The 144,179-nt window shown below is 43.7% G+C and overlaps 1 protein-coding gene and 1 non-coding gene across 6 annotated transcripts; one reads left to right on the top strand and one right to left on the bottom strand.

The window, feature by feature from the left end:
* Positions 1 to 56,417: 56,417 nt before the first annotated feature.
* Positions 56,418 to 56,524, top strand: LOC113928125. The gene has a single exon (XR_003521807.1). It is a non-coding gene; the product is annotated as a U6 spliceosomal RNA (small nuclear RNA).
* A 3,697-nt stretch (positions 56,525 to 60,221) lies between these two features.
* Positions 60,222 to 136,109, bottom strand: FAXC (failed axon connections homolog, metaxin like GST domain containing). 5 transcript variants are annotated; one of them, XR_003521404.2, is made up of 7 exons: positions 134,923 to 135,255; positions 129,461 to 129,596; positions 116,388 to 116,584; positions 106,931 to 107,154; positions 77,090 to 77,206; positions 66,644 to 68,716; positions 60,222 to 61,510 (listed from the first exon to the last, which is right to left on the bottom strand). XR_003521404.2 is itself a non-coding variant. In XM_027602024.2 (7 exons), exons 2-7 carry the CDS (start codon positions 135,027 to 135,029, stop codon positions 68,427 to 68,429), a joined length of 1,071 nt encoding a protein of 356 aa, XP_027457825.1. In that variant the 5' UTR covers positions 135,030 to 135,044; positions 135,847 to 136,109; the 3' UTR covers positions 60,222 to 68,426. The 5 variants fall into 5 exon arrangements, 4 of the variants coding, with proteins under 4 accessions (XP_027457825.1, XP_027457824.1, XP_027457822.1 ...); XM_027602024.2 differs by adding an exon at positions 135,847 to 136,109 and having other exon boundaries at positions 60,222 to 68,716; positions 134,923 to 135,044; XM_027602023.2 differs by adding an exon at positions 135,539 to 135,735 and having other exon boundaries at positions 60,222 to 68,716; positions 134,923 to 135,044.
* Between the last annotated feature and the right edge of the window lie 8,070 nt (positions 136,110 to 144,179).

The following is a 144,179-nucleotide window of genomic DNA, read 5'->3' as shown; positions in this document are numbered from 1 at the left end:
ATATATTCTGGTCCCTCTGTGTTGGATGCATATATATTTATAAATGTTTTATCTTCTTGCTGGATTGACCCTTTTATCATTATATAGTGCATAATGTCTTTACCTTTTCTTACAGTCTTTGTTTTAAAGCCTATTTTCTCTGATATAAGTACAACTAAACCAGCTTTGTTTTTGTTTCCATTTATATGGAATATCTTTTTTCATCCCTTCACTTTCAATCCGTGTGTGTGCTTACTTCTGAGGTGAGTCTCTTATAGGCTGTATACAGATGAGTTGTTTTTTATCCACTTGGCTACTCTAGGTCCTTTGTATGGAGAATTTAGTCCACATACATTTAAAGTAATTATTGATAGGTATGTATTTACTGTCATTTTGTTAATTATTTTCTGGTTGTTTTTGTAATTCCTCTCTGTTTTTTTCATCCTGTCTTTTTCTCTACCCTTGTGGTTTGATGATTTTCTTTTTTTTTCCTTTTAATTTATTTATTTATTTTAGAGAAAGTGCACATGCAGGCATGCATATGAGTGGGGAGAGGGGCAGAGGGAGAGAATCTTCAACCAGACTCCCCACTGAGCTTGGAGCCTGATGTGGGCTCAATCCCATGACCCATGAGGTCATGACCTGAGCCAAAACCAAGAGTCGGGCACTTAACTGACTTAGCCGCCCAGGTGCCCCTGATGATTTTCTTTAGCGTTATGTTTAGATTTTTTTCCTCATTTTCTTTTGTGTATTTACTGTAAGTTATTGCTTTGTGGTTTACTGTGAGGTTAACACTGATCATCCTGTGTATATAATAGCCTATTTTAAATTGATAGCAACTTAAATTTGAACACATTATCAAACTCTACATTTTTAGGCCCCTCCACATTTTATGTTTTTTATGTCACTTTTTACATCTTTTTATTTCATGTATCCCTTAATTAATTGTTGTACCTTTAATTCATTTTACTACTTTTATTTTTTAACCTTCTTAGTAACATTGTAAGTAATTAATCCACTACCTTTACTACATATTTACCTTTTTCAGTGAGATTTTTACTTACATTTATTTTCTTGTTATTAATTAGTGCCATTTCTTTTCAGTTTGAAAAATCCCTTTAATATTTTTTGTAAGACTGGTTTAGTAGTGATGAACTTCCTTAACTTTTGCTTGCCTGGAAAACTCTATCTCCCCTTCATATCTGAATGATAATTTTGCCAGGTAAAGTTTTCTTGGTTAGGAGTATTTTCCCTTCAGCACTTTGAATATGTCATGCCACTCTCTTCTGACTTGGAAAATTTCTGCTGAGAAATCTGCTGATAGTCTTATGGGATTGCCTTTGTATGTAACAATTTGTTTTCCTCCTATTGCTTTTAAAAGATTTTATCTTTAATTTTGACATTTTAATTATAATGTGCCTTGGTGTAGCTCTCTTCTGGTTCATTTTATTTGGAGCTCTCTGTGCTTCCTGGACCAGGATGTCTGTTTCCTTCTCCAGGTTAGGGAAGTTTTCAGCCGTTATTCAAATATGTTTTCTGATCATTTCTCTCTCTCTCTCTTCTCTTCTGGGACCCCTATAATGTGAATGTTATTCCACTTGATGTTGTCCCAAAGGTCCCTTAAGTTATTTCATTTTTTGAAGTTCTTTTTCCTTTTTGCTGCGCTAAATTTAATTGCTTTATCTTCCAGCTTACAAATCTATATTTCTACCTCATTTAGTCTGCTGTTGAATCCTTCTAGTGTGTTTTTCAGTTCAGTTACTGCATCCTTTGGCTCTGTGACTGTCGTTTGTACTTTCTTATGTTTTCTATTTTGTTGTTGTTGTTGTTGTTGTTGTTGTTGTTCTCACTATGATCATCCATTCTTCTCCCTAGTTCAATGAGCATCTCTATGACCATTACTTTGAATTCTTTATTAAGTAGATTACTTATCTCTGTATCATTCAGGTCTTTTTCTTCTTTTTCATTTTGGATATATTTCTCTGTTTTCTCATTTTGCCTGAATCTCAGTGTTAATTTCTATATACTAGGCAAAATAGCTACCTCTTTCAGTCTTGAAAAAGTGGCCTTGTGTATATGATGATCCTTCTCATTCAACCTGGCCTGGCCCTTGGTTGTCTCTCAAAACTTTGTGATTGCCTGAACTGCCTGATTTATTCTTGATATGCCCCCATTGTTGAAGGTGTGCCAAGACCTATCAGTGATCCAAGAGGAGGAATCTCACTTAGCACCTAGTTTCAGACTATTTGGTAACCAGACCCACAGGCAGTAGCTTTTAAAGTATGGAAATATACACAGTCCTGTGGGATCACAATTATAATCCCTGCTGGCATCCAGACCAGGAGATCTGGAGGTGTCTCCTAGGCAAGTAGCAAAAACTGGTGCTCTAGACGAGTATAAGCTCCTTTCTAGGAAATCTTGTCAAGCTAGCTGTAGCAAGGCCAAGGGTGTGCACAGAAATGGTTTTTCCCTGCTTACATTCCCTGGGAGTGCCCTCCTAGTCTCTAGATATGTAGGAAACCTGAAGTCTGTCCCTCAGGCTGAAGTTCCAGGCTAAATAAATAGGCCTTTTTCACAGGAGGATTGGGGTTGTGTTTTGGTCTACTGTCTATGTGGTGCCCCGGGGTGGTGGCCTGCAAAGACTTCTTTCTGATTGTTAAAGTCTCATGGAGCTCTGGAACACCAGCCTTCTTGGCCACTGGGGCCAGGAGCTCAAGAGGTGTCCCCTGTGTGGATCACATGTATCCACTGGTGTTAACTAGGCAGCTGGAAAGTGAAGGGGGCAGAGCATACTTGCCAACTTCAGAAAAGCAGTGGGAAAATGCCTTGTCTTGTGCATGCCCAGAGGCTTCAGCAATACAACAAGTGAGTGCCTTGTCTGTGCCTGTGCCCCAGCCGGAGGCTAAGTGCAGGAGAATGCTGTGACAGCTTGCAGTCACCAACCCCAGCCAGGGAGTGGGAGAGCTCTGTAACAGCCTCTGCTCTCTAGTCTCAGCCAGTGCCACAGCTGCTCACCCCACCCATCCCAGCAAGGTGGTGGGACAATGCCACATCTGAGCCCACCTGCCTGTGCTATCAGGTTATGTGGGAAGTACAATAATGGTGTCTGCCTGTCTCTGTCTGCCCTCCCTCCCTGCCCACCCAATGCCCCCAGATTAGCAAATGAATCTCTCTCACATATAATATAGGCAACTTTTCAAACTGCTGTTTCTTCACTGGGTCTTGGGGCAAGCAAGAACCATGTGAGCCCTTCAAGAGGGGACTCTGTTTCCCATAGCACTTGGGGACACATGAATATCGGCCCCATTGGTTTTACCAAGCCAGGTTTTCTGGGGGCTCACCTTTCCAGTGCAGATCCCTGGGCCTGAGGTGCTCCATGTGGGGCAACAATCCCTTGCTCCTCTTAGAGAAGCACCTGTCTGGTAAGATGCCTCCCTATTGTGTGTTGCTGTGCTGGAGGTGGGGTGTTTTGCAAGACCACTGTTTGTCTCTTCAACCTGTCCCCACATTGTCCTTTTATCCTTTGTTGTGGAGAGCAGTTCGTCTAGCTTTCAGATCTTTTTCAGAGGGAAATAATTCATATGTAGCTGTAGATTCAGTGTGTCCATGAAAGGAGGTGAGTTCAGGATCTTCCTGCAACACCATCTTGGAACCTCCCAGACACATCTAGTGTAACGCTTCTAACACAGCTCGCCTGTTCTGTCCCATTGAGGGATAAACAATAAAGCAAAAATTTTTAAGTGAGGAATAGGAGGAGAATTGGAGTCTCATTTCATTCTCACCTCTACAAAGAGAAGTTCCCACCTTGCTGCATGTTTCTAGCAGGTTATTATCCTTACCTGATGAAGGCACAAGAGAAGATAGGTAAGTAGGGCATTTAGTACAATAATAAGATTAGAAAAATAGTAGTCTAGACCCTAAACAACACATACTTCATGAAGCTTCAAAAAAATCTGAAAGGAGAAGTTTTAGAAATGGTATGAATATCATTTGAGTTTATACAATGAATAAGTCAAATATTTATCATTTCTTCACTGCCCCCTCCCATATTATAATTGCCCGCTGTCCACAATGAGAAGATCTATGGAAAATGTTGCAAACAAATGCCTACTTTTTCGATAAAGACAGATAAGTCTCTAAATTCATTAACTCTGTTTCTGCCTTTGGTTAACTGTATGCAATATGCTGAACTTCTTTTTAAAACCTTGAGACCTTCTCACCAGCCTTGAGGTAAGAGGGGAAATTGTGTCAGCAGCAACCAAACTGCCAGAAGGAGCAGCTCAAATGTTTCCCAATATCCAGTCAACACCTGGCAAGCATCTACTGGTTGGAAGAGTTAAGTGTGCCCACCAAGAATAGATGTGAAAGTGGATAAGGTGAACACACATCCGCTATTCGAATGTTCCTTGCTTTACTTTGGTTTGCTGACAGGAACAGGCACCTCTTTCTGTTTCTACAGCCCTTTCCAGTCGGAAGGGTGTCAGAAAGCACATAGCAACAGCCATCCCAGGGAGACGGGGTGCTGCTGGGGAGGAAAGGAGGACCAGCTCATTCCGGGTCCTGCCTCAGGCTGTTCAGACCCCCCCTGGAGAGTTTCTGACCTCCTCCCACAGCATCCTGCTGAGACTTAGACTTCTGGGTACCTCTCACTCTTTTTGTGTTCAGCTTGCTCATTCCCTCCAAAAAGGACTTTGCTCTAGATTAAACTGCTCACCTCCCTCTACCATTTCTCAGGTTGCATTCAGAATCAGAAAATCCAAGAAATATATTCACAGATGTTCCCTTGTTTATTTGTTGACTCTGTGTAATTTGTTTGCCCTAATTTGTTTTTGTCTGCCTTGGGACTTCCCTTTTTAATTTCCCTTTCTCTGTTTACCCCTCTTTGTGGAGCAGCGGTCTGTTAAGCTGTGAGAGGCACACGCCAAATTAAAAAAAAAAAATGCACTGCAGATTGTTTTAAGCATGGGCTGCCCCTTTGGGCCTGAAGGCCTTGCTTGAAGCCTGCACCTGCTCCTCCTCCTGAGACACAGGGCTCCTGATCTTTATCCCTTGCCTTTAAGCTGCCTGATTCCTATTATCCAAAGTCAAACAGCGTTCTCTACATTCACGCCTCCAGCACCTTGGCATGAAATTAATAAGCCTGGCTGATATATTTCCCTGGAAGCCTGCCACTCTTTAACAGTGGTGTTAGATTAAAAATTTTTGGCATGGTTAATGAACAGGGAAAAGCTGAAAGCCAAAAGTTTCATGCAGCAATGCAAAGATTTGGGGGTTATGAAGAGAATACCAACTTTCCTCATATTTTCTGAATGCCACCCTAATTACAGGGTTAGATAACAAACACAACTAGATAGTCAGCACTAGAAGAAAGAGTGCATTCTCAGGCTGGTACTCATATTTAGATTTTATCATCTGTCCTTTCAATCACATGGCTTTCTGTTAGACTGGGTTATCTATAGTTGTAATAATAGCTATTTGTGCTCTAAACAGGCCTCTCATCCCAGGTCACTATTTTTCTCATTAAAGGAGCCCTGAGAATGATTTCAGGCCACAAACGGATCTTCCTGAAGTGAAAGTCAATCCAGTGAAAGGAAATTATTTGGAGTGTACTGAGACCAGTGTCTCATTGTTGGAATTCCAGTACTCATTGTTTCAGTCCACAGCCACACTCCCTGCCCACTGCAGGAGAGATAGACACTTGCCACTTCAGCCCACCCCTTTGTTCCCCACCCTTTTGTCAGCACTGTACCCAGCTGGTAAAGATTAGCCTCACTCAAAAGATGTAAAACCTAGTGGGTACTCATGACCCATCCCATTGGGTAAGACTTTCACAGAAAGGGTTGACACAGGTTTGGCAAAACCCAGGCAAAGACTCATATCCCACACAGGGCCATCTCAAGCGCAGAAAGGGAGCATGAACATAGAGACGTGAACACTCTGTTCCTGGTTACCCACCTCCACTTCTGACATAGGAATACCATACGACCAGAAGCCTGGAAAAATGGAAGAACCAGAACGTGGGTAGGGGGCAGCGAAGGAAAAAAAGACGAAAAGAAAAATTATCTCTGCTTAGAGGAAGTACAAATATGCTCTACAACTTCGTTCTATCCCCTGAAAAATGGCTAGTACAGGTACATACCATCCCCCTTCAGAAAGTCTTGGCTCTGAGTCCCATGGCCCAGCAAAGGCAGGACCTCGGGGGCTATAAAGCTCCCAATTCTTTGGTCCAATTTGGAAAGCCTGGGCAAAGAACTCAGAAAAGGATACTCAGCTAATCAAACACAAGATAGGTTTTTTTTATGTACTCAAAAGTGTCAGATAAATCAAACTAAACCTGTCTGTGATCCATGGATAACATAAATCCAGAGACTGTTATTTTAGGTTTTACATTAGTTTTCCTATCAATGGACTAGTCGTAAGAAAAAGCATCATGTCAAAATCACCAGCATCACTCAAAAAACTCATTTACAACTAAAAAACAAAACACCCCGAGATAGATGCATGGAAATCATGTCACCTCCACTTGTACTGGCCCATGTGATGGCCATCTTGGCACAGATCTAATCAATGACTTGAAGGAGAAACTTAAATGGCATAATTACCCCTCCCTGGACTAAACATAGGAAGTATGACTAACACTCTTCTCTTCGGTTACTGAGAAGCAAAAGGCTTTTACAGCACATGAGGGTTTTCGCCAGGAGACAAGAGTTGACCCTTGGTAGAGTCAAATCAATTTCATAGCAACCCATTACAACAGGAAGTCTACTGTATTTGTTATTGCAGGATACTTCAAAGCTTTTTTTCAATATAAAGAAAACATAAAGAGATCAAAGCTCCTGGACCACACATAATGCAGTTGAAAGTTGTCCCAACATGTTCTCTGCCTGCGAGACAAATAAGTTAAATATATTTGCAAATGTCAACTTCGTCCCTTTTTAATGCCTCTTAAATCAGGTCAGTGAGTCTGTTTTGGAAACAGAAGTGGGATGACTCACAGATACTTGCTTGGCTCATTACTTGAGCTTAGACAACAAGCAACTCAATTTTAAGCATTCTGGAGTTGCCCTCCTGTGGTCCACATCCTTAGGACATTGTTACACTCTGACCATTTATATTTATAGCCCCGTGCCTTTGTCTGAGGACAATATGCCTCTGTTGTACACTTGCATCATTATCATGAAACCTGAAAAAAGAAAACCCATTTTTAAAAATGTGTTTAGCTTTTCTGGCCCTAAGACTAAATGCCGGTCTATAGCCTGTGGCTGCGCTGAGAGTTTTTTCCTCTCAAACTAAACTTGCCCTGAATCCTAGATCCCTTTCAAAGTAGGATGGACTCTTGCCGAAGATGATCTGTCTCATTTTAAGGACGGGTTCCAATGTCCCAACATATTCATTTTATTTTTGACCCTCTGAACTCATATCACCCCCTATGTATACCTCTTTCAGGGAACAGCCACAGTCTCCCTTGTAATCAAGTCGGCCTTTTATCTGTCTCAGTTCTTCGGCAAGAGGGTATATACTTCAAGGCAGAGCCATGTCCTTCTCTCAACCTTCCCACAGGTTTGCCTTTCCTGAGCAGGAGACATGTATCCTCATGCCCACCTGTAGAACAAAACCCTAAAGTTAATTTGCGTTAGATGAATGAATGAATACCTGGTCAGTCCTATGCTTTGGAGACAAAAACCTCTTTTCACGATTCTTCATGTCCTGAATGGCACAAACCTCCCGAAGCAACCGCCTAGGCTGAACAGGAGCACAAGGAGGATTCCAAGTGGACAGTAGAGCTTAAAGGATTGAAAGGACCACAAAAGAACTCCTGATATGTTGAAAATTGCTTCAAGCCTCCAAGTATCATTCCTGTGTCCTTTCTTATCTCCTCACCAACCCAGTTGGCCTGGTCAGAAATATTCTGCAGCATCTTTGCGGGTGGCCCCATGCCTGGCAATGATAGGTTTCCTACTAAATAATCAGCATATTCCAGCCAAGAGACTAAACACGATGTTGAGCTTGCTGGGAGCTCAGCCAATGTCCCTACGGGGGTTTTCCAGGCTGACGGACAGATATCTTGGGTATTGTATTAGTTCCTGTTGCCGCAAATTTTAGTGGTCTAAGGACAACACAAATTTATCATCTCACAGTTCTGGATTCCAGAGGTTTAAAAAGGGGACTCACTGGGCTAAAATTCAGGTGTCAGCAGAGGTATGTTCCTTCTGGAGACACCACGGGAAATTCAGTTCTTTGTTTTTCCCAGCTTCTAGGGGCCACCTCCAGTCCTTGGTCATGGCCCCATTTCTTCAACTTCAAAGCCAATAACATCAGGCTGACTCCTTTTCACTTTCTCTCTCTTGTTCTCTTCCTTCTGCCTCCCTCTCCCACTTATGAGGGCTCTTATGCCTATATTGACTCCACCTGGATAAGTGAATATACTCTCCCCATCTCAAAGTCAGCTAATCAGGAACCTTACCTCTACCTTCAACCCTAATCCCCTTGGCCACATAACCTAACACACACGTTCCAGGCATTAGGACTTGGACAGCATTAACCTGCCAAGGGGGCCATTAACCTGCCACCACAGGCCTGCAGAACAGGAAAAGCAAAGCCCCAAAGTTCTGAGAGGCACTGGCCCAGAATGGAGCAGAAAAGGGCCACAGGCTAGAGAACAATCTCTACAGAGCCCTCGGTCAAAGGGCCAGTGCCATTCTCCATCTCTATCCCGGGGGCCCCACCAGCACACCCTGCCTCGAACATGGCCTCGTTTCTCCTTTCAGGAAGGAGTGGGAAGTGATGGACTGATCTAGGCTAAGGGACATCCGTGTCTTCCATGACATAGGAGCTCCCTGAGGAAGGGGCAACACTTGACACAGGGGGTAAAACTTCAGACTTCATTTGGGAAGCTATTTGGATGCTTTCTCAAAACACATCATATCATATACTCACTCCTCCAGGCACCTGTGCAGTTAGGCTGAACTTATACTAAAGGAACAACAGCCGGGTTATCGCATGTGTGGATGAGAATGAGACAGACCATAAGACCCAACACACGTGTGTGTACACACACACGCACGCACATGCACACACACACAATTGTCTTATATTGTTATAGGCATCCAAATGATCTTTTCTCAAATTGTAAGTTAAATAGGAAAAGAGTAACTTTTCCATTATAATTTGCTGCTGCCACCCTCTTAGGGGAGGCCTGTATGGGTCGGTTAATGTCCTGAGATGAGCAGGGGTGAGATATTTTATAGGGTAGTGTTTATCCTCACCATATGTTTTCTAGTATTAACTGAGAGTGTTAATTGGTGTTTCAGGAATCAGGAGGGGAAGATCAAGGGCATCTAGGGAGAACGCATCATCTAGTGTCCCCCTACCCTCAATTAGTAGGTTAACACATGGCTAAATGCTCATAATTTGTGCTGATCTACTGCTTAGCCAGCAAATGGGTCCCACTTGCAATGTGCTGTATGTCAGCCTTACAATTTTCCTGTCTTCCAGTTTACTTAGGAAAAAAAGAGAGTGGTTTTCCTTATGAATATGCTTCCCCTGCAATATTAAACGTGAGTGTGACTACCCCGAGATTCATAAGTAGTTGAAGGTTTAGGAAGTCCCTGGATGTCCTGACTCCGTCCCCTCCTCCCGGAAGACCCCCCCCCACCTTCCTGCCCAAGCCTCATTTCCCCTTCCTCGTCCCACATTCCCACCTGCCTTCCTGGATGCACAGATAGGAATCCCTTTCCAAGTCTACCATGTCCCTTCCCCTCTTCCCTTATAACCCCACACCGGTCCCACTCCTCCAGAAAGCCCCCAAAATGCTTTTAGAGTATTCAACCTCACTACAAATAAAGACATTCAACTTAAAACTACACAGGAAGATGGAGTCTCAAAATGAAAAGGATTCTACAACTGATGGCACTCAGTATATCAGGCAGCTGACAGCATGAGTAAGCAGACACCGCAGTTTGGAGTGTTTGGAACAACTTAGCTGGAGGGCAATTTGGACACAGTTATGAAGAGTCCTTAAACTGTTCACGTGCTCCTGACTTGGTAATGCCTCTTTGGGAATCCATATTAAAGAAATAGAAAGAAATGTAGTCAAAGACTTATGTACAATGTTTTTTCATCACTCAATTATTTGAAACTGAAAAAAGATCTTGGAAACGACGTGCTATGATTTGAGTGTTTGTGTCTGCCCAAAATTCATACACTGAAATCCTAACCCCCAAAGGTGATGGTATTGGGGGCGGGCCTCTGGAGGTAATGGGATTGGTGCCAACCAAGAGGCTGCAGAGAGATCCCTAACCACCTTCTACAGGTAAAACTACAGCAAGAAGTCTGTAGCCCAGAAGACGGCCCTCCCTCGTCCACACCGGCACCCTGATCTCAGACTCCAGCCTCTAGGACTGTGGACAATACATTTCTGCTGCTTATAAGCCCTCCATTCTATGGTGTTTTACTATAGCAGCCCTAACAGACTAAGATACAATGAATCCCAACAATAGAAAGGTAATTATATAAATGACATGCTCATTAAAAGTCAGGTTTTAGGGACACCTGGGTGGCTCAGTCAGTTAAGCATCCAACTCTTGATTCTGGGCTCAGGTCATGATCTCAGGGTTGTGAGATGGAGCCCCGCATTGGGTGTCGCCCTGGGTGTGGGGCCTGCTTGGATTCCTCTCTCTCCCATTTCCCTCTGCCCGCCCCTGCCTCACACGCATGCGCGCGCACACACACACACACACACACACACACACACACACACACACCACACGTTCTCTCTCTCTAAAAAAAATCATGTTTACAAAAATATTTAGAGGCAGAAAATGGTGAAAATACAACTTGAAGTAAAACAACAGGATACACATCATCCCCAAATTTGTTTCATACATTGAATTATTAGTCAGAATGTTTTCCTAATATTTCTTATTACTCCTACTCTTCCCGATGCAGTATTAATTACCTCAGGGAAAAGATGACACAGCATAAAGCAGAAAACACAGGATCGGTTCTTGATTGAAATGCCTCAGCCCTGGGGCGCTTGGGTGGCTCAGTTGGTTAAGCAGCTGGCTCTTGATTTCTGCTCAGGTCATGATCTCAGAGTCTTGGGATCGAGCCCTCGATGGGCTCCATGCTCAGCGGGGAGTCTGCTTGAGATTTTCTCTCTTCCTTCCCCTCTGCCCCTCCCCCCACTGGCACACACTGTCTCGCGCAAATAAATAAATAAATCTTTTAAAAAAATGCCTCACCCCTTACATAGACAAAGTAATTGGAAAGATGCAATGTGAAGAAGAGCAAAGCCTCCCCCACGTGGATACCATACCCCACGATTAGATAAAAGTCCCCTTGCCTGGGTAGAGGAAGGGTCGAAGGAGATGTAGAGAAGTAAAGTGCATATTCAGTGTGTGTGTGTGTGTGTGTGTGTGTGTGTGTGTGTGTGTGAGTGCATGTGTGCACATGCACACATACATATTTATGGCCAAGAGAGCTAAGAACCGGCCCATCATATTTTATAAGATAGTGTTTAAATAGTATGTGCTAAGACCAAGAAAGAAAAGTATACCCAGCACATCAGAAAAATAGATAAGGGACAGAAAAAGGAAATTCACACACACACACACACACACACACACACACACACACAAGTTCAGTAAACATAGGGGGGAAAATTTCACCTCATTAGTAATCAGTCAAAAGCCCTTCTCTCTGACTCTGTCCTTACGGCCTAGGGGCATCATAAATGAGAATTTCAACAAACAAATCCAACTGAAGTTTACTTTACATCTCCTGTGTCAGGAGCTGGGTAGCAATGGAAAGCCATCTGTAAGTTCAAGCAAGGGGTGACAGGATTCCCTCTGTCAACCCATTCCTATGGATGGTGACTGGAAGGGGAGAAGGAACAAGTCACCCTGATCATCTACACTAAGAAATGATGAGAGCAGGAGCAGGATAGTGGTGGTGGAGGTGATATTTCCTTCCAACCCGAGTCTTCTAACATATTTTTTTCTTTGTCTAATTTAAATTCACTATAACTACCAATATTACAAGTACTACAGAGAGATGGTTTTATGAAAGTCTAAAAACTAGCTTTTCTTTTCACCAAAGTTTTGAATTCTAAAACTTGGAGGTTGTGCACAAATGTGCTCAAATTCAGGAGTGAGAATGAGCCATTTACTTTCGCTGCCTGAGCTAAGTGAACCAGAAATCAGAAGACAAACACTCCCCAGATGAAAAGTCAATTCGCTTCAAAGAATTATTTTCTCTTTAATAAATCATAAAGCATGATTGTAAGTCACGTCGCACGTAGCTTGTGCTCTGTGTCTGCTATATAATAATGATGGCGATGGTGGTCATCTGATCAACAGCAAGTTGCTATTCCTTACACAAATGAGGAGAAAGACATCCAGGGCAGGGGGCCAGGCTCAGATCTTCAACTACAAAGATACTGCATTTTAAGATATTCTGTTTTACTTTGTTTTTCTTTCTTTCTCTCTCCCCATCAGGTAAAACAAATGCTAGGTGTTATTTTATGAGAAGCCTTAATCTTCTCATAAGGAAATAAGGCGCAGAAGTTCAGCTCCCGAGAGCTCCCGCTCACCTTAAATGCTTTCCTCCGCTGTTGGAGAACATGACTGGAATGAAAAGGCCAGATTGACGTCCATGGAGATGGGCTCTGAGCTCCCAGTGATTTCCAAAGGGGCAATGTCAACCTCCTAAGGTGGAATATGGCTCTAAAAGAGCGATGAGTTCTGTTAAAGATACGCATATTCATCCCTTGGCTGGAAGTGAACCCCCATGTCTGTTGTTTCCACTTGGAAAAGGTATATTTGGTTAAATAGAATAATGCAACACATTGAATCAACTCAGCTGGGAAATATTCTGGAGATGTGCTCAGACCTCAGTTTATGTCATTGAAGAGAACCTGGAGCACTCTGCTGATTCTCTCCTCATGAACAGCACACAACTGGCCAATTCAGGGAAAGCCAAAATCAGTTGATCCAATTGCTTGGCATCAAGGAGACATAACCAGGGTGTTTGAAAGTAGATACACTCCAGGGCCCTGAACTGACTGGGAGTTTGCCTCATTTGCTACTTTACAGCAGCAAGTGAAGATGTGGAAGGTCCATTATACCTTTCAAAATTGTGTTTTGGTCCTCATGTTCCAAAGGGCATTCACTACAGCTCTAATATGAGCTCAACAACTCTCGTTTGAGCCCTCGCAGGTGTTAGGTACTGTGCTGGGCACAGCAGAGACAAAGATCATCAGAACATGTGTCCTGCCTCCATGGAGCTCAGTATGAAGAGATAACAGTTTTACCACTGGGGGCCACCTTCCAGTCTAGATATTTGTATATAATTCTTTTGTCAGAAGGGGGAGACAAAAAACTAAATTTCCCCAAATCATCTTTTTGGATGACCAATGAAAATATTTTAAAACTGAGAGCATTAAATGAAGAATCTTTTTTTGTTGTTGTTTAGAATGCTTTCACCTCTAGCAAAGGCAACACTCAAAGCATTTGCAAGTGAGGAGGGAGATAAACTTATTATGAAAAGGGTAAGATTAACCAGGGAAAAGTTATTAGAAAGCATGTTAAAAGATCTGACAAAGGCCCCATTGACTTTAGGTGCCTGTTTGCCAGGCCTGTAGAGTTAACTGCAACCATTCATACTGTTCCATGAGGTAGGGCTTCCAGAACCCGCTATAAGATCTCAGCAGCAGAACGTCTCTACACAAACACTTCCAGGTTTGGTGCTTTTCTAGTTTCAAGAATTGCACTATCAAACCTTCCCTTCCCTGAACCCTCATTCCGGGAAATGAAATCATGAGAAAAATGACTCTTCCTGCCAAGAAAAGTTAAAGAAAGAGACCACACACGGATGTCGTAAATGTTCAATAAATGTAATTCCCACACATCCTTCCCCAGACTCCCAGAACATCTACCTTCCGACTTCTAGCTCTGGCCATATCAGTCTGGCGTTGCTTATGTATGTATGGTGACCACCACCTTTTAGAGTGTGAGCTTCTCACCTTTGAGAATGCCTTCAGAATAGGACCAGAGAAGCTAATGGCTGAGGGGGTTTTTGCCCAGTCTTGACACTGTTCCAGGAACCGCAGGGGATCCATAGAAAGAGATTCCACAGTCCTTCCCTGAAGAAGGACCTCAAGAAGGGGTGTGATCCACAGTCCCTAAGAGGGAAGTATGGCATAGAAGGGACAGGCCTCCTCTGAGACAACCCCATCGCTAAGAACAGCTACATGACACTCAGAGTCTAGTGCAAAGTGAAAATGCACTTGTTTAAAAATTCAAAAATTATTAAGAATTTCAAGACATTGAGACAGAAACCAAGTGTAAGGCCCTGTGCAACTACACGGGTCACACGCCCATGAAGCCAGCCCCGCTTGTCACCTTCTCTGCTTCACCCACAAATGCCATCTGGTTGTCCTACTGCTCATTTCTGATCAATTCTGACTCCAGTGTCTTTGGCTAAAGAGAGGAAATGTGGTTAATATTCATGACACATTAGTGACCTAAACAGAATTGTAGTAATAGAAGGAGCTGCCCATGGGTTCTTGGAGGACCATATTTAGGCAGCGACAAAAATAATAAGTACTATTTTCTACTAGATGTTCAGCAATATGCAAAGCATTAGCTCATTTAATCCTCAGAACAGCTTTATAACATAGGCAACTATTCATATATCCATTTTATAGGAGAGGAATCTGAGGCTTTAAAAGATTAAGTAACTGTTTAAAGGAAGCTGGTGGCAAGACTCACATGCAGGTCTTCTGGAAACAAAGTTCATAGTCAATATATTTACTACCTCTCAGCCACCAATCTACTCTGAAGGGCTCCAATCAGCCATTCAGCAGTGGGAGAGAATGTACCTGCAGATGCTTCACCCACCAGTAAAGACACTGCTTCCTCCAGGAAGCCTTCCTGGATATCCTGACTCTTTGATTAATCCCTTCCTTCTCTACTCCCTCTACACTATATATTTACCCCTATTGTACGATTAACCCCTCAACTGATATTTATTTGCATGTTTTCCCTGTTCAACAGTGAATCCTTTGAGGGTAAAAATTATATCTTATTGATTTGTTTCCTCAACTCTTGGTACAATCAATGCCTGACTGATAATAGGTGCTTCATAAACACGATTTAATTCAGTGGAATGGAAAAAAACAGAGTGCAATGGTAGGCCTTAGATTTATCTTCTTGTCCATGGGTTTCAGAAACCCTTAAGATAAAAAGGGGGTCCAGGGAATAGTGGTTCAAAAGAAAATTGTGATTCAGTGGCTTTGACCCTCTCACCCGTTGAAAAGTGGAAATTTAATTCATTTTTATCTTTGAAAAGTGGATGCCTCTCCATCTCTGCACTTTCTCTTTCTTTCTGAGCTCAAAACAGGGCAAGCAAGGACACTCTGGGAAAGAATAAGACAGATCCAATGACCTTTTCAAAATCTTTTAGTCTTGTGAGTATAAATATTCATTTTAAACCTTAAAAACAATCGTTTTTAGGACGTTTGCCTAACGACGGCTTTTAAGGGGCAATCCCTTCCCAGAGCAGTCCCGTGGAGTTAGCAGCACAGTGAGAGCTGGGTGAGCCTGACTGCCTGCTCTGCGCTCCCTGAGTCCTTACCTCTTGCTACCTGACTCTCACAATCGGTGCTGTCCTGAACACTCTTCAGCCAGGACTGGTCGGCTCCGGTGGCATCTTGGTACCTTTTTGTTTCAGCTTTAATTAAAATGTGTCTGTTAAGGTGTCAGTGTCTCTTCCTGGCTGCTCAAAGGTAACACATAAAAGTTAATTTCCTAAGGTCCCAGAGCACAAAACCCTGACAATGTGCAGGAAATACACATGTGAACTGCTTTCAAAAGAAGCGTGTTTGAAATAGACTGTTCTGAGGGAACGGAATTAAAAAAAAAAACTGTCTTTAATCAATGAGAAAATGATTTAAAAAGTCATATAAGCCAACTCAAGTCTTGACTTAAATATTTTATATACTGTCACATTGTCTGGAAAGATGTGAGGCTGAAAGGAAAGAACTTGTATAGGACAAGGTGCCGAATAAACCAGTTTGGACGAAGGAGTCCAGGACTGGACACGTACTAAGAGGTCTGTAGTCATTCTCTACTCTTGCACTAATTTCTCACTGTTGCCGTAACAAGCTGGCAAACTGGGTGGCTTAAAACAACACAAATGTATTCTCTCCCAACTCTGTAGGTCAGAAGTCTGATGCGTGTCTCCGTGGGTTAAAACCCAGGTATCTGCAGCGCTGCATTCCTTTCTGGAAGCTCTAGAGGAGAATCCATCCCCTTGCCTTTTCCAGCTTCCAGAGGCCACCTGCATTCCTGAGCTGGAGCCTCCCTTCCTCCATCTTCCAGGCAGCAATGTTGCATCTCTCTGATCATTTTTCTGTAGTCCCGCCACCCTTTGATGATGATCTGGAAAGATTCCCCACTCTTAAAAACCTATGTTCTATGCTTAGATTGGACCCACCCAGTCTCCCATACCCACTCCTATATAAGGCTGCACTGATCTTTGGTTCTATACATCAACGGTGACATACGCTTCCCTCTTCTGAGCTTGAGCGTCTAACGACCTTCCAGTGGAAACGGCTCCCCTGCCCCTGCCCATCTGCGTGCCCACCTCAACTTCTCCTGCCAACGCCAACCAGAGCCCCACAACACCACAGGCACACACATCCACGTTCCACTCAAGGTGGTCAAGAGCTTTAAGCAACAATTAAATTTACATGCAGAAGCTGAGAAGAGATGGAATATTTTTTTCTGGACACCTCATTTTTTTATACATAAACATTTTAAGGTCATTCCATTCTCCAAAATAAGAAAGAGTATTTGGAATGTCAACATCATTATTTTCATTGGAACTTTGTGCCAGTAAAATATACAAATACACCCCATAATGCTTGATTAATAGATGTGTATACCAAGATAGAACTATAACACTATCTTTACACCAAAATGTATTTTCCCTCAGCATAATGGACAGAGATTAGAGAAACACACATAGCCCTTTGTTGCTTTGTTGAAACGTGAATCCTTTAAAAATGATATGTAGGTAAATTAATTAATTAAGTCATAGAAAGTATAGCTGCCAACATTATAAACAAAACTGTGACCGAAGAGAGTTCTCACTTACCTGTAATAAGAGACTGCAAAAATTTTTCTCTCCTTTGCAAAACAGATTTGGCTTCCAAAAGTTTAATTTCCCCTCATTGTTCTCAACCTCCCAAGGTCATTATCCATGCACCATTCCTGTTTGTCTGTTATCAAGTATACCACATTTAAATTACAGGCTTTTTAACGCCGAAAACTACAAAATTTTTAATTTTACTATCTTTTCTGAGTTGTCTGAGATGCTCCCAGGAGACTTTTTCTCTTATTTTTTTAATTAAGTATTTCTCTCTGCTTCCTTTCAGGAGGCAGGCACATCCAAGACCTTCTCTGTCAAAGGGATTACTTCTGAGTTTCTCCACTTTGGGAGTGTCCCTAGTCCCACCAAAGGGCCTGCCTCAGGTGATGGGGATGGACGTGGGAACATCAGCTCCCCCAGAGAGCCGTGGCCCAGGCATGGGGCTGGCAGGAGGGGGCTGCGCCTGAAGCCTGGCACCCGGACAGGCTGGGAGAAGACCCCCAGGAAGGGCTCCCTGCCTGGGGCCACTCGTGACAAGTGACTGGAACCTGCGTGTTCCCGCGTGGGTCTCTGCAGCCGTCAAAACACAGGCCTGTCAATCTCGTCTCTTAGAGATAAGGATAAAACACGAGATACTGGAGGAATATTTTCTAGTTTGTTACCCTTTCAAGGTGTCAGGGAAATGAGAAAGAAATGGAAAGGAAGAGAAAGGAGCAGAGGACAGGAATAGAGAGGACCGTGGTTCAAGCATCTCCCATGAAGCAGGTGTTTTACACTCCTCGTCTCTCACAATCCTTCTACTTGTCCTCGGTCGTCACTGTTGTTCCCGAGAGCAGGGAAGGCGACTGCGGCTGACTGTGTTTCTGCGACTGGCACATGCCCAGGACTAATAAGCATCAGAGCGAGGTCTGTCTTTTCCTACTGTCCCTCTGGGATTTCAGCTCCCAAGTGCACGCCTGGCAAGCGGTGACACTGGGCAGTGAATTAATGCATGTGAGTGCCCTTGCCCCCATCCCTACTTTTTGGTGAGGTCTCGTCCTAGCACACTAAGCAATTCCCTTGACATGGGGAGCAGGAGTCCCCCTTCCATCACCCAGACCCTGGGTTTCCCCACAGTCCACCAGCATGAAAACACTTCAAGCAGTGGACAGTCTGCATCGGGGCCTCATCGTCTCCTCAACACCCCCACAACCCAAAGGGTTTTCTGGGCTCCCCCTCCCATCCATCCCAGTGGAGTCCAGCCAAGCCCCGGGCCCCCCGGGGGCTCCTCCAGGCTGAGATCAGGCCCCAGGGTGCTATCTGAGGGGTTTTAAGACTTCCCCTCAGTGGTTCCGAGCAGTTATTTGAATTTGATAGGCTGCAGCTTGAGTTGGTTTCCTACCATCCATGGGCAGCTGACAGCTGTCAGGAGGCCCGTCTCCTTCTTGCCGCCGGCCAGTCCTGAGGCGCATTCACTGAGACAAGGACAGAGCCCAGACTGACAGACCATTTTGGCTGTTTCAGTGAGGCCCCTGCAAACTGGGTTTGGCTGCCAATGGCAGAACACGCAGGTTTCTCGAATGCCACTGGATCAGGTTACCATGAAATGGACACAAGTCTGGTAAAAGACCCTGGCCCCTACCACAGATCACTTTGTTTCCGCCAAATATGCTTTCCTTTCGTTCCAGTAACATCTTCTGTGCTCCTCCCGTGTGCAAAGACTGGGGATGCAGAGCATCCGGAATGTGTCCTGCCTACACCTGCACTGATAAAGCGTAACATGAAAAGGAGCTTTGCCATTTGTTCATTTGGTCATTCATCATTTGCTAACTCACTTATTCAGTAGATAGATACTCTGCGAAAAGTACTGTGTGAGGCAATATGGCAACTGAAAGAAGCACTCACCGGCTACCCTGCCCTCAAAAAGCTTATACTTTTAACAGAGGCGATAAGTCATAGATAGAATTCTCTAAGATGAGGTAAAATATGATAGATGCAATGTCAAAAGTACAAGTAGGGTGCCGTGTGTCTCAGGAATGGAAAGAAATCACTGGCATTTGGAGTATCGGGCAAGTTGTCTGGAGTTTGTTTCCCCAAAAGCAGATCCTGAGACAAGGATCTGAGTGCAAGTAGTGTATTTGGGAAGGAGAGGATCTCAGGAAGCACAAGGCAGCGAAGGGAGGAAAACCAAAAGAGAGTACTTTAATGAGTATGTTAATGCTATGTGCAACAGGGTCTCCTCACCCCCCTGGGGGGCCCCCTAGGGAGCACTGAACATGCCTCAGAATCATCGTGGTGAGGGGTGAGGAGGCTGGAGTGTTCATCCCCCATTCCCATCTCTGTGTCAGGGCTTGCTCCTAGGACGTGAACTCCTTTTGCCTGGCAGCCCAGATCCCGGTGTGTGGGCAGAGAGAACTCTCCAGAGTCGGGGGGGCAGGAAGTTCCAGTGTTTGCAGAACCTGCCTGTGGGTCCCCTGGGTGGAGTAAGAGAATGTGGGTGGTGCACCCAGCATATGCTACGGAAGTCTTCATGGAGAATCAGTACTGGAACGGGGTCTGTCTTAGTCCATTCAGGCTGCGATAACAATACCACAAACTGAGTGGCTTATAAAGAACAAACATTTCTTTCTCACGGTTTTGAAGGCAGAGAAGTCCAAGATCAAGGTGTCTGCAGATTTGATGTCTGACGAGAGCCCACTTCCTGGCTCCTAGGCAGCCATCTTTTCTGTGTCCTCATCCGGGAAGGACTAGGGAGTTCTGTCAGACCTCTTTTATGAGGGCACTAATTCCATTCATGAGGGCTCAACCCTTGACCTATACATCTCCCAAAGGTCCCACCTCACAATACCATCATGTTAGGCATGATGTTTCCACATATCAAATTGGGGATGACACAAATATTCAGTCCATAGCAGGGTCTTAAAAGAAAAATAGGATTTGGCTTGTGGCGAGCAGGGATTTCAGGTGAAGGAACAGTCTGAACAAAGGCACAGAGGCAAATAACCACAGGCAGTGTAAAGGCATAAGTGAGTAATTCAGCAAAGCTGGACCGCAGGGTCCACATAGTGGGAGAAATGTAGTAGGAGAGAGCTGGATTATACACCAACATACTATAAGATCAACATATAGTATGGATAGTTTGAAATAACCTTTAAAATATGGATGACATTTTGGGGCGCTTGGGTGGTTCAGTCGGTTGAGCATCTGCCTTCAGCTATGGTCATGATCTCAGGGTCCTTGGATGGAGCCTCGCGTCGGGCTCCCTGTTCAGCGGGGAGGCTGCTTCTCCCTCTGCCTCTGTCCTTCCCCCTCCCCACTCATTCTTTCTCTCTCTCTCTCAAATAAATAAATAAAAATCTCAAAAAAATAAAATATGAATGACATTTTAAAAATTCAATCCTTGCATAAAGAACCTTATTCTATCTCAGTGACAAACTACTTGACTTGACCAAGAGACCAGCTCAAATGGAATCTACTTTGCTTTTGTGTCTGTGAATGGCCTCCAATATTCATTGTGAAATGCTCCTGCTTGTCAACTACAGTTATCTTTATGATTCACAAAAGATGTTTCAAATATCTCAGTGGCATGGCTCTCAGCATTGGTAAATTAGTACTTCAAAGCAATGAAACAAGGTTGAATTTTATAGCCAAACAGTAAATAACCCACTCATCTCTTATATTTTAAGAATTGTCTCCTCCGGGAGTATCACCTTCCTACTGAGGACTTGCCTCTGCCCCTTGGCTACTCCAGAACCAGAGCCTCTCCCAACAGCCCAAGCCGGCACAGGGACATTCAGCTCTCTGCAGAGAAGAACTCTCACACCAAGAATGACCAGTGCTGGAAGGCCAAGGACTCAGACACAGCAACACCTACCGTCCAGGGATTTCCTGTCCCCATGATTGTTGTTCAACCACGTGACCCAGGACACAGATATAAGGGGTGAATTGGAGAACTGCTTAGAACTTCAGTCTCAGGTATTTAAGTTTTAGGCCCATAGCCAAACTAGGGAGGGTCTTCTCCTTCAGGGTCAGAGAACTACACATTTTCTGACTCCTCAAGGAAAATCAAACTTTTTTAATGACTTTAATAGAAACAAAAGTATCTATGTTCCTTAGTTCACAAAACTAACTTGTCCCCAAAAAGAGACATAAAGATGAATTTCCCAAAGTTAAATCTTATTTTTAATTCAACATGGGAATTTTCTCTTTAAAGACATTTTTATGGGGCGCCTGGTTGGCTCAGTCTGACTCTTGATCTCAGCTCAGGTCTCGATCTCAGGGTCGTGAGTTCCAAACCACCCCCACCATCTTACGTATCTGTTCCATAAACCTCGATGGTCTTCGCGTTTTCTTAAAGTGGAGGACACTCAATTAAATATGTTGTTTCTCAAGGAAGTTTTGAAGGTAATGGATGTGTTTATTACCTTGATTGTGGTGATGACATCACAAGCATATAGGTCCAAACTCATCAAGTTGTCTACATTAAATATGTGCAGGTTTTTGTATATCAACTATACCTCAATAGAGCTATAAAATAATATAAATACAAATAAGTGAAATTTAATTAGTTAAAATAGAACAAAAGAAAATGATGCCATTTGTCATTCAGTTCAGCTCCACATCCCTTTGTTGCAGGCCTGTGGGGAGGAGGGAAGCCCTGGGCTGAGGCAGAGAGGCAAAGGTCGATGCGGCACAGTTCCCATGGGCCGCAAGGCGTTGGCATCGTTATTTTATTTTCACTGAATGATGTAGTGGGCTTTATGTCATAATGATAGAAAAACTGGAATCTTTTAGTGCAGTGCTGAAAGGGTGACAATGGCAGGCATTCTACAAATTAATGAAAAGAATTTTGACCTCAGTAAATCTTCAAATTATTTGCAAAGGATCTAAAACCATAAGAAGAGGTCCCCACTCATTTTCTTTAACGGGAATTAGAAGGCAAAGTGTCAGATGAACAATAATCTTTACATTTTTATTGTCTCTCTCCACAGACATTTGTAACTTTATTTCTTTGCAAGAATTTCTGCTGCATCTTGGAATTCTGCCTGCAAGTCCAACTTCAGTTGCTCTTCAGACCATCCTCATTCTTGTCTAATCATCTCAGATGTAATCAATCAGATCAAAGTCCTTGACCTTCCAAAGGGAAGCCGTTAGAAAAGAAAGTAGGGGGGCACATGGGTGGCTCAGTTGGTGAAGCAGCTGCCTTGGGCTCAGGTCATGATCTCAGGGCCCTGGGATCAAGCCCCAATTCAGGCTCCCTGCTCAGTGGGGAGGCTGCTTCTCCTCCCTCTGCCCTCCTGCCCTCTGATTGTGCTCTCTCCCTCTCAAATAAATAAATAAAATCTTTTTTTAAAAAATCATTAAAAAAAAAAAAGAAAGAAAATAGTAAACCCAGCAGGAATACTTTGCTAAAGTCCCTTCAACAGCCGAAGCCCCACGCTGGCTCTCAGCCTCAGCACGGCAGTTCACCCTGGCTGGGCCACTGCGTCTCCATTTGCAAGCCCAGCCCCATTCCTGGTTCTAATTCCAAACTGGGGCAAAACAGATCTAAGGAGGCCCCTTTGTGTGTCTGCTCTGTTCTGAACGTGTTATACACTTTATCTCAACTCATGTAATTCTCCCAACACCCCCCAGAGCTCGGCGATGTTAGCTCTACTTGAAGGTAGAACACCTGAGGCTTTTACCAACAGCACACAGCTAGTTAGTGGTGAAGCCAGGATGGAACTGATGTCTGTCTGGCTCCAAAGCCCATGCCCCTTCAGCTGTACCACATGGGCAGGGCTAGACCCTTTCCATTCTCTAATGCTGGATCTGCTAAGCATCCAGCATCTCTGAACCTTCCCCTGGGGGCTAGCACCCATTGACTGGCTACTCACTGAGAATTCAGAACGCTGAATGACTCCTTCTGCTGGGATCTGCCTCTCTGCTGGGGCCCCCAGCTACTTTGTCTCGGATCCCCACCGCTGACTGCATGGCTGGGCTGTGCCTGGCTGTTTCCCTACTCCTTGGAATCTCTGCTGCTCTGGCCAGACCAAGCCTCTCTCAGCCCCTGCAGCTGACCAGGAGACCTTCCCAGCCTCTTCCCACTTCCCCTCAGTCTGCCCCATCTGCACATGAGCACCTGATCACACTCCTGGGCAGTGTGAGTCTCAAAAAAGGGGGGGGGGCACCCAGGTGGCTCGTTCAGTTAAGCGGCTGCCTTCAGCTCAGGTCATGATCCCGGGGTCCTGGGATGGAGCCCTGCATCGGGCTCCTTGTTCAGCGGGGAGCCTGCTTCTCCCTCCCCCTCTTCCTGCAGCTCCCCATGCTTATGCTCTTTCTCGCTATCTCTATCTCTCTCTGTCAAATAAATAAATAAAAATCTTAAAAAAAAAAAAAGCAGGAAACATCAGGATGCCAGAGATGCCAGGTAACAGCCTCTGTGACAGCACCATGTCCAAGAGGCCAAGCTAAAGCTGAGTTCCAAAAACAATGAACAGGCTTTTGTCCAGAATTTTCTAGATTTCTAGCCTCAGACTCAAGAAAAGTATTCAACTTTCTCCAAACTTTGCTTAGAATTTCATTTACCACAGACAGCCAGGGCCAGACTAGCAGTAACGAGAACTAGAGAATGAAAGCAATTTTCCTGAGTAGTAGTCAGCAACCTTTCCAAGTGAGGTCCCACACTGGGCTGCTCCCCGCTGATGTTCAGGCATGCCTGGGCCAGGATGAGGAGGTGCCCACTCACATCAGGGGGTGGGGGAGCATGCTGATTCTCAATGAAAACCACATGCTGCAGGGTCCTACCCCAATTTAGAAGATGTTTCTGTTCAGAGCTGGCTCATTTCGTCTCAGAAAGCACTCTGGCCCCTGATTGTCTTAAGCCATCACTATAGTAATCAAGTGGTCTCTCGAACTGAGGCAATTCTCTAAATACCTCAGAGCATCCCACAATCTCTTTAATACCCAGGTAAGAAAGACCAAAGCAGGATGTTCTTTTTCCAGCATGATCAGGAATCACACATATTTTAGTATATCAAGGAAAACAAAGCCCATGATTCATGCAAAAAAGTGGTTCAAAATGAGTTTCTCCATGTTGAAGAAAATAATGAAGACAATTATCTGGTCCCTACTATACTCAGGAGCATCCTGTAAGTTAGAACATGTCCTCAGTCCAAATAGTTTCTTTTCTGATGACCAAAGTAATATATACTTATGGGAGAAAATTAGAAAAGTACAGAAAAGCACAAAGGTAAAACTTGAAATTAATCATTATCCAGTAACTCAGAGATAACTGCTACGAGCATTTTAGTGAATACATTCCAGTCTTTTATCCATACACATACATTTGTCTCTTTTGGTTTTGTTCTTTATAAAACTGGAAACATATTGCATATACTATTTGTATACTATTTGTATTTACATTTGATATATTAATGATATATCCTAAACATTTTCCTATGACACCAATTTTTCTTTTTTTTAAAGATTTATTTATTTATTTATTTGAGAGCGAGAGAGAGCATCCTGAAGCAGACTCCCCCTGAGAAATGAGCCCCACGCAGGACTCAATCCGAGATCATGACCTGAGCCAAAACCAAGAGTCAGCCACTTAACCGACCGCACCACCCAGGCATCCCTCAATTTTTCTTCTATAAAATAATTTTAAGGGTCATATAGTATTTACTGTTACATATTTAAGTTGTTTTTAATTTTCTCTGTTAGAAATAACATCAGTAGTAAAAGTCCTTGTGCATAATTCTCTTTGTGCATCTCAACTTATTAGTTCCTTAAGATAAATTCTTTGAAGTAGACAAAGTCAGGAAATATGTTTCTAAACATTAGATTTATATTAACAAGTTGCCAACCCAAAATTATACACATTTGTAGAATATGCCCTCCTTTTTTTTTTTTTTAGTATGCCCTATTCTTTATACCTTTGCCAATAGTGGGCATTTCCCTTTTTTTGCCAGTTTAATAGGTGAAATTGAGAGCACATTGTTTCAATTGGCATTTCTTTACTAGTGAGATGGAATATTTTATCATATATTTTTGGACATTTACATAAATATTGGTAACTTTTATCTGTTTTTTATATTGTAGTATTTATTTTGAAGAGCTCTTTATGCATTACAAATACCCGTCTCTGGTCTACCATATTGTTGCCAATATTTCCCACAGGCTATCATTTGCTTTTTAATTTCACTTGGGGTGTTTTTTGGTTTGGGGTTTTTTTTTTTTTTTTTTGCATTAGTTACTATTTGTATGCCATTTTGAATGTGTTCCAAGAAAGAGATAAGAACCTTAACGTCTACTGGTGGGACCACTTCCGCCACATCAACCAAGTTCAGGGGCTTCAGCCATGCAGGAAGCTACGTGAACAACAGTCCCTGGGATGCATGGGGGTCCTGGATCCCAAACACGATGTCCATAGAGATTTCAAACAAACAACAAAAAGCAGCTGAGACTTAATCTGAGCTCCAACCTGACCGAGTTGACTTCTGACCAATGATATGGGACAGGGTGCAGCCAACTTTTCCTGTAAAGGGCCAGACGGTAAATATTTGAGGCTTTGCCGGCCATACGGTCTGTCCCCACCATTCATTTCTGCCATCATAGCATGAAAGCAGCCATAGACAATACACAAACACACGAGTGGCTTTGTCCAAGTGAAACTTTATTTACAAAAACACTACAATCTGACTTTCATGTAATTTTCATGCACACAAAATATTTTTTTCTTCCGAGTTTTTTCAATCTTTTGCAAATCTAAACACCATTCTTACCTCACAAGCCATGCAAAAACAAGGGGTGGCCCACGAACATGAGTTTGCCAACCGCTAATGCAAGATGAAAGTCTGGTTCACACGGATCTTCTGGGAAGGCCTGAGGAAAAGGACATATTTTGATCTGTGAGCAGAAGAGATGTGCACCACTTCCAGGTAGGATCTTTAGAAGCTATCACATTATTGCACCATGTTATCTTTTGTCTCACTCCTAGTAATGTGCCTGCTAGTGAGCCTGGATCCCAGAGGGAAAATATTTGGAGCAGGACCACAGCCAGCCTGCAATGAACATGAAACTTGATTGTGAAATAAACCTTTGTTGCTACAAGCCACCAAGATTTGGGGATTGCTTTATTACTGCAGATACTTTAGCTTGTGTTGACTGATACACACTTGAACACATTATTTTGCATTTGTATTTGTTTGGCCCCTACGGGCTTTTGAGTATAAAAGTGTGTTTTAATTTATTTGAGCTTTAGTTTCTTCATCTATAAATTTGCAATACTATTCACACTAGCAGGTTGTTGTGAGATAAGAAATGTGAAAAACACTTTATAAATCACAAAGCACTGTGGAAACGTTTTTATTACTTTTATTATCAAAAAGCCATACAATAAGACAGATTTTACAGAGTTCTTCTATAGAAGTCGAAGGGATTCTACTATCGAGTCAGGGAGGGACCCAAAGTAACTCAGATCACACAGAATTTCTTTAAGAGAAAGTAGCATTTGAACGAGACATTGAAAGATCGGCAAGCTTCTAGTGGAAGCACGCACATAAGCAGATGGGGACAATACTACCTTAGCACCATCTCGAATTCACTTAGTCTCTGCCCTTTGTTTTAGGTCCTAAAACTGTATCTGTTCACTAAATTTTGAGAAGGAAAAATGAAGTTATGTTACAGGTAAACGGTGTGTAACAGAAGAGAATTTTGAAATCTTCCTTCTGAAACTTGATGTTATGTTTCAAATTATTTCATTTCAACTCAGAGTGAAGTCAGCCCAGAGGAGTTAGCTACATAATTGCTCTTTTCACACCCTGGCCACCCTTAGCACATGTAATTACTCCATAATTACTCATACTTATGGCCCAATGTGGAGACTGTACGTGGAGTATCAATCTTTATGACAAATATAAATGAAAAGCAGTCATGATTCTCTGTGCCCACAGGGTCTCCTCCCTCTTGTCATGAGGACAAACAGCTTTCCCTGGGCAAAGAGGAAAGCTGAGGACAGGCCTGGCAGCCAGAAGTACCGTAGGCATGAGCTTGGAGATCTCACGAAAGGTAAAGACACAAAATGCTTACACATGTCCAGAAATATTTCACCTTTGGTTTAACGTGTCCAGATTCACAAGTGACAAATGCTCCCTGAGACACCCATCTGTTCATTTAAAAAGGTCTTGCAAAACTCAAATTTTGCTAAAGTCAAAACCACCTCAGCATCATTTTCTCTTCATTTCAATCCCTGTCAGAGCACACTTGTACATCATAAAAATAAGCATAAGCACAATCTACTGACCCACCCCTCTATGGCTGAACACGGAGTCCATGTTGGCATCTCTGGACTTGACCCTTCCACCTTCAGTTAGACTTCCAGCCTCTCAGGAATCTCTGCTCTGCAGTTCACGGGAAGGCAATTAATGGAAATTCCTGGCCTCTAATGGGAGAATGACACAAGAACAGGGACATACCACAGGCCAATGCACCGTGAGTCCTCTGATCCCCAAAATCATGTCAGAAAGAAACGGAAAGGACTGCTCACAGGGACTGCTGCTTGCAACAGTTGTCTCCTTGTCCCCGTGCACCACAACCTTTCAGCAGCTCTAAAGTCTTATTATGGGCTTTACGGAATAATTTTAGGAAAACAGAATTTGTGTAAGACCAGTATTACATGAAGTGTCCGCTTATACTAGGTCTTAAATCTCAGACCTTGCCTATTCCAAGAGACACCATGAGCATCCCAATTGCACATGAAGAGAACCACTTGCCTCTTCTGTGATTCTTTTAAAAGCTAACAAGTGCAAAATAACCTCTCAGCCCTCTATCCTTTAGTATCTCTGACTGAGGGACCATTATGTTCACATAAAGCCTCTTTCCTCCTGAAACTTATAATCTAGTTAGGGAACAAGACAGAGAGATGAGTCATTAGGAAAGAGCACCAGACTTGAGTGGCAATACAAAGCAACTTCAAGTCTGTAGAGGCTTAACCAACTGAGGAGCAGCTCTTCAATAATTCAGAGCAAGAGAGAAATCTCAATGGCCTGGAATGGCCCCAAGGATGCCTGAGTAGAAGGTAGAACATGATCCAAGGGTGGATGGATTTTTTTATGTGAAGCGATGGGCAGACAACACTCACAATATACTCAATAGACCCAGAGTCTCCAAGGACGGATGTGCCTGGTGAGCTCAGGGACAGTGAGACCTGCCATATCCGAATTGTGCCCAAAGATGAGTCACGGAAGATAGGATTGAAAAGACAGGTTGGGGGCAAGTTGTGAGGGGCCTGGAATACTAAGACTTTGGGGTTCGGAAGCCAATCTAGATGTGAGCAGCTAGTAAGATCCTCTGCTTGGATCTGTAACAGAGATTAGTGGTCAAGACCTCAGCCTCGGTTTCTTATGCTTTAAAATGCAGATAACAACAGTACCTACGTCATAGTATTGTTCCAAGAATAAAATGAATATATATATGTTCATATATATATAAGCTCTCTCGTACGTATATGATCTCATATATATATATATATATCATATATATGTAATATATATTCATTAAAACAGGGAACCTGGTAAATAATAAATTCTAGGTATATGTACATTATTATTTTTGGTAATATTCCATCATTCCTGCTGAGGAGTTTCATGCCCTTTGGATATGGCTAAACGGGCATATTTAATTCATTCTTTGGATTCTTATAGACTAAAAATAAGAATGATTCTCTTTGCGCAGGACAGCTAGAGACCTGTTTCCTAACTGTACCCCAAACAGAAAGAAGGCATTGGGTGGAATAAAAGGACCAGAATCTGGGCTCCAGTGAGCACCTCCCAGAATAGGAAGGCTTGCTTCTTCCACGGCCTTCCCCTGGCACCCAGGAACTGAGAATCTTGCCCATTAGAGCACCAGAAACAGTGATTAAGATGGACATCCCCTGAAACAAATCAGAAACTTTTTTTAAAAGGGGAAAAAGGCTGAACTTCCACGGTATAAATATTACTAGATGGCCTCAGGCTCAGATGCCATTCACAAACTCCTCAAGCTGTGCTCTCACAATTTATGACATTTAACAGAGCCCCTGGAGAGAGCTTCAGTCCTGCCTTCACTCCAGAGCCAAATATTAGCCTCCTTGTATTAATGAGGCCAAGTCGAGGAAGAGTAAGACGGGAGATCATTTGAGTGATTTTGCTTGTTAACTCTCAGGCCTGTCCTCTCTCCTGTACTCCAGAGAGAATGCCGGAAGCTTTCAGGATGAGGACTCAGTGTCCCCCTTCACTAGGTACCAACGCTCATCCCTAACAAGGCTCATCGCCCCAAGGGTCATGGGCTACTGGGCTCCCAATCCCCCAGGGCATGGCTGGGAAGGGAGGACGGGATGACTCACAGAGAAGGGGCAGGTACGGTGGGTGGCAGCAGGGCCACTGGCCTCACCCAGGCCGGCCTCCACTAGCCTCTCTCACTTCCAGCACCTAAACAGGTGTGGCTCTGCCAAAAACATTTAGGCCTCCAGCAAAGGGAGGCCTTTGTACTTTTGGTCAAGGGCCACTTCTGAGCAGGAGGCTATTCATTGGAGTCGGCCACACACCTCCTACTACACCTCAGCGGATCTGACCACCTCTTGGGCAAGGCAGTCATGATCCCTAGACCCAGGGTTGTTGGCTCCAGTAAAAATGAATTTTTTTTTTTTTTTGAGCTACCCTACGACCCAGCAATTGCACTACTGGGTATTTATCCCAAAGATACAAATGTAGTGATCCGAAGGGTACGTGCACCTCAATGTTGATAGCAGCAATGTCCACAATAGCCAAACTGTGGAAAGAGCCAAGATGTCCATCAAAAAATGAATAATTTTTAATAGACATAGGTGCCATGCCATATTTGAGATATACTAAAAAAATTATTCTTTGTTCATTTGAAATTCAAATTTGATTGACTGCCTACATTTTATCTGGCAACCCTACCAAGGCCTCAGTTTCCTCCTCTAAATGGAATATTAAGCCAGATTCAGGATTTCCAAACTTGTTTAAGGACGAAGGTCTTCTGTCAAGAGAACACTTACCCAGAATCATAGTAACTGAAATAGATAAGAACAGAGGTGGTGTGGTCCATGCAGAGGTGGGCAGCCAGAGCCTCCTGCCACCTTCTCCTGAACTCAGGTCTGCGCTGGCTTCTGTTTCAAAGCCATGAGAATCTCGTCTGCCCCACTGATCCCTTCCATCTCTACCAGCCCAGTTTCCAGTGGCCTTCACAAATGAAGATCTTACAGAACTTCGGGGCATTCGTGTCTGTTTGCTCTGCCACTAGAATCCTTCACATGTACACTGTTGTGGGAGGTACAGGGCTCATCCTCAGCTCATTAGGTCACGATCCCAACCTCCAAAACCATGAGACGTGGGCTGGGCCTCTTCTCTGTAGTACCTCAAGGTAGTACCTCAGAGACTCTGTACGCTGGGGGGGGGGTGTCGTCCCAGTACGCTATGCGTGCCAATTGGGAAACCCCGGGCTCCAAGACCAATGCTGTTGCTGTTTAGCTGGGTCACCTTAAGACTTGGCCTCTCTGAATATCAGTTTTGTGAGAATAGGGTTATTGATACAGTAACTAGGTAAGATAATGTATTTAAGAGAGTTTCATGAGTGAAGGAAGCCAGAACGTCCCCTGCAAAAAGAGTACACTATTGTATGATTCCATTGACATAAAACTCTAAAAAAAAAAATGCAAACTAATCCATAGTAACAAAGTGTAGATGGGTGGTTGCCCGGGGTTGGGTGGCAGGGAGAGACTACCAAGAGGCATGAGGAGACATTTGGGGGTGATGGATATGTTCAGTATCTTGCTTGCTGTGGTGTTGTGGTTGTATATATATGTGTCAAAACTTATGAAATACATAGTCTTTAAATATACATAGTTTTGCTGAATGTCATTTTTTATTTTTGTTTTATTATTACTTTTTTTTTAGAGAGAGAAAAAGAGAGCACCTGCAGGGGGGAGGGGCAGAGGGAGACAGAGAATCTCAAGCAGACTCCCCACTGAGCAGAGAAGCCCCCAACCCCGGGATTGGGGCGGGGAGCACTCCATCTCATGACCCTGAGATCATGACCTGAGCCAAAATCAAGAATTGGACACCTAACCAACTGAGCCACCCAAGTGCCCCTGAATGTCATTTATATATTAATAAAGCTGTGTAGAAATAAGTAAGCTTTAAATATTGAAAAAGTAATATACGAATGTTATTATTATCACTGTTATGCTTATTTTTTTGCTGGCTTTGAAGACTCCTTCAGGGTTTGAGGATTGTCATTTTCTCCCTAGGACCAAGGACATTTCTGAACAAAAGATTTTCAAGTTTGTGTGATCTTGTATATGCCCAAGGCTCATGGAGTGTTATCACTTCAGAGGAGCAAAGGAGTAGCCCAACCTCTTTCAAATGCACCCATTCCTATTCTCCCACCCCTGCATCCAAGTTCTGTTGATTCTCTCTCCGGCCCCTGTCCCGTATCTCTCACCATTTCTCTACCTCCACTCTTCTCGTCTGGTCCAGACACCACCCTGCCTTGGTGGACCACTGTAAAAGCCTCCTGCTGAACTCTACACTCTAGTCTTGCTCATTTCCTACCCATTATCTACACCTCAGCTAGAGTGGTCTTTTTAAATGCAAATATAATCCTGTCATTTGCTGCTTAAAACCTTAAGGTGATTCCCCATGCCATTAGAAACCCAAACTCTACCATGGCCTACAAGACCCACCTGATCTGGCTCCCTGCCACCCGTCCGGCCACAGCCTATACCACTCTTGTTTTCTCTGTCCCAGCCAAGTTGGATTTCTTTAAATGGGCTACCATCCTTCTCAATTCCAGTCCTCCCCTTGTTTCCCACAAGCTATTTCCTCTGCCTAGAATATTCTCTGCCCTCACTCCTATAGCCAACTTATCCTTTGGGTTCCAATAGAAATGCCACTTTCTCAAACAAGCTTAATTAATTCTCTGGACAAGGCCTGGTCCCCCTATTTCAAATCCCAATGCATCCTATTTTCCTTTTGGTAATCAATTGTGCAATATCCATTGCCCCTCCTAGAGGAGAAGGACAGGAATCATATCTGTCTTAACCACTTCTGCATATTCACTACCAAACATAGTGCTTGCACATGGGAGGTGCTCAATGAATTGATGCTGAATGAATTCATAAATGCAGAAATGTCTGCTATAGTCATGTACTGTTCTCTTGTGACCCATGTAAAACCCTTCAAAAATCCTTACAAATTTACCATATTACCCAAATTGACATGAAATTATAGACATGATCATTGGATATATAAGCCAGGACCACCTTATGGCAAGCCTTGAAGATAAATTGAAGAACTCAGTCAATGGTAATTACGATTAGAACATGAAAATGTATTTTATCTATTGAATTGGCAAAGATTAAGAAAACAGACACTGCTTCATGTTGATGAAGCTACAGGGAAACAAGCCCTCTTAATCACAGCCAGAGAGAACATAAATTCATACAACTTCTTGGTGAATCACCTGACGTCATATATTTATATTCAAAATGTACATACTCTTTGTGATGGGCTGAATGCTTGTGTTCTCCCAAAAGTGAAATCCTAACCCCCCAGTGTGATGTATTAGGAGGTGGGGCTTTTGGGTGATTTGATTAGGTCATAAGGATGGAGCCCTAATGAATGGGATTAGTGTTTTCTGTATGAAAGAGGCTCCAGAAAGATCCCTAGATCCCTTTCATCATATGAGGACACAATGAAAAATCTGCAACCCAAAAGAGGTCCCTCCCCAGACCATGCTGTGCCCCTGATCTTGGACTTCCAGCCTCCAGAACTGTGAGCAATAAATTTCTGCTCTTTATATGCCACCCATTCTGTGGTAGTGATTAAGTGATTAAGTGATTAAGTGATTCACTGTAGCAGCTCAATAGTAGATAAAATTTTATAAAATAAATATTGGGGGAGAAAGCCTAGGAAATAGCTACTAAATTGGAGATTAGGTGGTTATCTTCTTTCACACTGTAAACTGGTGTGGTGTTTTAATTTTTACACCAACATATATTACTTTGAGCATCAGGTAAGTCAACAAAGTGTTTTGTTTTTTTTTAATTTAGAGATTTATCTCATCCAACTTCTTTATCTTATTATTGAAGAAACTGGAGCCCAGATTGTCAAACAATGAATGATTTCTGTCTTCCACATTTACCTTTTTGTCTGTCCAACTTTTTCTTTGGGTAGCTTCCCTTCTAGCTGATGGAATTTTCAAACCCAGAAGTGGGTACATGGTTCTGTCTGGCCAATCAGAATATACATCTCCCAGGACATAGGGCTTGGCTCGGGGATGGAAATATGACATAAACGCAGACCATCACAATCATTTTCAGAAATTGGTATGGATTTGGGGGAAGAGGACTTCATGTCTTTTACCCTAGATTATTATTTATGAGGAATATTGAACAGTAATTTTAAAAATCTGTGGCATGTTTATGGTTTTTAATGACAGGAAAAAATACTTAAGATTAAGTGACAAGGTAGGGTTTATTTTACCTATTCCATTTTATTCCATCTACTCTATCTTAGAAGTGTTCTACTGAAACCGTCCCTAATTTGGGAAGGAACAGACACAAGATAGCCAAGAGTTAGATTTGTGGAAGAGAACTACAGTGGCAGGTCATTCTTATTATTTAGTTGAAATAATATGAGTACATGCAATATACATCGTTGAGCACATTTTCAGTCATATCAAATATCCCTCATGCCCTAGCTACTAGAGTCCCCGTGGATTGTTTACACAAAATCTTGGAACAAGTAGCCCCAGAACGATGCCCTTGAGGCAAACAACTGAGTGAGATGACAAGAGTGTATGTCGAATTACATGAAGCTACCCCACAGGCAATTTTGGTTCTTCCAGACCAGCTAGGCACACAAGAGCCCCCACAGAACTCACTGAGGATATTTCCTCTTTAAAAACGAATATTCAGTGAGTCCCCTGGGACTCACTTATAACCAAAGGGGAATATTTTTGTCCTGCTTCCTGCCTTCTGCATCACTGACTGACATACAACTCATCACCTTCCTATATTTCTCTGCCAGGAACTCCATGTTTCACCAGGCAGTCTTGCCTTGAATTCTGTTCTTGAGAAATAGATTGAAGATGTCATTAATAAGGAAGTACTATGTACTTGGTTTACTGTAGGAAATATCCAAGAGTTATACTTAGAAGCAGCTTGGTGTTGCAGGAAAAGCTTGTGTTTTGGAGTAACAGAAACCAGAGTTCAAATCCTGGCTGAGCCTTTTTGAGATATTTAACATGACCACACCTCAATTTCCTCATAAAATAATGCTCAGATACTCTTTAGATGGGTAATGATGAATTTGAGCCTTGTGCAGTGCCTGGCATGCTGTGGAAACATAAATTGTTTGTGAATGAGTGACCTGAAAATGCTTAGTAGATGGGGCACCTGAGTGGCTCAGTCCGTTAAGCGTCCCACTCTTGATTTCGGCTCAGGTCATGATCTCAGGGTCGTGAGATGGAGCCCTACATCGGGCTCCGCACTCAGCTCAGAGTCTGCTTACCCCTCTCCCCTTGCCAAGACACTTTTTAAAAATACTAATGACTGGGCCCCACTTCCAGAGATTCTCATTTAATTGGTCTGGGGTGTGGCCTGGGCACCGGGATTTTTAAAAGCTCCCTAGGTGATTCTGAGGTACACCCAAGTTTGAAACCACTATTTCATATAGTATGTGCTTAGTAAGTAGTATCTATGGTAATTATAAGTTTGATGAGGGTCCAGACGATTGTGATCACACTTGGTAACATACGACAGACTGTAACACTATTCTATAATGAATAATATATATTATGCTATAATAAAGAGCAGAGACAACCATATAACTTAGCAGGTAGGTCTTAGCTAAATAATTGCCCCCCCCCCCAAAAAAAGGCATAAGAGCTTAAACCAGTCAGAGGCTATGCAGACTTCAGAGTTCTCTAGACTTGAAATTTAACTACTTTAAATGAATTAGATGCAACACTTTAGGGAAGAGGCTTGTTTTTGAGAGTTTCTCTTCAGATGTATTCCAGTGCATAGCACAAATAGGGACGTTTCTCTGTCCTATCTTACTAAAATGTTTGGGTTTCTTTTAACTGTGCATTCTCATTTCCAACAGACAGTGGGAGCACAAGACACATGATACAATAGGGAAAATGTCGAGGCAGCATTTTCAAACATAATCATCCAAATGTGAAGGGACATGCAGTTGAGAAGAAACAGAGTCAGATGATATAGCAAGGAGAGAAGAGAGCAGGTGACTCAATCTGATGTGACGCGGACATGCCAGATCAAAGACTCTGACGGGTGAGAAACATTTCATTGGGGAATCAAGTGAATTGTTACCAAGTTAACAGAGAAACGGAGGACTGTGGAGATAATAGAACTGGCTTTCAGCCACCACATCTAAGGACTTTGCCCAGAGGAGCTATTCAAGTGCTTGTTCAGAACACACCGTCTGGAAGCTTAAATGAAAGTGCCCAGGATTCCAGTGGGGTCTGCTCACTTTAAATGTCTCCACCCTCATCCCCAGGACCCCTGACCTTCCGGAGAATGTCACCAGAGTCCAACAGTCTTCCTCCGAAACGAAAAATCTCCTCCCTCCGAGAGATTTATGGATTCTACCAGTTCACTGAGTTTAGCACTTAATTTGCATTTTAGCACTTGCTATTGGACTAATTTGTTATACATGCCACTAATTTTTAAGTTTAAAAAAAATCCCTTCACCGTATTTTCAGATCAAGTGTCTTTTCATACTCCTTCAAACCAACTAATTTTATTATGTCTTCCTAATTTCTTAACTTTTTTCTACCGTTTTGCTGTTTTGTAGAACAAATCTACCACTTCAAAGGAAATAATTTTAAACGATTGATTTGCAAAGCTGAACAATAATTACCTTTGAGGAGTCTGAAGAGAGAGCACTGAGTGGCTTCTCTCTGATCTTTTCACTCTCTGAGGTTGCCTGAGTGGGGCAATACCCTTACTCCTTTTCACCTTGTTGTTTTCTGCAAGTGTTTTCCACAACTGTTCCAGACGCATCTTTAAAATCTGAGCGATTTTGACAAAACGGTACAAAATTTCTCAGAAGGACACGTTAAAATTTATCAAGATGAAAGTACGAGTGGAATTGATATGCCCTAATTGTACAACTTAGGAGGAATTTGAACATATCCGGAACAAGAGAATCATGTGAGTCTTACTAAACAAACTTCCAGGAATACCATGGAATTTATAATAATTGAATTTAAAATGTTAAACTAAATATTTTTTAAAGATTTATTCATTTATTTGAGAGAGCGAGAATGAGAGAGAGAGAGAGCACATGAGAGGGGGGAGGGTCAGAGGGAGAAGCAGGCTCCTCGCTGAGCAGGGAGCCCGATGCGGGACTCGATCCCGGGACTCCGGGATCATGACCTGATCCGAAGGCAGTCGCTTAACCAACTGAGCCACCCAGGCGCCCTAAACTAAATATTTTTATACGGTGATCAGAATCATAAAAGAAAGAAAGAAAAAGCCGAATTAAAGACTCCGCCATATATGGGCAAGCAAGAAATCTCGGTAAAGTATAACTAGACAGAGCAGCTGGAAAGGCCTGACATCAGGGAAGACTGTCCCAGGAACTGGATCCGCTCAAAGCAGTTGCAAGATAAAGCTAGTAATACACACTGGAAGGAAACAGGGCTGCCAGGTGCAACATGGTCTTTAAAGAATGTCGTCACAGAAGATGATGCCTGGCATGCAGTAGGCACTCAGTAGCTCCAGGCTGGATGGAGGAAGGGATGGGTGGTTGGATGCATGAGCGGATGCACGGGTGGGTGGAAGGATGGATGGGCATTTAGTCAAGAGTCCATAAAGAGATGGTATGTTACCTCTAAAGCCACCCAATTAGGGGACATGACGGACGAGGTGGCCGAGTGGTTAAGGCAATGGACTGCCAATTAGGGGACATGAGGGACACAAAAGAAACTCAGCAGTCCCAACAGGCAGGCAACACCAGAGCTGTCCATCAGCAGGTGGAAGGTATTCAGGGAGAAAGAACAGGGAGGCAGCTAATAAGAGCAGAACCTCCATGCTGAAGAAACCAAAATAAATGGAAGATCATCAACACAGTAATTTATGAGGCAAGCAACACAGAAACTAAACTCTCCGATGAAAAAACAACAACAATTGGATTTGGAGCACCAGACAGAACCTCAATTCTCAGACCTAAGGCACAGAGTGAGACCTTGTCTTGGGACCAGCACACAGCTTCAATTTATCAGAACTGGGGCATGAGGTCAAGGCTATACTAGCACCAAAGACCACTGGTGCTAAAATCTGAAACTGGTTAAATCTCTCCTACATGGAGATGGATTTGGTCCTAGAGCCCAGGGCAGAGCTGAGACGACAGATGTGTTCAGGAAGATCCAGCCATGGGGAGAGGGGACAAGAGAGGCTGGAAATCAAACAACCTGGGAAGCAAACAGGACCGTAATGACTCCAGTAAAGAACTGAGGTGGGGTTCCAGAAAAATGCAAACATCAAATATCATGGACAATTCCAACAAGCATCTGAAAACATATCCACCCAACAGACAAATAGCTCCACAGTTGAGAAGCTTGAACCCTCATGTGATCCCACTTCTATGTGCTCCAATTATGTCAATAATCTAGTGTTACTACTAGTAACCTAATAACACTTGTGCTGCCAGCCATCAACATTCCCTGACTCCCTTCCATGCAAAGAGCTCGGTCCCAGGCCTCTGTCAGAAAAGAGAATTCCCATGATTTAGTATAAACTGCCGACAGGAATGCTACACCGGAGCAAGGATTATGTGAAAAATATCCAAAGGTTTTCTTTTCCAAAGTCAAGACACAGACCATCCACTCAAGTAGCAGGGACTTCTGCCATCCACTGGAAGAGACGGGAAGTGGTCCACTGGGCTCGCGGGAATTCTGCTTTACTGAAATCAAGAAGCCGGAATGTACAGAAGGCATTTGCCTTTCCACTCAATAGTCCTCTTATACCCTCATCCAAGTTGGTCTCGGAGCCTGGGCCTCTCTCCAGCCAGAAAGACAAAGCAGAAGAGCTGAAAGTCCCTGACTTGGTGCCCCAGGATGAGAGCGGTTTGTTCACAAGGGAAGAAGCCCCTTCTCCCATTCCATCAGCCTGTAGTTTTTCAAGGCACCTTCCCCACATCAGTATGCTGAAGAGGTCCTCTGATGCGGTGGCATTGAGACTGAGTGGTTGTTTTGGTTTTAGTCCATTCCGTATTTTTAGCCCCCAGCAATGCCTCCAGCCACTTGCACTTGCTTAAGAGGATCATTTGCTACTGATGTTTGCTCCGAGCATCAGCAAGATGTGATGGTGCTGCCTTTGCTTAGCAAATAATCCCACTTTCAAAGAAGGGAGACAAGCTGCCTTGCAAACCCAGAGCTGCTATGGAGAATTCCAGAAGGAAGAAACGACTTTTCAGAACCAGGGTCTGTGGTGCCTCCTCGCACGGCTGTGTGAAGCACCATGCAGGAGGATCCTCCCCACTGGGGAGGATGTACATCTGACAAAGGAAAGGAAGTCCCCCCCCTCAAAGTCTGGCTCCCTGTATTGGAAAAAAAAAAGTGAAAAAACTATCTGAATTCTGAATGTTAATAAGACAGAAGCCACTGGCCCAGTGTTAGAGAATAGGAGAGTGCCACCTATGCTAAAGGAAGATTCCTATATCTCCCACACCATAGCATCCTCGGCGTTGGCAATAATGCCAAAGAGAGCTGGCCTCAGGGAGCCTCTCCTCCACTCCTGCTCTTTTTACTCTTTGACGAGTCAAAGAAGATACAGTTGGTTAAGCTCAGTTGATTAAGCGACTGCCTTCGGCTCAGGTCACGATCCTGGAGTCCCGGGATCGAGTCCCACATCGGGCTCCCTGCTCAGCGGGAGTCTGCTTCTCCCTCTGCCTCTCCCCCCCTCATGCTCTCTCTCTCTCACATAAATAAATAAAATCTTTAAAAAGAAAAGAAGAAGAATACAAAGAAGTCAAAGAAGGAGACTCCTGTCTCCTTCCTGCGAAAAAAATAGTCACGTGTATCAGTGGCTAGAGGACCCAGATGGGGCAAAACTGGACTCCATTCACCTCCGCTCTCAGTCTGTGAGGTCCTTCTCTTAATTTGAACCACTAATATCATCCTCTGGTTCTGCTCCTCCACCCTCCCCCTCTTGCCCTCCTTGGATTCCAAAAGGGGAAAAGCAGGGGTGGGGGTAGGGGTGGGGAAGGCGCAGGCAGGACAAAGAAGCTAAAGCGATAAATGAGGCTGGAGGTGAAGACCAGTGCAATTACTATTTCGCCACTGTTGAAGTTAGCTGTATCACCAGGACTTTCCATTGTCATCCTGGTGGAAAGCTGAAAAGCTTTCTTCCCCAGGCTGTGGCTTCCTCCACTGGGAAGTGGGAATGACAAGGCCCATCTTGCAGGGTTCCTGAGGGAATTAAGTGATATGATGAGTACACAGAGCCCAGCGTACTGTAGGTGCACAAATAAATGGGAGCAGTTACCACTGTGTCCTCCCCTAACAAGTCATGCATATCAGACACCTGTACACCATTTTGACTGTCCCTGTAACCGCCTCCCCCCCCCCCCCCCCGCAAGCAGCCCACGCACTTCAACTTCGACAGATGAGGCAGATGGACCATGACTTCAACCTGACTGCCTTCAGCTGTGGCCGGTGGAGCTATGGCCCTCTTTCTTATCAAGGCCAGATGAGCCCCAGAGGACAAACTAAGCTTTGCCTTTGGAGAGGACTAACCTTTAAGCTGAAATGGAAATTAAACAGAAGTTCTTTTTAGAGTTCAAAACACCCAGGTATCTCTCCTTTCCATTTCATACTGCTGCCCAGTGTTTGCAGTTACAGGCTGACTTCAAGGAGCAATGCTGTCATTGGAAGGACAGACGGCATCAATATTTCTGATGCACCTGAACCCATGTAAGTGCCAAAGAAGATCCTGGACCTGTAAGATGTACAGACCAATTTTCTCAACCAAAGTGGTTTGCATAGGCTTCGGATAAGAATCTGAAATCATGTTTCCTTATCTAAACTGGGCCACTTTAAAAGAAGAAGATACAGTATCAGCTTTCCAGGGAGTGGTATGCAGCAATACAAGACCAAGGAAAACAATTATCTGGAAAATGAGTGTTACAAATCAGCAGTCCCTACAGTATAGGAAAGACACAAGACCACATTTCACAGAGTTTGGGAGAATCCACCTGAAATAACTACTATGATAGGAAAATCACTAATTGAATTCAAGTGGTATTATTTATCTGGGCCCCAGTCACTATCTCCAATGTTATGACAGAAGAGATGTGATAAGAGGAGCTACTGTCTATCTGAAGAGTCACTCGGGGTGGTTGGGGGTCATAAATCTGCACAGGTGTTAACCTCCCATTACAGTCTAGAACAGCTCTCACCATGGAAGTAATGGCAGCCATGCGCCCATCCATCTCAGGTGCAATGGAGACACAGAACTCCATGTAGCTTCAGTGGAGGCCAGTGGTTTCTCAGGTATTATTATACCTTTAGTCCATCATTGTCAAGTGGCCCTAGGATCAAAAGGATTTTATTGGGAGCCTAGAAACATATTCTTAAAGTAGAAGTAATCCTGCATTACTTCAAATGGTTACCATGTTGAACTGGAAAAGGTAAAGTCTTGTCGAAAATAAATAATAACCTTAAGTAAGAAATAGTCTTTTGATTGATTTTTCAAGTATTTCTCATCTTTTTTGATCACCTGAGGTGTTTACACATCATTTTCATCTTCAAATGAATTTTGGGCTATCCCAGCATCTGTCTATAATCTCACAGCAGTTTCAAAATTAGCAAATTCCCTATTTTCCCCCAGGAATGAATCTCTGAGACCATTTTACAGGTGGTGCTAGAAAAACTGAATCCCAATATACTGTGGGGGAGGGGGGTGCTGAGTGGAGAATTATTTGTTTAAGAAAGTATCTGAATTCAACCTGCTGTTATACAAAATAGACAAAAACCTGAGACAGTTCTCTCCCATTCACTCCCACACAGTTTTCTTCCAGAAGGGCATTGCCTCCTAATCTCTCACAGTCCTGCTACAGATATGTTCCTACGGTAAGAGTTATCCAGAGAAAACCTAGATTCCGTTAGCAGTATCCTCGAGCACCACCTCCAAGCTTCACCCACTTTTCTCCATTCTGAAAACTTTTCTAATGTTTCTTCTTTACACTAACCAGATCCTTCTTGGACAGGCAGTGTCTGCAATAGCTGGGAGCTTGTTAGAAATGCAGACTCTCAGACCCCACCCCAAAACTGCTAAATAAGAATTTGCTTTCTGGGAATCCTGGGTGGCTCGGTTAGGCGACTGCCTTTGGCTCAGGTCATGATCCCGGGGTCCTGGGATTAAGTCCCACATCTGGCTCCCTGCTCAGCGGGAAGCCTGCTTCTCCTTCTTCCACTCCCCCTGCTGTGCTCTCTTTCTCTCTCTCTCTCCCTCTCTCTCTCTGTCGAATAAATAAATAAAATCTTAAAAAAAAAAAGAGTTCAGTTTTTATCAGGACTTCCACGTGATTTCCCTGCACATAAAACTTTGAGAAGCTTGTGCTACATTACATTCTCTCTATTCCTAAACCCACTTGGTCCTCCTGAGTTGTCTCTACTAGCATCACTGAAGGTTTTCTTAGTGATCTTGTCCCGATTTTAGTCTCAAGTAGTTCCCTCTCTGCCCTATCTCTCATGGTATATGAAGCTGTGTGTAGGAAGACATTACTTGCTTCTTTTGGCTCTTGTGCTTTTCATTATCCAAGCCTACCTAGGTTTGCCCTGTCTGGTTCCTTACACTCGCAGCTGGACAAAAACCAATTAACTGCTTGTCTACTCTATGCTGGATCCTGTGCCCAGTGCTATAGTCACAAAGGTAGGTGAGAGACAGGCCCTGTCCTCCAGGAGATGCAGTCTAAACAGGGAGAGCTAGACTCTCTCTTCTCATTCACCCCAACAGTAGGTTCTGCTGCGAGCTCTCCAAGGACTCCAATACTTGAGAAAAGGGCTTCAATCGGCCAAAATGGAGTAAAAATGTCAACAAATTATAGTTATTAGAGGTAAAATCAAATCTCATTGTTAATTATCTCTCCTTTCTGTATTTGGATTAGGTGGTCAATGCCCAAAGCACAAAGACACCAAACACCATTTTCCGTCCACTACACTTTCCTGTTTCTTCCTAATAAAACACTTGCCAATGCACACAAGACTCATCTGACATCTTTATCAAAGCAATGGTAGGGAAGCAATTGCACACCTTAAAGTCCTTGGGTCAGATCTATCTCTTAGCCTGCTTTCACCAGTATGATCACCCAAAGTGTGAACATATGTGAGAGACTAAAGACAGCTGCAAATTCTTCATAACTCCCTCCATAAACGTGTCATTTATTAACCTTTCCCTGCCTCTAGACTGTGGCCCTGTGACTTTCTAATGAAGAGACATGACACTATGACACAAGACACATGACACTGAGCCTGGAGAAAGCCTGGGAACTCCCATCTTTGCTCTTTCAGGATCCCTGAGTCACCATGTAGGTAATCTGACTATCCTGGTGGAGAAACTCCGTGAACTGGGGAGGCTCTGAGACTATAGAGAGGGAGGCAGGCTCAGCCCTCCCAGGATCCGAGTCCAGCCTCAGATGACCCAGTTCCATTTACCATCTGACTCTGGTCATGTGAGAGACGCTGAGTGACACAAGCAGAACTGCTCGGCCGAGTCCAGTCAACCTACAGAACCAAATGAGAGCTAATAAATTGGCCTTTGTTTTAAGCTACTGAATTTGGGGGGAAGGTTGTTACACAACAATAAGTAACCGAAACAATGTACTTCTGGTAAATCAGGAAGGGTCTTGGAATCCCAAGATGCTAGCCCTATCTGTTAGAAATCTGCCTCATGTGACAGAAAATAAGCAACACGGCCCTGTGACCAACCAGCGGCCAACTGATGTTTCACCTGTGGTCCCACTGCATTTGGAAAAAACATGAATATCCACCTAAAAGAGGAGGATTGATAAAGGCAAGGAAGTCAGGGTCCAGCTATACTTCCTTCAAAGTGAGGTGATGACTGTTTTCAGGTATGACCAACTAAACTCTCAAGCAGCAGAGATAACCTACCACCTTCCCCAGAAAACTATAAACTTCGTCGTTTTCCTTAAGGTCTAAACTCCCAACCACATCACCTTGCTGAAGAGAAAGAAAGGCTCTGCTAAGAACTGGCCAGTCTTCTTGTAGAAATGCTAATTTCTTATCAGGGCTCATGCGTGAGGAATGTCTACAGATGTCTGCAGGGAAAAGGGTTGGATCTCCCAGAATCAAAAAGCCCCAGCAACTTTTTCCTGACCAAGCGTGCTCAGCCCTCAGGTTGTCATCATCCACTCATTTTCCCGATGCTGATGGGAAGCAATGCTCCCAAGGCCTGACTCACTATACAACCACTGATCACGAGGCCTCAGAGAGCAGTGGGGTGAGGGCAGAGCAGAGGACAATCCGAGGCTGACAGACCCGAGATGCTGGCTAAAGAAACCAGCCATGTGCGGCCCATCGGCATCGCGCCATCCACAGAAGAGAAGAGAGCAAGTGGTGAAAGAGAAAGCTCTACAAGAGGCCTGGGATGTCCCAGCATCGATCTCACATGAGTCACATGGAGAATCAGTGGGGATGGTTTAACTGAATTATTGGCTGTAAAATAGTCAGCACCTAATGTATGGTTGGCAATGCCCTGGGAAAAGACACATAGAAAAACCTACATCAAGATATAATCGACTAAAATTAGGGGAGTAATTAAAGTAATTAGGGCATATTTATATGAAACTTAATGTTGCCATTACAAATTACGTGGAGGCAGAATATTGACGGCCTGGTAAATGCTCACATGCCTGCCCAGCTGGGCGATCCTGGAGGCGTTACTCCGCCTTCTTCGCCTCTGCCTCTTCATCTACTAAGTGAGACACCACCACCATGTTTCATTCATTTTACTATGCATGTTTTCTCAAATTTTAACATCTCTGAAAAAAAAAAAAAACAAATCATCGCTTACAGTGATTCACAATTAGTAGGTAGTGTTTTTTCTTTCTTAGTGTACATAAAATGATGGTGCATTTAGAACTCGTGGCATCTTAGACGTGACGGAGAGGTAGGACCTACTGCGTTAGGCTGTCGAGAGGATTAAAGTAACTAATATTGATCAAAATGTAAAACTGCCTTGCACGGGGCAAGTGCTGGGGGAAATGTTAGTTATGGTAACTGTTACCAAATGGGAGCTTTTTTGCAGTTAAGTACCCACCTCGACAGAACAGTCAACTGTCTGCTAGAGAGGGGTGAGCAACACGGACAGGTGATCCCAACCAAAACAAGTCTACGCCTCTTCATTTTGCTGCCCAGACTTCACATTGCCCACCCTGTCTCCTCCACAAGGGCAGGGCTCCTCAACTCTGCTTGCACAGAGGAATCACCTGGGGAGCTTTTTTTTTTTTAAGATTTTATTTATTTATTCGAGAGGCAGAGAATGAGAGATAGAGAGCACGAGAGGGAAGAGTGTCAGAGGGAGAAGCAGACTCCCTGCCGAGCAGGGAGCCCGATGTGGGACTCGATCCCGGGACTCCAGGATCATGACCTGAGCCGAAGGCAGTCACTTAACCAACTGAGCCACCCAGGCGCCCCCCCCCCCTTTTTTTAAGATTTTATTTATTTATTTGAGAGAGAGAGAGAAGAGCCTAAGCTGGTGGGAGGGGCAGAGGGAGCAGGAGAGACAGAATCTCAAGCAGATTCCATGCTGAGCACTGAGCCCAATGCAGGGCTCCATCAATCTCACAACCCTGAGATCATGACCTGAGCCCAAACCAAGAATTGGATGCCTAACCGACTGAGCCACCCAGGCACCCCTTGGGAAGTTTTTTTTTTTAAATGCCAGTGTCTATGACATCACCTCCGCCCCCCCCCCCCCCACACACACACAGACTTCCACTGGCCGGGGATAAGACCCTGGCATTGGGGTTTTTTTAAAAGCTCTCTAGGTGATTCTGATGTGCACCCAAATGGAAAACCACTGCATTAAATTACAAGGTCTTTGAGACAAAAGACCTTTCTAGGAAGAAGATGAATGGAGCACCACAGTTAGGGTCCTGGAGTCAGCCACACATGGGTTCAAATTCCTGCTCCTCCCTCTGACTGGCTAAGTGACAAACTGCTTAACTTCTCACAGCCTCAATCTCTTCATCTAGAAATTGGGAGGAATACCTACTTCATAGGGTTTTTCAGGAGATTCATTAAATATCATGATAACAGCTGAGCACACACATTTAATAAATCAGTTTTTGTTATTAGTGTCATTTGAGCATCGCCGAGGGCTGCTTAATAAATATTTGTTGGTTCGGATTTGGAGAACACAGAAAGCCCCTCTTGTGGGAAAGAAGGGCAGAGAGAAGGAGGTAATCAAAGGATGCCGGGTGAGGGCCATCTCACAACTGAGCCTAAGCCTATCTGAACCTCACACTGTGGGCACACAGGAGTAAACACTCTCCATTCACCAACAGGGCAGCATGCCTCATGACGACCAATGAGGGAAAGTCCTCTGCCCAGGAGACATCTCTACCTGTTTGGTCTCCAATGTGTGCAAACTGGCAACCAAGCAGCATCTGATAATTTGGGCAAAGGCACAATCTGAGGAATCTTTCAGAACAAGGAGGTTGAAACAAGAAAATAAATCCTGAATGCAGGTCTGTGATGATCCTTTCCTCAGGAATAAATCAGAAAACAGAGCGGAGAGGAAGGCCTGGTCCCCACGGGCCTCCCCATCCTGCCTGCCTGGGCCAGGACACCACCACCCGGGACTTGCCACACTCCAGCGATAAGCTGTACTAACAAGGGTACACGAGAAATGTGCAAAAGCTGCGCAGGGAAATGAAACCTGGGCCCCATTCCGCCCATCAGCATCAGATTTTTATTTCTTGACTACACAGAAGCTCTGCGGAAGAGAAACCAAACTAGAATGGAAATCATTTGCTGCCCTCTTGTGGGTGACTCGGTATCCTTCCCCTCTGCTTTGCAAGACACAGAGACATGTAAAGGGGGGGGCAGAGGGTGAGGGATACACATGATGTCCAGAAACCCTGCTCATCTCTGCAAAGGACCCGGAAAAACTGCACGTCTGCCTGGTCCCAACCATCCTGTGTGCCAGGAAATCGGTCTAGTTCTGGCCCCTGCCCGGAGTACTCAAAGGAAGTCTGGGTCTATCCTTAGCCTTGGAAGGGGAAGGAGGAGAAACAATAAGAGGTCTGACTTGTCATGGTTATCATTTTCCTATGGTGCAAATCTGGATCCGGGCTCTTGGTCTAACCCTGGATCAGTTAAGGGGGTTGGGGGGTGGGCACAGATAGCAGGATGAGGTATTCCGGAACCAATTCTGAGAGTTACATCTTCTCTAGAGTAGCTGAGATCCGGGGCTTAGGCCTGTCATCAAATCCTGACCCACATCAACCAAACCAGGCTCCAGGGAGCTGGAGGGAAGGTGAACTCACACGGAGTAGCCTGGGCAGGAACCAGATGTTATGCCCCCCCCCACTGCAGCCCGAGGCTCATCCCTAGTGGGCCAAACCAGACTTTAGCCCTTCAGGAGCGAAAAGGATTTTGTTTTTGTTTTTAGGAATGTTGAAAGATATCCTCCCTGGTTTGGAATATATCCAAAATGTGTGTTGAAGTCACAGTCTCTCTGGAGACTACCCCATGCTAATGAAAGATTAAAGATTTCCCTGTTAGCCACCACGTAATTTGCAACTTAACTAGTGACAGATAAATGAACCGGAATGGATTTTTTTAATTATTACATTCTTAATATATACATGAAATTTCAGAAATCTTACAGAAATGCAACAGGCATATTCTAGCAATCTAAGGAAAGAGGGGAGTCTTAATAAAACAGTACTTTATTTACTATTATCTTTTTATTGATATGTCACAATGCAGTGGCTCCTAACACTAGGACTGGAACAATCCTTCTGATCGCAGGGGTATGCACATTAGAAAAGTCTGTTTTATGAGCATCCTCCATCCCCAGATCACCATTGTTTTCATTGTACAGCTAGTCCATGCAGAAAGCAATGAAATTTATTTTTTTCGTATTTGGTTGACTGCCCTAGAATTGCATAAATACAGCTTCATATTAACGACTTCTCCGTTTGAGGAATCAGAAAACATATATCTAATTGCATCACTCACCTATCTAGAACCTCTCATGGCCCCACAGTGTTCTAAAGCTCTAAAGCTGTCCAACATGGTAGCCACTAGCTGTGCATGTCTATTTAAATTTACACTGTAATTCATTAAAATTAAAGACCTTCCATTGCACTAGTCGCATTTCAAGTGCTCAGTAGCTACCTATGGATACCATATTGGACAGCGCAAATATCAAACATGTCCAAGATCACAGAAAGTGCTCTTGAATGGCATTTTTCTACAGGATGGCTAAAACCTTTCACAAAGTAAACAAGGCTCTTAACACCCTGGTCCTATCTGCCTTCTTACTCTCCTCCCTGGCCTCTCTCTCCCAACTGCCCCACTAACATGGCCCCCTAACCCACCACTTATGCTGATCTCCCTGGGACATCTCCCCTGTACTTTCCACCTGCACTCCCTAGTGAATTACTACTCAACCTTTAAGACTCAGGTTCAGTATCAGCTCCTCCTTGCAGTTTCCCATGATCCACTCTCCTCCTCCCCACAACTACACAGTTAATTGGCCTTGTGTGACTAATTCCATAACTGTTTATTATTTTTATAAAATATTTTTCACTTGTTAATTGTTCCTAATAGTATATTTTACTGATATATACTATAATTATAAAATAATTTCTTATCTACTGATAATTTTATCTTTAAAAGTTTTATAAAATAATTATTTTAACAATAAATGTGAACTTTGATCCCATCTTAGTTTGAAATATAGTTCTCAAAAAACACCTTCTCTGTCTTCAGGGCCAGGGTGATCTGGAAGAATGAGGATCGAACCGGGGAACAAGAAACCTGGGTCAGAACCTCAGGAGAAGCCCTGACTACCTGTGTGATCCTAGACAAGGCACCTGACTGCTCAGTTTTCTCATGTTTCAAATGCAGATTTTGGCCTGATGATCTCTGAGAACTCAGTCCTTCCAGGACCTGTGTCTAAGAAGAGAGCCAGTGGGGAAATGGTGGACAACACAGGGCAGTGAAATAGGGGGGTCAGAACCTTCCAGTCTTCATTGTGAAACTTTTGAAAACAAAATCTAAATTTCTGCTATTCTGAACACATCCATACCAAGCTGGATAACTCCAAGGACTACTGCCTCATCTGCACCCCCAGAGCCACCAGATTCTCAGAGCCATGTCAAGAGTCATCACCTGCCAGCAATCTATCTAGGGCAGAGCTCCCAGACTGGCTTTGTTTGTGATTCACTTGCAAACACCAGAATTATCAGGGATATGGAAAGGGATATGGAAGTCAGGGGCCCAGGAGTGGAGTCCGATGGCTCTGTGTACATGTAACAAAACTTTGTACCTCTGACTACATGATTCAGAGCAAAGTGAGACAACCAAGACTGGGGAAAGCAGGAACCAAGACAGTGCCAGGGACCTCAGTGGCACCCAAATGGGATCAATCAGATTTTTTTCACCAAGAATCTTGAAAGGTAGAATGAAAAAACCCAGACATTAGGAGTCCCCAGTCTCTAGAAGACATATGAGTAAACCCGTAGAATTGCCCAGTCTGAGATTTGCTCATCCCATTCTTCCTCTAGCTCTGTGAGACATAAGAGTTTTCCCGAAGATTTATTTATTTTTTTAGAGGAGGGGAGAGGGGAAGAGGGAGAGAGAGAGAGAGAGAGAATCTCAAGCAGACTCCCTGCTGAGTGTGGAGCCCAACGTGGGGCTCGATCTCGCGACCCTAAGATCATGACCTGAGCTGAAACCAAGAGATGGATGCTCAACTGACTGAGCCACCCAGGGGCCCCAAGGGTTTTTCTAATTGATTTCTATTGCTTGTAACCAAATGAACCTTAACTGATACAAGCAAAGGAGTACTCCATTCCACTCCACAGCAAGTGACTCTGTCACAACATCCTATCTGGCAGATATCACTGTGACAGTATGGGCACTTAGTTGTAGTTAAAATAAATTTACACCTTGATCGAAGTTGGCTGCTCACCAGGAGGAAGCTGCTGGTGCACTGTAAAATGCAAGAATGGGGACAAAAACTACCAACCCAGAAAGAACCCAGGTTGCTGGGGAAAATGGTACAAAACCAAAATGATCAGATTTTATGGGAACAGCGATTAAGACATAATGTTATAATCATCTACATAATCAAATACGAGAAGCGGGAAAAATCTGGCTTTTTGGCAGTGTAAATGGAGGAGACGTAAGGGTTTCAGCTGAGTCTAATCTCCCGATAAGCTAAAATGATGAGCACTAATAAACTGATCAAATTTCCAGATCTTGATAGGTAATAATGACACTGCAGCTTGTGTGGATTGAATATTATTTGAAGTATGGTGTGTATATCTGTTGTCATTCTATAAGGATGACACTGTTTAGAGATCACCAAGGGGAGGGCTCAAAGAGAGGTGGGTAAGCCATGTGACATGAGGAATCATTAACAGAATCAGGGACGTTTGGTTTACAAAAGAAAAGGCTTAAGAGAGTCCAGTTGCTTCATCACATATTTAAAGAACAAGCACATGAAAGAAAACCTTCATTGAAACTCAGCAGATGGAAGTAGAAACAGTGGAAGAAAATTGGAGGGAGGCAGAAGTTAACCTAAAAAATAGCTTGCTATCACAATTTTCCAACAATATAATAAGCACCTAACCAAGAAGTAGACTACCCTCCCTAGAAATATACTCAAACAAGCTAACTGTTTCCGGGTATTTTAGAAAGTGCTTCCGCGTTGGATGGATGAGTGGCATAGAGGACATCCCAGTCCCTTTCAAGACGAAGACGTGGTACTTCCTGGGCAGATCCTCTCACTCACTGTCTGGGTGATTCGAGAGAGTACGTTAATTCCTCTTGGGCTTTTCAGCCTCATCTGTAAGAAGGAGACTAAATTAGATGGTCTCAAGGTCCCTCAAATTGCAAAACGCTATGACTCACAACAGAGAGGGAACAGAATGGCGGAGGAGGGAGGGTAGGCTCACAGAGTAGGAAAGAGGAGGGAGAGAGAAAGGAGGCTGGCTGCCTTTAGCGGAAAGAGAGGCTGATCTTGTAACTGGAGAAAAGAGAAGGAATCAAAAGGAAGAAAGAGAAAGATGGAAAGAAAATGGAGGGGTTCTGCCCTTCCCCAGCCCCTCCTAAGCCTATTCAATAGCTCCATCTCCACCTTCTTTATTGTTCAGCTATTTTGATAAATTTCAGCTGTCATTAACGTAGAACATGTGGTTAATACCATAGTTTTAACTTGCAATTCAATTTTATTACTGAAGGCGTCTTTTTTTTTCCAAACAAGGATTTCTCTGAGACCCATTGCATTTTCCTTTTATATTCATCACTTATTATAGGTTTCCAGGAGCCCCTGAATTTCCCATTTATGCTGATGTTCCCATTTGGTATGCTGAAGGTACTTCATTGCCATTCGTTATGAATGAGCTACAACAGGATTGCAACAGCGCTCAGCAAACAGCTCCTGACTTTCAGGTGTCATTACATGCAAGTTAAACTAAATGGATGAATTTTTAGCAGGAATAATGTAGTTCATGTTGACATTATTCACAGCTTTCCCAAGAAGACAGGTATTAATCAGACAACACTCGTGTAGGTCTCAGTATATAAATATTTGGGCGTCTGACTAAACAGTGCCCTAACCTTTAAAAGGCATATAGACCTTATGCTTTAAATAGGATCATCAGTATAAAGGGCAATTTAGGACAAACAAAAGGAAGAATTTCTTTGCACAGGAGTATGGATGTATATGGAACCCATTATCTCAAGAGTTTAAACAGCATACAAATAAAAATAAGTCCCCAAGAAGCATCTCGATAAGTCAGTAATCACAAAGTTCTGTGAATTCTTCCTCCAAAATCATTCATGCATCTGTCTCATTCCTTCTACTTCCATTGTCTTTACATTGGACAACATACATATACTGAAGCCTCAAAGGAAATTTTAAAAAATATAGAAACTCAGGTGTTGTTTCTGGAAGTTTATAATCTAGAATGTGGGATGTGATATACAACAAGAGATGAATAGGAAAGCATGTAGGCACATGCTAGGTGCTCAATGAACAGATGAGTACTTCAGAAAATAAGAAGGGACCATTTCTCAGAGCAGGAGGATTTCCTGAAGAAGGATGAATTTAATATGCACGGAATGGGAATGGATAAGCCATCAGGATGGAAACTCTATGAACTAAGACATGAAGGTAGCCTAGGGTAGACACCATTTTGAATAACTCAACTTTCTGGGTGAAGAACAGAGTTTACCTAAACAAGCTTCACAGAGGCGAGCAGGAAGATAAGAATTTAGGAACCGGATATCAGAAGCCCTTGACAAGTAGGTTAAAGAGTTGAGACTACTCTGTAGAGGGTGAGGAATCATCAAAGCAAGAAGTTCTGACAAGAAGCAATAAGGATCCAAGGTGAGAGCAACAATGTGAATAGAAAGGAAGGAACAAATTTAGAAGACACTCTGCTCTTCCCTTCTGCTCTGCCCACTGCTGCAGGATTCATCCTTATCATCTTGCTGGTCTTCCACCTGAAAGTCCTCAGTGCATCCCACACAAGTCCAAACTCCTCCTTTTGGCCTCTGCCATGCTCTTCTAGTGTCTTGCACAGACCTAGTTACAAACTCACTTGCCACTTACAACAGGACCCCTCCACTGCATTCAAGCAGTCGGGGGGCACAACTATAGCACCCACAGAGTAGCCACACTTTCAAAGCATAGATTTCTACTATTTGTATAAGCCTTAGATTAACCCAAATCTTATACATAGGCAGAATCAAAACATAAATCATTATAACTTCCCTGAATCACAATTCAGGAATAAACCTTTATGAACAATTTACCCTTCATTTTTGGCTTTAGATGAGAAATTTTAATAACTAATCTTTCCCTGGGCACTCGGGTGGCTCCGTCGGTTAAGTGTCTGACTCTTGATTTCTGCTCAGGTCATGATCTCAGGGTCATGAGATCGAGTCCCATGTCAGCCTCCGTGCTGGGCGTGGAGCTTGCTTAAGATTCTCTCTCTCCCTCTGCCCATCTCCCTCCTCTCTCCCTCTAAAAAGGACAAAAACAAAAACAAAACAAAACAAAACGACTAACCTGTCCCATCAAATTCCACTAGCTTTCCATAAGGTCAAGGCCTCCTACTAGTCAATCTCCAAGCCAAGTCCACTGACAGTCATCTTACCCACTTGCCAGATATCTTTTCACATCTACATAGTTTATATTCCCATATAAAAAAAAATGACCTTATTTAGCCCCTCCAAATCCCAGGACAGAACAGAGCACAAGGTGAGCCATGATTATCCATTGACTGATTGATTATATAATTGATTTTTATATGTGGATGTTAGTTGCATTCTAGGTTACTAAAAGAAAAGGATATTTGGAAATATTCCTACACGCCAAGGGGATAGCTTCAGAGTACCTCAAGATCTGAGGGCAAGATCAACCAGTTCACTGGACTAACAAAATATTTCATTCTCTTATTTTGCAATGATAAAGGAAGAAATAGAAGCCCATGAGAAGGAACAGGAAAGGTGCAGTTGCTTGGAGCAGAGCCACTGTGGTAAGAGCCTCCCAAATCTAGCCTGAGAAAAGACACCAAAGTCCTGCCCATTTAGGTGAGGACATCATTGGCTCTCCAGACTTATGACTATCAAACCCACATAAGAATTATTTGGTTCTCTTTCACATGCATATGCTACATTTTACAGGACGTAAAACTGGGAGTGTATTCTCACCTTCTACTGAGTCCCCAGAACAATAGGCTCCAAAGAATGAATCCCACTCTGCAGCAGGGTCTCTAAACACTGAAGCAGGTCTAGCAGAGGTGGGAGAAGAGTGAGGGTAGTTTCCAATCACCTCAAACTTAGTGAACAGGGTTTGGTAGAGAGCTCAACATTTTAGTGCCAAGGACTATATTTTAGCATTAAAAGACACAGAGATAATGGCACCATCTTAAAGGCACTTTGCCCAAGAGGACTTGTGGGAAGGTGGTAGAATTCCAACCAAGGGGAAATGGCAGAGTCATAAAGGATCAGCTAGGGAGATGCATTTGCCTGTGTCATGGGAACTGCCAGATGAAAGATCCCTAGTACTAGGGAGGTCTCCAAAGGTTCTGTGAAGGTGCCCCCCACAGAGTCATCTTTAAACATCTACATATAGGGGCACCTGGGTGGCTCAGTCGGTTAAGTGTCTGCCTTTGGCTCGGGTCATGATCCCAGGGTCCTGGGATCGAGCCACCGGGGGGCCTTCTTCTCCTTCTCCCTCTGCTACTCCCCCTGCTTGTGCTCTCTCTCTCACATACACACACATTCTCTCTCTCTCTCAAATAAAGAAATAAATAAGATCTTTTTAAAAATCTACAAATATCTACAACCATTTTGGTGGCACTCAAGTTAGACATGTTTTCCTCTGCTCTAAGCCCGGGACGGTCAGAAGTCACAGCTAGCCAATGCGTGTATGAAGTGGGGAAGGGGTAAGGAGGTAGAGGTTGACAGAAGACATAAAATAAAGGTCCCATGCCCTTCTGATGGAGACTCACACAAAGCAAGGGAGCAACTTCCCTGTTGAATGCAATTCAGAATTTTGATTATTACACGACTACCCATATTCATAACAGAACTGTACCTGTTCTGAGAGACTAAAGAGATCCCCAACTTTTCACTACCCGAAAGTAAGCAGATAAACAATGAGGCTTGCCTAAAATTTCATCCAATATTAGGGAGAAAACTAGCCCTACAGAGACTGACTTTGAAGGGGCAATTTAAAAACCAATAATAATAAGTTGTTTATAATCATATCTGACATGTCTGCTTTTAAAGTACTAGTTGTGGGGCACTTGGGTGGCTCAGTCAGTTAAGCGTCTGCCTTCGAGTCAGGTCATGATCCCAGCGTCCTGGGATCAAACCCCGTATCAGGCTCCCTCCTCAGTGGGGGGTCTGCTTCTCCCTCTCCCTCCTCCCTGCTTGTGCTCTCTCTTTCTCTCTCTCAAATAAATAAATAAATCATATATATATATATATGTATATAAATGTTAAGGTACTGGTTGCATATATAAGACTGTATAGGAAAGAAACCTCACAACAATAGCATGAGCTCAAATTCCTCATATCAGGGAAGAGTTGAAGTAGGAGGAGGAAAAAGTAAAAAAAGAAGTCTTATCTCCTACCTACCAGGAATTTCTCCCTCTATTTTTGTGTGCAGAGATCAGGCTAAATCCATACATGCCAACACTCAAGCAAAGAAAGTATCACTAAATCACTCTGCTTTCTATAGGATGCAAAAACTGATAGCTAAAAGGAATAACCTTCCAAGGCTCCCAAAGAAAGCCATACACAATTTTAATGGATGTAGTCTCATTCGTAAGTTAAATACACTGTAATACACAGAAACAGTATAAAACCAAGAAATGGTCAATGTTCCTCACACTAGAGGCTCCAACACAAGGATTTGTGGGGCAGCATAAGACAGCAGTGGTGGAGAAAAATGCAGTGCCAACCATGGGCAGGATTTGGGATTCAGACCCATGGTCTGTGTGTGTCAAGGATATGGGAGCTATTTGAATTACGGGGCTATAACTCCATCGAGAGAGCCTGAGGACTGCATAAAACCACTTGAGCCTACAAAAATTACTACCCCATATTTCAGTCACCTGTGGTTTGTTCTATGAGTAATTTACTGTCTGCCTCTGCCCAGTATATCATGTCAAACTTCAAACTTTGGAGATCTCTTTGCAATTTGATCTTTTACTGGAGAATCTGTCCATCCCTGTAAGCAATCTTTATTGAGCATTTACTACATGAACTATGCTGTGGGAGAAGGGAATTATGCGGTTTCTTTCGGAACCCTAAACCCCTGAAGTTATCTGACACCAGAAATCAGACATCCTACAGCCAGCGAGAGAGCCCTGCCTGAGGAATAAATACCCCACAACGAGCAAAGCAAATGCTTGATGAGGGTGCAGCTACACATGTTTGTGGGTGGGGTTCCCACAGTGTTCCATCCGAAGAGTTTCCCGAAGCTAATATGCGCTCCTAGGAAAAGCTGCAGCACAGTGACTTGTAGAAGCTGCTTTTAAGGGGAAAGCAGATGCTAAGACATAAGGTACATGCACCCAATCAGCCCACACCACCTGCCACCAAGCAGCTGCTGGAAAGCCTTGTCCTTCCCCACCACAAATGTGTTCCATGTCCATTTTAGCCCTTTAAAGACAGCTTTTTGCCTCCTGTATCCCTTCAGTGCTGACAGTGGAGACGGGGTCCTTGACAGTGGGGGTCACCTCAGAAAGATGAGGCTCCAGCAGTACCTTACACTTATCACAGCTCAGAACACGTGGTCTCTGGACCACCATTCTTAAACATCCAATCTTCTGAAAGTCTTTTTTAACCAAAGAAAGACACATTTTCTCCTTTCTGTTTCAGAGAGAGGGCACATCCGGAAGTGTGACGAGTTGGAAAGGTAAGTTACCGTCAGTATAGCAAAAGCAGGAGGACAGTAGAGAGAGGCACGGATGGGTCCCTCTCTCGCATTCTTGCGCTGGAAGGATGCCCCCCACCATGGGCTCCAAGCCATCTTATTTGTCCCTCTCTTGTGGTATTTATCAGCATCTATCTTTTACCGGAGTTTTACGTCTTACCTGCCAGTGAGGGTAGAGTCGGTGTCTGATTAAAGAAATGAAAGAGAACACCTTTCTCTTTGGCTGTCTCTCCTTGTGGGAAGTCTGGTGAAAGGAAGGCATTCAGCTGAGAAAACAAAAAAATCAACTACAGTCAACCATTTGTTATCTATGTGAATAGAAGAGGGAAAAAATGCCGATAAAATTTGTTTTACAACAGCATCATCCCTTCGGTGGTGGAATGACAGGTAAAACAAAGTGGCAAATTCACAGTTTGGTAGCTCTGGGGTTTGGTGTGTGAGGACAGGAGGGCAGCGGTGGGAAATACGGCAAGTGAGGGAGGCAGGTTCCAGGGCACGGAAAGCCTTTCATGCCTGTACTTTATCCTGAAATCTACCGAAGCCACGTGGACACTTGCCGTTTTTGAGTAGCTTGGCAGTGCTCGCTTCGGCAGCACAAATACTAAAACTGGAATGATACAGAGAAGATTAGCATGGCCCCTGCGCAAGGATGACATGCAAATTCAGGAATAGCTTGGCAGCAAGGCGGAGAATGGGTTTGAGGGAGGCGGACCAGAAGGAAGGAGCCTGGAGAGAAGAGAGCAGCCCTAGAAGGTGAGGCTGAGCTGGGGAGGAGATGAATTCAAACTGGCTGCAGGAAGCAGAATCCACAGGACTGGGTGACCCCAAGGGTCTTGCTTACCTACTGAGAGGCTCAGAAACATGGGGGGAAAGGGGATTATCAGCTCACATCTGGACAGGTGGAGACACCCACAGGCAGCCTCCCACAGGCATAGGTACATGCGGGTCTGGGCTTAGAGATGGGGAAGTGTGCAGCATCTCTTTATAGAAGGTGGCCAGCAATGTGCGTGGTGAGCTCCTCTGGGCAGCAGGTGGTAGGAACCCTAAGGACCCTGCCACGTAGAGGTGTTTTCTCCTTTTTCAGTCATCCCCCCAGGAACTCCCTCTCTAAGGAATCAAGGTGAATGAAGTGTGTGGGGCCAATGGCCATGACCACCAGAAGTGAAGTGCATGAACCAGGGATAACCCACATCTCAGAGAGCCCCCAACAGAGAGCCAGGGTCTGTCTGAATACGGAACGAGGACCTGGTGACAGGGTCTGAGTGTGTTCTAGAAGAAGGCAAAGACCACCCAGTTGGCTGAGAATGATTCGGCATAAGTTAATTAGGTCAAGTCATTTCTGCTTCAACATAAGCACCCTCCATCCTCACAGCCTCTTCCTCAAGAGGTTGTGTGGTCTAGCCACACACCCGCTAGAATGGTGTAGAGCCAGCAGCGCACGGCACGGTCAAAGCCAGACTCTTAGACCCCAGCTCTGCCGTTCCCTCAGCGGAGATCCGGGACAAGTCAGTTAACCTCTCTTCGCCTCAGTTTCTTCATCTGTAAACTAGACATGATGCTGGTGGTGAGGATGCTGAGGAAGGTGGTGGTGATGACAGTGGCATCGTGGTGACAGTGACAGTACCTGTGTCGCTGGGTCATGGTGAAGTTTAAATGAGTTAAGGTACATAGGTTGCCAAGAACATGGCGTTTGGCACGTAGTAAGTAATATGTAAATGTTAGCTGTTAGTAGCTGATTGGATCACAAAATTCCTCCTTCCGACATGATAAGAATCAACAAAGCAGGACGTGAAATCACTTGACAAAGAAGTGGAATTCAACCCTGGGGGACGATGAAAGGAGGTTTGACCTGGAAGGTACCTGAAAATCAACCTGCAAGAGCCCTCATTTTGTATATGAGGACACCAGGTGTCCGGGCCAGGGAGTTACTGAGACAGTATCCTAAAGACAGTGAAACATTATACAAATGCAGGGTGCTAAAGCCTTTTCATCTCTCTCTAGCCCATTTGCTTCCACGATGCCTTTGGGGGCTGCAGCGTCCCTTTTCCCCCTTCATAAGTTCCAATCCCACATGGTTCCTCATGTTCGGTGTGGCTAACCCCAAACGCCACTCTCCCCCCACACCAGTGCCCCTTCTCCACATTTCCTACACCTGGCAGTGGGCGTCCGCAGTCTCCCAGCATTACCTCCTTACCGGGTCCTCTCCTTCCCCGCATCAGGGAGTCAGCATTTCCTGCGCTCTGTGGCTGGCGGCTCCCCCTCCTGACTCCCCCCTGCACCCCTGCCCCACTTCCCGCCTCTACTCCAGCTGCTGAGATCGGGCCCAGCTGCTCTGTCTTGTCTGACTCGTCCTGCAACCCTGCAGCCGGGCTGTCATCAGACACATCTTATTTAAATACTCTTTCCTCATGTTCGTCCCCTGCTCAGAAGCCCTCCTTACCTTCAGAGGGATGACTTCCAAACCATCCGGCCCAGTCTTCCTCCTCACTTCCCCCCTTCTTATGCTTGGGCCACCAGTGAATCTGGACTCTCTGACATCCCTGAGCAGTCCTAAAATGTCCACTCTTGGCCCTGGAACACGCGGGCTGGCTAGAGGGAGGTCTGTGAGGGTGGAGAAGGAGGCAGCAGGCTTCCACACAATAAATAGGGGACACAGGAGGGTGGGGGAGGGGCCCGGGGCTGCTCCCTGCCACCAACAGCCCTTCCCTCAACTCTCCTCCCTTTCGAGGCTGCCCGTGACGTTTAGTCAGGGTTTACCTGGATGTTTACATGCTGAGTCTGCGTTACCTAGTGTGCTTGCCCAGACCAAACACACACCCCCGGGTAGGTGAACCTCCAATCTAACAGGCCCTCAACTGGAGATGACCCCCTAAGTCTTCACAACGAGCGCACCACCACCACCACGAAAATAGACCAGGTAGCTCTTGGGCACACAGGGCAGCAACACAGTCATTACCATGAGGGAGGAAGCTGGTCCTCTTTCCTTGTTTTCCAGAGTTTTCTTTCATCCACGGGATCAGCTACTTTAACTTTGGTAGGTCTTAAAAGAAAAGTCTGTGGCTAATGGGAACCAGCCCCACATGGCTGGCAAGTGCTTCATGGGTGTTGACAGTGGCATCTTGTACAAACAAAATAGACAGCCCTGGGAAAGCAAGGACACCAACTGCCCTGACTCTTCTCTAAAAGGAAAGAAGGACAAAACTATGAAAAATCAAGTCATGGGATGCTCAGTAGAACCGGCAGCCAGGCATTTCTCTTAACACTTCTGAGAGCACAGCGCATTGGGAAGGCGAGCAACCCTCTTCCTTCTGATGCCTCTGAAAGCAAGGCGAGCAAGCTTCCCTAAGGGGAGAGACACGAGGCTTGAGTCCAGCGCCTCCACACAAGTTCTAGAAGGTCTGGAGCTAACTTAAGTTGAAGTGGATATAGATATGTCCCAAAGCATTTTCAATTATGGGCCTATGTTAGTAAGGGTCTACGTTAGTAAGCAGGGTTGACTAGTTGGGATTTATAAGTCAAGAGAGAAAGGAAGTCTAAAAACCAAACTATTATCTCTAGAATGTGGGATTATGGTATTCTCTCAGTTTCTACTTAATAGATATTCCCATGGTTTGGGAAGTTTGGGATTTTGGCTGTTACCTTATTGCGATATTCTCTAAATGCTAAGATGTTAATACGTGAATAATAGTTGGTCACACTTTCTAGGTAGGATTTTGAACATCCTAAATGTCTCTCTCAATCCCGACATGCCCTGAGGCCCAGCTATCTTTTGCGGTTCATTGCCAGGCACATCTGTGTGGAACACTTAGTAATATTTGTATTTCTAAAAACCTCACTGCAAATCTATGACTTAAGCACATCTTAGTCACTTTACCCTAATTTACCTCCCCAAGTCTCCTTCCTCATCTACAAAATGGGAGTCATAATTACTTCATTGAAGAGGTACAAAAACTAAGTTAGACACTATTGATGGAAGGGGAAATTGCTCTCCCATCAGGCCTATTGCCCAGGGGGAAGGTCTTAACAGGGTCCTGCTCCCACTCTCTCCTCTTCTTCTCTCTACCAGTGGACATCACTCCCCAAAAGCTCTGGGCAAGATCTAAAGGCAGGAGAGGGCAGGAGAGCATATTCAAAGACCTGTTTTTCTCCATAAAAAAACACTCATTTGAATTTTTGATCCAAAAGTTATATGCCTAAAAAATTCATTACCTCTGTTTTAACTATACAAGAGCCTTACAAGGAAAAGATCTTCCCAAGAATCTAAGAGACCACCACTTAACAGTATGTTAGCTGCAAAAATTTCAGATTTTCCTCATGAGTGTAAAGTTTAAATTTGCAAAAGAGAAGCAAATGGGAATAAAGACATTCACAGCAAGCTATTTCATAACTGCTAGTTATCATTTACACATCAAATACATACAGCATTGAGACCAAATGTACAGAATTTCCACATTTATATACAGTAATCAACATAGTACACAATTCAAATCTATCTTACAATCAAGTGTACAAGTTTAAATATGGCTTTATAAACTACTAACAATAACTGTGCTAAAGTAACTCATAGGTCCAGAAATAAACACTGGAATGCCACCTCCACATTGAGGCCCTTGTTCAGCAAGATGCCATTCACTGTGTTTGCAAAACAGATGGTGCAGGTAAATGCTTCCAGGCCGTGTCCACCCATCAGCCCCCAAGCAGCTGAAACGTGGGATCAAATGATACCAACATCAGTCCTTCTACCTCAGATATCTGAAAATGAATCTGTGCATCTTCCACACATTTGGAGATGTGGGGTTATAAACAAATAGAAGAGAGATATATAATCAGTGAGATGATGGTTACCAGGAATTATCGGAACATGCTTTTCAGATCGGTACTGAAATTCTCAAGCAATACATCCTGTATTTGCATTATTTGTTTTTCCCCCTCCTATCTTTTCTTATTTTGCTTAAATCCATGGACTGTGAAATCTTTCAGAAATTTCCAAAACATTCTAGATCAAGTGGTCCCAAAAAATAGAATTAAAAACAGCTCGTGTAAAGGGGACATCTCTTTCTTCACTGTTCTCTTCCCCAACCAAAAATGCCCATTTTAAGTAAAAATAAATACACACATACATACATTCCTTGACCTACGATCATGCGCCCATGCCTATTTTACATCCACTTTGCCACAAATGTTACATACACATTCTTTAATCGATTGCAGCCTTCTAGGTGCTGCCCTTAAATACACCTTGCCCCGTTCCCTAAACTCTATTGAGAATAGTCTTTGAAAAATTCTATGTTTGCCGTGGTTTTTCATGTACATATCAGTAAGCAGTGTGAGCAGTGTGTGTGTGTGTGTGTGTGTGTGTGTGTGTTTACAAATAAATATACTAAAGGGCAAGCTCAGAAAGTTTTACCGTGGGGTGAATGAGCACAAAGGTTTGGAGACCACTACCTCAATATAGATCATTTGGGGTGTCTTCCTTTAAAAGACATCTATAAAACAAATATAAATTATTTTGTACATTTTATATTTATAAAATGGAAACCATATGCCACAAACCCTTTTGAGAAACTAGAAGGAAGTTCCAGAGTCAAAGAAATGGGGTGGCGGCCAGCGCTCCGCTCTCAGCTGCTCCCCTACTTCCCAGGCTTGGCTTCAGGTGAGACAATCCCGGAGCTTGAGCATATAAATTAAGACAAAGATCAATGTAACTTTAGTGCTTCCTGCACCGGTCTTTTGTATATCCACAAGCAACCCCTCCCTACGATTGCATGTGTTTTTGATTGATGAGCCTGGATTCTGTATTGTGGTACTAAAGCCACCACTGAGACAACTTCTGATGTGCCTGACACATTCTAGCACAGCCATACCACATGGCTGCCTGAAGCCGTCACATCTGTCACCTCCCACTCTGCAAAATCCTAATACCACCCGATGAAGGATTCAGACCCTCATCTTCCCGACCATCACCACCGTGTGAGTTGTCAGACACTCTGCATGATGCACATCTCTGGGGAAAACACATGTTTACAATAAGCATGATCCCGTGAGATGGATTACTTGAGGTAATCATTTTGACAGGAGGAACACAAACATGTCACCCCTACTGAAGCAGAGATGTCTCAAAAATTTGAGCACTGTTTTTAATCTTATTGCTGCAAGAGAAGTCAGATACAATTTGTTTAAAGTAAAAATACAATCATTTGGACATGGTTTGTGTTTGAATAAGCCAAATGGGATCTCTTATCGAGAGACAGAAGCAAATAGGACACAACACTTCCAATTCTGAACAACTGTTAAAGGGAAAAGTCCACAGATTGCTGTTCTGTTTTGTTTTGCTTTTTAAGAGGAGGGAAAATATCCAAAGAATTTCTCTTTCCTAGCCGTCCACTGAACAATTGTATTCTCTCTGCTATCTGTTTAGACACAGCTAATTAACGTAGCAATTCAGGAGCTGAATCCTATTGTTTTTAAAGCCACAGGTAGTTTTTAAAAATACTAAAGAAAGGAAAAGGTTTAACTATCATTGATAAATGAGTTACTCTATTCCGACCACAAAGTAAAAAAAAAAAAAGATGCCTGCTAAAGGGGGGGGGTTGAATTAGTCATATTTAGTAATACTACTTTTTATAAAATTAGCCATTATCATAAATATATATTGTTCTACAACTGGTGGATTGTTTCAAAATATTTAAAGCTGCAATTAGGGACAACAACAATTTTTAAAAATCTAAGAAGGCCATCAAGTTCATTGCTGACATTATTTAATTATATAAGAACACTAAAGTCTCTACCAATCTTTTATTCTAGGTAACTTGTCTCTCCCACTAAAATGATCACAGTGTTGGTGCTGGCTAGACCACATTCATAAGTTAGTTTATTATTGCAATGGGCCCCTCTATTTATCTACAAGTTTTACAATTTAGGACAATAACCTTCTTGAAATTTGAGCATCCCACTTTGCCATAATCTAGCCAGCAACAGAAGTTTCAGAGAGTCGTGTTCTGGGGACAAGTCCCCTGCCTTGGCAAGAGCAAGAATGCTTGAGGGGGTCACACTGTCAGCCCCAAGAGAGCTGAGTCACTTTCCTTTAAGCTATTTTCAGTTTCCTCTGTAACCATCTCTAAAGACCAAGGTCAATATGTTACTCATTCATCTTATCCTGAAGGTTAAGGAACCTTAAATATCTTTCAGATATTCTTTAAAGTCAGGGACTAAAAACTCAGGTTTCTGGTAAGGAATTCAAATGAAGAAAACATTCAAGATGTGTTTGCATCTACTCCTGGCACTAGCAAGAGCGCTCCAGGCAAATGGGACCTCCTGCCCCACCCACCAAGGGGATCCTTTCAAATTTCGCCAAGTTTCACCCAGTCCACTGGAAGCAACTAAATAAAGGTCAAGCACTCCACAATCATACATAATTGATGGCTGGACCTATTAAAGATGGGTTGCCAGAGTTCAGCATTCAGACTTAGAAGTATTTGTCATCAAATGTACTTTCATCGATTCTTGTTCAACTTAAACAGCACTGCACATAAAGGAGAGCAAAGGATCTTGGATCATAGTCAGGAGCAATAAAAATAACTTCACCCTGTTAAAAAAAAAAAAAAAAGACGACGACAACGACAGAGAAGAACCTGAGTAGTTACCTATCAACAAAGGCACCATCCTTTTATTGAAAATACACTCAACAATTATCCTATGAATGAATAAATGAATGGATGAATACAGGAAAATGTGATTGTGCAGATCTTTTCCAGCCTCTTCTCTCCTACCTGAAGCCCACAGCTGGTCAGCCTACCCATGCGGAAGTGGTAGGTTCGAGAGCTGATATGAAGCTCACGTGGCCCTGAATTGATTTTGATAAACTAACTTTTTCGATGGCTTAAAGATAACCAACAAAAACATTAATAAAACCTTGTCAGTTTCAAAATGCCAAATCTGTCAAAACAAAGCTATTTTCTCAATTAATGTAAGACAGCTCTTCTTCCTTCCTTCCCTGTCACTCAACACACACTCAACACGGATAATAAGACATTGCTTTTGCACACACATCCCATACCAATTTTTCTCCTCTCTGAATAGGTCAAAGGCAAGAAAGAATGAACACTAACAATGGTCACTTTTAAAGACTCTTTATATAGAAGGCTTCTTCAGCTGGGGTCCGTGAGCCCCCTAAGGAATCCATGGATGATTTCAGGTCTCTAAATCTGAACTTACATGTAACATTTTGTATATTTGCATATATGTATTTTTCTGGTAATAAGGTAGAGGATTTTCATAGGATTATCAGTAGCATCTCTGACATCAATTTAAAACCACTACCTTTTAGTGCGTGGTCTGCTTTTGGGCATACCTTTCCCGTGCAGTCATCAGGGAAGGAAATGGTGAGTGCTGTGTTTCCAGAGGAAGGGGAGACTATAATGAGCTGGGAAGTCTTCTTGCAGAACTCATGAAGCTGGGCCTTGAGAGGTCGGCATGAGTTGGGCCAGTGGACAGGAAGGGCAGGCATCTCAGGAGAGAGGCTAGCATAAGCAGAGGCAGAGTGGGGACATGAGGCATGTTTAGGCAACGGCAAGCAGACCAACCTGGATGCACTGGATGGCTCACATGGAGGAGCCCTGGGAGACACCCCAGGAAATGAGATGAAGGAAGACGTGAGAATACCAGGCCCCAGGGAGTGGCCCTCACCCTGAGGCAATATGGTACCCCCTCAGGGCCAGAACTTTTTAAAAAAATTAATGGTGATGGGTGGAATGGATCAGGGAAGTGACCAAGCCTTTAAAAGAGGCTATCATAGTAGTCTAAGCAAAAGATGCCCTAAAATTAGGGTGCCATGTCTCTTCTGTTCACCACTCTATATCCAGTGTGGGTCCCAGGGCCTGGCACAGGGTAGGTGATCAGTAAATATGCAATGAGTGAGCATATGGGAATGGATTCTTAAAAGATAAGTAACAAAGAATAATGAGTCTTGGTGACTTGGTATCATTCATGGAGCCTAGCAGTGCCTTGCACAGAGTAAATCCTAACAAAAGATCTCTGAATTGGTCTGGACCAGGCTGAAGAGACATGGAGGACAAGAGTGGAAGACTCCAAGCACTCTTTGAGAGAGGCTGGGGACATGCTGGTTCCACGAGCATGAAGTGATTTCTCAGGGGACATGGAAAAGGAAACCAAGTCAAAGTGGTGTAATAGCAAGAACCACCTAAGGCAAGGTGAAAGACTTCAGTCCGGGTCCTGCCCTGCAAATGAATGTGCATGTGACACGGAGCCAATAACAACCTCAGAGGCTCTCTCGTAAGGAGCTTTCTACAACTAACCCATGGCCCAGCTATACATTGCTATGATTCTACACTTTCTCTCAGATAATCTAGGCAAGACCCAGGAAGCTAAAATCCCTAGCTCTTCCTTTCCTTGAACTCTATTTCAGGAAAACATATCCTAATACCTAATACCACAGTACACACAGGCTGGGCTCACTGGAGAGCCAGAGGGTAGTTGTGATTCGAGTCCAAGTTGTTCTAAGTCTATGATCAGTCACCTGGGTAGCCCATGGCCTCGGGAGCATCACTGTTCACAATTCATTATGTTACAACAACAGAATGGTATAAACTTATACTGCCCTTCTATCTACTCTGTCATACGCAGATTAAATCATACCACGGCTGCTCCTCAATCCTGAGGAGTGGGGACGAGGGGCAAAGGAAGAGGGACAGAGGGGCAGAATTTATTTTTACAATGACAGGTTAAAATAAAGAACAGGTGGCTAGCGGGTCTTCTGCCCAACCAAGAACATCTGTTAATGATCACACTTTCCTTAAGTTACTTTCCAGTAAAAAAGAAACACAACTTGAACAAGTAAACCAGATAACCAAAATGTCCCCTAATTTCTTATTTTTTCTTATAAGTAGCACCTGTTCACCATACTGGAAAATACTTCAAATCTGGAGAGCTTAAGAATGAAAGATAAAATTAAAATTAAAAAGATAAAATTAAAGCCCTCCCAGTAAAGACTACCCAGGTCATCAACACCACACCGATTCTGTCTTGGTCATTTTGTTTCCATAACCCACGCTGAAAAGGTAAAACCTGGGGATATTATTCCAGGGTTCCAAATCAAGTTACACCTACAAAATGGTGGCTACCCAGTCATGACCTGTCAGGCTAGTACCCAAGACTCCAAGTGGTAATGTCCATTCAAGCCCCTGTGAGCGGTACCTAGATAGAATAACTAACTTTACAATGAACACTGGCTCTCCAGTACTTGCCCTCCAAGCAATGCAGGATAAAAAAATATGGGGCTCTACACAGTCATAACTTAATCATTCCTGAAGTAAAGATACAACACACCTGGTGCTATATAGTAAGAATAAATTGTGGGCAAAATTTCAAACACAACTCTTTCCAGCTAGGGGAAGGGACAGGGCAACTCGGTCTTTGCGCGGCTAGGTCTACAGCCCATCCGTTTATTGTATTCAAATTTCCAAGCCCACAGTTTCCCTAGTCACACAGAACTACCACCAGCTGACCTTGGAACATGCTTGTTTGTTAGAGACAAAAGAGGTGAACAGTCCTCCCAAGTGACCCTGGAGATAAAACACGCTCATCCATTCATATCTTCTCCACCACATTTTCATGAGGCACCAAAGAGTCCTCTCAAAGATGAATGGTTTTAATAAGCTACTAACAGCTGGGTTTCCTGTGCAGTAAGAATTTCTAACTCAGGGCAACTCTGCATTTCCTCCCAGTTACATATGTCCTACACGGTTGCTTCAATGGTAAACAGCCTCAGCAACTCTCCCCCTTTACCTCTTTGTTGAATCCACAGCATTTTAGGATTGTTTTTGCAAAAGCCATATTCAAAGAGAGTCTTTTTCAAGCAAAGTACATGAACTTCTCAGCACACGTTGCGGTCTTTAAAGCAGTGCCTCTCAAGTCCCACAATGAATAGCCATTGCCCAGTGCGTCTGTGGTGATCAGGAGTAAAGCAGTTCTGCTTGCCCTTATAAATCTTAACACTGACTCTCCTAGCCCAAATGCATGGCCATCACCCCGGCATCTTCACCCCATATTTCACTGGAAAATGTTCTAAGTCAACAAAAATGATGTCTTCAGAGACAGAGTGCCTTAGTAAATACAGTAACCGCAAGGGTCCATGTGCTCTACGGGGAAGGAGAGGGAGCCCAGGGAGGCTATGGGAGATCCTTAAGAAACATTAAGATTTGTCTTCAGCATTGCCTTCCTCTCATGGGGCAATGGCTGAGAACACTGGAAAAGTTGCATTAGTAAAACTGCATAGAGTCTACACTGCACAAAGTGCTTTGATACCAGTAACATGATCCTCTTCATACTTCATCTTTTCAATACATCTTGCAAGGTTTGTTTTCAAAAAGACATTACAAGCTGGCAAGCGTCTGCTTAGAAAAAGCAGTCAAATCCTTTCCCCTTCACCTCTATGAAACCCATCATATTCCTGAGCTTTATTCCCCTCAGATAAACCACACAGAGGCAACTTAACCCTCGGGAGTCAACAAAGGCCAACATTCCAGTGTGTGTTCAGGCAACGAAAGAAAGACTTCTGCAGATACACAGCATTGAAGACTGTTTGGAGCTGTTGACGATCTGTAAAAATATGTTCAAGGTTCTTTCAACAAAAGATTTCGATTCAAGCAAGATCACAGGGAAGAGCGAGGCCAGCGTCTTAGCTGCGCCTTTGCACGTGTCTCGTCTGCTCGGTTTTTGCGCGTGACTGTGGCTGTTGTTGGCTGGATATGGAATTCCTTTGCCCTCGAATCTTCTTCATACGTGGGAAGCACAATCAAGACCAAAATGCTGTGTTTATGTCACAGCTCTTCCAAGAGGTTTAAAGCGCCGAATGTTACCACATGAATCCTCACAACACCCCTGTGAGGTAGGTAGGTGGAGAGTATTGTCAGCCCCACCTTACAGGCGGGGGAAATGAGGCACACAAGAATTAAGGGACTTGCCCGAAATCACACAGGTAGTCACTGGCAGGACTGAGAAGAAAACTTATACTGACTAGCACCTAGCACAGTGCTTTGCACATAGTAGGTGTTCACTGAATATCTATGGATTTTATTTGAATTATCTCAACATACAATACACACACATAAAATACAAGCAGCCACCATAGAACATTTGTCTCCTACATTTCTCCTGATGACTTCGCTCATTACTTCGAACCCACGTGGATGAAGGATGCTCGAGAATCCGTCTCACAACTAAGCCCTCGGGTTGAAGAGGATCTACATAAACACGACCCACAGACAACCTGTTCTTGCACCTGCTCTACCACACAATGTTAGTTTTCTAATGAAAACAAAAATGGATTTCAGGAACCATGCTGACTTTTTTTTTTTTTTTTTTGCCTGTTTGTTTTAAATGGAGCCATCTGAATGGTTCTGTGTTTTGTTTGTACAAAAAGAAATAAGGCTGCTAGAGTCCAGTTAGCTTGTGAGAAGTGTGCCAAGCACGAAGATCTCCTCCCAGCTGAGATGGATTTCTACCTGGGCAATTGGACCAACCCCAGGGTGTGGCAGCTCCGGCAGAAGAGGGTCAGCGAGGCTGAACATCACTTGCACTGTTCGTGGTCCGTGTAGTCATCCATGTCCACGTCAGAATCAAAGAGCGAGTGTCCAGTGAAATCCGTATCTGGGGTTCTGGAAAAACTGTTCTCTGCTCCCTCATCTTCAAAGGTCTCTGTCCTTGAGTAAAAGCTGAAATCCAGCAGGGGTGTGTGGGTTTTGCTGCCTTCGCTGCTCTCCTCAGACTCATAGATGGTGTTGTCATCATCGTGATGCCACTCGGGCCAGAATTTCCTCCTTATCCTCTCACAGTACATGGCAAGGTTGATCAGCTCACCTGCGGGGGGGTGGGGGGTAAGGAAAGCCAGGGTTAATTCTCAAAGGCAGCAGTCTCTCAGCTAGCCACTTGGCCCAGGGAACTGGGAAGAATATGGTCGAGGAGATGTTTACAATGTTTTTCCACAGAGGTACCATCAAATATTTAGGTTTTCATGCACATAAGAAGAAAGGTGAGTGGGGAAAGCTACATTTGTGAGTGGGCTGAGTGAGATTTAGGAGAGAGTCTTATGGTGATGAGGGGAGGTGGGTAGTTTATCCAAAATGGCAGCTAAACTACCATCATTTGGCTGTGTAAAGCATTATAATTTTATGTTTGCTTATCAAGAGAACTGGTGCTTCGATGGTTCATATTTAAATTAATTTATAGCCCATGAAAATACACCAACGGTTAGTTGGGCTAAGTCAGCCAGAAGTAATCATTCATTTCACAAATATTTGTAGTGTTATTAAGGACTGGGTACTATGCCAAGTAGTTGGAAAAAGGTATGTTAAGATGTAAATTTTTCCCTAAATAATCCTAAGTAAAATGGGTAACTCAGAACTGTCTATGGATGAGTGTGCCCACAGGTGCATTTAGTAAAACAGGTATTTTTTTTTTAATTTTTTTAAATAAAACTGAACAGCTACACCCATAATTACATTCCCACTCACTGGGCTACTTCTTTTTCATGCGAATCAAAGGAACGCTTTTGTTAAGTTGCTAAAATTGTCCAAGCATTTGTCCGAAACATGACACAGAATTTGACATTCATTTCTTAATTCCCAATGAAAAATGAAGAGAGTGAGTTTTTGCCTTCGATCCACCAGATGGCAACACTGCTTACAATACATAATTTGTCACTATCCCTTACAGAATTTCATCGCCCTAAGAATATTCTTTGGATGTTTGTTTTTTAAAAGTCATATAAACATCTACTTATTATATAGATGATCCATGTTTTATTGCAGAAAATTAGAAAGTGATGGATACGCAAAAAATAAAAGCATTACCAATAATCACATCCACTGTAATAACATTTTTATGTTCTTCCGGAAATGTATATACTTATATACACACTTACATATATTTACACTTCCTATTTAGCATTTACTATATATTGTTTCTTACTCTACTTTTTCCCACTTGACAAACTATAATAAAAAACTTTCAATTTCACACTATCACCTTGATAACTGCACAGTAGTTCATTATTCAGATGTACCATAGTTTCATTTTGTTTTTACCACACCCCCTTTATGGCCATTTAGGTTGTTTCTACATTAATGCATCTATTGATTATAGTCTTTATTTTATTTTCTATCAAAGAATATAATACATTCTCATTTTGTTAAATTAGAAGTCTATATATAAAAATGTATACCATTTAGATAAGGAAGAAAACAAAAGGCACCTATCAATCTCATCAAGGTCATCACAATTAACATTTTGGTGTAATTTATTTCAGCATATTTTCTATTTATTTATTGTCATTATTACTACTTCCTGTTACTTTGCATAACATTATTATATACATTTTCCCATGAAAATTTTTCAAAACTTGATTGCTGCTCTACTTCAATAAGCCTGTTCCCTATAAAACATAAAGAAGCGAATCCCTCTACTCCATGGACCCTAGAAACCGGTGGATTAATATTGGTTCCAGGTCACTATTTTCAGTTGCCTTATATCATAACAGTTCCACTCACACTATGTAAGAGTCCATTCTGGTTGCCCCCTACTCGGGGATTGTACGTACATACACGCCCAGGAGCCAGAAGCCAAGGAGCCAACACCCGTGCTCCTTGAAATGATGCAGACAAAGTCTTCGCTTAGATTCTCCCTCAGGGAAGCAGTCAGGAAACCCCTCACCAGATACTGCTGCCAGTCCCAGGTAACCCAGACTTGGACAAAGCTGTGGAGGCAGCTGCAAAGTTTGGCCGGTGGGGCGGGGTGGGGGGGGATTATGGTCACTTCACAGCAGGGTCTGGGGCAGCTGCGTTTGCCTCAGTCAAGACCATTCACTATGAGGTGGTTAGTGAGCAGCTAGAAAGCCAGAATCTATTCACAGTATCCACAGGATCTACACCATATATGGTTCTAGCCACTTCTGTGGCTGTTTCTTCTACTGCCTGTTTCCTCACTTTTCTTCCAGGAGAGCTGCCCTGCCTTCCTCCTGTGTGACGTGAATACCCCTTCAAGCGTGCAATAAAAATTAATAATAATAACAACAGCAAATATGCACATAGTCCTTACTGTGTACCAGGCACTGTTTGAAGTGCTTTATTCATCTGTTGAATTAGTCCTTGCAACAATCTTATCAGGCAGGAACTATTATTATCCCCATCTGTCATGGGAACACTGAAGCAACAGAGAGGTTAATTAACTTGCCTAAGGTCACATGGCTAGAAAGTGGCAGAGCCAGGATTCAAACACCCACAGTCTCCAGACTCCATGCCCTTCACCACAAATCTAATCTCTCTCTCTCTCTTTACTGATGAGCCGACAGCCTGGCTTGGGAATTAATAGCTGCATACGCCCTGTCACAGAAGATGGTTCTATAATTCTTTTCAGGGTCTCAAGAATTATGAGGAGACAGGTGCTGCCCCTCAAAGATAATGAGTTGTCAAGAAGAAGTGATCATTCTATTATGCAGTCCAGAAAGGGATTGCTTTTGATAAGCAAAAACTGGGAGCCCACATACCCATCCTCATATCCTGCCACTGATAAAAACAGTGGAATAAAGAATAAAATTTTCTGGGTGAGTTCTACCCTGTCTGGCTTTGCCAATCCCTTCTGTCCCTGACCCACTCACCATGCTACCAACCAAAAGAAGAGAAAAAAGTTGGCAGTAGAAACAGGCTGTGTGTGTGTGTGTGTGTGTGTGTGTGTGTGTGTGTGATATGCCTGTGTTAACATAAATGCCTATGTTGAAGGTGTGAACCTTGTGAAATAATAGAAAAACTGCATTTTTTTCAAAGTGTACTCAATAATCAGATAACAACTTCATACATCAAACTGGTAAAAATTAAAGTCTGATAACATCCAATGTGAAGGGTCAGGCATTTTAACTACATGTCTGGTGGAATTATAAATTGCTATAACCTTTTTTGGAAAGTAATCCAATGTCATCTGTTGAAATTCTAACTGTTGGCTCAGAACTCCACTTTTATTTCTCTATTCTACTAAAATAAAAGCACCTGTATGTAAAGATATATGTATATGGATGTCAACATCATTGTGTCAGTAAAAAATAAAGAAGAAAAGAAAGATGAAAATGGCCTGAATGTCCATCAGTAGGGACTGACTGAATAAATTATGGTGATTCAATTCTATATATTTTGCAGCTGTTAAAAAGGCATGATATTCTCGTAAGTGAAAAGAGGGAGTTATAAAGTAATGTGTATAACACCATTCCACTGATTAGTTTAAAAATAGTAAAAACAAACCAAAACTACTATATACATGTATGTAAATTTGCACATGAAAAAGAAAGGCACAGAAAGATTCATTCCAAATTCTTAATATTGGTTATTCCATGGGGGTGGATATTGGACATGGATGAGGGGGAAGTCATAAATCTTTTAAAATATTCCTGTATAATTCAACTCATTTTGACAATCCTGTATTTTTAAATTTAAAGTTCCAATAAAGTACATTAGTGAAATACTAATGAGTGGTAAGTGATATGCTCAGACAGCTTGAGAGGCTATTTATCAGAAAGCCAAATGGTCCTCAACCCAGAGGTCACTCCCAAAAAGAATAAAGAGCTTTTCTCTTAGTTTCTCCAAATGGAAATATCCCCCACCGCTCTTTGAAAAAAAAGTGACTCATTTTATTTTCCTGTATCACTGCAATTTCTCTAACATTCAAAAACATTTTGTACAATTTGACACTGAAAACATTGTCAACCAGGCCCAGAACCCAGGGCTCAGTTTCTCCCAGCTGCCAATCGTGCACAGCAGGAATGAGAGGGAGGGAGAAGTGACGGGGGAAGCCTGCCAGCATGTCCCAGCTCCCCCTGCCCAGCCCTCGGTCATTAACCATCAAGTTTTTGGAATACATGGGGCGGGCACCCACAGGAACTCATCTGGTCTGCAGGCATTTACTCGGCACCTCCCTGCTGCAGACCTGTGTGAGGTGCTGGCCATGCCCATGCTCGCTCTCTTCAGCATTCTGTCACAGGCAGGGAGGGCACAGAGCATGTCCTCTTCCAGAAAAGTTTGAAACAAACTTGAATGGTGCGATGAGGACACCACCTCCCCCTCATCTCCTGAAGCTAAAGGGTACTGACTCAGATCACAAAGTACAAATACCCACAAAAGTCACCTGAGCCAGCCCCTCCCTAAGCCCCGAATGCCCCACAGCCACCTCTTCCTGAACATTCCAGATGGAGAACAGTAAGTGCAGGGGTGGGGATAGACTCAACTGTTTCTCAAGGATATCCAGCACTTGATTGAAAGGTGGAAAAAGTTATCAATCAGTCAGATAATAAGCAAGAAAAGACATCCAAGAACAATAAATAACTGTTGGTAAAAGAGCTCCTGACTAAAGTTTTCCAGAAGCACACAGAAAGTGTGGTTCTCACAGATACCGAAAAAGAGCATGAGGTTGTGCAGCTCTGCGGTGACGCCACCTGGCGGGCGGGCACGGGGCACAACTGCCCGTCGGGTGCTTCTGGTCCGGTTTTCTAGGCTCTGCGGTTCTCCACGCCTGTCTCAAAAGAGGGCCCTGATCCACGCACAATTCTCTGAGAAGGACTCGCTGAACAAAATGTCAAATGTCACTTGGCGACCTTGCTGATAGTAACACTGAGATTTTTTTACTGGAAAAATGGCAAAAATTTCAAAATAAATATTCGATCCTGAGGAATAAAATTTGAGGTGCTTTCAGACACTGCTCATGAGAAGACGCACGGCTACAAGTCTTCCTAGAAAGCAATTTAGCCATACAGACCAAGAGCTTAGACCTTTTGAGACAGAAATTCCCCAACTAGAAATTTGGCTTAAGGAAATAACCAGAGATTAGCAAGAATATATTTTTATACAATATTCACCAGAGAATATTAGTTAAAAAATTATGTGAAACAAGCCACAAGTCCAGAAAAAGAAGATTAATCACATCAATTACAATGTAGCCATAGGATAGGATATTATCCAACTACTAAATATGTTGTTTTAAGGCATATTTAATGACAGGGAAATGGCCAGGATACACAGTTAATTAAAACTATAGGTTTATAACTATATCAACATCATGATCCCAATTTTTAAAAATAAACACATACATGTACTTGATGAAAGAGGAGGACACAAACCACATAATTAACAGTAGTTCTCTGTGGGTGACAAGGGGCACAAGTTATATTTTTTAATTTTTCTATCTTTTCTAAATTTTCTCCAGCAAGGAAATAATATTTCATATATCTACATCTATAATACACAAACACATACTCAGTATATTTTAAGAATTGCTGAATATTCAAAGTCTGTCATCTTACTCACCTAAATTAAGGAAAATTTCTCACTGTTTTAGATGGCTCCGGTACACTATGTGGCTAGATACTGTAACTAATATCTAGAACCAGAACACTCACACACTTACACACACGGCCAGGCCAATAGCGCTCTGACCGTTCCAAAGCTAAGGCAGAAAACTGCCTGATCCAAGCATTCACGCTCCTGGATTTGAGCCAGTTCTAAAGCATACAGGTACTTAGTTGTTTCTGCTTCTCCTTCCTCTTGTTACTTCTTGGGCAAGTCTCCACCACAGAAAGAGCAAAGGCGGAGAAAGAAGCAGAAACCAGAGTAGTAGTTTGCCTATTAGCAGCTACAATCATAAGGTTTGGAAGGGCATACAACCAATGACCAAAATGTGATTTAGAGACCCTCTGTGGACTTTAATGATTCATGCTACACCAGTCCCCAAGGAGAGCTGGAAGCTGCTAACTTGTTTAAGAACCAAAGTACATGCAACTATGTGCCAAAGTCCCTCGCAGACAATGGTGTCAGATTCCCCCAATGTGTGGGTGGGACTCAAAATTGATCCCCCAAAAAGGCTGACCCATTTCTTTAAAAAGAACACTAAATGTCTCGAGTCCTTCCAGGAAGTAGAAGTGAAAAGGGCCAAGTCATAAATAATTTAACAAAAGATGCTTCATTCCTGCAAGAAGGGATTCTAAAGAATTTGATAGTTCTACTCATAATGGGTACCTAAATGCTTCTGACTCATAACAGATGACGTCAGCCGTGTGTGTTAGCGCGCTTGCGTGCATGTATACAAGTGAGTGTGTTCGGGGTATATGTGTATAGAAGTAGGTGAGGAGATGTGGCAGTGTGTGTACTCATGGGTGTGTAAGAGTGGTGTGCTAGGGAAGTGGAGGGAGGGAGTAGGAAGAAACAGGAATAGAATGTAGATATAAAACATACCTCTAAATGAACTAAAGGGAACCAATATATTTTAGATGATTAAAATGAAGAGAAACTATTTTAAATGCTACAAACATCACCAATAGGATAACATGTTCAATTTAGGTAACTTCCAACATATTGCAAGACAAGGAACAGCTCTATGCTGATCACATAGGAAATTAAATATTAGTCCATACTATCCCTAGCTTCACCCAGCTGAAGTTCTGGAAGACCTTCAGTCAATGCCTGATCCATTCCAACGAGGTTTGGTAATGTATCTGAAGCCCCATCCCCACCAATAGGAGAATCTGGAGAATGATTCCTCCTGTCCTTAGCCTGGTCTGAGCTTCTGGGCATGCGCATGAATCTCACACACACACACACACACACACACACACACACACGCACACGCACGCACGCACACACAGAACTACAGCCTTCACCAACCTTCCTATCCACCCACCTGTGGCCACCACACATGAGTGGTGTTCACCTGCCTCAGTTTCTTGTATGATTCTGCCTTGCTTAGTTCTGACCATCGATCCATCAACATTAAAAACATTCTATATGCTATTCACTAGTGATCTCATCTACATCCCCAGCCTTCTCAGTTGGGGCATAAATACCTTGTTCAACTCCGTCACTCCCTTTCCCAAACCCAAATATTGGACTTTGATCCCTATATCCCCACTCCCAGGCACTTGCTTAGGTACTTCTTCAAACTGGAGATGACTCGGGGCATCTGGGTGGCTCATTAGGTTAAGTGTTTGCCTTCAGCTCAAGTTGTGATCCCAAGGTCCTGGGATCGAGCCCCGAATCAAGCTCCCTGCTCAGCAGGAAGTCTGCTTCTCCCTCTCCCTCTGCCCCTACCCCCACCCCCCGCTCCTGCTCTCTTTCTCTCGCTCGCTCTGCTCTCTCTCAAATAAATAGACAAAATCTTTAAGAAAAAAATTGGAGATGACTCCAAACAGTTCCCATCTACCAACACAGGAGAAGCCTCTCCCAGAGGCCCAGCTTCCATGTACATCCCACCCCGCCAGTCTGTCTGCCAACGTACATACACAAAGATCTGGTCCCTTGACATCGACCCACGTTGAGCTTACCTTACCTGCCCCCTTGCCAACATGAATTTTATTCTTGGCTTACCACTCCCTCCACCCCTACACATATATTCATTCCTCCTCTACGTCTGGTCCCATTCATCCCCACTTCTACCCTCCAGTCCATAATGTAACTCTGGCAGGTCTTACAGCCAAGATCATACTACAAAGATGCAAGATTGTGTTTCTTTGGCCAAAATACACAACAATTACTACTACTAATAATAATATTTTACATAGTATCAGACTTACAAAACATTTGTTGACACTTCCCCCATTTTTCACGATCTTGAACTTACTAGCTTTACTACTCTCAATGTATAATCTACAGATACCCACTGGAATAGGAGAAAAGAACATTTTGAATTCAAATGATACAGAAACATATGTACTTATAACTACATGTGAAATACGTAACACCAGTTCAGACTCAAAAACAGCATCGAGATGGGCAACGTGTCCATCAGCCCCAGCCCACCGCGTTTGCTGCCGAACTAGATAGATCAGAAAGTGGTGAGGCTTGGCACCAACATCCCAAGGAAATTAAGGAAGACCAACAAAACAAGGGCACTAGGTGGAATTTAAGCCCCGTATCAACAAGTATTAAGTCCACTATGTAAGGAGCTGGTGTAAGACACCGTACAATTTGTGTCAACTTTGTTGAGGACACAGTCCAGGCAAGATGGCAGGTGAGAAGCCTGGTCTTCCTCAACTCCTCCCCATCCTGAGCATAAGAAACTGACCCCAGCCCTGGACACCACAGCCTGCTGTCCCCATAAAGCACAGTCAAGTTCACAGGCATTGACCCAGAATTCTCCATTGTGTTACCCCTACCCTTCACCCCACAGGAACTCCTAAAGCCTGAAGGGGTTTGTAGGGCTTGCCTTTGATCAGCCGCTCAGGTCTTGTCCCAGGTAAGGTCCACATTGCCTGTGCCAAGTGTCCAAAGACAGTGGCGTCGAGAGTAGAAAGCTTGGGGCCCATGATGTACTTCTTATCACCTGCAGCAGACAGAGCAGAGAGGTCACTGTGCTGGCCTGCACTGCCCCATGTGGTCACCATGGCGTTCAGCACACTCTGTAAGTTCATTTAACTGTGTGTCAAAAGCTTTGCAGAGTCAAAATGCATGCACCTCCTTTTTCTTAAAAAAAAAAAAATAGAAACAAAAGGAAAACAAATTAATTCTGTGTTGGATCAACCCATACAATAGCCAAACAGGGAAATAACAGGCAACATATCAAGAAAAGCAGGTAAGGGAGGAGAGTTCATGGGGAAAAGGGAAATCTGATCACCCACAGACCTCTGAAGGCACCTCCTTGTCTCAAACTCTAGTAATGAAAACTTGAGATGCTTGAAAACACCTGGAAATTTGCTGAACCCATCTCAAAAGTAACCCACACCAAGCACACCAACCTCAGCACTTATTTTATTAAATTAAAACATCTCCTCAGGAAGAACTCAAGAAGTCTAGGCTACGTGGCAAGGTTTTCCATGCTGCACCATGGTCTTGGCAATGTCCTCACCACTGAACACCAGCTTCCACAGGAAGAGAAACTATGAAACTACAGGCCCCGCCGTGCGATCGGGTTGTCGCACAACGATGTGTCGCACTGCTGCCCCCATCTCTCCTTTTCCATCGCTACTGAACTAGTTCAGTCCTCATCACCTGGACCGTCCCCTCTGACCCATTAACACTGTCCCAAGTCCGTCTCCCGAGCCACTGGCAGGCACTGGAGCAAACAGAGGCAACTCGGGTGGAACTGGGCCCACCTGGTTCACATCCTGGCAACACCACTACTCAGTATGGGAGTCTGGTCGGTACTTAAGCTCTCAGAGCCTGTCTGCCCATCCGGAAAATGAGGATGATATTAACGGTGCTCACTTCTCAGGGCTATCATGAGGATGAACGGCATCATGCACATGAAGCACCTAGCACCATATGTTGGAACCTCAAGCATTAGCTTTCATGACAGCAGCCCCCGTTTCTCCAGCCCATTCCGTATCCCACCTGACTTAAATCACCACAGTGCTCTTTTCACCATGTCACTCCCCTTCCCACAAATACCGTCAATGGGCTATGAAATGGGTTAGGAAAGAAAGTCCAAACTCGGAATTCAAGGCTCATTACGCTCTGCCTCCAACCCATGTTCCGGCTTTCTCTGTCGCTCCTCCCTTACTCTAGCAAACCTGGGGAACACTTCCCATTCCCCAGCACACTTCATGCTTCCCAAGGTCACATCTTTGCCCAGGCTGCGCCCACCCCTTTCCCTGCCCCCCACACCCTGTATGTGCTCCCCACTTCTCTCATCTGGTAAATTCTATCCATCCTTCGAGATCCAGCACGAGCCTCGTTCCAAAGCTTTCTCTGTCTATTCTATCTGGTGGTAAGGGAGTCTCAGTTCAGACAGCCCTGTGTTCAAATGCCGCTATTACACATAGAACCTTGTAGAACCGTAAGGCCTTTTATGCCTACTAACCTCAATTCCTTGAACCATAAAATGGGAGGAATTGCTGGCTGTTTCAGCGAGTAAGTGAGGTGACTTAGGAGAGCACACAGCAGAGAGGTCTTGCCTCTTGTAGCCCAGTCTCCATACTGTGCTACGTGCTGGTTGGTTTTTGCTTGTTTGTGCATTTTCTTTTCAGCTAAATGGTAAGTTCTTTGAAAGTAAGAATAATTTCTTATTTTTATAAAGCAAACTCTAATGCAATGTTTACTACATACCAGGCATGATTCTAAAGGCTGTACTCTCAAAATATCTACCCATTTCACTGTTCTTGAGTGGCAAGCTGACAAAATTAAGTATCTGATGACTGTGTACAAACAAGCTAGGAGAAATGGCTGGAGTTGGGGATGCCAGTTAACGACCAACACAGCACAATACCAGCATATGGAAATGTATCAAATCAACATTTTGTGCACCTTAAACTTACATAATGTTTTATGTCATTTATATCTCAATTTTAAAAATAAGTTGAAAACAACAAAAAAACAACAACAAATGGAACTGGAGATTACCTTTAAAAAAAGTCATTTCTATTCTATATTCTACAGGGACCAAGGAATTCCCTACAATATGCTGAACCTAACCAAACTATCTACTCAGGTAAGGACGAGCAAGTTGTCCATACCTGGACAAAAATAAAAAAGCAAGCCTGGGTAAATCATTTGTCTCAAGAGTGTCAGTTATTTTCTTGGGGTGCCTGGATGGCTCAGTTGGTTAAGTGTCTGACTCTTGGTTTCTGCACAGGTCATGATCTCAAGGTCATGAGACTGAGCTCCGCCTCAGGCTCTGTGCTGAGTGCAGAGTCTGCTCAAGATTCTCTCTCTCTGGGGCACCTTAAGCATCTGCCTTCGGCTCAGGTCATGATCTCAGGGTCCTAGGATCGAGCCCTGCATCAGGCTCCCTGCTCAGCGGGGAGTCTGCTTCTCCCTCTGGCCCTCCCCACACTCATGCACATGCATGCACACTCTCGCTAATAAAATCTTTAAAAAAAAAAAAGATTCTCTCTCTACCCTCTCCCTCCCTTTCTGCTCCTTCCCACCACTCTCTACTCTCTCTCTCTCAAATAAATAAATAAAATCTTAAAAAAAAAGTGTCCATTATTTCTTAATGCACCCTGCTGGCTCCATGCCTTGGCCTTAGGGCTGGCAATAGTGACGCAGGTTGGCCGGGGGACCCTGACCCAGAGCTCTTGTGCCATCCTGAGAGGGCAGGAGGGGCGTGCCAGCCAGTGATCCCTATAGGACTGTGCCAGGGCTCAGCCCAGACAAGGCCCAAACCTAAGGAAGCCCACAATACAGAAGCCATGGGATAGTTTTAGGGACGACTGTTGAGAAGGGCCACACAGTTTCAGAGAGAAGAAAAACAAGACAGAGGACAGCTGCAGGGACTTCCTGCTCAAAAGGAAAAAAAAAGAAAATGTTGATCTTAATTTGATTTAAAAAGAGAAAGAGGGAGAGGGATTGTCTAAGGGAAATGCCAGAATGAAGTGTGTAAATTGAGTCTTTGTAGAACCCAAAGACTTTGGAGGCAAGAGGAAAAAATACATATGGATAAAAAAACAAAACAAAACAAAACAAAAACTTGGGAACCTAAATATAGAGCACCTGGGACCTTGATAAAAAGAAAAAAAAATAATTAAAAATGTAATCATTTGGGGACACCTGGGTGGCTCAGTTAGGGGGCTGCCTTCGGCTCAGGTCACGATCTCAGGGTCCTGGGATCGAGTCCGGCATCAGGCTCCTTGCTCAATGGGGAGCCTGCTTCTCCCTCTGCCCCTCTCCCTGCTTGTGCACTCTCTCTCCCTGACAAATAAATGAATAAAATCTTTAAAAAAAAAATGTAATCATTTGAATACATACATCAACTATGCATACAATATTCAACCCGAATTTCCCATTTGGCATCAGAACATTAACACTGAAAATTCATGGATTTAGTTAGTAATAGAACCGGACTAAGAAGGCTGGCTCCCAGGTCTTCCGACCTCCAGCCTCAGGCTCCTTGCTCTGTGTAATAGGCCCCTCAGGTCATCATCTCAGAGACAAACAACCCCTGGAGGGTGGAGCTGTGATCATTTACCAAAAACAATGCTTTAGAGAGGAAGAAGTACGGAATGCAGGAAAAAAAAAAAAAAGAAAGAAAGAAAAGAAGTCTAGGGCTTTTTAAAAGGTGCTTCCAAAAAAACTGATGGAATTTAGCATTTGTGGAAAATGTTGAATGGTAGATACAAAATCACAAGTGTATACACACACAACAGGGATAAATTTCAAGAATATCAAAATATACTGTTATTGAAAAGTCCTCAAGGACCAAATGGCGGGAAGCTTTTTAAAAATTTTATTTTGAAAGGATCTTATACTTACAGAAAAGTTGCAAAAATAGCAGAGCTCCTGTATACCCCTCAATCGGCTTCTGCCAATATCAACATCTTATACTATCACAGTCCATGTATCAAACTAAGAAATTAACATTAATACAATACTATTAACTGCACTATTTTTATTCATTTTCACATTTTATTCACATTTTATTAGTTTTTCAACTAATGCCCTTTTGTGTTGCAGGATCCAATCTAGGATCCCGCATTGCTTGTAGGTGTCATGTATCCTTACCCTCCAATCTGAAAATTCCTCAGTCTCTCCTTGTCTTGCATAACCCTGACACTTTTTAAAGAATACTGGCTGGTTATTTTGTACGACGTTCATCAATTTGAGTTTGCCTAAAGTTTTTTATGATTAGATCAGGTCATGCATTTTTGGCAAGAATACCATGGAAGTCATAATGTCACCTTCTGTGATGGCTAATTTTATGTGTCCATGTGACTGGCCACGGAGTGCTAAGTTATTTGGCCAAACATAATTCTGGGTGTTTTTGTGAAGGTGCTTTGGATGAGGTTAACATTTAAGTGGCAGACTGAGTATTGCAGATTACCCTCTCTGATGTGGGTGGGCCTCATCCAATTAGTTGAAGGCCTTAAAAAAAGCGGGGTGGGGGGGCTGACTCTCCAGAGAGTAAGGGAGAATTCCTTCTGCCTTGAAAGGGGAACATGGGCTTTTTCCTGCCCTTGGACTCAAGCTAAAACATCAGCTCTTCCTGGGTGTTGAGCCTTTGGACTGGAACCACACCCTCAGCTCTCCTGGGTCTCCAGCGTGCGGACTCACCCTGCAGATCCTGTGACATGTCAGCCTCTCTAACTGCAGGAGCCAAGTCCTTATACATTTTTATACTAAATACATACATACACCCCAAATATACACATATATATTTACATACATTCTATTGGTCTGTTTCTCTTAAGAAACCTGACTAATATACCTTCTCAGGGCATCCTATCAGAGGGTCCATAATGTCCATGTGTCTTATCACTGGTGATGTTAACCTTGACTATGTGGTAAAGGTGGTGCCCACGAGGTTTCTTCACTGTAGTGGTACTAATTTTCCTTTGCAACTAATAATCTTGGGTGAGATCTTTGGAAACAGTATAAGTATCATGTTTCCCTGCAAACTCTGGCCCACTGATTTCAGTATCCACTGGTGGATGTTTTCTGAAACCATTATTACTATGATGTTTGCCTCGTCAGGATTTTCTATTTTTCTCACTCCTTCTACATGCATTGATTAGAATCCTACTATTCCCTACATCCCCCATTTACTAATGTATTCAATTATTTATTTATGTAAGTATGTATTCATCAATACTTATTTTATTCTATGGTTTATAATCCAGTACTTCCGTTATATATTTTTATCGCTCAAATTGTCCTAGCTTTGGCCTTTTGGACATTGGCAGGAAGTAATTTTAAGAGGGAAATTGAATTTAGATCGGACTCTGCTTAGAGACAAAGCGGCCGAGCTAAGGTCTCAAGACTGCAGCACTCCCAGCTTTCACCAAGTGGTTCCAGATCTTGCGGCCAGACGTTGCAAAAACAAAACACTAAGGGCATTTTTGAAGGGCACTGAAGGAACAGGCTTGGAGGATGAGGCAACTCAAGCTTCATTTTCAGTAGGTAAACTATTCCCACTGGCTTCTGTAGGAAGGGAGAGAAGCAGCTCAGAGCTACCTGAGCACCTGGGACTCCCTGCCAGCCTCCAGGTTGGGAGTGTGGACCAGAACCACTGGTGAGCGCAAACGAAGGTTGAAAATATCAGAAATCCTGGGAGGTGAGGGGTATCAGACTCCCTGAGGGATGCTCCACCAGAGGCCAGCTTCCAAGCATCTGGAAAACCTCTGTGAGGGTGCAGAGCCCTCCTGACTGTGAGGGCGAGCCCACACCACAAGAGGGTGTGGAGTACATCCAGCCAGTGAAGGCAGGGTGACTTCAGGTGCCCACGGTGATTTCACAGAACTCCATGCCTGGATCTTCAAGTGGCCATTAGGGAGCAGAGACCAGTGAGGACATGCAAGGACAGTGACCAAACAGCCAGGGGAGAGGGGCCATGGAGAAGAGCCCACGGCAGGGACAGTAAGAGTTGGCTCCACCAAGGGCTAGGGAATACTAGCTGGTCCTCGGTGTTCCTAGAAGCTGATCCTACCTCTCTTGGGTGGTGTGGGCAGCTCTTCTCCATGGAAAAAGCCATGATGCAGATGCAGTAACCACTGGGGCACCCAAGGATGACCACAGACTGAGTGGGGAGTGCTAAGTCAAGGCTAACAAAAATGTTCCAGAGCCCTAAAGGATATTTGCTCTTTGTACCTCAGACTTGAGCTGTGATTGGGTTTTACAAGATCACTGGTCAAAATCTTAAGTGACCTCATTAATCCAAGGCTGCTTAACCTGACCTCCAAGCCTGAGCTGGCTCTTGCCACACTATCTTCCGCTTCTCTTGTCATGGACAGCAACACAGAGCTGACCAGGAGACACCAGAACACAACACAGATGACAGTATCTGGAAGAAGACAGAGCATGTTGGCCAGCTTCCTCACCCCCACTAAGGACTGACTGAGGTGATGGGTGGGAGAGGAGGGGGAAGGGTGAATATGGAAAGCAAAGCCACACAGTTGTCCAGGGAGAACTAAATCAACATGGAGTCTGAGAGGAATGATCAGAATCCAAGCCTGAAGACTCAGGCCAAACTGAGAGAACAAGCTGTAGAGTTCAAGCAAGCCAGGCTTGGTGAGCAGGGGAACCAAGGGAAGACGAGAAAAGAAGAGAGCAGTAACAGGTCTTAAAAGTCCCACTTGGAGGGTAGGACCATATAACAGCACAACTAAGAAAGTACTCCCGGTCCTAGGCTGTTTGCCTGCTGCCTGGCTCTCAGCCTTCTCTCCTTGGGGAGGATTTGTGAGAGCGGGCAGTTGCTAACTTGCCCCAATCCCAGGCAGGACGAGCCGAGGTCTAGCTAGCATGAACGCTCTACTTCAGTCAAACATGCTGAGTGCTCATCCCATTCCCCCTGGCCTCAAATAAACTTCCTCTTACCCAACCTAAATCTTCCCATCAGGCTCAGACCAGGCCCTCCCTCCTCCACTCTGTGAAGACCACCCACACAGACCTGGTGCACAAGTCCATCTCACTGGCCACTCCTCTACTAAACCCTAGAGACACAACCGCTTAGAGCACAGTTACTCGGAGAACGGTCTGAGGCCCTCAGCATCACAGAGTCTCAGGTCCCATCTACTAAATTAGAATGTCTGCGAGTAGGACTAGAAAATCTGTGTTTTAACAAGCTTTCAGGTCCATAAAAATCACCTGGAGAGCCTGCAGTTCTTGGCCCATATTTCAAATAGCACTGTTTCAGGTGCAATTTTACTATCTATGTTAACTAACTAAATTTAAATAAAAACTTGAAAAAATTTTTAAAAAAATAGCACTGTTCCAGGTGCCTCTCACATTATTCTATACTCTGATATCATGATATTCTATCATGCCAGAGTTTGAGAAGTATTGGTCTAGACTAGATCAGCGATCTTAAATTAGAGCATGCATCATAATCATTTGGAGGCCTTTTTAAAAACACTGATTGATACCCCCACCAGGAATTTCTGATTCAGCAGGTATGGAGTGGGACTCAAGAATGCATTTCTATGGGGCACCTGGGGGGCTCAGTTGGTTAAGCATCCAACTCTTGATCTCAACTCAGGTGTTGATCTCAACTTGGGTCTTGATCTCAACTCGGGTCTTGTACTCAACTCAAGTCTTGTACTCAACTTAAGTCTTGTACTCAAGTCTTGATCTCAGGGTTGTGAGTTCAAGTCCTGCACTGGGCTCCATGCTGAGCATAGAGACTAATTTAAAAAAAAAAAAAATTGCATTTCTAACAGATCCCAGATAATGCTGATGTTGCTGGTCCAGGGACCACCCTTTGAGAACCACCAATCTAGCTCACCATTAAGTAATTCACACATGCTATCTCTTAGTCTGATTTGTGTGTATGTGCTATCTCCTCAAGTAGTTTTTCAGCTCTTTGATGGCAAATAACCCTCAGTTTTACTTTTCTGTCCGTCGGGTACCTATCACAGTAGAAACTGTCAATTAGGTGATAATAGCTTTAATTATGTGTGATCTCTGTCCTTTCTTAAAATGGAGAGCCTATTGTAGAAGACAGAATAATGTGAGAGTACTTTGCAAACTAGAAGTGCTATTTTAACATTAGACGAGATGATCTTCTACTCATCACCAGTAATGAGCACAAGTACTGACTGTGCACAGAACCAGTCCAAGATCTCTCCCAGGGTAGAAATCCTTTCTCCCACTTCCCTACCCCATATTTCCCAGCCCTAACCCCGCTAGAGACGTCTCTATCACTTCTTGGGCAGGACAGACTATTCTGTGGTTAGATAGTTCTACTCTACTTTCTATTCTTTCTTACACTCCCGATCAGACACTTTTTGCCAGGCCAGTTCCTTTAAAGAGCTCCTGTTCATATTCCCAGCATATTCTAAAATTGCTGTGTATGTGAGTCTTTCAATTACGGGGGGGGGGGGAAATGGGTTGCTATCTTATATGTGAGGTTATTAACCATCGGGAGACACACCAGAAGCAGCACCTACATTTAATCCCTCTTCAGATTTAATTTTTGGAAAGCAACCAGATACTTCTGCAATCTTCTGTAGGATTTTCTGAAAGAACCCACAGAAAGAATTTTTCTCAGCTCGTATGAACTATCTTGACCCTGTCCCCACGGACCAAAACCAATCACCTCACTTCCTCTTCCTCTTTGCTGATGTCCCAGCTCTTCAGATTCCCTGGGATGAGACAGGAAGCACATCCCTTCCCCACGACAAGGAAGGAGCTGTGCTTGCTCTTCTGTACTTCAGCCCTCTTGATGTGTCTGAGCGCCTTCTGACCTCCACACACCCAAAGCCTCCGTGGGCTATATATATATACTATAACTTTAGAACACTGGGATGACGTATCGGCACCAGTTACGGAAAAACTCCACATGTGGGAAATCTAGATTAGGAAAGTATTCCTCAGGAGGAGGCAAATGCCTGCTCAGACTCACATTCTCATTTCCTAGCAACAAACAGCAGCTCCTGGAAGTCGGAACGCACTACAACTAAATCTCTAACAGTGACGTAATGTCACCGACTCACGGATGACTGGCCTTATTTCTCTCTCCTTGAAGTTGGTGCAATATTGTTGCTTCGGAGTCTGACTACACACCGGACTGAGATCTGAGGGGTATAAAAGTCTCCCCAATCTCCCCTTCCCAAGTAGACCTTCTGAGGGTAAAGAATATAGATCACTCAACTCATACTACGTCCCAGGAGAGGCTTTGCCCTTATTTTCATTTCAGCCTTGGCTGCCCTGTATTTGGGCAAACGAGCCAGTTGCTTCATCCCTTTATTCAATAAAGACTATCTGGTAGCTCCTACATTCTGGTTTGGTTAATGAAACAACGTTATCAGGCAGAACTCGATGTCACATCGAAATTTAAGTTCAAATCCTTCTGTAAGGAACTTCTCCTTTTAAGAAAGCTGACTAGTAATAGATTCATTCCCATGGGAGGTTTTGTGTTTGGCCATCAGGGCCATGGAAACAGACTCCACAATCCTGAAGAACTTTTATTCATTTTATGGATCTCAGGCTTCACCTTAGTTGGAACCCAAGATCCTCAACCATTTTTCAAATATCAGAGCAAGCACCAAAACCGGGTAAAGATCTTTAACCACCAGAACCGTTTAAGGCAGGCCCAGTGTGATGGATCTTACTCAGATTCACTCAGTAGGCACAGATCCCTTGGGGGGAAATCAAATTACTAGACTTTAGCTTTAAAAATGGGAATCCTGGGGCACCTGGGTGGCTCGTCTGACTCTTGATTTCAGCTCAGGTCATGATCTCAGGGTCCTGAGATCAAGACCTGCACTGGGCTCCACGATGGTCGTGGAGCCTGCTTGAGGTTCTCGCTCTCCTTTTCCCTCTGCCCCTCCAATCCCCCTCTCTATAAACAAGCAAACAAACAAACTCCTACACATGTGCTAAACATCACATCAAAATTCTGTTGATGCTCAGTGCAGGACTGAGTCTTTATCCTACTTTATAGGAGAGCCATTACTCCTATACTGAATGCTTTTGTCCATGTATCCTGACCATTAAACGGGTTAAAACATGCCACATAGCGCTCTCCTCAGAGCAGACTGCTTTCTCAAAGATCACTGAATCCAGAGACAGAAACCTCCTACGCGCCAAGCTCTATTACTTTGGCATAGATACAGATTTCTTCAGAGCCAAGATGAAAATAAGCCTTTAAAAATCAGAATGGGCAATAATAATAGTATCTTGAGAGAGAGAAAGATAAGATTCTACTTCTAAAAGATGTAAAACCTTTTATTTAAATAACTTGAGGCAACTGAGATCCGATGCCTGCCACCCACCACTGCAGGATAAACACTCTTTCCTCTGCTGACAGCCTGGCCTCACTCCTCACAACTCAGCAGCAGCTGAGTTATCAGTCAGTTGTTAATCTCCTACCAGGATTAACAGGATTGGAGCTATGTACGTGTACTTATTATTGCCGAATACAAAATTACCCCAAAACTTAGCGGTTTAAAACAACAACCATTTATTATCTCACAGTTTCTGTGGGTCAGGAATCCAGGCCCTTGGCTGGGTGCCTCTAGCTCAGGGTCTCTCACAGGATTTAATCGAGAAGTTATGCAGGGTTACAGTTACCTCAAGGCTTGACTCAGGGAGAGTGTTTCCAGACTCACTCACATGGCTGCCAACAGGCCTCAGGTGCTCGCTGGCTCTTGACCAGAGACAGTCATCCTCTGCCACATGGACCTCTGTATAGGGCAGCTCACAGCAGTGCTGGCTTCCGTCAAAGCAAGCAGCTGAGAGCGAGAGGAGGAGAGAGAGGATGCCCAAGATGGAAGCCACAGTCTTTTTACAACCTCATCTTGGAAAGGGTATCCCATTGCTTTTGCCATATCCTATTTGTTGGTAACAAATCAATAAATCCAGCTTACACTCAGGGAGGAGATTACACAAGAGGATGAACACCAGGAGGCAGGGAACACTGCGGGCCATCTTGGAGGCCGCCTACTACAGAAGCCATCTGTTGGAGCTACATCCAAACGTGTCTGGAGGTTAAATGTCATGATATCTGTAATTTATTCTAAAATGCACACCAAAAAAGAAAAAAAAAACATCTGAGGCAAATATGACAAAACATTAACAACTACGAAATCAAGGTGATGATAATGAAGCTATTCATTGGACTACTATTGTACTTTTCTGGGTGTTTGAAAATTTCCCAATAAAAAACAAAATCAAAACCACATGATCTTGTTCACCAACAATGGATCAAGGGGCCAAACTGCATCAACTAAGCTAAATCTGATGTTAAATTGTAACATTTGGCAGATGTCCCTCAATGTTTAAATGGACAATACTAACCCCCCTCATCTACCAGGTGAATGAGCTCAGCTACCTGGGGGCTTATTTGGTACCTAGGGGCCCTGAGTGTATCATTGGAATGGTTCCTTGTGACTTTGTCTAGGTTGTGAACTCAGTGAAGAATGAAATCATTCTAGACAATGAGCCCCACTCGAGTGCTAACGCAGTACCCCCCGGTACCCAGTCCAGTGCCCTGCACACAGTAGGTACCCAGTAAATATATTTTTCAGTGAATGACAAGTATTTTATAATACCTTGCCTTAAATCTTTTGGACCAGAGTCATCCCTCCCATATTTGATGGCACAGAACTCTAGGATCTAGAACTCTGGGGCTCAACCAAGGTGTCGTATAGGTAGTTGAGGTATTTCGGCCCTGTGCCAGACAGCTATAGCTCACTGCTCCATGGAGGCAAGACGGCCTTCTAACCGGGCAGCCCAACAAGTCAGGTCCTTAAGTTTTCATGAGAGAACATCCAAGCCTGGACCACCTGGTTTCTAATGCAGGGAGAACCCTCTTTAAACAACAACATGGAAGAGCTATAGTCACCACAGAATTAAATGTAAAATAGCTGACTCAGAACTAGCTGAAGTGTGCCCTCAACTTCTCCCCCTAAAGCTAACTTACATTAAAAGGTGTGTCTCTGAGGTTCCTGTGCTACGGTTGTAGAGTTACTAAAACCTCTAGGCTCTCCAAGCTCCACCCCCATAATAAATTGTATCAGAAAAATACAGGAACTATATTAAAGTAGTCCCCAGAAAAGTGCCTTCGGAACAGCAATTCAGTGCTAAACCTTGAGCTTTTATTAAGGAAAACTGACAAATGTTTACATTCAAAAACACTGTCGATAAGGGGCACCCGGCTGGCTCAATTCGTAGGTATTGCAACTCTTGATCTCAGGGTCGTGAGTTCAAGTTCCCCTTTTTATCTCGGTAGCCAAAAAACTCAAAGATAAAGTGTGCCCAATTCCAGGAATAAACTCATTCGAAGAACATGATTTTTTCACTTGGTTTCTGAAAGTTTTATATTACGGTTGACTATGCCCTCTCTTATCTGTGGATTGCCTCAAATTCCTTTTGGAAGTTAGTATTCACTCAGCCAACAGTTACAGCGTGCCTATTATTTACCGGGCCTTCTGTTGGATACCAGGGTCAGAGGGAAGCCAGTCAGCCAATTCCTTCAAAATAATAATGTTCTCAGGCAAGGACAGGGGAAAGTTCGGGGGGGGGGGGGGGCGGGGGCAGAGGAGGAGCCTAGATAAGTTCGATATAGTATTTCCATGATGTAAGTCTGCACAAAATGAAACAGGAGAGAAGAGAGACACCCAATGTAGGGAGCCCCATGGGCTGGAGGAGATTGAGGAGAACATTAAGAAAGTTCCTAAGTAGAAATAAAACTTGAGAATCTGTGGGATGAAGCAAGGCAAGGGAAACAGCCCATGCGAAGGCACGAAATTGTGTGCTTCAGCAATCGCAGGGTCATTTGGTGTGGGAAAAACAGATGTGCATGAGAGGGAGAAGTGGGAAGGAGGACAGAGATGTGAGCAGAATTGAGGCTGTAAAGAAAGAGAGTTTGGATTTTAGTCTACAAGATCAGGAGCCTACAGTTCTGATTTGCATTTCAGATTAAACACTAGTAGAATTAAAAAGCAAACCTAGAGGGTGGGTCATCGGCTAAGAAGCTGTGGCAAAATCCAGGCGAGAGACGTTGGGAGCCCCTCCTCCGGCTGTGGGGCAGAAAGGACAGGAGATGAAGGGACTTGGGGCACCCCGGTGATGAGGTATAGCCAATCCTTCAGCGATCGCTGATAGAGCCTCCAGCTCAAGGGCCCGACGCCAGGGTCCAAGCCTGACCCCACCGCGTATTAGCTCTGTGGTCTTAGGTCAGTTAGTTAACCACTACACACCTCAGTTTCCTCACCAACAAACCAGGCAGAATACTCCTGATAGTAATAACAATATCCCTACCCTCATATACGTTGGTGAAAATTAATGAGAATAGTTCCTGCCTCATTTAATTCTCACCAAAATCATCAGAGCATAGGTATTGTTATTACTGTGAGGATACACACACACACACACACATATATGTGTACACACCATATTATATATCATAAATACTTTATATCATATATATGTTAATTATATAATCAATGTAGAATATACATTATGTGTATTATTATGAAAGTAGGGATTACCATATGAGCGTAAGTATTATATATTGTATTACTATTTGCTTAAGCACATTGGCAATGCTCCCTATATGTCAGCTCTTGTCAATATTATTCTGATGATATGCAAGACAGCTCTGGATGCTTGGGATACAGGGACTAACAGAACAGACAAGGTCACTGCTCTCGTGGTGTTTACTTCACATGGAGCGATGATAAACAAATCAATCAATAAGGGATAAGTATCTCGCAGAGAATTAAAGTAAGGTTCTGTGATAGCGGGTGACTGACAGCTACATTAAACAGCTATGTCAGTCAGGGAAGGCCTCTCTGTGGAGGTGATATTTAGTCAGAGATATGAATGTCAAAGAGGGTCTAGCAAAGCAAAGATCTGGAGGATCTCCTGGAAAAGGAGAAATCTAGAATGACTTTTTAGCATCCAACCTGAATAACTGAATGGATGATAAAGCCATTCACAGAGAGGTCACGGGAAGGCGTGTTGGTCTCCTGGGAGCGTCAGGAGTTCTTTCAGGATGTGCTGAATCTGAGGCGGCTGTGGGACATCTAAGTGAAGATACAGAAAGGAGCTGGACTCGGGAGGGTGGGGGATGGAATCCTAGGAACCCTTGCAGGGACCAAGAGCAGGCTGCCCCAAAACGTGCCGCTTTGGCATATTGATTATTTTGTATAAAAGTGACCTAGAGACAGCCTGTGCAAGCACACTCAGCCCCTCCCGTCCCCCTGAAAACAGGAAATGAATCTGCCACGTGGAAGGCATCCTCCCTGTACCAGGAGCTAAAGAAATGATCTTACCCCCAGAGATGGGAGATTTAGAGCTGAGAAGGTTATATAAACAACCCAGGTTACTTTTTACTAATTTACTACCCCAGCCCAAATTCTGTTTAGAATTCCTTACTAACTGAAGCGCCCAAAGTGTTCTTTTTCCTATCAGTTCCTCACAGATTTATTGTCTCTTTGTCTAAAAAATATAAAAACTGCTTGCCTTGGTCATTTTTTTCGTTCTCAATTGCATTATTGGGCCTCTCTGCACATGTAATAAAACTGTTTTTTTTCTCCTGTTAATCTTAGTAAATTTAATTTTTAGTCCAACTAGAAGAATGTAAAGGATAGAAAAGAACTTCTCATTCCCTTCCCCATCAGTATTTAAGGAACCTGCAGAGGAAAAGCAGGAAAGAAGGGTCAGACAGATCTGATAAGTAAGATAAAGGATAAAAACATGTTCAGCAAGGACTTCTGGATTCTCCCAGACCGCTTAGTTCAAGTCTAAGCTCCACCATTTACTAGCTGGGGTGTTCCTTGAGAAGGTATCTCTTTGTGCCTAAATTTCTTCATGGAAAAAAAAGGTCATTGTGAGCACTAATGAGTTAATAAAAATGAAGTGCCTGCATGTGTTGGTAGGTCAGAGTCAAAAACAGGGGCACCACCTGAAACAGCAAGAGACTAATGCCTCCTCAGGGGGCACGTGGGCATCTGTGGAGTTGAAAATGGAAAAATGAAGCCTCCAGAGAAAGAGAAAGGCTGAATCCTTTGTTCTTTTTTTTTTTAAGATTTTATTTATTTATTTATTTTAAATTTATTTATTTGAGAAAGAGAGAGGAGAACAAGCATGAAGCACAGGGGGAGAGTCAAGGGGCAGGGAGAGGGAGAGAGAATCTCCAGGAGGCTGACCACGGAGCCCAAGGCAGGGCTGGATCCCAGGACCCTGAGATCATGCCCTGAGCCCAAAACCAAGAATTGGTCGCTTAACCAACTGCACCACCCAAGCGCCCCAATCCTTTGTTCTTCAACACACCCAAGAAACCCCATGTCCCTTAAGCCTACAGCAGGCAGGAGAGATTCCTCAGAGTCTCTCCCTCAGGTAGACGTTTCCCACTTCCAAAGGGTCAAAATAAAAAACGGACATAAAAATAAGGCCTTTAAGTAGATCTGGTGAACAGGCAGGTTGTTATTCACCCTTTCAAGAGCAATTATGGGGCGGGGGCTAGGAGTCCGGGTGCAGCGGTGCAAGGAGCAAATGGGGGGTGAGTGTGATGGTTATCGCTTCGCAGACAAGCTGTGTGAAGGGAAGGTAAGAGGCAGGACGGAACTGGAGTGCTGTTTTTAAGGGAGGGAGAGACTTATATGGTAAGTAGGAGGAATCTGTAAAGAAATAAAGGTTGAAGAGAGGAAAGAATTTGAACTTAAACTCCTGAAGAAGGAAGGGAGGGGCCCGGCCTCCACGGAGTGAGGCTGACCAGGCCACCTGGAGCACTGCTGCGTGGGGAAGGTGAGCAAATGGGGGATGCTGGAGATCAGAGTAGCTTCCATGACGGATCTCAGGCTAGGCCGAGGGACAGTGAAGTAAGTAGGGGAAGGGGGGCTAACAAAATGGTGGGGTGGGGAGAAGGTGACAGAGAAAGGAGCCGGAGGTTGGGAGGCAGTCAGTGATCAAGTATGGGAGTGAGGTGGGCTACGCGGGGTGCTCCAGCAGGCTCTGAGGTCCTGGTCAGAAGTCAGCAGCCCCAGGTGCCCTCGGAGTCTGGAGCCGGCCTCGGGGAGAAGGCAGGCAGCTCAGTGGAAGGAGCAGAGGTCCCTGCAGGGCTGGGTTCAAGGCTAGGAGGTGTTGGACAAACTCCCACACAAGCGCTGTGGATGCCTACAGCGGGGTCTGGAGGGACGATGAATGAATGAATCACACTGTCCATCTGCACACACCATTAAGATTCCAAGTGAGATTGAGAAAATATTTGCCTCAGACATCACTGAGAGTAGATCTGTGAGATATAAATAGACCAATTACATTTTAAAGGAAACCTCAAATTCACGTGAAAGGTGGACAAAAGAATTGGAACAGCTGATTCACATAAGAAACAGGAAAAATAAAAAGGAAAAAATATTTCTTACAGGTGATTAAAGAATCAGAATACAGACTAACCTGAAGATAACAGTTTATAGTGAATAAAATAAAGTGGTAAATGATTTTTTTTTTTTTTTAGTGTTCAGAATGGTTACTGGTAAGCCTTCAGTGAAACTGGTACCTCAGTCTTTTACTGGTCACTTCGTAAATCTGTGCTTCTCTTTTGGAAAACACCATGGCAGTGCCTAGGAACAGACCTAACAACATTCATAATCTTTCACCCAGTAATTTCACTCCTATGAGTCTATTTTAAGTAAGTAATTCCTCAAAAGTAAAGCACATTTAATTTTAGCACTTGCTTTAAAAAATGAACAGAATACAAAGAGATGTGTCCATCAGAAATGCTATTTCCTAAAAATATGCATGTGGAAGATGTAGGGAAATAGAAAATGCTTACCGAGTTAGGTGACAGAATGACGAAAGAGATCTACATTTTTTCCTAATGTTTTAAATGTTGATTAGTTTTTTAAATACAAATTGAAATTTTTAAATAAATAAAAGTGTGGTTGGGTTCACCAAGGACTTAATGTATTACGATACATCAGGTCATCCTTGATCTCTAATTCCTCCCTGAGTTAGGCACTCTACTCAGGCAAATCGGCCCAAACAGAACACAAATGCTGAAGGGCTTCCGCATCTGGCAACACAAGGAAAGGACGTGTACTGGCGAAGATTTTAAAAAGCCTGTTATCCACAGGGTGCTATCTTGTGAATTTTTTATTCTTTTATTCTAATCATTCAGGAATGGGAACCCTGACATTTTAAACACAAAGCCCAAGACACTTCTCTCAGAGGAAGAAACAGCCAGAATGCCCCCAGGATAGAGATCAGGGTGCTTCCGTCAGAATTATACCAACCAATCTGTGTTGCGAAATAAGCCACAAAGATTTCTAAACACTCGGTACTCATTAGCGTTTAATTTTATTGTGCTAAAAGTCCTTTTTTGTTGTTTTCATGAATAACCAACATATTTGTACCCACCAAGATAGCAACAACGAGAATGGAAAAGGCACAAGCCACAATCTGGACCCCAACTGCCTCATTCCCATGCGGGCACAAACCCCATGAGCGGGGCCTGGCCCCACCAGCCCCTGGCCAGCCATTCCTCCCTCCTCCTCCGGGAAATCTAGACTGGAGAGGATACCTGAAAAGAACAGCTGATGCCCAGTAGTGGGCTGCAAGCAGCTGAGAGTTATTGGATCATACGTATAGAGTAAATCACTTCCACTTCAGGAGGTGAGTACAAGACTCCAGGAGGAAGTTGTAAAAAGCTCAGGCACTCCCTGGAACCCAATCAGTACAGGTAAAAATAGAATTTATGGTTTCCAGGTCAAATGATTACTCTCCCTGCATGTGATCTTAACAAGCCACCAATGCAAATATACAGAAGTCGTACTAGGGCCAAAGAAAATGTCACCATTAGCTGAGTGGCCTGAGACCCACTCCCTCACCTCTCTGACCTTCGCTGGGCTTTCTCATCTGTGAAATAACTAGCTTTCGGGGGTGCTGTAAGATACCATCTCAAAGATGCTATTAAAAATTTTTAATGTATCTAAATATCTGAAATTTATCCACACGAAAAATCAACCTACTAGGTTCTTGACGTGGAAAGAAGGCAGGCCTGTGCTAAGCAATGTGCCCACAGACCCAGCCAGGGTTACCCTCGAGTCAAAAGTCAATTAGGCTTGGCTTTTTCTGACTGTTCTCCCTTCTGATGCCTGCCCAGACCGAGGCCCAGTGCCCTCCTGGGGCCCCTCTCATGGTGTTTACCCCTCCAGTAGCCCCCCCAGCAGCCAGGCCAGCCCTTCCGACCGCCCTCGCTGCCCTATATATTACATTACAGACACATTTGAATCACCTGCTCAGCTGAAAAAATACCTTTCCCCAGACCCCACTCCCAGAGATCTGAATTATTTGGCCCGGCAACAGGGCCTGTGCAGCTGTGTTTTATAAGCCCCTGAGGTGATCTAATGAGCAATCAGGGCCGAGAACCACCATTATGTGAGGTAGTGCCGGTAATCTGGAGGGCTTAGAACCCCCATCAGGAAACACTGCTTTGAGGTTCCAAAACATTCCTTTTAGTGTCTATTATTTTCTTCTTTTATCTGTGTGTTTATCTTTCTAGCTAGATTGACAGGCAAAATTACTTCTATGACAGGCAAAATTACTTCTATGTCTTTATTCCTCTGCCCTCTGTTCAGTTACTCAACATATGCTAAATGGGGTAGATAAAACCTAAGGCTTCTCAGGCGCCTAGGTGGCTCAGTGGGTTAAGCGACTGCCTTCAGCTCAGGTTAATGATCATGGAGTCCTGGGATCGAGTCCCACATCGGGCTCCCGGCTCAGCGGGGAGCCTGCTTCTCCCTCTGACCCTTTCCCCTCTCATGCTGTTTCTTTCTCTCTCTCTCTCTCTCTCAAATAAATAAATAAATAAATAAAACCTTAAAAAAAAAAACCCTAATGCTTCTTGTCTTTTTCCAGTGCCTAGTCCTGAAGGCTTCCTTCCCTGCCCCACCGCCGCCCCCATCACTTTCCCTGGGAGGCACCGTGTGTGGCTGCTGTGTCCCAGGTGGCTCCCAGCCTAGACCTCCACACCTCCTGTGATGCAGTGCTGTTTGCATAATATAATTAAACAGGGTAGGAAGAGCAGCTATTAAAAATAGCCTATTCCCAAGCCTGCTTAAAAACAAGACAAAACAGGGGCGCCTGGGTGGCTCAGTCGTTAAGCGTCTGCCTTCGGCTCAGGTCATGATCCCAGGGTCCTGGGATCGAGCCCCGCATCGGGCTCCCTGCTCTGCAGGAAGCCTGCTTCTCCCTCTCACACTCCCTCTGCTTGTGTTCCCTCTTTCGCTGTGTCTCTCTCTCTCAAATAAATAAATAAAATCTTAAAAAAAAAAAAAAAAAAACAAGACAAAACAAAACCCCTGTCCAAAAACCTTTGAGTCAAGATAACTCTAAAAAAGTGGAAGATTAGAAGAGAGGTTTATTGGGAACCCACCGTTGTTGGTTGGAGACATAAACACAGATCATTTAAAGCATGGGGCCCACCGAAGGCAGGCGCGGCAGCCTAACATAAATCATAATCCAAGAGACCAACCAGAACTCGAGTGATCTCTACTTTGGCCTCTGCCTTGTTTCGTAACGTGGAAACATCTCTGCTCTCCTCTCTAGAGAGTGACTATAAAATCATGAAACCATCAGAACTGGAAGGACCCACCAAAGACCATCTCTAGTGAAAGAGCTCACCCCCTGTGATGGTGGTTGATGACTGGTGGTGGTGGTCATCAACCTCACCTCGGAGTAATCCCAAAGAACAACTGCTCCACAAGACAAACCCTTCCCATCTAGGACTGGTCTGTTTTAAAGTGCTGCCTTGGGCGCCTGGGTGGCTCAGTTCGTTAAGTGACTGCCTTCGGCTCAGGTCATGATCCTGGAGTTCCGGAATCGAGTCCCGCATGGGGCTCCCTGCTCAGCAGGGAGTCTGCTTCTCCCTCTGACCCCCCCCATGTGCTCTCTCTCTCTCATCCTCTCTCTCAAATAAATAAAATCTTAAAAAAAAAAAAGTGCTGCCTTACCTCGAGTTATAATCTGTTGTCATTCCCCCCACATATACACCCCACCCTCTCCTCTGTTCCCCTCCCCCTTCCCTAAATATGTCCATCTTCTGCCACAACACCTAAGTCAGAAAATACGCCGGTACATGACCCATACATCTTCACTTCTGCAGACCATCCTCCCCCAGGATCCTCATATTCCTTGCATGAAATTATTTTGAGACTTAACCACCTTCGCAACCACCGTTCTCTAGACACACCCTAGTTTGGTCAAGTTCCCTTAAAAGATGGATCCCAGGGGCGCCTGGGTGGCTCAGATGGTTGGGCGTCTGCCTTCGGCTCAGGTCATGATCTCCAGGTCCTGGGATCGAGCCCCACGTCTGGTCTCCCAGCTCAGCAGGGAGTCTCGGCTTCTCCCTCTCCCTCTCCCTCTGCTTGTGCTCTCTCTGTCTCTCTCTCTCAAATGAATAAATAAAATCTTAAAAAAAAAAAAAAAGATGGATCCCAGAACTTAACATTGAACTTCTTTGTTCAACAAACACTTGCTTGATGCCTAATATGTGCCGGGCACTCAGTCACGCCCTAGAGATAGAAATGAAAACACCAGGCCTGGCACAGTTGACCTGAGGAGACAAACCAAATCATTAAAAGAAGGTGCAAGGAGTGCTCTGAGGAAGAAAGCACCAAATGCCTGGGGGCAAGGAACAGGTTTGCCTGACACACTGGGAGAAAAGGTCCAGAAAGGTTTCCTTAAGGAAACAACTTTTAAGCTGAAACACTACACTGCATTAAACAGGCTAGGTACAGAATTCGACGTTTCTCCCTATTAGGTTTCTTCCTGTTAAGGTTCAAAGCTTTGATTCCTGATTTTCCCACCCATTTTTAAGCTGTCCTTCCACCTAGAGTCATTCAAAAACCACTAAGCATGCCTTTGAAATTGTCAACTGGTCACTGAGAAAAGTCAAGAGCAGAGTCCCTGGAGAGCTCTCTTTAAGTGATACCAAGCCGTTGATCGGCACTGTAAAGATACTGTCACTCAATCAGCCACAAATCCACTAGTTAATCTGGGGGCTTTCAAACTTTTTTCTTTGGTAGGGAAAGTTCTCTATCAAACCAAAATGCAACGGATTTCCAATATATAAACAGATAACAAGGGAGCTGTTCTAGGTAAAAGAGGGGTGGAGAGAGTCCAACCTGCTAGGGCTTCCTCTCCTCCCCACCAAAGCACTTAAGGAACCTTGGTGGCAACATATGCACCCATGGAAGCCCCCTTTGAAAACCAGCCATCTTGCCTACAAGAATATCTTGAGAGATGGTATCTAACGGTTTGAATAAATCAAGATATGGTCTATCCAATTAGTAAATCCAACAAGTCAAGAAGACACAGTAGTCATTTTGGTATGATTTATTCACAATGAACCAAGATAGTTCTTTGTGAAAACTAACCATCTATCTAATAATTCATTCTAGTCTTCTATTTCATTATCAGAATCTACCTCTCTACCTCTCCCTCCACTTTTGGAAATGGGGACAATTTCCTATCTCTATTTTCTGATATGTTCCTATTCTTCCTGTTTCTAAAGGGTTACATTCAAACTTCCAAGATCACATGGAAAATTTTTCACATCCTAGGACATTGTTTGGACCTAGAGACTTAAGTGCTACTGGTTTACAAGCTTCTTCAAGGTAGAGACCATTCTTACTCATCTTTGTTTCCCAAGAGCTTAACATTACACTTAGTGTGTAACTAATACAAAATAACTCAAATAATTAGTTTGCTTGTTAGTCTTTTAGTTGTTTGAAAATACCGAAGTGCTCTCTTGCGACCTTCTCACCTAATTTGGATTTCCATTCTTACCTATATAGAAGCAAATTATGAGTCGAGTGTTTTGACCTTCTCCTTGTTGTCATTTAACTTTGTACCCTTAAAAAAAAAAAAAAACCCTTTAGTTGTCCCAAGCTGTTTTACAAACTAGGAACTTTAGTCCACTGGACTCCCAACTCCTGACACCACAGATCACTGCTTAGCCCTTTAGAACATACTTTGAAGTAATAATAATTTCTTTAGGTATGTCTGTGACCAAAGGGAACTGATGGAATGACATCATTCTAGAGAAAAATGCCAATTACTCACAAATGACCCACAGGTGGGCACCTAAAGCGCTGAAAGCAGTGAAAATTGCAAGTGCCTTTCTAACTAACTTTAGTTTCCCATTATCATCGCAAACAAAAACCAGGGACCCACACTATTAATAACTGCTCAGATTTTAATGTTTCAGTATTACAATCCTTTTTATAGATAGATCTATAGACACTACGCTGTGTTAAACAGGCTAGGTTTTTATTAGCTTTTTGACAGTCCATCACACTGGTGACATCCAGAGAATGAAAACCACTAAAATCCTGAAGTCTCTTTCTCACATGTCTCTCCCCCACCCTGTATTTGTGCAATTCAATCCGGGGACCTAAGTACAGAATTTGAGATTTCTCCCTATTTCTTCTTGTTTAGGTTCAAAGTTTTGATTCCTGATTTTTTGAATTATTTAATAAGTAAATATGTAAGATGTTACGACTTTTAAAACTGTGGAACTCAACTCCAGAAAGTATGTCCTTGTTTTTATTTCCTATCAGTAGAGTATGCCAGTGCCTCCTTCACACCCCCACCAATTCATCACATTAAAAAAACAAAACAAACAAACAAAACTTTGCCCATCTGATTGACAAGAGTGGTGCCTCATTTGTTAACTTGCATTGCTCTGACTACTAAAGAGGTTGAACATTTTTCATATATTTATTCATCATGTGTATCATTTTTGCAAATTCTCTATGTCTTTTGTCCAGTTTTCTCCAAGTATTCCCTTTTCCTACAGATTTGTAGAAGTTCTTCAAATAGTAACATTAATTCTTTTGTCACAGGTTGCAAACGTTTTTTCCAGCTTTCCATTTCAATTTTAACTTTATTTATGGTGATTATTGACATCCAGGTGGTTTTGTCTCAAGAAATCTAGCAATCCAACTTTTCTTTTGTCACTTCTCCCTTTGGTAGCATATTTAGAAAAACTTTTCCAAGTTCAAGATTATATAAAAGTTTCCCATATTTCATCCTGACACCATTATGGTTTTTTTTCTTACATTTAAATGCTTACTCCATTTGGAATATATTCAGATGTATGACATAAAGTCAGGAGGACTGTACTTATTTTGTTCCAAAAGGTTAGCCAGCCGTCCCAACACCATTTACTGAATTAATTTGTCTTTTCTGTACTGATTCAAGAGGCCGCCTTTCCTCCCCTCACTCATGCTCTCTCTCTCTCTCTCAAATAATCTTTTTAAAAAACTTTTTCTAAATGGAGCACCTGGGAGGCTCAGTCAATTAAGCATCTGCCTTCGGCTCAGGTCATGATCCCAGGGTCCTGGGATCGAGCCCCGCATCGGGCTCCCTGCTCGGCGGGGAGTCTGCTTCTCCCTCTCCCTCTGCCCCTCCCCCGGTGCATGCTCTCGCTCTCTCAAATCTTTAAAAAAAAAAATTTTTTTTAATGAGTCAAGAAAAAAAAAGGGCGCCCTTACCATATGCTTTGTCTCCACTCATGTCTGTCTCACAGGAATCTGAGACTCAGCGTACCCACCCCTGAAATTCATGATCATCCCCTCTACGCCAGCATTCCCCAGCTCTGAATGGCTACTTTGTTCTCTAAGTGTTCATGTCAAGAATGTGGTTATTCCTTACCCCTGCCCTCTCCATCACCGCCTCTCTCCCCCCACACACAGTCACCAACTGTAGTCAATTCTGTCTCTGGCGTATAGCTCTAAACCGCCATCATCTGTCCAAGTCCGTCACCGCGGCTGTAACCCACACCACCATCTTCCCTTTGCGGGACTGCAACGGCCTCCTCACTGGACCCCACGTCCACTATTGGCCCCTCCAGGGCATCATGCCGCTTCCCTGATTTCAACCTCTGACAGCTTCCACTGTTGTTCGAACAAAGGGCAAGATTATTTCAGTGATATGGAAGACCTGTGTGATCTAGCCCCCCACCCATCTCTACCTCACGCCACACTTCGGTCCTCACAGTTACTAACACACTAGCTATCTTGTCATTCCTTGAAGGCTTCCAGCTGCTTTTCATGTCAGAGCCTTCACACGTGATGCCCCTTCTATGTTCCAAGCTGGTCTCCCGTCACAACCCATCCCCCCTCCTCACACATGCCTGCCTACCTCCAGCTTATCTTTCAGAGTCCAGAAGTATCATGTCCTCAAAGATGTCTTGCATAACCCCCCTGACCACACTAGTCTCTCCCGCAAAAGCGCCCTCCTTGCGCCTAGTACTTCTCCAGGTGGTACTTCCTGCAAGTCTTGCCATTTAATAAATGTTTGCAACGGTATCTCCATCATGTGGCAGCTCTAGCAGCTCAGGCCTGTGCCCAACTTGTTCACCAATGTCTCTTTTTACTGTTTGTGTAACTGTGGGCAAGCCGCTCAACCCCTCTCTGCCTCGGTTTCTTCATCTGCCAAATGGGTGGTGTTACTTCTACTGTGTACCAGATATTCCATCTTCTTTCTTATTTTAATCTCCTATCAAATGATCACAGCTGGGGATCTCTGTGCTAACGTGGGACACAGCTATATTCTTATTTTCTTATATTCATTCTGTCTTGTTTCCCTTCCACTTCAAGTTCATACCTGTAGACTCAGGATTAATGGTAGAATAGAAATATAAAAGAGGCAAAGGCTGATGAGATTTACATCAGTTTTATGTGATACCAGGCACATAGCATTATGTGGTATAGGAAAAAATATTTGCAATATATCGAGTAAAATGTTGGAAAATTATGTGCATGTGTGCATTTACACAAATACATCTATATGATTCAAAATTACACATAAAAATATTGGAAAGACATATACCAAAAGGACAACTGTGGTTATTAGCAAGCAGTAAGTTATAAGGTTACAGTGACTTAGTTTCTTTCTCTGTGTGCTTCTGAACTTCCCCAAGTTTCTACAATTAACTAATACATGTAAAAATCAGAGAAAAGGTTTCCTTAGACTTTTTTCTCAGAAAACAATGTTCTTGATGGAGTCGTGTTACATACAAAACTTGTGACAGTGATAATGATAATAGCTAATACTTTTCAGCATTGTTTATGTGCCAAACGCTGTAGTAAGTACATTACAGAACTGCCCACTGAGTCCCTGCACTCTATGCTGGAGGCACTGTTCTCACCCCCATTTTGTAGATGAAAAAGTTCAGGTGGTTCATGGGAAGTCACACAGCTGCTAAGTGGCAGAGCCCAAGATGCGAACCCTGGGGGATCTGACTCCAGAAATACCTCTCTCATGTGGCCACTAGAGTTCCTGTCTCCAGCCACATTGCCTCCCAAAACCCTAACCTTTCTGTTCTTGATTTTTATGTCTTCCATGCTTTTCTGATTCTAACCCTTTGGGGAGGGGATAGAAATAGACAGCATTCGCACTTCTCGCACGACATGAAAGTCAGGCACCCGCTACAGGTCGTATCTCTGCTTCCAACGCACACACCTGCCCCAAGGGGACACGGGAACATGCAGAACTGAATGGAGACAAACACTGACCACTGGGCAACCCTCCCCGCATTATCAGCCCTCGCAGCACCGCGGACCTCTGCTTCCTGTCCTCATTGCAGTTTGGTTTTACACTTGCTTGTTACTTGATTGCTTACTACCTGCGGGCACTACTCTGAGCACTTTACATGTGCTACTTTTCTTTTCACCATTATTGTCCCCATTTTACACAGAAGGAAACTGAGGTCTAGAGAAGTTAAGAAACTTGCCCAAGGTTGCCTAGCTCGGAAGTGATGGAGCTAGGCTTGACCTCTGGCTCCAGAGGCATCACTCTCAAAATGAATGAATGACGGTATACTCCCCATTTTCTAAAAAACCTACTATCTCTTATTAGGACTATCTAATTTTATTTCTGTAGGACCTGTTTCTCATACATCATATTTCTAATATTTTGATTTCTTATTATTATAATTAGAAATTTTTAACTATATTTCCTAATCAGTTATTTGAGATATCAAGATTTACCTGTCTGTAACTTTGTAAACTTTTTATCATTTTATTTTAGTTTATTTTATCATGATGAATGTCCTCTAAAATCCCCATCCCCTATTTCCTCCATCCCTCCACCCACCTTCCCTCTGATAACCATGAGTTTGTTCCCTATAGTTAAGAGTCTGTTTCTTGGTTTGTCTCTCTCCCTAGTTTCCTTTGTTTCTTAAATTCCACATATGAGTGAGATCCTATGGTATTTCTTTCTCTAACTGACTTATTTCACTTACTATAATACTCTCTAGCTCAATCGATGGTGTTGCAAATGGCAAGATTTCATTCTTTTTATGGCTGAATAGTATTCCATTATATATATATTTATCTTCTTTATCCATTCATCCATCAGTGGACACTTGGGCTGCTTCCATAGTTTGGCTATTGTAAATAATGCTGCAATAAACAAAAGGGTGCATGTATCCCTTTTAGTTAGTGTTTTTGTATTTTTTGGGTAAATAACCAGTAGTACAATTCCTGGATCATAAGGTAAGTTCGATTTTGGGGCACCTGAGTGGCTCAGTCGGTTAAGCATCTGCCTTCAGCTCAGATAAGCCCCACATTGGGCTCCTTGCTCAGCAGGGGACAGTCTACTTCTCTCTCTCTCCCTCTCCTTCTGCCCTTCCCCACCACTCATTCTCTCTCTCTCTCTCTCTCTCAAATAAATAAATAAAATCTTTAAAAAATGGGTAGTTCTATTTTTAATTTTTTGAGGAACCTCCATACAGATTTCCACAATGGCTGCACGAATTTGCATTCCCACCAACAGTGCAAAAGATTTCCCCTTTCTCCACATCCTCACCAACATGTGGTTTCCTGTGTTGTTAATTTTTGTCACTCTGACAGGTGTGAGGAAATATCTCATTGTAGTTTTGATTTGCTCTTCCCTGATAATGAGTGATGGTAAGCATCTTTTCATGTGTCTGTTGGCCATCTGGACGTCTGTAACTTTGTAAAATTACTGAACTCTCTCACTAACTGTGATTTCAGTTCTCCATTATTTTAGCTACATAATTTTTTTTTAAAGGTTTTATTTATTTATTTGACAGAGAGAGAGCACAAGCAGGCAGAGCGGCAGGCAACAGAGAGAGAGCACAAGCAGAGGAGCGGCAGGCAGAAGGAGAGGGAGAAGCAGGCTCCCCACTGAGCAAGGAGCCTGACTCGGGACTCAATCTCAGGACCCTGGGATCAGGACCTGAGCCGAAGGCAGATGCTTAACTGACTGAGCCACCCAGGTGCCCCTATTTTAGCTACATAATCTCTTAATTTCTATAAATAATAATTTTGTCTCCTCCTTTCCAACATGAAGATATCATCTTTCTCAACTAATTTTTATTTTGTTTAAATTTAATTTTTTATTTTAATTTGAACTTAATCACAACTTTTTAAACTACATCCAAAGACATGTACTGCCTACCTTCAGTCTCTCTTTACCACCTATTCCCTCAGGCCCAAGCCATCTGCCATGACACCAAGAGAGCCACTTTTCTAAGTCACAAATATGCCTCTTTCTCTCCAATACTAGAAGTTTGCACCACCTACATGTTTTATATCTCAGCATAATTGTTACCTTTTATAATATGGCCCCAAACTACCTTTAAATCTTCCTTTCAACCAGGATTCCAAAATGCCCCTCACTTGTGACTCCTTTTCTCATGATTTGCCCAGATGGTCCTTCCCTATTTTCTTCCTTGGGACAATGGTTTACTTTCTGGGGCCAAAACACCTGCTGCCTCTTCTCTGGCCCTCCCAAGCTCTCCCTGCCATTTCACCCCTACTCCTCCTGTATCTCCAGGGCACCAAGCACAAACCTCTGTCATGACACCTGTCAGAGCCCAACTGGAACGTGGGTACTCATTTAGAGCAGAGGTCAGCAAAATTCTATGGAGCTTCAAATGGTAAATATTTTAGGCTTTCTGGGCCATATTTGATGTCTTGCATTTTTTCCTTACGTTTTAATAATATAAAAAATGATTCTTAGCTCATAGGCCATTAAAAAAAAAAAAAAAACAAGCCACCAGCTATGGGCCATAATTCACCTATTCCTGGTTTATAAGTTCATCTCTCCCACTGGATAGTAAGCTACCTGAGAGAGGGGATCATCTCTTATTCACTTTTGTATTCCCCAGCTCCTGCCCCAAAGAAGGTCTTCAATCCTTGAAGTCAACTGAACTGAAACACCAATAATTAATTTATCCTGATGACTCAAATACATCCCTAGACAATTTCCCCAAATCCTGAACCACTTAACAAAAAGTCATTATGCATTTTGAGTCTCTCAGGCATCTCTGGGCCTTAAAAGTAAGCTATATCTCCAGGTGAGGGGGGAGGTGATGCTTTCTGCCTCATTTAGTAAGAAAACCTCTGATGTTCAGCCAAGGAGCCTCTCGCTCCCCAAAGGCAGCAAAAATGCTTCTCCTATGAGAGACTAGACTGTTCCCCGAGCTCCCACGAGCTCGGAGTTCCCCGAACTCCAGCAAACTCCTGCTTTTCAAATAGTCAAATCAATATTTTTTAAAAGACTTTATTTATTTGATAGAGAGAGAGACACAGCGAGAGAGAGGGAACACAAGCAGGGGGAGTGGGAGAGGGAGAAGCAGGCTTCCCGCCGAGCAGGGAGCCTGACGTGGGGCTCGATCCCAGGACCCTGGGATCATGACCTGAGCCGAAGGCTTGGCGCTTAACCATCTGAGCCACCCAGGTGACCCTCAAATAGCCGAATCAATTTCTCATCTCAGGAAATGATCTAGACTTGATGGTGTTTGGAACACTTGCCAGATATCCAACCCAGCTGCCGACAATAGCTCTACCTCCCATCTCACAATAATTGGGGAAGAAGCATTTTGCTAAGTCATTAAGTACCAGAGAATCGCTATCCCCCTGCTCCCTGGTTCTCCCAACCAGAAGAAGTGCTCCAGAAAAGTGACAATCATTTCCCACACAGAAACTCCTGAACTCACATGATGTGTTTATGAACTGACATAAACTGACATACGAACTGCCCAGCACCGAGTCACATCAACCCAGCCACCTCCAGCCAACCAGGGGAGCAAGGACCCGGAACTCCACTCTCAGCAGCCTCACCCACCCACACGTATGCTGCTCCAGGCTCCTCCTAGAGGGGCTTCCCAAGCACAGGGAAACCCACTGGGCGCAATAAATGCAAAATCAGAAGAATTACAATGCGCTCATAAGAAGAGTGCTAAGATCACAAATGGAAACTCAGGCGTGAAAAATGACACGCGGCAAGTGCACGCAGAATGGGTCAGAACCAGCTTGATAGCGATGGAGACGCAGTTGACTCTTCCAGCAGAGGCGTTTACAAGCAGCCCTTTCAACCTGGCCTGTGTACAAATGGAAGAGCTCCCTTGCTCACAATCACCCTTGGCTCACAACACGTTCCAAGCCGCTGGGGGCCTGCTCTGTGTCCTCTCCGCGCCGGCCTCGCCCCACTAGCCTGGCTCACGCTAGTGACGAAGGAGAGAGACGTTTGCTCCTGAAAATTAGGGGGTCCGGTTAAATGGTGGGACTGCCACCTACACATGGAAGCAAAGAAACCAACCCAAATAAAACTTTAAATCAGTCAACTAACAGCGCTTTACTAATCATGCAAAAAAGTAGATATAAAATAGAGAATAGAAGGTGTGGTACGTTACCCAAAAGCCCTGCCAAGGACCGCATGTCCTTCTCCATCAGCATGTAAATCTCTTCCTCTGAGAAGCGGCCAATGCCGTGGCCGTGCATCTCGCGCTTCACAATTCCTTTCGTTATGTGGCACACGACCCACCTCAGCAGGTTACTGAAGGGACCGCCACCACTAAGAGAGAGCATCTTCCGGGTCTCATTGAGATTGTCCACCCACTGGCAATAAGCTAACGTCCTGGAATTGTGTGGAAACAGGTTACTACTGGGCATTAGATGTACGTCAGCTCCTCGGAGTCCATTTCCAGTGAGTGCATCACAAGTCAGAACACTCTAGAGGAAATGAGCCAGAGCAGCTTTACAAAGAGCAGTCTCTGCAGATATGACAACAGCTTCTGGCCAGTGCCTAGACTTCGGGTCTGTAAGAGAAACTAAAACAAATCCAGATAACGATGCCATGCTACAATTCCACCAAACATCTCCGGGCCCCCGCCCTCAGATCCACGCCCCTCCCCCACCTCCCAAGGCCGGCTTCTGCATCTTCTTAGGCAACCCCACAGAAAACAGGAGAAACCCACTTCCAAAGGTTTTGAGGCAGAACTGTGCGTACCCATGGGGACACCAGGAAGGAGGCACAGAGACTACGGGGCAGGCTTCGTTCTCGTTCTTGATCTGAGGAATGGGTATGCAGATATATGCTCTGTGTTCATTAATTAAGCTGCACCTTTTTGTTTTGCACAATTTGTGTATGCATTTTGGATTTTACCATATCAAAGAGTTGTTTGAAAAAGAAAACTTTTGCCTTTTTGACAGAGGATTACGGAGTAGATATACCTATCCAAGGTTGGTATAAACTATATAAATTATAAATATTATGTATATGATTTGCTCTCCAGAAAGTCTGGAGAACTGTTTCAGTTTGTGCTCCTGATCTCTAAAGTGAATACGAAGACCGAAGGAACTCAGTTGAGTCACTCTTCCCATCTGGGTGGTGCTTGTGGCCAACTCTCCTGTCCAGGTGTTGCCATGGAACACGGAGACACAGCTGAGCAGCAACTCAGTTCATGTGGGCTGCCGGCTACGACACTCGGGCCTTGGCTGATTCTGGGCTCTGAACCTATGCAACTGCAGGAATGTCTCTATGGCTAACAGTGTCGGTACACAGAAATTAAAAGGGGTTCCTACTGACGGCTGAGAAAAATGTAGCTGTGGGAGTGCCAACAGAAGATATTTTAGTTTTTCCCCATAACGAGCAAAAAAAATGTACTGGCAGTCGTCTCTCCTCCTAGTGTTGGTTCATAGAGCAATAATGGCCACTTAGAAAAAATCAAAAGAGTGAAAAATATTTTTACAGAGAAAACACAAGGAATTATAATAAATGATAGCTATTTTCCACCTCAATTTTTTAAAGAAAAAAAAAAAGTCCCTGAAATGTTGATCATTTTGTATAGTCCTACTCTTTCCACTGTTCTTTCCTCTACAAAAAAGAAAATAAGAAACAGAAGATTTCTCTAAAAGTTTTTAAGCATTCCTGATTTTTACTGAAAAGTCCTACAACCAATTTCAACATAACTCTCTGCACTATACCCAAAACTCTTCTTTATTACCTTTTTAAAATAATGCCTATAAATCTTGTTAAAAAGCTCTGTGTAGGGGAACCTGGGTGGCTCAGTCGTTAAGCATCTGCCTTCGGCTCAGGTCATGATCCTGGGGTCCTGGGATCGAGCCCCGCGTCAGGCTCCCTGCTCCGCGGGAAGCCTGCTTCTCCCTCTCCCACTCCCCCTGCTTGTGTTCTCTCTCTCGCTGTGTCTCTCTCTGTCAAATAAATAAATAAAATCTTAAAAAAAAAAGAAAGCTTTGTGTACTTCTTTTTAATAAGTCTCTCAAAATAAAGCATTGAGTCAAGAAATGGATTTTGCTGAATATAGGAAAAAGTACATCGCAACGGTAACTAATACATATGGACAGAGAAGTCAATGGATCTTTTGACATAAAAGATCTCACATTTACTCTAGTAAATTCTTTATAAACATGCAAACTTAATACTTTCCTACTTGCTCTTCTTTTTACACCTGCAGTAATTAAGGTATCAATTTTCTCATTCCATTAGAATAATTCAGCACTTTGATTCAAGTTGTACTAGATTGAAAGGCACAATAAAAGAGCTTGACCATCCTTGATTATTTCGCAAGTCCATGAACTGAGAATAAAACTAGATTAGCCCAAAACAAGCGTGACCAGGTCATAAGAGCATCCAGGAAGTGTCTAAAGAGTAAAAATGAGGAATGTGGTGGTTCTAAACTGACAGGTTGATGTGAAAAAATACATTCTTTGTACGGGTTTCATCATAAGCCTAAGTGATCCTGAGGGATGAGCAGAAGCTCACCAGGCAGAGCAGAGGAGGAAGGGTGTGTGTGAGGAGCACCGGCCAGGGCGCACGGGATGCCTGGGCAGAGGATGGAAGGGTGGGCCAGGACCAGATCCAGATGCGCCTGAGACAAAGGGTGCTGAACTCTATTTTGGAAGCAAAGTTGAACCACTGAAAGGTTTTAAGCAGACAAGAAATGTAATCAGGTTTGAGGCAATGTGAAGGAAGGGTTGGAAATGGAGAAACCACCAGTAGGAAGGCTGGCTAGAAGACTCTGGCAAGACCTAAGAACTAGGGCAATGGGGGTGGGAGGGAGGGTGTACAGGGAATGCAGAGGAGAAACTCTGGGGTATGAGAAAAAGAGTCTATGTACCAAAGTATAAGGAGAGATTAGGTCTTTTCTCTCAGGCCGATGACTTGAGGGGATGATAATGCCATTAACCAATATGGGCAGGTACACACGAGGTATGACAGATGTAGATGATGAAAGATGCATCAAGCTGTTGCATTTGAAGGCCCCATGGAACCCCCAGATGAGAATGTCCAGAAGGTTGAGAACTCAGGAGACAGGTTTAGACTCAAGAGAGAGAACTTGCAGGTGAGGGCACGTCAGCGAGAGTGCTAAAGCTGTCAGAGGAGAGGAGTCACCTAAGGAAGTTGCTAGGGTGAGGAGTGGTGTTAGGGAATCCACAGGTCAAGGGCAAGTTAGAAGGTGAGACAGCCAGGCTGGAAGGGCCAGCTTGGAGAGAAGCAGAGACACCTCTTGCTCTGAGATAGAGAGGAGGAGAGTGTCACAAGGGGTAAGGGGCTGCAGAGAGGTTCAGAGTTCCTGCCAGGTGACTTCAGTTTCCTCCGTAGAGCAGGAAATGGGGGCATGTGCCCAGGATGAGGATGCAATGATGGAGAGAGAGCTTTGCACAACTAAGGGGTTCAAGTAGCAGATGGGGATGGAAGAGGCAGCTGTCCTGGGTCGCACGGCTAAGCTGGAGGAACACCCACTAATGCAATGGCGTAAGGTTCTCTACCTCCATTAGTGGGTGGAATGGAGGGCACAGAAGGGGGAACACTGGGTTGATCTGGAATTTTGCAGCTAGAGGTTACCTGAGAAACTGTCTGGTCTTCCTCTCTTCTCTTTTCCACCCTGCTCTTGATTTCTTTCCTCTTTCACTCCCTGTGCCTAATACTGCAGCCCAGTGTCAGGGAAGAGAAGCAAATGATGGCCAGCCAGGCTCTGTAAGGGTCAATCTCTATGAAGTGGGTTCAAACTTTAAACACCAAAGAAAATGGGTAATTTATGGAATCCTACATTAATCACTACAGGCAGCAAACCTCATTTACACATGCTTCCAAATCCTTAAAACCAAGAATCCACCTCCTTCCATAACCAAGCTTCCGGCAAACTGTGAACACTTGACGAAACTACTCTCATCCAAATCAACGATACCTCCTTGTTGCAAAATCCAAATAAACATTCCTTTTTTTTTTTCTTTCTTTTCAAGGAGCCCAACACAGGGCTTGAACTCATGACCCTGAGATCAAGACCTGAGCTGAGATCAAGAGTCAGATGCTTAATTGACTGAACCACCCAAGTGCCCCTAAACATTCTTTGTGTATTTCTTTCTTGAACTGTCTGCAACATGTGACACTGTCCGTGTCTTTTGTAGAAGAGCTCTCCCTTAGCTTACATCGCTACTGCTTTTCCCACCACTTCGTGCATGTTCCCAAGATCTTCATCACTATTCTTCCTATTTCTTACTCCACACTTGTGGCATGATCTAATTCACACCCGTGATTTCACACTGATGATTCCCAAACCTACACCCAGCCCAGATCTTTCTCCTGACACCCAGGGATCCATGTGAGGGGTCCTCAGGAACTGCGAACCCGTATTTCCAAACTTGGACTCATGATCTTCCTTCCCTTCAAATCTGCTTCTCCTCACCCAAGCCAGAAAGAATACCAGGACTCGTTCTTCCCTGCTCTCTATCCTTCGTTCCTGATAGCCGGTCACCCTGTGAATTTGCCCTTTTCTCCAACTCAATTAAGCATGTAGCTCAGCCCTTCATCATTTCTTGGCCCTGAGCACAGTGGCCTCCTAACAGGTCTCCTGACATCCCCTAAGGCCCTTCAGAAATCCATTTGTCCCAAGCAGTCACAAAGAGCTCCTAAAACACAAATCTAGTCCTATCAGCCTGCTTCTCAGAGCCATTTATGAACCCCCCCTAGCTCCTGAGCTCGGCACACCGCCCCCACTCCCTACAGTCTGACTCACACTCAGCTGGCCATTCTCCGGCCCCATCCCACCTCCCCCCCGCCACTGCCTCCTGTGCACCTGCCACACAGAATTACAAGTGCCTTCCCAGGCTCCTCGGTCTTACCTCTGAACTTTTGCCGATGCTGCTCCCTCTGCCTAGATATCCTAATCTTTCCCCTGGCGCCCAGCCCCTTCACCGACCACTGACAGTTCCTCGTTTCGTTTGTGATACCATCTCCTCTGGGAAAGCCTTTCCCTCATCACTCCAGCAGGTGCTTGGCTGCCTTTCCTCAGTTCTTCAAACTCTCCCCCAGCACCCACCGTTATGATGGCTCGACGTCTCCCTCGGCCTGGGAGTCACGGGAGGATGGAGACAGCGTCTTACCACCTCGCTTCCCCCAATCCAGCATGGAGCCTGGCCACTAGGCGTCAGTCATTCATTAAGTTTACTGAAAGAATGAATTATTGATTGAAATGTAAAAAAGCTTCACTTCTGAGCCAGCTACTGCTAAGTAGCATTTCTAAGGGTTGACAATATTTAAACAGAATGAAGGAAAAAGAGACATGCCTTTGAAAAATGAAGAAGGGGCTGACCGTTCTCTTCTGAGATCCGTGTCACTCTCTACTCGGAAGAGGCCCACTGCACAAGGAGTCGTGAATCTTGAGCTGGTGAGGGCAAGGAGGGCCAATCTGGAAACTAGACGAGGCTGAACAATTAAGTCATCACTCTGAGAACCTCTTCCAGAAAGTTGATACTCATTTCCTTTAAACAACTGATGTACCTGATCTCTTCTGCAAAATGGGGTCAAGGTTTCTCTTAAAGATTGATTACCTTAGTCAGAACAGAAGAATAAATACTGTTCAATATTTTTAAAGGAGATCAAGAAGACAGGAAAGAAGAGCCGACCCCTCATGTTTCAATGAAGATATCTCTCCTCATAACCTAAAAGGAGCCCTGGCCCGTAGCAGAGATGATATTAACAAGTGGGAAAGTGCAAACCATGGCAATCTACTGTTTGAGGAGTGAGCCTTAGCATGTGGCCTTCCTGACCATGGACGCCTTTCTCCATGTCCTGCTCCATCCCTGTCATTGTTTGTCTTTTAAACGCATGGCGTGCAGGAGCATATGATAAGCTTCTGTGATTTCACCGAGTTGCACAGGCCCTAGACCAGCGCCTCCCAACAGGAACTCTCACTATATCTGAAATTAGGGGCAGGGGGAGCAGGGAAGAGGGAAACACATTAATCCAATTGTAATCAGGGAGAGAGAGACTCCTGGTTGTTAGATAAGATCTTGGGTAAGTCATTTTAGTAAGGATCCTACCTCCCCCATGCAGTGAAACTATACCAAAAGCCAAATTCAGAATTTAAAAATCATGGCCAACCTAGAAGCAAATTTGAATTCCCTGTTCTAACGCCTATACTTTAATGGATCAAAGTGGTATGACTAGATGGCTTGCCACAGTGCCCTCACGCCTCCCTACAAGACTCTTACCACACCAACGTGTCATATGGAAGAAGCCGTAGTGTCTGTTCCCAAAGCTCAATTTCAGTCCACTAATTTGACCCCGTGTTTCTCGTACTGCCCTTCATACCAACTTGCCTGCACTGGATCTAACTTAAGCACTCAGTGAAACAAAGAGGATAAAAACCTGTCTTCCTCATGTTCAATAATAGTCATGCAAGTGGAACACGCTGGTATGGATTTCAAGTTCAAGAAAAACCTCTTTGTAGCATGTGCTTATTTGAAAAAACCAGAGTGTGCTTATTTGGACAAACCAGAATTAGAGCCTTGGGATGATGGGATGGTATTTATGTAAAAATGCCAGTTTTCCATTGTCTTTGATTTTCAGAAAATCATACCTGGAGGGTTTTTACAGTTTCAGACCAAAATAAACATATCTGAAAACTCCAGATAATTCGAATCAATTGAGTCAAACAATTGATTTCATCTCCTCCACCGCTGTAAACACAGACACAACCTTGGAGATCGAGCATTGTCAGAATTTAACAAGCTCTCATGAAAAGCTCATCCTTATATTTTTCTACAAATGGTGGTCCATTTCTCATGCTGGCCCCAGTTTCCACGGGTGCACGTTTTGTGTGTGGCCTCTGAGATAAGAAAGGGGGAGCAGGAGAGGAACCGGACGAAGAGTGTCCACAGACTCTCTGTCTCAGGCATTTTCTTACCGGAGGGACAGGGGTCTTTTCTCCTTTGCGATTTAGAGCTCTAGGGAAAGCCTGTTCAAGGTCCCCCAAAGCAAGAACATGGCTAAAGGTTGGGAAACCTTATGAAACAGAGGAAGGCTTGCTTTCCTTCTGCTGCTAGGAACCAAAGGGAATTGAAGGAATTAGGAATTTTTTTGGAAAGTTCACTGGACATTTGTATCTCTGTCAATATCTGACCTCCCATCTTCACTATTTCTTTCTCAAATTAACCTTTGAGGAGAAACACATGAGAAATAGTAGCTAACCACCCCCCTCTGAAAATGTATTTCGTAATCAAAAGGTTGATTAGAGAAACAAAATTATCCTTAAAAGAGTCGATGTGTGACCTAAGCAACGCCCCCAAGCACTTGGGTGTTTATGGTCCATAAAATTAAGATTCTTCCCTAGCAGGGTACCACCTCCCAACTCTCCCACTCACCCCTCCCAACCTCCCCTCCCCCACCAAGAGCTGCCTCCTATCAAGTATTAGCTGGGGCTGTGCAGGGAGAGAAGGGGCGGGAAAGAGCAGAAGATGAACTTCTACCAGGGAGTAAATATATAGAACTAGAACGTCTGCACACCCAGAGCCAAAAGCAGGGACAGGTGGTTCTTGGGAGTCTTGCTGGATCAAAGTCTTTCTGACTGGAATATACATTTCATGAACCACTATAAAAATCAAAGAGTTGTAGCACAAGTACTAACGAAAATGAAAGGTGACTTTCAGCGTCTTTTCAGGCAGCTCACAAAGCAAGAGCTCTCCGCATTAATGGGCCCATCAGTCAAACAAGGTAGCACTTTGGAGGACTGCATCCAAAGAAGGCACAAAGGGTCAGTGTGGCCCTGTGCTGGTTCTTCATTTCCCTCAATCGCTGCGGAGTGGGGACTGGAACGTGGCAAGAGGGAAGATGGGCTCTGTCCCACGGACCTTTCCCTTGAGGCTCAGCACATCACATGCAATCATCCATCTGTCCCACACTCCAACCCCTGCACTCTAGAAGATGGGAGTCCCAACGGTTCCCCACAGGTATCCTCAAGAAAAGACCGGGTTCATTCCAGGAACATGGAGTCTGTGAGGACTTCCAGGCTAATCTGCACCCCTGCCTCCACTCTCTGCCGGGTTCCCTCCTTGCTCCCACCCCCGCACCCCCTCACCTCTACAGTGAGAGGGGGAGGAGAAGCGGCACTTCAGGTATGCCCTGGAATTAACTGGGCAAGAACCGCAAGCAGAAAGAGAAATAGAGAGTCACTTAAAATCCAAGAGAGGGAACAGCAAGTTTTCTGTTTAGAAAGAATAAGCAAGTTTCCATTTAGAAAGAAAGCCGACTGATGAGATCGGAAGGCGATGAGGAAGAACCTTCTACAATCAACCCTTCACTGAATGGGTATCTCTCAATGGGGGAGGTGAAAGCTACTGGGTGAGCAATGACCCAGGAGTCACAACGACTGCCCAAAAAGTGGGCTTAACAATTCTTAATTAAACCTTTGGAACAAGAAAAGTTTAGAGAAATCAGGAAGAAAATTTCTCTTATCTACTGGGGTGTCCAAAAAGGTGTGCTAAAACTCCCGCAAATGGATGAAAGGCAAAGAAAAAGCCCACATGACAATGAGTTTGTAAACCAAGAAGACCTGTGCCTGTTTAACTCACAGGTCCTAGGCAACACCATACCGCACGCAGAACACAGGCAACTCCTCCACACAGCACGTGATGGTTCAGACAAGGGACGTAACCTAGGAGTCAGCCAGGCGGGACAAAGATACTCAGAAAGCACTAGTACACCTGCCTTCTGGAACACGGAGAGGCTCTTGTCATCTAAGGAAAACTGACGATAATTTTACAAAGCTTGAATAATTCATTTCACCTAAGACTTCTATCCTGAGTCCTCTGTTCCCTCCTCCAGGTGTCTGATGTAATAGTATTTTACTTCCGCAATTTGTGCAGGTAAAGAGCAGAGTCAGCTGAAATATCTTCCTCACCTCGGTGAGCTGCAGTCTAGATCAGGGGTTAGCAAAACACAGCCCAAAGACTAAGAAGTTTCTACATTTTTAAATGGTTGGAGGGGGGCCTGGGTGTCTCAGTTAAGTGTCCAACTCTTGCTTTCGACTCAGGTCATGATCTCAGGGTCGTGAGATCGAGCTCAGAGTGGAGCCTGCTTGAGATTCTCTCTCTCTCTCGTTCTCTAAAATAAATAAATAAATAATAAAAATAAAAAAGGTAAAAAAAAAATTTTAAATACATTTTTAAATGGTTGGGGGAAAAAATCAGAAGAATAACATTTTGTAATAAACGAAATTCAAATGTCAGTGCTTTTAGTGTTTCCTTGAAAGAGTCCTGCTCATCATTTCCGTGTCATTCACCCATGGCTGCTTTTGCATGACAATGGCAGAGTTTAAGGAGCTAAAACAGAGCCATGGCCTAAAACAAAGCCTAAAATATGTGCTAGCTGGGCCTCTACAGAAAATGTCTACTCTTGGTCTAGATACCTAGAAACTTAATGGTCATAACTTTGACCCCTAAATCAGTCAGGATGTAGAAAACTTTGAAGAGGTTGGGGAGTGTCTGAAAAGTCAAACAGAACTTGGGCTTGGTCCAAAGGCCGGGGACAGGCCCTGGGCACTCACCCAGCACACCCAGGGGACTCACCAGTAGAAGTGCTCCTCCACCATCTTGGTCACTGCTCTGGAGATGGCTCTTTCGTGAGGGCCAAGGTTTTTGTTTAAATTCACTCCAAGTTTCTCTTCCAGAAAGTCAATTATGAATTCTGTGCCAGAAACTTTTTCATGATTATATTCAATCCAAGGCATTTTCCCTTGAGCAGAAAGTTTTCCACCAAAATAATTCTAAGCAGAGTAAATTGTAAAAAGAAAAAAGCAATGTTTTATTTAAATTTCACTGTATGGTTAACAGAAACAAACATTCCAACCCTATATTTGATCATGGCTGTACTTGCTCAAGTGAATGAACTCAGCACATAAACTCTTTAAGACCATAAATAGTCACTCTTGAAGGAAAAAAAAAAAAAAAAAAGATTTACCTCACATGAAGATATTACTTTACTCCCCTAGATTTTATCATGAGCTCTGGTATATTGTTACAAAAAAGACCAGAGAGGAGAGGTAGTGCTGAAATGATCCTGGTAACAGTTGGTCTAGTTATAATGTAAGAACAAGCCACAGATGCAAAACAGTGAAAGTAAACTGTAATAAGGCTCACATTGGCCAGGCTACTAACCAAAGACCTCATCTGAAACCCACCAGCTTATGCCTAAATAATGCTTAATACCACTACACTGCAAACAAGTGGTCCCAGAAATTATAACACTTACGTATAAGAATGTGCATCCAATAGATTCAACTCCAGTACCAGCTAAAATGTAGATTCCTGGGTCCCAGCTCACATCAGAATCCCAGGAACGGTGCCCAGAACTCTGTATCTGTGATAAGTTCCCCTCTGATTCACACTCGTGCTAGAATCTTACAGTGTCTCAGAGGACATGGTCCCAGATGGGGTGGAGACGGGGTGAGGGAGTCACACACTTTAAGAACACTGGGAATTAAGAGTGACATTTGCTGCCCCCACTCCTTGGCCAGGCACTAGACATTCCCCTTGATGTTGCCCAGGAGAAATGTCACATACCTCTAAAAGTTGCTGGTACATCAAACATTCTTGTAATTTGTACACTAAAGATGTAAATTTACCATATAACACAGCACCTGTTTCAGATTAACTCTTGATTACCACGCATATCATCCTAACACATCCCCTTCAGGACTCTTGTCATTTGCAGACAGATTCTACCCTGCACACCGACATCAGAGGAAACTGTTTGCAATGCAAATGAGATACAAGATCTCTGCTGCTCAAAAGTACCCAGTGGTTTTTAATGGGTCTATTCTAACCCCTTCCACATAGCAGTCTAGGCCTATACCATCTAGCCGCTGCCCGTCTGCCCAGCCTCCTTGCTATCAACCCCTCCAGTCTTCTGAATTCCAACTGCCCACACCCAAACACATCAAAGTCTTTGCCATGTCTCTGACTTTGTACACGCTTTACCTTTTATAGGAATCCTTTTCCCCAACCTCTGCCAAGTCATATCCATCCTAAAATATTTAGTTCAAATTTCACCTTGTTGGTGAACTATTTCCCCAAGGTGCAACCATCACTTCCTTTCCTCCATGCTTCCACGGTACAGTGTATATTCCCCTCTTCTTATAATATTAGTGTTTGTACCTCTGCCTTTCCCTCTTCCCCCACCCTCCCTGAGCATTTGGTACATTTTATCTAGACCTCTTTTAAAAACTGGAGTAACAAAAATTAATTATTGATTCTTATGGAAATGAAAGTTCTAGTAGGTTTTTGTCATCAAAAATTTTATTTTTAGATGCAGAAAAAGTATTTGACAAAATTCAACATCCATTCATGATAAAAAACTCAACAAAGTGGGTATAGAGGGAACATACCTCAAGAGAATAAAGGCCATATATGAAAAACCCACAGCTAACATCGTACTCAGTGGTGAAAAGCTGAAAGCTTTTCCTCTAAGATCAGGAACAAGACAAGGATGTCTACTCTTGCCACTTTTATTCAACATAGTACTGGAAGTCCTAGCCACAGCAATCACACAAGGAAAAGAAATAAAAGGCATCCAAATTGTTAAGAGGAAGTAAAACTGTCATTATTAGTAGATGACATGATACTGTATATAGAAAACCCTAAAGGCTCCACCAAAAATCTGTTAGAATAAATGGTCTATGGCCATACCACCCTGAATGAGCCCGATCTTGTCTGTTAGAATAAATGAATTCAGTAAAGCTACAGAATATAACATTAATATACAGAAACCTGTTGCATTTCTATACATTAATAATGAAGTAGCAAAAATAAATATTAACAATCCCATTTACAACTGCATCAAAAGAGAAAAAAAAAACCTAGGAATAAGTTTAACCAAGGAGGTAAAAGACCAAAACTCTGAAAACTATAAGACACTGATGAAAGACACTGGAGACTACACAAATAAATAGAAAGATATACCATGCTCATGGATTAGAAGAATTAATATTATTCAAAGGTCCATACTACTCATAGCAACCTACAGATTCAATTCAATCCCTACCAAAATACTATTAATATTTGTCAAAGAACTGGAATGAATTATCCTAATTTGTATAGAACTATAAAAGACCCTGAATAGCCAAAGCAATCTTGGGAAAGAAGAACGAAGCTGGAGGCATCACACTCCCTGATTTCAAACTATACTACAAAGGTACAGTAATCAAAACAGTATGGGTACTGGCATAAAAGCAAACACATTGATCAATGGAACAGAACAGAGTGACCAGAAATAAACCCATGCTTATACGGTCAATTAATCTATGAGAAAGGAGGCAAAAATATACAATGGAAAAAAAGTCTCTTCAATAAACGGTGCTGGAAAACCTAGAGAGCTACATGCAAAAGAATGAAACTGGACAACTTTCTTACACTACACACAAAAATAAACTCAAAATAGATTAAATACTTAAATGTAAGACCTGAGACCATAAAACTTCTTTTTTTTAAAGATTTATTTATTTATTTATTTATTTGAGAAAGAGAGAGCATGAGAGGGGGGAGGGTCAGAGGGAGAAGGAGATTCCCTGCCGAGCAGAGAGCCCAATGTGGGACTCAATCCCAGGACTCCAGGATCATCACCTGAGCCGAAGGCAGACACTTAATGACTGAGCTACCCAGGCACCCTGAGACCATAAAACTTCTAAAAGAAAATGTAGGCAGTAATCTCTTGGACATCAGCCTTAACAATATTTTTCTGGATCTGTTTCCTCAGGCAAGAGAAACAAAAGCAAAAATAAACAACTGGGACTAAACTAAAAAGCTTTTGCACAACAAAGGAAACCATCAACAAAACAAAAGGGCTACCTACCAAATAGGAAAAAATATTTGCAAATGATATATCTAATAAGGAGTTAATGTCCAAAATATATAAAGAACTCCTACAACTCAATACTAAAAAAAGAATAATAATAATAATAATCTGATTTCTAAAAGGTCAGAGAACCAGGACAGGCATTTTTCCAAAGAAGATTTAAATAGCCAACAGATGCATGAAAAGATGCTCAATGTCACTAATCATTAGGGAAATGCAAATCAAAACCACCATGAGATATTACCTCACACTAGCCAGAATAGTATCAAAAAGTCAAGAAACAACAGGTGTTGGCAAGAATGTAGGAAAAAGGAGGGCGCCTGGGTGCCTCAGTTGGTCGGGCGACTGCCTTCGGCTCAGGTCATGATCCTGGAGTCCCGGGACCGAGTCCCACATCGGGCTCCCTGCTCAGCGGGGAGTCTGCTTCTCCCTCTAACCATCTTCCCTCTCGTGCTCTCTATCTCCCATTCTCTCTCTCTCAAATAAATAAATAAAATCTTAAAAAAAAAAAAGAACGTAGGAAAAAGGAAACCCTCATGCACTGTTGGTGGGAAACTTAATTGGTGCAACCACTATGGAAAACAGTATGGAGGTTCCTCAAAAAATTAAAAACAGGGGCACCTGGGTGGCTTAGTCAGTTATGTGTCTGACTCTTGGATTTGGCTCAGGTAGTGATCTCAGAGTCGTGTAATCAAGCCCCGCGTTGGGCTTTGCACTCTGTGCAGAGTCTGCTTGAGTTTTTCTCTCCCTCTGCCCCTCCCCCTGTGTGCACTCTCTCTCTTTCAAATAAATAATAAATAAATCTTTTAAAAAAATTAAAAACAGAAACACCATACAATCCAGTGATTCCACTACTAGGTATTTACCCAAAGAAAACAAAACACTAATTTGAAAAGATATATGCACCCCTATGTTTACTGTGGCATTATTTATAATAGCCAAGGTATGGAAGCAACACAAGTGTCTATCAATAAGTGAACGCATAAATAAGATGTGGGATGGATAGATGGATGGATGGATGGATGGATAGATGGATAGATGGATAGATGGATAGATAGATAGATAGATAGATAGATAGATAGATAGATAGAAAGATAGAATGGAATATTACTCAGCCATAGAAAAGAATGAAATTTTGCCATTTGCAACAATATGGATAGACTTAGAGAGTATTATGCTAAGTGAAATAAATCAGACAGAAAAGACAAATACCATCTCCTTTATATGTGGAATATTATATGTAGAATCTAAAAAAACCAACCAAACAAACCAGAAACAGACTCATTAATAGAGAAAACAAACTGGTGGGTGTCAGAGGGAAGGGATGTAGGGGTTAGGCAAAATACGTGAAGGGGATCAAGAGGTACAAACTTCCAGTTACAAGATCATGGGGATGAAAAGTACAGTATGGGAAATATAGTCAATAATATTGTAATAACTTTGTATGGTGACAGATGGTAACTACACTTATTGTGGTGAGTACTTTGTAATGTATATAATGGTCAAATTGTTGTGCCCCTGAAACTAACATAACATTGCATGTCTATTATACTCCAATAAAAATAAAAATAAAAAAGATCAACTGCTTGCTTCCTAGATAAAAAAAAATAGGAGACAACATTTTAGAGACACTATGATCATATCTAATTAAAAATTAGATGAATTCAAAAAATATTAAAAAGAGAAACACAAAAATGTTTAAAGTAATTGGCAAGAGTATGACATGCAGATGATCTTTCCATGAACTTCAATTTTTCAGAATTGGTTATATTAGTGTTAAAATAAAAACATATCTTTTAAAAATAATACTTAATTTTCCTTAACTTCCTTAAATATATTCAAGAACTCCTGGCCTGTTTTATTTAAGCAATTGGGAGTCTGACTGGCCCACTGAGGGCAATTTCTGAAAGTAGTTTTGAGAAGAAACATGAAGAGGTAAATCCTCTATATTTTTTCTGAGCTGAAGTTTCCCCCTGCAAGTCTGCCCTAGGAGAGATTAATCTACATTTACACTATATTATTAGGATAGCAGTGAAAGCCACAGGCTTTGAGTTTAAAAATCTCATTCCATCATTTATTCAGTGTGGCCCTGGTCCTCCCTGGGTCTCCCCTCATCTTTCCTGGGCCTCAATTTCCTCATCTACAGAATGGGGATAACAACAGTTGTAGGAGTAAGTGAGAAAATGCACACGAAGTGTTTGACAGGTGCCTTCATCAGAAGTATTAACATCACCATCACCATTCTGAAATGGAGAACGTGAGACCTTAAAAGTAATCCCAGACGAACCACGAGAGACGATGGACTCTGAAAAACAAACTGAGGGTTCTAGAGGGGAGGGGGGTGGGAGCATGGGTTAGCCTGGTGATGGGTATTAAAGAGGGCACGTATTGAATGGAGCACTGGGTGTTATATGCAAACAATGAATCGTGGAACACTGCATCAAAAACTAATGATGTAATGTATGGTGATTAACATAACAATAAAAAATTTTTAAAAAAGTAATCCCAAAGTCTTGGGATGCTGACTTGCTACACTAACCATGGTCCCCTCGCTTTTCAGCTAATATACATCCATTACATTCACTGCGTCCCTGGAGCCATCTTGAAAGGTCTCCCACTGGCTACATTTCGGATAATTTGAGCAACTTTTGTGGATTAGAACACATTGGGAAAAAAAAAAAAATCCATGCATCCACTGTTAATGAAATAATAAGAAATACATATGTTGGTGTCTGCCCCCAGTTCCCTACAGAGCCCCTAAAAGCCTTATAAAAATTCCTAAGTGATAAGAGCATTAGGAGCATCTTTTGTCTTAATGAGGTGACTCTGGGTGGGCTCCTTGGATGGTTCCTGGGTGGTGGCTGGTCACCAGAAAGACCAAACCTTGATTAGCAGCCAGGAATTTTCAGCCCTGGCCCCCTCCCTCATCCTCCAGAAAGAGGAGAGGGGCTGGAAATGGACTTAATACTTGATCATGCCTATGTGAGGAAGCCTCCATAAAATCCCAAAAGTATGGGGTTCAGAGAGCTTCCAGATGGGCAGATACATCCATACGGGGGGAGGGTGACACACCCCAACCCCACAGGAACAGAAGCTTCTGCATTCGGAGCCTCCCCAGACCTCACCCTACCTTATCACTTCATTTGGTTGCTCATTTGTATCTTTTAATGTATTTTTAATGAACTGGTAAACCTAAGTGCTTCCCTGGATTCTGGAGAGGGGGAAGGATACAGTCTGTGGGACTGAGCCCTTAACCTGCGGGATATGCCACTGTCTCTGGGTAGAGAGTGTCAGAACTGAATTAAATTATAGGACACCCAGATTGTGTCACAGAGAGTTGCCTGGTGTGGAGGAAAACGTCCACACATTTGGTGACCAGAAGTGTCAGAAATGAAGTGTTTTATGTTAGCAGTAAAGGAGACTCACAGGAAAGAAACACACGACAGGGAAAACTGGGTTTCTCCCATATCAAAAGGAAAAAATGGAGCACTTCACAGTACAACTATGTGTTGTAGTTTTGTAGAAAAACAAGTCCTTATTTTTTGGAGATGCATACTGAAGTATTAAGGGGTGAAGTGTCGTGATTTCTGCAGCTTACTTTCAAATGATTCATAAAAAAATTGTTCATGATGTTTTATATAAAGAGAAGTAAAGCAAAAAAGGCAATAATTGGTGAATTTAGGTGAAGGGCATGTGGGTATTCACAGTGCTAGGCTTTTAACTTGTCTGTAGCTTAGAAAATTTTAACACAAAAAGACGGGGGGCGGTGGGGGACAGACAAGATCAGCAAATAAATAGAACAATCAAAAGTTAGGGCTGGGGGCGCCTGGGTGGCTGTCAGTTAAGCATCTGCTTTCGGCTCAGGTCATGATCCCAGGGTCCTGGGATCAAGCCTCACGGCAGGCTCCCCGCTCAGCAGACTATCTGCTTCTCCCTCTCCCTCTGCTCCCCATTCATACTAGCTCTCTGTCTCTCTCTCTCTCTCTAGTGCTCTCTCTCTCTCTAATAAATAAAATCTTAAAAAAAAAAAAAAGTTAGGGCTAAAAGCCAGAGCAGAGAGTTCCAAATGAGCCATTTTCTTTCTTTTTCTTTCTCATATTTAAAAAAAGTTATTGTACGACGTGGATGGAACTGGAGGGTGTTATGCTGAGTGAAATCAGTCAATCAGAGAAAGACATGTATCATATGACCTCACTGATATGAGGAATTCTTAATCTCAGGAAACAAACTGAGGGTTGCTGGAGTGGTGGGGGGTGGGAGGGATGGGGTGGCTGGGTGATAGACATTGGGTAGGGTATGTGCTATGGTGAGCGCTGTGAATTGTGCAAGACTGTTGAATCACAGATCTGTATTTCTGAAACAAATAACGCAACATATTTTAAGAAAAAAGAAAAAGAAGAAGATAGCAGGAGAGGAAGAATGAAGGGGAGTAAGTCGGAGGGGGAGATGAACCATGAGAGACGATGGACTCTGAGAAACAAACTGAGGGTTCTAGAGCGGAGGAGGGTGGGGGGATGGGTTAGCCTGGTGATGGATATTAAGGAGGGCACATTCTGCGTGGAGCATTGGGTGTTATGCACAAACAATGAATCATGGAACACTACATCAAAAACTAATGATGTAATGTATGGTGATTAACAGAACAATAAAAAAATTAAATAAATAAATAAATAAATAAAAGTAAAAAAAGTTATTGTGTAAAATACAGGCTTCTTAATACAACCAGTTACGGCAAACGATGTAGGCATCTTCGTGTGTGTCTGGAGAAATGTATGGAAGGGTGGCCCAAAGTATTAGCGATGGCAATCTCCAGCTAATAAGATGCCAGGTGACACAAACAATGAATCATGGAACACTCCATCAAAAACTAATGATGTATGGTGATTAACATAACAATAAAAAATTTAAAAAAAAAAGATGCCAGATGATTGTCACTTCCCACTTACACTCTGGGTATTGTTTGAAATTCTTATTAAGGACCATACATCATCTATATGTAATCAGAAAAAAAAGGTAAAGATATTTTCGTTTTGAAAAAAAAATTAACCATATCTGCAGGACCTCCTTGTACCTTTTCTGCAACTTCCTATGAATCTATAATTAGTACAAAATGAAAAGTTTTCAAAATTGACCTACTGTGTATTCTGATTTTAAAAAGATGGAAAGATAGTAACTGGACCTGGAGATCAGGGTTTAAAAAAAAAAAAAGCCTTTTAGTTTCTACTAATGGTCATCAAATATTTATTCCAGTCTCTCTTTGGTTAAAATGTAAAAAAAAAAAAACTTCAAATATAAAGTCATGCTCTTAGGAATATGGCGTTTTAATCTTTTCTTTTTCAGGGCACAGGGCAAAGAAGGGGCAGAGAGTAGATCTCTCTGGATCTCCGACAAAATGCCTCAGTACCACTGAGCACAGGGGATGCGCCCCCCCCACCCCCACCCAGCACTTCCCAGGCACCACCTGCATCAAGCCAAACCCTCACTGAGGGCACACAGGTCCCAAGGCACCCGTGGCAGGCACAGAGCAGCCTTCTAAACTAGAGAACCATTTTTCTCTTACAAATCTCTGCCCTGAGCTGAACACCCCCTCCATTTATTTTCCACAGAGACCTCACAGAAGAAAAATCACGCCTACACCTTTCTTTTAAAATACATACATTATAGAGAAAAATATTATATGTACTAAACAAGAAAGAATAATTCTGCAAGGGAGTAAGTGGTCACCTCCCCCAAGGCCTCTGCACCAGCTTCAGGCTCCTGGTGAGACGTGTGTCCCGCAGCTCCAGTCACACGCACTAAAATCAGCTGCTCTGCGACATGAGCAGAGGTAGCTGGGCTGCTGGTAAAGGCAGGACTGGCAGGACTGGCAAGCTTACAGGCAAGAGGGGACAGGGCAGGCACAGCATGGCAGCTGGGCTGGCCCCTGCAACCGGCGCAATGGCTTCATCAAGGGGAGGGGGCGCAAGAGATCTAGAAAGTCCTCAGAGACTACAGAGCACAGAATTCAATCCCGGCGCCCTAACTGCCCCAAAGCTGTCAAGCTAACTGATAGGACTGGGTCAAGAGTGATGGTGACACAGAGACAGCTGCTGGAGCCCCTCGGTGACACGTATCTTCCAGCGCTGGCTGGCAACACCAAGCTCAACAATGATCTTTCCGATCTGACCCACTGCATCTAGATGCTTCAAGCTTTGTCTGTCTTCAGTGCTGTTTTCTCCTCTATTCCTGGCTTAGAAAGTCCTAAATAATTGCTGTGTTCCTCTCTCCAGTGCCAGCCCTTGAATTCCAGTTCCCAGGCCCAGTTCTGGTCCCCAAACACGCCGTGCCCTCCCAGAGCCCTGCACCCGCAGTCCCGTTAGGTGCCACTCCATCGTTTCCCCAGTGGCGCCTCCATAATAGCACTCACCGAGCCAAGAGGCTGCCACTCATCTCATCCCAGCACTGCCTTAGGAGGGTCACTGCTGCCCCATCCCCTCTTCTGCAGAGAAACTGGCTCAGAAACCACAGGCCATGGGGCACCGGGAGCTGCAGGGTTAACATTCTCCGGGCAGCCAAGAGCTTGGCCCAGCTGCTCTGTTACAAGCAAGGGAGACCCCTCCTCCCGGTGCCGCCACTTTGTCAGAGCTTACAGGTGAAGCCCTGACCAGTCAGAGCCACTTGGAGGAGGGGCAGCAAACCAGAGGGACGATAGTGGTTTGGGGGTGCCTGGGCTCACCTCTTACTTTTCTTACATCCCCTCAGAGGCACCAACCTGTAGCGTAAGCTCTGGCCCTTGCCCCGTACAAACCTCCGGGCAGGGAAGTGGACATCTCTGGGAAAAGGAAATCTCAAACCCAAGTCGACACAGGACGTGTACGACCGCATCAGACGGAATGTCTACACCATGAAGCAGGATTATGGGGACAGACCAATTTTAATTAGCATAATAGAGATCCTCTAAGGTATAAAAGAAGAAATTGTAATACAAATCATGGAGAAATATTACGAAGAAAAATACAGAAGTTGAACACAATAGATAAGCAGCACAGTGGACATAAGAGAACAGAGAGACGGGATGGAATGTCAGGAAGACGAATCCACCTAGAAGGAATACATTCAGAGATAGAGAAAATAAAAGCAGAGATTTCAGCGTCCAGATAATAGCGGACAAGAAGGAAGAAGGCTAAAACAAATAAAAAAAAAAAAGGAAGTATTTGGAGAAAATTAATAATTCCTCAGAACTAAAAAAAAGATTCAAGACTTCATACCACAAGAGTTTAGAAAGGACCAAACAAGATAAATAAAGACCCACACCAAGGCACATCATAGTGAAATTTAAGTATACTGAGATTAAATGCAAATTCTAAAAGCTTCCGGAAAGAAAGAGAGAGCAAAAGATCTGGCTAACATCAAATTTTTCTGCATCTGCAATAACGATGCAGAAAGGCAAGGCAGTGATATTCTTAAGGCCCTGAAGGGGGGCGCCTGGGTGGTTCAGTCATTAAGCGTCTGCCTTCGGCTCAGGTCATGGTCCCAGGGTCCTGGGATCGAGCCCCGCATCGGGCTCCCCGCTCGGCGGGAAGCCTGCTTCTCCCTCTCCCACTCCCCCTGCTTGTGTTCCTGTTCTCGCTGTGTCTCTCTGTCAAATAAATAAATAAAATCTTAAAAAAAAAAAAAGGCACTGAAGGAAAAGAACTTTGAACGCAGACATTTCAAATGTGAGCGCAAAATAAAAACGTCATCAGGCGTGCAAAGCCACTGGAGGTTTGCTGCATAAAGTCTCAATCTGAAAGTATGCAACAAGAAAGTGCTCAAATACAAGGATAAATAATCCCGGAGGAGAAGATACATGGGACATAAGGCTGGTCAAAAACTTAGTAAGCTTTGTTGCCTAAAAAAGAACCAGGAAAAAAACGGAAAGGATTTCCAAAATTCCAGAATTAAAAACATTAGACAACAACAACACACTTGGGATCAGGGCTGGGAAAAAAGAGACCCAAGGTTCACATGAACCTGTAAGATCCTTGTATTATCAGAGGACCAACACGGCATTTGAGAAATGATAACAGGGAAAAAATAAACGCCAATGTGGATCTTAAGAGCAACCGCCATAACAACAAAAACAGAATTTGTTTTAAATGGTAAGAAAGTTTCTTTTTATCTATCCATTACAAAGCAGGAAATGAGAAAAAAAATTTAAAAACCAATATAATAAGGAGAAAAAAATATTAAATAAGGTGTTAGAAAAAAAAATAAATAAAGATGTTAGAGATAACTCATAGTTAAACAATAATCACAAGCGTGAATGAAAAAAACGCAGTCCAATTAAGGACTCTTAGATTGGCTACAAGTAATACATTGCCTGTGAGAGACAGGTACACACAAAGGAAAGACAAAGAGGATGGAGAAAGGTATCCCAAGCAAATATGAACCAAAAGAGAGCTGGAGAATCAATCTCAATATCTGACAATATAAAATTCAAGAAATAAAAAAAAGCAGGGGACACAGCCATGTGCTATATATACCGGGAGAAGAAAGAAAAGAGTACAAATGTGACCTTTCACATTATATCTACCTAACCATATGATCTCTTACATAAAGCAAGAGCTGAGGGCGCCTGGGTGACTCAGTTGTTAAGCGTCTGCCTTCGACTCAGGTCATGGTCCCAAGCCCTGGGATCGAACCCCGTGTCGGGCTCCCTGCTCCGCGGGAAACCTGCTTCTCCCTCTCCCACTCCCCCTGCTTGTGTTCCCTCTCTCGCTGTGTCTCTCTCTGTCAAATAAACAAAATCTTTAAAAAAAAAAAAACATAAAGCAAGAACTGAGAGGATGGCAGGAAGAAAAGATAAATCAACAAATACCCGTGGATATTTAAATCTACTCCTTTCAGAAACTGCTAGAACAGGCAAACAAAAAATAAGCAGAAATACACAAGAGCTAAATAATCCACTAAACACATGTTCAAGCAAGTAAATCTAGAGAGCTCTTCACCCAAACGGAGAATATGGAATGATTTTCAACATTCATAAAAACTAGCCACACTCTAGGCTAAAGCCTCAGTAAATTTCAAGGACTCAATATCACAGAGATTGTCTGCTCTGATCACAAAATTAAAAAACAATTAACAAAAATCAAAGCTTTACCAACTTGTATACATAGCTAGATATCAGGTGAAAAAGAAAAAGGGAAAAAATTTTTTAAAAATACATAGACCTGAATAACAATGAAAACACAACCTGCCAAATTTGTGAGACACAGCTCACAGAAGAATGGATACTGTTAAATACATTCCTCTGTTCATTCTTGAATGCGGAAATGAACGAATGTTTCCCTGAAAGCCACCCAAGCAGAACATGGAGCACTGTGGAAAAGCTCTCACAAAATCTACAACTAGCTCCCTGGTGGCCTGCCAGGTGCTCTGCCCCCTAGGATTCATGAGAGACAAAAGATAATGCTATCAAACAGAAATCTCAAGGAAAAAACCACACGGAGCAATGGTACCCCACCTTTATTAATAGCTGCCCAGGAGGTCTATCCAAGCTTAACCAAGGCCTAATCTATGTCAGGAAAAAAAATACCATGACCCTGAAACTTACAGAAGTCCATATCCTTTGGATCCCCCATTAAACTGGATGTAAAAACCAACAGACCCTAGAATCCAGGCTCTCCTAAGTATGTGCTAAGGACCAGGCACTGCTAATTTCATACCCACTCCTCGGCCACCAAGAGCAAGCCCTTCCCACCGTGTGAGATGAGGAACTCCCCCTCTGATGTTACTGTCATGAGAATAAGACATGTTTGTACACAAGTACCTGGTAGGGTAAGTCAGCCATCCTTAAGTAAGTTTCCATTTTCAAACAGAAAGGAGACAAACTGGGGACACCATTGTTAGGTCTTGCAAACTGATGCAAAATAATAGCATCTTTGGAGTCAATCTCTTGCTGTTTCCTGCCAAAACCAAAACAGAAATAAAGAACAATCCACGTGTTACACATTCAATTCCCTGAGTTCCCCGGAGGTCCCTGGTGGGTTGTAGCTCCTCCATGAACAAGCAGATCTGTTTGTCACGGGGGCTCACCTCACCCAGGAGCAGAGTGGAGGCTTAGCCCAAACGTGAGAGAAACTTACAAATGATCACGGTGACCCCAAGGGCTTAGAGAGTAGCTATGTCGGCTAACTATAGCCCATGGGGGCAGGAAGAATACTTTGTAATACAGGCCCACCCCTTCTCCAGCGGGCAATGCTTAGTAGCCAGGCACAAGCTGAAGGGCTAAAAATGACAGTGTGTGCTTCCTGGGTGTTGGGCATTGTTCTAAGGGCATCATAGGTATTATTTCATTTAATCTTCACAGTAACTTTATGAGGGAGCTACTACTCTTATCCATGGGTGATAGATGAGGAAACTGAGACAGAGAGGATTGCCTTGCCCAAGGTCACCTTGCTAATAAATGGCATACCCTGGACCAAACCAGGCAAGCGAGTCTACGTTCTTGACACCTGGACTGTAACATGAAACTGTCCCTAGAACCCAGGAATAACAGCACAGGCTTACTCTGCTAGGAACCAAGTCTACAGGGAATCTGAGACCCTTCCAAACTATGTGTGCCCTCACCTGGCCTTTCATCCGTGTGATGCCAAGGAAGCTGGTTTCTGGGCTCTCTTTCATCTTCTCTAGCTTCCCAGGGTCCCTGCTCTAGACACACAGCATATAACTTAATACCCCTGCTTCTTCTCTTTCTTCTGTCTCAGCCACACGTCTAGCTTTCCCTTGGCTACTTTTTTGGGTGGGAGGATTTCCCTGGTACAGCTTTTCAATGGTCACCGTATAATAGAGAAAATGCTAGATTCCAAGTGTGGACACCTGGGGTCACATCCAAGCCCTGCTTCCTACCGGCCACGTTACCCTAGGCCTCTCTTCCTCCCACCCACAGAAAGTGAGGACAGTACCAATTTGGCATCAATTAGCATGAGGATTAAATTTTAAAAATCAGTAAATATTTGTGGAGCTATCAAGCAGCGTGTAAGAATGGTAGAAATCTATTCTCATTCACAGAGATACAGTCTTATCCCCTTAAACTACACTATCTCATCATCCCCCACAGCGTCACTCCTACTACACCACCCTCAGGAACCATTTGCAATTCCCCGTTTTCGCTCGGCCCAACCACTTCCCAGTCAGATAGACCTCTCTTCCCCTGGGCCTTCCCTGAGCCTCTGGTTCCCTCACATTACTCCCAGTTTAACCTACTTCCACCCAAGCAAGGGCAAGCTCTTTGTATCATCAGCCCATGGAGCTCACCTCCTGCGGCATCCGCATTCAGTAAAACCAACTCTTTCGGAGAAGTTTACCACCAGAGTGCCCATTCCACTTAAAGAGTTCAGAATGAGTCACTTGGAAAACACCGCTCAAGTCAAAAGAACAAAAATATTTGCTGTTTTCCGGCAATATTTGCTATATAAAACAAAGACTTTCATTTAGATGAAATGTTGGGTAGGTCAGATATTAAAATTAAGAAGCGTCTTAGACTGTTCCCAGAGAGCACAAACTAGATTTGACAATTAACTGATTTTGTCCAGTCCAATAATTCAAGTCACAGAGTGGTATTTTCATGTAAAGCAGCCAAGCAAAAATTTAAGAACTGGAAAGAGAGGAGATAAATGTAAAATCTTCTGCTCCGCTGGCCAGAAATATCTAATTCTAATGGTTAACTTGGGCCATATCATATTAAGAATGGATGTGACAAGCATATGCCAGTGACTTCGTATACATGATGCATATTAATTTATTTCATTCTGAAGTAACACCATAGTGTGGATATTGTTATAGTTTGAATTCAGTGTATTATACTATACAGTAGATAAGGAAACTGAAGCTCAGAGAGGTTAAATAACTTGTCCAAGGAGTATCACTGTAAGATCAGGTCATTATTAGCTCCAGATCCCAAGCCCTTAAGCCCCTTCAACACCCTGAAATGGGCAATTTCTCAGTTAATTCTGTCAAAACAGCCAGTTTGACTCAGGCCATTCAAGCCTGGAACTTTCCAAAGGAAGTTTTGATAGCCAATGATGGCCAACTTTTATCGAATGCTCACTTCCGTGTCAAATTGTTCTAAGCAATTCACACGTGCTAACTCAATCAACTCCATAAGGCAGGCTACTATGATTACCCCCATTTTACAGATGAGAAAACCAAGTAGCCAAGAAGCTTCTTATCTCCAAGGTTACATGGTTAAAATAAGCAAAATGAATGTGGACCCACTCTGGCTTCAGAGCCCTCCTTCCACACATCAGAAACTACTCTCTAATGTAGAAGAATCAGAGGAGCAGGTATTTTTTAAAATACCTGGACAGCTGTACTTTCTAAAGTGACTATATAATGAGGGTTATATAAGAGAATACGTACAGAACAGCAAGACTAGCCCTTACTCCCATCATGACGGATATCACGGATGACTATGCCTCTGTGTGCGGCTGAGCAGGCATTGGTTTATGGAGGTCAGATGTTGGTTGACCTGGGGGCTGCTCTGAGTCCCTAAATTCTCTAGGACAGGCTGAGCCCAAGGGCCCAAAGTGCAAAAGAGCTACCAACAACACAATCATTATTTAGTCATTCAATTTACAAACAACGCATTCTCAAATGGATTGAATTTAAGATAGCTGCTAGGCTGTCACCACTCAGGGGAAGTAAAGTAGAGGGTTGAGACAATATTTGGTTAAAAATACTGCCATGGGAAAAGCAGTCATAAAATTCAAAATACCTCCTTTGGTTATACTCCTTAATGAAACTTCCTAAGTAATTCCCACCAGTCAACTTTGCTTTACACGCTAGACACATGGCCACACACTCAGGTTAAGTCTCTCCCGCAGAAAATCCAAGTTGAGTGGTAAAGACTTTACCTTTGTCCGTGACCTCAGACACTGTGATCATTTCAAGGTGTGTTTTCCCTCCTGCAGATTCTGGATTGTTTTGTTTTGCCTAAACTACAGAGACACCTGACACTGAGATTTCGCCCTAAATGGAAGTCTCTGTCATGTCACCTCTGACTTACAGTCCCAGAACTTGCTCAGTCTTTCTCCCCCTGTCTTTCTGTGTCCCTAGAGGCTGTCAAAAACTCAGGTCCCTGCCACAGGCCTGTCTTCCCTGGGCCATGTCCCAATTCTTTACGTTTCTCTTCGTCTCCCTCCAGCCAGGCTTATGTTGTCATTGGTACTTTCTAGGAGGCAGCGGAAAAAAAATGCAGACTCCGCACACACACATTCCCAGGTCTGGATCCTACTACTCTTGCTGTGTGATCTTGGGCAAGTGGTTTAACCTCCCTCCCTCAGTTGTAAATGCCTTCTGTATGAAATGGAAATCAAGCATCCAACCACAGTTGAGAGGGATAAATGCAAGTAAAGCACTTCCATACAGAGTCCCTACTAAGAGATCAAAAGTGGGCAGCCATTTTTATTATTTTCCTTATAACAGGGTTTTCTACTCCATTATAACATATTTCCTACCCAGGCTTTAGACATCTGTCAAGAAACAAAAGTGAACAAACCAAGGATTAAAAACGTCCCAATCTAAAGAAGTATCCAAGTAGTGTGCTAAGTGGGGAAGGACACATCTGTGGGCAGAGGGCTCTTCTGTGTCCAGAGACCACACCTGCCAGGGCGTGGCCTGTTCCCTGGATGAGCTCTGGGCTCCTTGCTATTTCTGCAAGGTCATTTAAGCAAGTCCTATGGTGCCTTCACACCCTCCACAAAGTGTTAAACCGGCAAGAAGCCACATGGTCCTGGATCCTGAAAAGGTTCTGGACTGGAATATAATTGAGAAACAACTGGGTTACCATTTAAAGTACTGCACAAATGTTTTGGTTTTTTCATACAGCTTGAAATCTAACTTGAAATCAAGTTCTAAAACTAGCAAAAATAGGAAATAATCTAGAGAAATTCACTTTAAATTCACTTTAAAAATCTTTATGTGGTTCGACTAGATGATTCAAGCCACTTGCTAAGTGAGAGAATTCAGGGTACCTAATAAGCTTAAAATAAAACTTCTCAATTATGGCTAAATAATAGTGAAAGCCAATACACTTCCTCAGACCTAAATGATTTCCCACCCTCTCGGAGACTAGAAATATTCAAAATACCTAAGTTAGCCTGTCACAATGTCCTGGAATCCCTGCAGGCCTGTTAAAGGTCACCGATCACTGTCTTTGTTTATAAGCTATTGTGTAGGATCCCCTCCTGGAAAAAGGCAGTGTGGAACACATTTGTCACTACTTAAAAAATACTGGCCAACAGGAATATAGTGAGCTATTGAGAACTGCCCACTTCTGGTCATCTCCCAGGGACATATGGCTCCAACGCATGGAAATTTTAACCATAAATTGATGTTATCAGTGAGCCAAAGGCCCATCCCAGAAGCCTATGGTATTACCCTACTCAAAGAAAGATCTCATGTCTTCCTGGATGTACCAACAGTAGGAGCCTCCATTTTCTGGCATTTCCAAGTCAGGTCTGTAAACATTCTGCGGCAGGCAGCCTATGCAACTGTTTACGGCACTGGGTGCCTCCCGTGTTCTTGTCAAACACGCCCCTGTGCTCGTCCGGTCCTCGGATCTCTCACTGCTCGCACAACAATGGCACTGAAACCCCACGATGGTGCTTAGCTTGAAATACCTGAGCAGCCGATAACCAGGTTAAGGCTGCATCAAAACTGCACAGCACTCTACTTGGCCATGGCTCTTTAACAGGGACCCAGAGGTCTCTGGAGCTTTTGCAATTTCAGCTTTTTGATCATATTGAAATTTGGGGAGGGATAGTGAAGAACTAACCTTTAAAAGATAAGGTTAGTGGTTAATATTCTGGCATTATTACCTACAAACGAGGCATTTCATGAAAGTGTAACTTAGTATCTCTACCAGGCCTCATTCTATTTTTTTTTTCAGGCCTCATTCTATTGTTGCAAACATTGCACTTAGGATCTTACTAAGGGCATTTCCTAATAGACTCTTGCTCCACAACAACCCGGAGAATTTTTGCTTTTTAGCACCAAAACACTGGGACACAAATGTTTTCCCCTCCCACTACCAGTTTAATTCTCCTGTCAACTCGAAACTGCCCCTCAGGCCAGGTGACCACGGACTGCCTCTAGGGAAAGGTAATGGCAGGATTCTTGGGCATTTGCACGGCGTGACCGAGAGGCTGGCACGGTCCCCCCTCGCGCCAGCCCTGCCCTGGCCAGGTGCCCCTCTCGGCGCCCCTGCGCGGGGCCCTCTCTCCGGCTCACCTAATGACCAGGAGTTCGTGGAGCAGATACGCAGCTGCGGCCAGCAAAGCTCCCCCGGTCAAGTAAAGTGTTTTCTTCCACCAGGGATCGGAGCCCAGCCCTGCCATGATCCCACCGTAATCCTGCAAAGGGAAAGCGATGATGTCCCCATAAAAGGAGAAGGGCTCCTCGGACCCGGCCCACCAGCCGAAGAAGGAGACGCTCTGGTTCCAGCTCAGATCCACCACGCACGGCCTGGACGAGGCAAAGCCAACCCCCCAGTGCATGCTGCGCGGCTGGCTGCGGGCGCCCCTCCCAGGGCCCGCGCCGCCCGCATGGGAATGGGGCCGGAGCGGCCCGGCGCGGGCTCAGCGGCGCGCTGGGGGCGCGGGCGGCGCGGGCGGCGGCGACCGAGGCGGCGGCGGCGGCAGCGGCGGAGGAGGAGGAGCAGGAAGGGCGCGGGCCGCGGGCGGCGGGCCTGGCCGGCGGGGCCCCAGGACCCGGGGCGGCAGCGGCGGCCGCCGGGTCCCCCCGCAGCGGCCTCTCCGCGCCGCTCTTTGTGTCGGCGCCTGGAGAAGGCCGCGTGATGTCATTGCTCCCCGGGGCAGGGAAACAGAGGCGGGATAAAGTCACCTACCCCGCGCCCTGCCCCCGCCCCGCATCTCCGCGGTCCGGCGGCCTCCGCCCGGGCCGGAGCTGCAGGGCTGGGCGCGCCCGGCGGGCTCCGCGCCTCCAGGCGGCACGGCCGGGAACGGCTCGGCGCGCTAGGGCTAGGGCTGCGGAGGTGCCTGGAAATGCGGCTCCACCGGGAGGAAGCTGCAGTCAGGGCCCGGATCTCCGTCCGCCCCCCCCCACCCCCACCCCGGCCCCCGAGCCCCGGCCCGCCCTCCGCTGTCGCTGCAGCCCCTCCCGCAGGCCCGAGAGCGCGGAGCGCGCGGGACTCACCTGAGGCCGCGCCGAGGGGCAGGCAGGAAACGCCACCCGGCGGGGGCAGGGAACGAGGGCCCGGATCAAGGTCGGCAATTAGATTGTTCTGGCCATCAGGAAAGCGCTGTGTATTTGCATAATTTATAAAAACACTCTTATTACAGTGCACAGTTATCTGGGTCTTGGCCGTGTGCTCACGGAGAGATGTCTGGTTTGACAAATAACAAAAATGTACTCTAGAGAGATTGCCCCTCTGACAGACCCAGCTCAAGTCTTTCCCCTTTGAAATCAGTATCAGGGAACTCGTAGATGTGGGGTGTTTGGGTTTGTTTTCCTTTTCTTTTCGGTGCAGAAAATGTGGCGTGTGTGTGTGTTCAATTTTTTTCCTTTAACTTCATTTTTAAATTCATTTTGAAAAGTTAGTAAGTCCAAACAATAGGGCCATGTTTCATAGTTTTATGATACACACACGAATTTTAGCAAGAGCATGAATAGCTTAAAATTGTTTGGAGGAACTGAAAAAAAAAAATCAAGTAGAGAATTTATCTATAACTCCAAAGGTGAAAGGATGGGTATATCCAGGCTTTAGCGTCAGGGGGCAGACACTGGGGTAAAGGAGGACTCCGTTTCTACTTGCGTTACCACACCAGCCCCTTAGAACAGCAGTGAATGTCACGTTCCTAAAATACAGGCTTTTGGCCACCATGAAGGAGATACGGCGGAAGGTGCTAGCCATGCACCAGCACCTTCGGGGTCCCATTCACCACTGTGTCCGCACACGTGACCTGTGTGGGAGAAGTAGTGTGTGCGCTTGGAAGCGAAATTCCCATAAGCAGGTTTTAAGGAATGGAACCCAAGGGCCTGCTGGAGTGACAGAGGTGGTCACCAGATTCTTCCAGGGGGAGGGACTAGAAGGCTTCAGGAAGCAGAGCTGGCCAGTTTGGGATCAGCGCAGAAATTCTCCCGGCCGGCATGCCTGGCTGGCTCAGTGGGTAGAGCATGTGGCTTTTGATCTCCAGATGGTGAGTTTGATCCCCACGTTGGGTGTAGCGATTGCTTAAGTAAATAAACTTTATTTTTTTTAATTTTTTTAAATAAATAAACTTAAAGAAAGAAAGAAAGAAATGTTCTGTGCAGAGATGGGACAAGGAGCTCTGCACCAGCGATTCTTCGTTCTTCTGTGCCCTTCCCACATAGCACTAAGTCTTTGCTCTCATTAGATGTTGAGCCAATATTTAAAGAGTGACCATTTGTTATTTGGTACTGAATTATTTGCCTGAGTGTCCAGGTTCAGTCTTGGGGATGAGCATAAATCACGTGCAGTGAAGCAATATGGAAGGCAAAAGGGAGAATCAATACTGGCAAACTCCATGTCCAGGAAACAAGTTAGAAACCAGATGAATTTAATGTTTTGATCCCAGAGAGCCACTGGCTGCATTTTACTCTCACAGCTCTTCTGGTAGGCAGACCTGCCCACCCACTCATGGAAGCCTGGCCAACTGCTGCTTCCTGGTCCTATCAGATCATCTTTGAGCATTACCTCGTCTTCAGTTCAAATGTGGTTTAAATTTTCAAAGACGGGGCACCTGGGTGGCTCAGTCGTTAAGCGCCTGCCTTCGGCTCAGGTCGTGATCGAGCCCCGCATCGGGCTCCCTGCTCCACGGGAAGCCTGCTTCTCCCTCTCCCTCTGCCCCTGCTTGTGTTCCCTCTCTTGCTGTGTCTCTCTCTGTCAAATAAATAAATAAAATCTTAAAAAAAAATAAAAATAAATAAAATTTCAGAGATGCCCTGAAGTGAACATCTTTTAGATGCACATGTAAATAAAATAAAATTTCACGAGAAAAGCTAAAATATAATCTTAATCTGATGCAGATTAAAATTTAGCCTTTAGACTTGTGGCATAGAAGAGAGATTGTTAAAACTCAGCTTGTATAAAAGTGAAAGGAGGCAGAGTAATCTCTGAGGAGTCAGTAGACATAAGAAGTGGACAAAATTTTGGTATGAGAATGTCAGAACAAAGCTATGGGGAACAAGGAAAGCAGCTACAGCCGTGAAGGCACAGCAGCCATGCAAGGCTTAACTAAGACAAGCCCTACATGGCCAAGCTGCTCCACAAAGTGATGCAACCCACCCATAAAGAGAAGGAAGACTATGGCTCAGAGGCAGGGGCTCAGCTCCAGGGGAGTGGTGGTGGTGTAATTAACAGCCAGAGGGGAACTGAACAGACCTGGGTCAACAACTGAGTCTTCCAAAGAATGGCTTCTCACAATCCCCTCTGTAGGGCCAGATCCCAGGCTGAATCCCCAGTGGCTGTGCGGGACCCCTGTCCTGCAGGATGAAGGTGTAGAGAGCTAAGTATGCCTGCCCTCCAGCTCCCCTCCCGGGGCTCCTTCAGCTCCTGAAATGGTATGAAGACTACGGGGGCCAGATGTCCACCTCTTCCATGACCGCCACCAATTCTGATAGCCTTGGCGTCAAAACCATGGACATTAGCTCCAAGCTAGAGGGATCTTGTTACTTTTCTTTTGCAAGGACTTTGTTTTATTAACTCCAGTTGAGGTTTTACAAGACAAGAAAAGGGAAGGGACTAATATTTATTGTACACCAGACCTGCCTGTCTGGTGATATTTTTTTCAGTAACTTTTCAAAACAACCTGTAGTAAATAAGTATTGCCATCCCCATTAACAAATGAGGAAAGTGAAGCTAAGGAGGGTAAATTAACAAGTTCAATTCCCAGAGCTAGGTAATGATACAGCCAGAATTCAAACCCACTGTGTCTTATACCAGCAGCCCTTTGAGCTTTCCACCACCTACATATCTCTCATGTAGCAGGGCTAGAGCGCTGTCCATGGTATTCTGTCTTTACACTATTCTATTCTGAACTATGTCTAAATCTGATAGCTACAAAGCCTCAAATGCCTACCAGTTGTACTGTCACCTTTGGAGAAAGGTGGGCTCAGACAGTTCCTTATGCTAATACTGCCATGCCTATTTATGCCTGGCTTTGATGATATGACAAGGGACAAGTAAATCGGTGCTTCCCAAACTTGTATATGTATATCAGCTGCAGCTCTGCCACGATAATCAAATAAGGGACAATTAGATCAGTTCTTCTCAAACATTAGCGTGCATATGAATCACTTGGGATCTTTTTAACATACAAATTCTAACTCAGTAGTTCTGGTGTGAGGTCTGAAATTCTGCATTTCTAACAAGCTTCCTGGTAAGACTAAACCATACTTTGATTAAAAGTGGTCTAAGCCAACTGAACTCTACACCTGAAACTAATGATATGCTATATGTTAATTAATTGAATTTAAATAAAATAATAAAAAAAGTGGTCTAGACCACCAGCTTATGAAGAGGATCAAAGACTCTGCCCAAAAGGACCCCCCCAACACACACACACTCCATGTTGGATGGTTCTAAACCAGCCCAATCAAGTCACAGTTCTTGATGAGTTTGAGCACCAGACATACAGATAAAAGGGTTGGTGCAGCAGAATCAGACATGGAGAGAAAATGAATCAAGACTCAAGAGGAGCAATTAGAAGAGACAGGAATGCATATCACTTTTGAGAGGTCCTAGTCCAAGTGCTAGGAGCTGAGAGAGGAAGCCATGGGGAAGAGAGTTGTGGGGGAGGGGAGTAGGAGTGGGAAGGGGGAGAAGACAGAGGATCCTGGGAGATTACTGTTAGCATAGCAACTTTCTCAAGTGCCAACACAAAGAGCATAAACAAATGGATACAATTCTTTTATAAATGTCATTGATACTTGAAAAAATTTATATTATACTTCATGTTTCAAAATACAGCTTAAAAGATTTAAGACCTTGCTGCTGTGGTAATAATAAGTGGATGTGATGCTAGTACTGTTGCTGGTTTTACATTATAAAATTTAAGATGTCATTTTATTAAAATATCTCTAAAATATTAAAAATTAAAATATTATTCAAAGAATAAACAATTTCATTGATAATGTTACCCTGGATTTTATTGTAAAGCTTCTGCTTTCTTGGCTTGACTTGTGGAGAAGAGATCTAACATTACCCTACCCAGGCATCCCAAATCCTCACCGACATTAGAGCTGGAAGCTAGTATATCACCACAAAGTGACTTTGACTATCTGTTTTCTGATTGGCTGGCCTTGTGCGTCTTTAATGCAACTATTAGAAAACATTTTCTGCAAAATGGATTTGGTGCTGAGAAAATATATGCAAATAATAATCAGGCTTAGATGAGTGAGGGGCAGGGTCATAAGAAGGGTTTGGGAGAATTTGAGCCTGAGCAGTGCATGAGTTTGCTAGGCCTGCCATAGCAAAGTACCATAGCCTGGGTGGCTTAAACAACAGAAATTTATTTCCTCACAGTTCTAAAGGCTAGAAGTCCATGATCAAGTTTTGTGCAGGGTTGATTTCTTCTGATGGCCATCTTCTCCCTATACCCCAACCCCATATGGTCTTTCCTCTGTATGTCTGTGTCCTAATGTCCTCTTCTTTTTTATAAGAAGAGGATATATATATATATAAACACCAGTCATATTGGATTAGGTCCACCCTAATGACCTCATTCTACCTTAATTTCTTCTTTGAAGGCCTATCTCCCAATATTTTGAAATACTTCAACATATGGATTTTAGGGGGACACAATTCAGCCCCCAACAGACAGCTGGTAGAAGGCCCAAGTGGAGACGTCTCCAAGTGTGAGGTTTCGAGAAAAGATTTGGGCCCGGGATTAAGATGGCTGGGGAACATTAAAGACAAGGGAGTAGGCATGAGAATGTGAGAGTCAACGCTATGTGAGAGGGGAATGGGCCAAGGACAGAACCCTGAGAACACCACGTCTAGAGGGTGGCCAAAGGAAGAGAGGCCCACCCAGGAAATTGAGAAGGAGAGGAAGCCAAGAGGGAAGCCTGATGGGTGTCGGGCTGCAAAAACCAACAGGACTCAAGAAAGGGTGAAGTGAGATCAGTAGTGTTATATGCTCCCAAAAGTAGAGTAAAATAAATTTAGCCAGCAGTACAGACCTTACTGACCTTGGTGGCCGAGCACATTCAAATGTCAAGGGGTCGGAAGCTGGGCTTGAAAAATGAAGGGAAGGATGGTAAGTGTTGATAACGCCCACCATGAATTTGGCTGTGAAAAGGAAAGCAAAGATGATAGATAGTTGGAGGGGGAAATAAATAGTTGTCTATTCTTTAAAAAAGAGATTGTGTGATTTATTTTTATTTTTTTTAAATGTTAGCTATTTTTTATTATTTTTATTTATTTGACAGAGAGAGAGAGACAGCAAGAGAGGGAACACAAGCAGGGGGAGTGGGGGGGGGGAGAAGCAGGCCTCCCGCCGAGCAGGGAGCCCGATGCGGGGCTCGATCCCACAACCACGGGATCATGACCCGAGCCGAAGGCAGACACCCAACGACTGAGCCACCCAGGCGCCCCTATTTTTATTTTTTTAAAGATTTTATTTATTTATTTGACAGAAAGAGACACAGCGAGAGAGGGAACACAAGTAGGGGGAATGGGAGAGGGAGAAGCAGACTTCCTGCCCAGCAGGGAGCCCAATGTGGGACTCCATCCCAGGACCCTGGGATTATGACCTGAGCCAAAGGCAGACGCTTAATGACTGAGCCACCCAGGTGCCCATATTTTTAATATAAATACTTGAACACGGTACAAAATTCAACAGCTACAAAGAAGAATGCAACAAAAAGATCTCTGTGCCAGATACTCTCCCCTTGCCTCCAGATATGCTCTGACTTTTCGCCACCCTTCTCCTCGCCCCCAAGGCTGGACTGCATGAAGGACATCAATGAGCTCCTCGCACCGTGGCTTCTGGTTGTATGCACTGGAACGTCCCGCATGCAGGTTGCCCCACGACAGAGGTTGGAAGACAGGAGGAGAACAAGGGAGGGATGCCTAAGCCGTCGGGTCTTCTGCAGTTACCTGGGCCGTGGCTCCGATCAGGCATCTCTCTCCACATTGCCACCTTCGGTGGATTCCAGGAACCAAGGCCATACACCTCTCCTTCAGCAGGAGGGGTGGTTATGACTTCTGAGGCTGCCGGCCCTGGGGCGCTGCAGTTTTGTAAATAGTCTTTCTTTGCCCCTCTTCAAAATGCCCACTTCAAGTGTGACTTCAGTTTCTTGCTGGGACTCTAAGAGACAGAGACTCCCTCCTAACTTTATTCTCGTTGCCCAGTTCCCCTCCCTGGAGACAAATACAGCCATCAGCTTCTGTGTTTATTCCCAGAGAGATTCCATGCATTATAAAAGCATTTCCTGTATATACATGTACCTGTATACATGTATGTATATATTGTTTTAAAGTATTTTTGCACAAAATTGCATCATTAACTGCTTGTCCTGCACATTACTTTCTTTTCTTTCTTATCTCAAATATAGAACTTCTAAGCTTCCTGATTTTTTTTATAGCTGCATAGAAAATAGTGGTTATACACACACACACACACACACACACACACATATACATATATATTTCTAGAAGTGGAATTTTTGGTTCAAAGGAGCCAGGCATTGTAATTTTGATATATATTGCCATGTTGCCCTTCATAGAGGGCAATTTACATTCTCAATAGTTTTGAAAGTGTCTGTTTCCTTATATGTACCCTTACCAAACATATTCTTAAATGTTTGATCTTTCCTAATTTGGTGAGAAAAGTGTCTCACTGTAGCTTTAAATTTGTGCTTCTCTTGTTATGTGTGAACTTGGGTGCATTTCTTTAAAATGCATTTGTATTGACTTTTCTGTGAACTGTTCATTTTTTACTGGGTACAAGTACTTTTTATTGATTTATATGAGCTTCTAATTGAGAAAAACAACTCTTTGTCTGTGAATTGATTTGCAAATACTTTCCCCAGCTTGTTATTTTTCAGTTTTTTTCTTCTATGGCTTCTTGGTTTTCTATCAAGTTTTAGAGAGACTTCCTCCTCTGAGTGGGGGGTTTCAATCCACAATTTCAGATATTCTTAGGTCACTTCAAGTGCTAGGTGTGTCCATGAAGGCAGAAACCTCTAGAGACAGGGTCCTGTTGCTGATGAGGTAGGACACAAAGCATCCACCTAGACATTGGAGTTTCTCAGGAAGACAGGAGAACATGAGAAAGGGAAGAACAAAAGAGATGCTGTAACTGAGAGGAGTAGGTGGTTGGCAATAGAGAAAGAGAGGATAGACAGCCAGACTTGAAGCTTGGAGATGCAAGAGCTCTTACACAAGAGTTATGGCCACAAGTAAAAATGACACATCCCCATCTCTCAATTCTGAGAATGTGAAACTTCCTCTCAAAATGGCTCCAGATGAAATCATATCCTTAGAGGGCAGCCAGGTAAAGTAGCAGGTAAAGAAAATTTCAATGAAGACTTGAGAAGTAGTGTAATCAGTAAATGATGAAATGGGGCTTCTAGAGGTTGCAGCAGGAAGTCTAGAAGAAGGGAGCATTGAGGGGTAGAATCAGGCAAGAAGAACTCAAGAAAGAGTCTCAAGGAGAGATTGTAGAAAAGAATCAGTATGGGGTATCCAAATCTCAGTCAGTGACTATGGTTAGCAGGGATCCTTACTGGGCTACACGAATGTCAAAAACATTGGGCCGCAGCAGGTCCCTGGAGCGCCAGTCATCTGGGCCTGAACTGATCAATTTCAAAGGAAGGTGTCATCTCAGGAGCACAGAGAGATTTGCCTGTGGAAGAGTTAAGTTTCAGCCTCCTTTGATTGGTTCTCAGGGAAAGTTCTGGGTGCAAAACTGCCAGGTCTGTGGGTGCTCAAGTAAATAAGCAAAGGCCTGTAAGGGCAAAGGCCTGGTCACTGTGAGGTGGGTTTGGGTGCCACCTCATGGTATGTGTGAGGGAGTGGGTAGCTGAGGGCAGGGAGGTGAGCTGCTTGGATATCCCACTGGATTAAAGCCATTCCCTTAAGCTCTTTGACAACATAGTTGAGTATTTATTATCTATCCATCCATCATCTGCCTAGCCATCTACTTATTAATCTATTTATCTCTATTTAAAATCAGCATTATGAGTTGAAATTCTTTCTTTTAAAGATTTTATTTATTTATTTGAGAGAGAGAGTGGGGAGGAGGGGCAGAGGGAGGGAGAGAGAGAGTCTTTTAAGCAGACTCCGTGCTGAGTTCAGAGCCTGACACGGAGTTCAGTCCTACGGCCCTGAGATCACAACCAGATGCTTAACTCACTGTGACACCTAGGCACCCCTATGAGTTGAAATTCTTTAAACACTGCATAAATCTGGTTATTAATTAATTCAGGCTGGCCTTCCACCATGCCATCCTGACAAAACTAAGTCTAAGAACAGAATCTCAAAACATCTCTCCAATTCAATA

The sequence above is a fragment of the Zalophus californianus genome, chromosome 7 (genome assembly GCF_009762305.2).
Source record: "Zalophus californianus isolate mZalCal1 chromosome 7, mZalCal1.pri.v2, whole genome shotgun sequence".
NCBI lineage: Eukaryota > Metazoa > Chordata > Mammalia > Carnivora > Otariidae > Zalophus > Zalophus californianus.
Note: the sequence above shows the minus strand (reverse complement) of the source record. Positions and strands in the feature narration are given on the sequence as shown.

Excerpts from the sequence above, each read along its gene's own strand:
- FAXC (XM_027602021.2), bottom strand. The coding sequence starts at position 135,188 with ATGCACTGGGGGGTTGGCTTTGCCTCGTCCAGGCCGTGCGTGGTGGAT. Across the intron at positions 129,597-134,922 it reads CACGAACTCCTGGTCATTAG|GAAACAGCAAGAGATTGACT; the intron begins GTGAGCCGGAGA and ends TGGTTTTGGCAG. Across the intron at positions 77,207-106,930 it reads GTCCTTGGCAGGGCTTTTGG|GTGATAAGAAGTACATCATG; the intron begins GTAACGTACCAC and ends TGTCTGCTGCAG.